Raw genomic sequence first — 111,892 nt, forward strand, 5'->3', positions numbered from 1 at the left:
GTTATATAGCCTATGAATTTACCAAGAAAGTAGTACACTGACATAGTTAAAAAACACTTTTACGTTTATTTTATGTATGTATTTATTTTATTATGGCATTTAACCAAATGCACTTTCTTACAGTATGTTGAAACAACATACTCAGACCTCATGGAAAAAAAGTAGATGACATACAGTGCCTTGCAAAAGTATTCATACCCCTTCATTTTTTTCATGTTTTATGCTGCTACTGTCAGACTCTGTCTCGTGTTTCCCCTCCTCTCGTGTCCATATTTGGCCTTCCTGTTCCTGTCCTCGTTCCCTGTAATCATTAGTTCATTAGTCCCGAGCCCTCTGTTTAATCACACCTGTTTCTGTTCTTCCTCGTTGATTTCCCTGTGTTCTTAAACCCTGTGTCTGCCTGTCTCCCATGTCCTGTATTGTTCGTCATTTGCCTAGCTCCATGTTCCGTGTGCTGGATTTCAGTAAACCTTGTTGTTGGAATATCTCCGTGTCTCCTCACTCCGAGAACAGCGTGACATAATACAGGACCGAAACAGCAGTAAGTGGCGCTTCTCACCCCCCGACAGAGCTGGGTAGTAACTGATTACATGTAATCTGGATTACGTAAGAAGATTCCAAAAATGAAGTACTTGTAATCAGAGTAAATTACATTTTAAAATACTCGTAATCAGACTACAGTTACTTTTTTATGGATTACATGATTACATATTATTCACACAATTGCAATAAATGATTCATAAATGATTCATTCTCCCTATTTTCTCTTTTTCGTCTTTTGCATTTTCCTTTCTAAAATAGCCTAGCGATTATATGCATATTATATATGTATATATAGTCCAGTTTTGTGGACATTCACACAGAGACAGCATTTGACCACTGGATTTACAAAAATAATTTCAGGTTTAAGTAGTGTTTCAACATTGCCTCAACTACTGATGAACACATTCATTTTTATTTGAATTATTACTCTGTAGGTTTTTTTAATGTGTTATTAATTAATTAAAATGCACATATTCACATTATTTCTTAGTTACATGTAATGCAGGCATTCCAAAACTTTTTGTCATCTATACCTTATTCACCGAATATATTTGCTTTAAGGTTTTAAAATAAATATTTCAATAATTATCACATTTGCATCTTCACGTTTCTTTGATGTTGATTAATGATCACATGGCATGCAGGTAAATAAAAATATTTCATCTTTTTTAGTAAGTGTTTTATTTAAAACAAAGACTATAGAAATACAAAGACGGTTCACTCCTATAGGCCTACATGCGCATTGGCTGATCTAGCCTGAAAAATAACCTTTTTAAATGCTATTTTAGCACTCATTCATTGAGCCATTAATTTCAGATTTTTGTTGCTGATTTGACATATGTAATTTAATAGTGAGTTCAGCAAGCAATTTTTGAGATTTCAGGATTCCCCCATTCATTAAGATTAAGAAGGCGTTGCAAATATGGCCGCCGAGTGAAGGGACTTTCCTCAAAAGGGAGTTTGTTTTAAAATTAAATATATATATTTTTTTATGATTTAATTAATTGTCAGCTTTTCATTAAAAAAACAACCCGCCTGCAGTTCCTTTACGAACCCTATTTTGGGAAACTTTGATGTAATATAATGTTTCATGCACTTTATGTTGTAAATTACAATGAATGGAACAAGTTTTCTTACTCTTTGAATTTTTTACATCATTAAGGTACAAGATAATGCTATTTAAATCAATGTGATTAATGAGTTAAATCAAAAGTAATCTAAAAGTAATCTGATTATATTACCTAAAATGTGTAATGTAACGGATTACGTTACTGACTACAGTTTTTGTCATGTAATCTGGAATCAGTAACAGATTACAATTTGTAAGTAATCTACCCAGCTCTGCCCCCCGTTTTGTTTTCCGGTTTTTGAACAGTTTTTTGTTTGTTCCTGCCTTTTTTTTCCCTCCACGGTGATGGAGTTCGCCGCCCGCCTCCGCGCCCTGATACTCCGAGATCTGCCGTTCGTGGAGTATGCCGGGGAGTTCTGCGGCTCGCCAAGAGTTCGGATCTACATGACGCGGCCATCCTCCATCTGTTCCGGCTCGGGGCCTGTTTCCACTGCCCCATCGACCTCCGGAGCCAACCCGTCCTCCGAGCCGGAGCCAACCCGTCCTCGTCCGCGGCTCTTCCGAGCCCACCGCCGTCCATGGCTCCCACGAGCTTATCGGCAGAAGATATGGCAAGCCCGCCATACAAGAATGTGGCAAGCCCGTCAGAGATGGACAAGTGTCCTCCGGTGCCTGCGCCTCGACAGCGCCCTCCAGTGCCTGCTCCTAGCTGGTGCCCTCCAGTGCCTGCTCCTCGCTGGTGCCCTCCAGTGCCTGCTCCTCGCAAGTACTCTCCTACGTCTCCCTCCGCTGGTCCCATCCAGCTCTCCTGCATCTCCGCTGGTCCCGTCCAGCTTCGCGCTTCAAGAGCGCCCCCAAGAGTCCGTGTCTCCCGAGCGCCCCACAGAGACCACTCCTCCCGAGCGCCCCACAGAGACCGCTCCTCCCGAGCGCCCCACAAAGCCCATTCCTCCAGAGCGAGTCCGTGTCTCCCGAGCGCCCCACAGAGACCACTCCTCCCGAGCGCCCCACAGAGACTGCTCCTCCCGAGCGCCCCACAAAGCCCATTCCTCCAGAGCACCCTCTAGTGTCTGCGCTGTCCGAGCGCCCCAGCGTCCGAGCGTTTCTGTTCTTCCTCGTTGATTTCCCTGTGTTCTTAAGCCCTGTGTCTCCCATGTCCTGTATTGTTCGTCATTTCCCTAGCTCTATGTTCCGTGTGCTGGATTTCAATAAACCTTGTTGGAATATCTCCGTGTCTCCTCGCTCCTTGCTCCGAGAACAGCGTGACAGCTACCTTATGTTAAACTGATTTAAAAAAAAATAAAAAATTCTACACTCCATACAACATGGCAAGGCAAAAAAAAACAACAACAAAAAAATAGGGTTTTATAACATCTTTACAAATGTATTCAAATATAAAAATCTTAAAAGATTTCATTGCATAAGTATTCATACCCTTATCTGGGACAGTTGAAATTTAGCTCAGGAGCATTCATATTGCTTGTAGATATTACTACACTTTGAGTTAACCTGTGGCAAATTCAATTGAATGGGTATGATTTGGACAGGGACACACACACAGCTGAAAATGCATATCAGAGCAAAAACCAAGCCCTGAGGTCAAAACAACTGCCTGTGGAGCTCAGAGACAACATTGTGTCAAGCCACAAATATGGGGAAGAGTTCAGAAAAAAAAAAAGAAATTCTGCTACATTGAAGGTTTACAGAAGCATGTAGTCTCTGTTACCTTTAATGGAAGAAGTTTGAAACAACCAGCATTCTTCTTAGAGCTGGCCTCCTGGACAAACTGAGCAATTGATAGAGAAGGGCTTTGGTTAGACCAAGAACCTGATGGTCACTCGTTGATCTCCCTGATCGTATGCAGATGGGAGAAACCTACAGAAGGACAAACATCACTGCAACACTCCACCGATCTGGGCTTTATGGCGGTGTGGCCAAACTCAATCCTCTCCTCAGTGAAGACACATGAAAACACACTTGGAATTCGCATTGACTGGCCATTAACAATGTTTCTGTTTGTTCACCTTCTATTCTATGAATCTGTCAGTAGAACCTAGTGTGTTAGGGTCATAATCACTGCACCGGTAAGCCAGGTGTGCACTCAAAATACAGCACTTATGGCACAGTAAAGTATAACACAGGACTAATACATTATTGATGGAAGACTGTTGTTAGCAGCATCAGAACCGGAATACCGTTACATTATCTGTGCTTGTAAATGTTCTTGCAAATGTGCAGTATGTAAAACTCCACCCCATCTGTGGTTGCTGAGCACAAATATACATCACTGTGGGCTCAGAACAGCTGCCAGCGTTTCTGCTGAATATAACTTTATTCCACTAGTTCAAGACGTCACAATGGACAAACATCAGTGGTAAGGGACTTGACAATTGTTTGCAATAGCAATGCAGTTTCAGCCAATCCTGTCAGAGCGCCTGGATGCTTGCAGTGAGGCAGAAAGCTTTGAGCTGGGGAAATGGCCAGGACCTTCATCATCACAGGAATCTGGTAATTAGCATGTGGTCATCTTTAATTATACTGAATTTTAACAGATATATTGTGCTTGTGATTGTATTATATAGGAGCATATGTTTTCATATATTATTGTATTATTTGCATAATTTTGTACGGCTGTTTTAGGGTTGCAACTAATTGATTCAGTATTTGTATCAGTTAATTATTTGTCTTTCAGTTATTGATTAGATTTTGATAATTTCGTATTATCAAACTCATAGTTCATAGTCTTGAAAAGTGCATACATTATAGTTAAAAATAATTTTCTTTATGCAGTAATTTCATAATTAACACAAATATAATTTATTTTCGTTTTCTGATTAGTTTAAGGGGAGTTTTATATCGCACAATTCACATTTTCGTAAATTTCTTCTGTATCATACCAGACAGAAGTGGCACACTGTCTTTTTAAATGGTGATGTGGAAGTGTGTTTATCTAAAGAGGTTCAGACTCAGGAGCATTTAAGAGAGTTATTTGTTACACTAAATAATCAATATGACAGGAAGTCCGAGACTATCCATCATGCAAATGTGGAGGATGCACAAGCATCATGAGTCTCACAGTCTACTGATGTGAGCTGATGTTAAAACGAAACTATTCAGTTGATACCAGTAATTATCATATTATACTCCTCATATTATATATCATGTATAAAATAATAAAAAAATATATATTAATAATATATGTTTTTATATTATTTGTCTCTTGCAACACACTAAGTGTGCTGTTGTTCATGTATAATTTGAAATTTCAAAGTACCTTTCCAGTTTTTAACCATTAAAATGGGGGGAATTGTCAAGACAATTTTATTTGTAGTGCAATATACTACATTGTTGCAGCTTTACAGAAAATCACGACGTTATTGCTTATCAAAATGCATTATATTTGCATTTAGCAAATTAGACATGGATGGTAATATGCAATGATATAACCAATCAAGTAGCTGAGAGAGAGAGATATAGAGAGCTGTGCATTAATATACAGTAGTTTACATTCTGTCACAATTAAAGTAATATTAATGTGCTGATAGCATGATAACATGCAAAAAAATGTTTAGACGATATTAATCAGATATTAATTAATAAGTTATGAATGTACTGTAAGATTAAGTTTCACTGGGTATAGATAATATTAAGGATAAGAAAGAAAGAAGAGGTAAATAGTTTGATTTGGAGGGTCAAGAACAGCAGTAAGGGTCAAAGCACATCTATTCCCAACAGCAGTGAATCCAGATGAAAAACTCATCAACTGAGACACAAGACAGGCAGAGAGTGCTGATGGATGAGCTCTGGATTCTGGGAATGATGGTCTGTAACATGCTGTCCACTCGCAGCCTCTCCGACAGGCATGTTCATGTCCACTGTTTCTGTTCAAATTTGACGTCTCAGACCGCAGGCTGTCATTAATATAGAGGAAATAATGTGATCTTCATGTTAACATGCTTCTGTTATGTCTTGGCTGAAGAAAATGCTGTTTGTATTTATCTGTTCATGGAGTGTGTGGAGATTTGTTTTCGGAAATGCATAAATGTGAATCCTGTTGATAATGTGACTAAAATATAGGAAACGAATACAGGCCTTGTGGTCACAATGGGGAGATAAACACACTTCCACTTTAGTATTTAATCTTGCCGGTTATATATAGTTCTAGTCTCTCAGACCTGAATGATGCACTTCAGTATAAATGAATGAATGAATAGCCAAGATACTAGATCGCTACATTATATTCCTCAGCAACGAGGAGGTAAAATCGCTGTTTATTAATTAATTGTCTGTACATAGAGAGACGCGCAGACACAGCAAGCAGATACACTCTCTCTCTCCCTCTCTTTCTCAAATGATTGCTTGATAATTCATTGAAATACATGCTATAATTCATTCAAATAAACATGGTCTTTGCTTCTGGTGGTTCTTTGCCTCCACGTCATGCATTAAAATTCTCTAACGCATGGCTAGCCGTTAAATCAGTTATGAGTCCAATTCCTGTTCAAATGTTGTGTGATGGTGAATCGGTGAAGGGTTATTTGCTGTGGTGGGATTTATTGTCATTTAGTCTTCTGGGGGGAAATAAAATAAATACACCCCAGGGAGTTTTGGAGAGTATATTAAACTGTATTTAATAGCTTTTCAGCAAGATTTACACAGTGCAGCAATTATGAAACCAATGACAATTCAAAAAACAGAAGGAGAAAATACCCCTGTCTTAAACTTTCAGTTCAAATCTGCCTTCATTATAAGGTTGACTTGAGTGTTAGTTCCACAGGTTTGTGTTGTTGTGGTGAAAGATGAAATGATTAACTGCCAAATGAGAGAATGTGTCTATAAACGAGTGAAATCATTAGCACTAACTGACTGAAATATCCTGCTCACATTCATTCAGTCTGAATTGATGAAGTGATCAGCTCAAAATGAACTCTAATAAGAACATGCTCTCTGTCTGTTGTTTTCTTCTTGCTTCATTGATTTACCCTCTGATAAATATTTAATCAGTGAAAGAGACTGTGATGCTATAAGTTGATTCTTCACAGAAATCGCCCAGAAGCTTTAAGATCAATGAAGTTTGTTGGAATCTTGTTGCTTTGGAAAATCATTTGCCACTTTCAGTTATTTAAAATCATTTATTTTTTTATTTTTTTATTCTCAGAGATGTACATTTGAAACTATTTATTCCTTTATTCTTGTTCTTTTGAACTTTTTTTATAGAATATTCTCAAAAAAATAATATTACACACATGCATATAAGCTCTGATTTATTATTATCATCTATATTATTAAGCTCTAAAATATATAAGTGAACTAAATGTTAAATACAATTTTATATATATATATATATATATATATTTAATTTCAGGTCACATTTATTTTATTTCAAATAATGAGAATAGTTTTAATCATTTTATTTGTATTATTGTATTGTTATTTATTTATGTAATAATAATAATAATAATACAATTATTATTATTATTATATATATATATATATATATTTTTTTTTTTTGAAAATTAAACATTTCTTCATTCTAATACGCATAATATAATTCTAATATAAATCTTCATTTAAATATCTTACTTCTGTCAAGCTGTGTATGACATCTCATGCATGCTGTGATATAATAAACTAATATAATCAGACACTTTGACTGGCTAGCCAAATGACTGCTGGTACAGAATGACAGTAGTGTGCAGTCCCCTCCAGCACATTAATTCGTTTATTTCTCCAGTAGGGGGCAGCATCAGATCTCAGGAAATGACATGCGGCACACTGCAGCAAAGCCATTTGACCTGGATATCAAAAGAAGACCAGTGCTAATCAGCAAAAACACCTCCATTATGGTGACATATCACACTATGAATGTGCAGGGGGGTTGCATTCGGTGTGTTGTTGAGAGGACAAACATGTGCTCCGGCAGGACACTACAGAGACTGTGTGGGGACAGTAGGTAGTGGAGGTTGCCTGCTGTTTGCAGGGAAGGCAGATGGTACATGCGATTGAAAAGAAAACACAAACAGGATGGGGGATGAAAATGAGGCTAAAGAAGCTCAGTAATACATGGAAACCATCATATTCTGGCTTTCCAACAGTCATGTTCTGGGATGCATCTGTTTACGTGTTGTTTATCACACCTCTGACATAAGTGTGTGGACGAGCGTGACACAACCCTCTGCACATGCCCAGCTCCATTATAAATCAGACCACCCCAGCATCAGGTCCTAAAGAAAATGAACATCAAAAAGGGCAGAAGAGAGATGAGTAATCCAGGATGAGAAGAGATGCTCATTGTTTAATTTATTGTAATTAATTGCAGTTGTCTAGGAAGCAATAAAAAGGGGAAAACTCCTCTTTTGAAGCTACCAAGTGCAAAAGGGCTCATTTTGAGTCCAGTATATTCCACAATAGCGCTTTCAGATTTAGAGTGTCATGAATAATTATTTAAAGAGGCTTAGGTGCCTTCAGCACATAAACTATGGGGTACCATTTATGCCAAACATTGTGTTGTTGCTTGTGTTATTCAGCTCAGTTTGATGCTTTATAAGTTCCTGCTCTCAATGATCATTCTGCAACGCATTTTAGATATCTTGATAAACAACAGAACATTTAGATTTTTCTCACTATCTTCGTTGAAACGTAAGATGAAACCTAAGAACTACGGATTCATTCAAGTTTATAGACCTTATGCATCAGAGAAACGAGTGCGTAGCCATCTTGCAGTACCTCTGTATATTTATATGACGTTGCTGTTGAAGTGTAATTGACCCTTCACAAGGCCCGCCACCCTTAGTTACTGTTGCTATGTCTGGCAAGCCATACCGCTCTCACACCACACATCATGTTCTCACGCAGTGAAAAATACATCACGCAGCCAAGAGGAAACACGCCGACAGACAATACAGAGCAGGTTACTTCTGGTATGAAACAAGGACTTAACTTTCAAATTGTCATTTTTTAAGAAATACAGTTTTGTGGATCTTTACTGTATCATGACAGATCACTGTAGCATCTCAAGCAGCATGTGAACCAAGGGTCAATCATGAAATAAACATGAATGAACATAAGAAGTTATTTTATTTCAACCACAGAAAGACGTCAATACACACAATTTTTCAAGTGTAAATCCACTGAAGTTAATCTACTCTCCTTTCTGGTTTGTTTGTCGGTCAAAATGGCAGATTCAGCGTTATGATTGGTCAGATCGACTGTCAGTCAAGCTCCCTGAGAAGAGTCTATTAGCTGGTGAAGTGTATTTACTTATTGTAGAGTTCATGAAAGTTATCATGTGCATTGTAATGTTAGAAGCAGATGTCGTAACAAATGTCAGTAGAACGGGAAGATTTTAAAATGAGCAGTTCATTCATAAATTCCTTCATAAATATTTTACCTTCATGAAATACAAACCGGCAGACAGAAGACAATCAGTGCAGTGCTGAAAAGGGACAGAGCTACTTATGGCGTATAGAACACAACGATAAATGCATCTCAAAGTCCTAGAGAACTCATTATGTACAGTATACAAATGTATTGTATAAAGCAGTCAACATTCTTTTGGCACAAACTTAACTCCGAGTCAAGTCAAGTCACCTTTATTTATATAGCACTTTTAACAATACAGATCGTGTCAAAGCAACTTTCCAATATCAAAATAGGAAAATAGTGTGTCAATAATGTAAAATGGCAAGATTAAACACTCAATTTTCAGTTAAAGGCATTTCATTATTGAATTCATATTGATGTTATTGTCCATATCAGTTCAGTTTAAATAGTAATTGTGCAATCAAGTCAACGATATCGCTGGAAATTAAGTTTCCCCAACTTAAAAGTCAGATTGTGTAAAGGACTCATCTGGTTCCCGAGGTCTTGTCCCGATGACTGTCTAGGTGACAAGGTCTTCACTGGGGATCTGTCTCTGGGACTCATCTAGGTGTCCTGGTCTCCGCTGACATTCAGGGCTGTAGAGGTCATCTCTAGGTGCTGATCCACCATCTGATCTGGATACGGACTGGATCAGGTGGCTACGGTGATCTCGGAATGAGAAAGAAACAGACTAATATTAGCGTTGATGCCATTCTTCTTACAATGTAACGAGTACATTGTGTGTTATGAGGAGTGTTCCTGGTTCCAGTTGATCTAATTAAACAATCCTTTAACGGATTTGAATAATAGAAGTGTATTAGTGTGTTATGTGTAAACCAGGTTAAAGAAATGTGTCTTTAATCTAGATTTAAAGTGACAGAGTGTGTCTGCCTCCCGAACAGTGTTAGGTAGATTGTTCCAGAGTTTGGGTGCTAAATAGGAAAAGGATCTGCCGTCCGCAGTCGATTTTCAAATTTCGATTATCAAACGGCCAGAGTTTTGAGAACGCAGCGGACGTGGAGGACTATAATGTGATAAGAGCTCGCTCAAGTACTGAGGAGCTAAGCCATTCAGGGCTTTATAAGTAATTAACAAGATTTTAAAATCTATACGATGTTATAGGGAGCCAATGCAGTGTTGACAGAACCGGACTAATGTGGTCATACTTCCTGGTTCTAGTAAAGACTCCATAGTAAACAAGCACTTAAAGTTGCTGCATTTATCACGCTGTTGCATTCTGGCATTGATTTTGTGCTGTTTCCTTTAGGTCTTGAGGACACACCTAAATTCTTGTTTTTGTCGTAGTGATATTTAGTTCATGAAATATTTGACTCTGTCAGTTGTATTAATATAGCACACCATATTCCATTTTGAGTATGTTTAGTTTGGAATGGCTTATGTTCCAATATTTCACTGTAACGTTCCGTAATAGTTCTATAATTTTTTATTTAATACCACAATTGTGGAATTTTGGAAAGGTGTAGTATAATTACTTTGAATAATTTAAATGATAGCTGGAAGTGGTGCTAAATAAAGAGCTATTTGGGAAGAGCCCGTTCTTATTGCTGAGCTGAGCTCTCTAAAAGGAACCGGAATTCCTATCACTAATTCATGGCAACCTGCTCTGGTAATTACCACTTACTTGGCAAGAAAAAGTCTGTTAAGTACATAAACTAGGTCTTTACATTTTCTGAAGAGGCTGTTACTAATGCTTCCCCATTCAAAGTGTTTGCTATGGGATGCTATGCTAACATGTTTGTTAAGCTGTGGTCACATTTTTTCTGGAAGCCACAGCTTTGGGAATTTCATGTGAGGAAGAACGATTTTTTCCATGCAGATTTCACAACCGATTTAAGTTGGTCATTCGAATTCATGATGCTGTCCAACAGTTACTCAGTTCTAAGTGACTTCTGTGTGAGTTGTGCTTCATGTAGACAATGTGGACTTTTTTTCCCACCAAATTTTGCAGAAATTTCATTAATGTGACATTACTTAGTGTATTGCTATGCAATTGCCAGCTATACGGATGTGCTCTTTCCAAACCATTTGAAACCTCGCAATTTAATTTGTCAACTTAATCACGCAATCACCTGTCAAGATATGTTTCTTAGATTTAGCTCAGAGTTCACAGTAATGAAGTGATGAGCTAACAACGCTGTTCTGAAAGTGAAGGGATAGGTAATGATTGTGGGTTAGTATTTATTTCAGTGTTAGTTAGGCGATCAGCAATGTGATTGGCATGACCAATGAATTATTATTATTATTATTTTAATTGCACTCTAGCACAAATGTTATTGGACAAGTCGTGCTGAAGTTTCATACTTAGCATTAGGGGTTGTTAAAATCACCAACCCTAAATATGAGCAATAGTAATAGTGATGCTTGACTTAACTAATTAACATGTGTCAGTATGCATCAGTGCAGCGCAGATATCATTTATATTAATGCTACCGCAGTTGAAATGTTTTCACGTGTGTGGGTCTGATATATTGTATGATTGATTTTTTTTGCTGGTCTCAGCAGATGTCTCTGTCATTTGTCACTCATGGTTGAGGTGTCAGCACTAACCTGAATGGATATTGATTTCTTACACTTTTTCCCAGTGCAGTCAAACTCATTTTCACTGTGGAAACCTGTATAGGATATGTGACATTTCAGTCAGGACGGGATAGGCTGCATTGAATTTCACCTGTCCAGCCATGACATGTAAAAACAACGTCTCAAAGGTTTGCCCATCACTGTCTGGTGGATCATATGCAGTCACTGCTAAACCCAAACTTGGATCTGAAATAACATGTCAGCTAGGCTGACTGGACTCAGAATCACACGACACCATGATACTTCAAATGAATGGATGATACTTGCATGAATGGATGACTTTTAATGAGACCAGCTGTTATTTGGCCATCTGGACTGACCAGTGCTGAAACATTGCTTTGCTGATGCTAAAATGAGTGCAGGAAGTTAAAATCATTAGTGTCTAACAACTGCAATCCTAATAGCCTTTAAAGCACACAGGAAACAACAGGACTAAGGTAGCTAACATAACTAATCGAGTGCTGCAGAGTATATGTATTTTTGTAGGCTAAAACCTCGAAAAGAGTTTAAGCACTTCAGGTTTCATCATTCTGGTTAAATATCTGAAAAAGGTCTGTTGTTAAAACAATCTCAACATATTATTAAATATTATTCTAGGACATAAAATACATAATTAATACCGGCTTGAGATTGAAGCTTTTACTTATCCTGAAAAAGGCATTCGCTAACAAGTGGCTAAATGGGATTAGAGACAGTTATTTAAATTAGCTGACAATTCGTCAAAATTTAAAATTGTTGAGAAAGAGCCTACAAGAGAGTTGCTGAAACAAATTGTTACCTCCTCTAATCAGTTTAACCCTGTTTTAATTTTTCTTTTTTGCAGTGAAAACTAGCGGTGTAGCGAACATCACTAACCTACGGTGGCCCAGTAGTGCACAACACAACAGAAACAATGGAAACAAGCTGCAACACAACAGAAACAAGCCACAACACAATTGGAAACGTTGCTAAACAATGGAAACAAGTCACAACACAATGAAAACAAGCCGCAAAACAACGGAAACAAGTCACAACACAATGAAAACAAGCCGCAAAACAACGGAAACAAGTCACAACACAATGAAAACAAGCTGCAAAACACCGGAAACAAGTCACAACACAATGAAAACAAGCTGCAAAACAACGGAAACAAGTCACAACACAATGAAAACAAGCTGCAAAACAACGGAAACAAGTCACAACACAATGAAAACAAGCTGCAAAACACCGGAAACAAGTCACAACACAATGAAAACAAGCTGCAAAACAATGGAAACAAGTCACAACACAATGAAAACAAGCCGCAAAACAACGGAAACAAGTCACAACACAATGAAAACAAGCTGCAAAACAATGGAAACAAGTCACAACACAATGAAAACAAGCCGCAAAACAACGGAAACAAGTCACAACACAATGAAAACAAGCTGCAAAACACCGGAAACAAGTCACAACACAATGAAAACAAGCCGCAAAACAACGGAAACAAGTCACAACACAATGAAAATAAGCTGCAAACAACGGAAACAAGTCACAGCACAATGAAAACAAGCTGCAAAACAATGGAAACAAGTCACAACACAATGAAAACAAGCCGCAAAACAACGGAAACAAGTCACAACACAATGAAAATAAGCTGCAAACAACGGAAACAAGTCACAACACAATGAAAATAAGCTGCAAAACAATGGAAACAAGTCACAACACAATGAAAATAAGCTGCAAACAACGGAAACAAGTCACAACACAATGAAAATAAGCTGCAAACAACGGAAACAAGTCACAACACAATGAAAACAAGCCGCAAAACAACGGAAACAAGTCACAACACAATGAAAACAAGCCGCAAAACAACGGAAACAAGTCACAACACAATGAAAACAAGCCGCAAAACAACGGAAACAAGTCACAACACAATGAAAATAAGCTGCAAACAACGGAAACAAGTCACAACACAATGAAAACAAGCTGCAAAACAATGGAAACAAGTCACAACACAATGAAAACAAGCCGCAAAACAACGGAAACAAGTCACAACACAATGAAAATAAGCTGCAAACAACGGAAACAAGTCACAACACAATGAAAACAAGCTGCAAAACAATGGAAACAAGTCACAACACAATGAAAACAAGCTGCAAACAACGGAAACAAGTCACAACACAATGAAAATAAGCTGCAAACAATGGAAACAAGTCACAACACAATGAAAACAAGCCGCAAAACAACGGAAACAAGTCACAACACAATGAAAACAAGCTGCAAACAACGGAAACAAGTCACAACACAATGAAAATAAGCTGCAAACAACGGAAACAAGTCACAACACAATGAAAACAAGCTGCAAAACAACGGAAACAAGCTGCAAAACAATGGAAACAAGTCACAACACAATGAAAACAAGCTGCAAAACAATGGAAACAAGTCACAACACAATGAAAACAAGCTGCAAAACAATGGAAACAAGTCACAACACAATGGAAACAAGCTGCAAAACAACGGAAACAAGTCACAACACAATGAAAACAAGCCGCAAAACAACGGAAACAAGCTGCTGGGGTGGTGATGGCGCAGTGGATAAGTCACATGCCTTTGGTGTGAGAGACCCGGATTCGAATCCACTGTGAGACACCAATGTGTCCCTGAGCAAGACACTTAACCCCTAGTTGCTCCAGAGGCGTGCGACCTCTGACATATATAGCAATTGTAAGTCGCTTTGGATAAAAGCGTCAGCTAAATGAATAAATGTAAATGTAAAACAATGGAAACAAGCTGCAAAACAACAGAAACAAGCTGCAAAACAATGGAAACAAGCTGCAAAACAATGGAAACAAGTCACAACACAAGGAAATTAGCACAACACGATATAAAAAAGCTGCAACACAATGGAAAAAAGTCGGAACACAACAAAATTAGCACAACATAACAGAATTAGTCCTATGCGTTGTGTTGTCACGGATTTCATTGTTTTGTGCATTACTGGCCTGCCATTCTAACAACATATACAGCAGCTCTATCTATTGGGTTAAGGTTTATTTATTATGGCATGACAGGACCTTATTCTATGACAATATTGTCATAGCATTGAAAGATGTTCTTAGAACATTCTCGGAACGTCCTTATGATGTTGTTTGTACTCAATGAATGTTCTACACAGCAAACAATCCAGAATGAAATTAACTCTCCTGGGAGTGCATGTGAGACCACACTCAAGAGTGTGAAAGTGTTCAAATAAGAGTGTTAAATTAACACTGAAGCAGATTTAAAGTTAATGAGATAATTAAGTGATTAATTGGAGTGATGATTGTGAAGACATTTGATGTTAACGAGCAGAATCACCAAAGATGAAAATCACAATTTTTATGTCACCATTTTATTGGTCAATGTTTGCTTTAATTGTGCTCTTGACCCCAAAAGTTAGAACGTTAGAGATATTTTTGGAACCTTTAACGTTCTAATCACGACAAGAAAACTGGACTTTTTAGAACCATATCAAAACAATGTTCCCACAACGTTTTCATAACCTGACCTGGGTTCTTATCTTATTTGAGAACGCATTAATTATGGACGCTCCCTTACACTTTTAGAAAGATTTCACTGCTTTATTTTGAAATAGGCTAAAATAATTTACCATACCATGCAAAATTGCTGTGAGGTAGTAGAGACAATTGTTAACAATATAGTTTAAACTGATGGACGAAATACTTTGATAAAATGGAGCGAGAGTAGGAAATGATACATAAACTTATTATTGGTGCATTATTTCCTGCAGGAACTGGCTTTGACACGATTCCCTGAGTTTCATCACGCACCTATCGGTTATATTTCTTCTTTATATATATATATATATATATATATTTATATAATTTTACACCGCGTCTTAAAACGCAACGCTTTTGGAATAAACGCAGGACGCGACGTAACAGTCAAAGATGTCCGTCTGACGCATCTAACAATTAAAAATAGCGCAGACGGAACGCGACAGCACGCTCTGTGTGAACACCCCCAGAACGCGGGTCATTCATCGAGCCACTGAAGGGTGTCCATCCGTCCTCTTACAGTACGTAACCATGACAACAGCCCCGGATGGTGGAGCGCGAGGGTAGACAGGTGTTGGGTTGCGCAGCGGAGAGACACCTACGCGATCGCTCCATACTTTCCCATGTATCCTGCTTTCATCTTCTGCACGCGAGGATCTCTGTCGGGAACCACCATGGTGCATCACTCTGGATCCATACAGTCCTTCAAGCAGCAGAAGGGTCAGTGAGAGAGCTGTTTTTGCGGGGGTTTGCGTGTGAGAACGTGCTTTGGGGGAAAGTGCGGCTCTGGGCAGCTGTAGCTCATGTTTGGAGATGCTGTCATGATATGCTCAACTTCACGATCAAGTGTTTGGCGCATATTGGTTTGCTGCTGGATGCTACTGGATATAATATCGCTCTAATGAATAGATCACGAGTCGCACAACTGCTTTGCTTATTCGCGTTTAGATCTCACGGATTGGAATGATTATAGCATAGGAGAAGTTTTCAAGGCTTTCAAAAAAACATTTAAATATATGTTTATTTAATTCCCTTTTAAGAAAACCTTACCTTAGCATGCACCATAATCCGGTACATACTGGACTAACTGGAATTTGAATTTATTTTATTTATTTATTTTAATAACTATTCATTATACATGATTGTTTTATTTTAGTACATTTTATTGTCTTTGATCCTATATTTAAATCTGTAAGCACAGAAATTCTGCTAATAGAAATTCTATTAGCATTCTATTCTATTTTATATTAAAGCTATGCATCTGTGAAGTTCAACAACAACACAATCTAATGTTACTTCACTGGATTTATTTTCAGGGCTTTAATAACACATTTAAATATATCTTTATTGAATTCAAATGTTAAAAAAAATAAAATAAATGAATGTTAATTAAAATAAATATATTTTAATTTTTTTATTTTCTTTGTAACACTTTACAATGAGGTGCATTAGTTAACTACATTAGTTAACGCACTAAGAATGAACAATACTTCTACAGCATTTGTTAATCTCATTGTTCATTCATGTTTGTTAATACAGTAACAAATGTTAACAAATTATACCTTATTGTAAAGTGTTACCATTTTTTTATTGTATATATATATATATATATTCTAATTGTTTTAGCACATTTTATTGTTTTTGCTTGATCCCTTATTTAAATCTAAAAGGATAGAAATTCTATTAAAGATTTTTTTATTTTTTTTGATCAGGAAGATATTTTTCTGATATGTCTCTAGTTTTATATAAAGCTACTCATCTTTGAAGTTCAACAACAGCAAGCTCTAATGCAACTTCACTGGATTTATTTTTGGATATCGGCTCGCTCTTGTTCTTATTTCTGCAGTTTTGGTCATCAGTAACATGAACCATAGAAAAACCATGTTACTGGTAGATCTTGACTCGGGGTTATGGGAAAACACTTTCCATTGATCTTCCTTCATCTTGTTTAATGGGGTCGCCACACACACTAAGTGGTCATCTGCCTATTAAATCACACTGTGCTGAAAATCGCTGCTCTCAGGGTGATTCTGACTGAATTGATGATTTGATTACAGTGAAATGGAACAGAAAGAGACAATTTTGCAGGTTTTAGTAGCTCGCTATGGGATGAAAAGGACAGCAACTTTGGTGCACTGTTGTGATATAGAGACACATGGTACACTTTGTTTTTATAAAGTGCATTAGTTCCTTGTATTGAAGATATGAGATACAGTAACACAAACAGATATGATTACACTTCTCAGGACGCGGTCAGTGTAAATAAAAGCACTTGAGGAAATATCTCTATAAAATCTCATTATTACAGCATGCTACGGAGATTGAACTGAGAGATTGCAATGAGTAAAAGACTGCATTGTTACTTAGTAACTAGCAGTCTGTGTGTTTGAGCACAGATTATTCACAGCACTCCCATCTCATTCAGCAGATCTAGACTATTTTTGCATCAATCTTCTGCAGCAGTTTAGCTTAGAGAACCAAAATCTATCCAGAACATCGCCTTGTTCCAGTCTCATGCAGCCATTCAGCAGTGGACGATACAAGAATAAATATTACATATATCAATTTTGATTTTAACAATACATATGCCGATGTTTGTTTTATAGAAAATTAAATAATAATAATAAAAACAAAACAACAACAACTATAATAATAATAATAATAATAATAATAATAATAATAATAATAATACGTATTATTATTATTATTATCATTATTATTATTATTGTTGTTGTTAGTGTAATATAATTTTTTTTTTCCGTTTAGTTTATTCAAATAATACAAGAATAAATATTAAAACATATATCAATTTTGATTATGACAATACATATGCCGATAAATGTTTGTTTTATGGAAAATTAAATAATAATAATAAAAACAAAACAACAACAACTATAATAATAATAATAATAATAAATAATAATAATAATAATAATAATAATAATTATTATTATTATTATTATTATTATTATTATTGTTATTATTATTGTTGTTGTTGTTGTTAGTGTAATGGATTTTTATTTTTTTCGTTTAGTTTATTCAAATAATACAAGAATAAATATTACACCATATATCAATTTTGATTATGACAATACATATGCCGATACATGTTTGTTTTATGGAAAATTAAATTATAATAATAAAAAAATACAACAATAATAATAATAAATAATAATAATGATAATAATAATAATTATTATTATTATTGTTGTTGTTGTTGTTGTTGTTATTAGTGTAATGGATTTTTTCTGTTTATTTTATTCAAATAATAATAATAATAAACAAGGACAGTAATTTATCATAATAAATAATGATAAAAAATATTGTTACTGTTCTGGATTTAATTTAATTGTACTTTATTTTGCTTTTATATTTTATTTTATAATTAAATATATAATTACATATAAAAGCAAGGATAATCTTGATATTATGCAGTAATTCCTGAGTTAATTCACTCAACCTGATTACTCTTCTGCAGATTTGCTGATACCAAATTGCTCTTGCCGTTGGGAAAGCTTTACAGGGACAGTAACTAAGTAACAATAGTAACTAAGGGGGCAGAACCACACCTGTGAGGACACACTTTATTAACAAACCCTTCCTCATTGTATCTCTGAATGCAGTGATTAGAATGAATGGCTCAGTGTGATGCCGTTTCTTGTGCCACAGTAAATTACACATTTCCCCTTTAAGCATAATGACAGCTGCGTGTATTTATAGTGTCACTTTGCATCCTCACTACCTAGATGCAACTCTGTCATGGTCATTAGCCATCGATCTAAGAGCGGATATACAGATTATTGCAGGCATTAGAAGCTCTATAATGACTCACAGTTAATTATTCAGGACTCATGCAGCATGCCTGGACTGAGGTAAAACCACCGAACACTGTTTCTTAGGTTTTCCCAGGAGACTAGAGCACATTCATGTGCGATTTCAGGTTTATTATAGTAAGCAGTCATTCAACAGATGCTTTTATTCAAAGTGTATTCTAGTCGCGGCTCTCAATCCGTGAAGGTCTCTACAAAGCTAAACTGGGTTTCAGTTAATATGTGCAGTGCAGGGCTAGGAATGGATCGAGCCGTTGGGAAGCAGGTAGCCTATAGCACACTCTTTATGAGACTGAGCTAGTGACTTTCCACCGTTATACAGCCCTATGAGAATATTATAAGACTATATAGAGTGATAATGTGGAAGTTGGACTTTATTGGTACCAAAATATGGACTTTATTGGTATCAAAAATGGACTGGTGACCCATACTCGGAATTCGTGCTCTGCATTTAACCCATCCAACGTGCACACACACAGCAGTGAACACACACACACACACACACACACACACACAGCAGTGAACACACACACACAGCAGTGAACACACACACACACAGCAGTGAACACACACACACACACACACACAGCAGTGAACACACACACACACAGCAGTGAACACACACACACACACACAGCAGTGAACACACACACACACACACAGCAGTGAACACACACACACCGTGAACACACACCCGGAGCAGTGAACACACACACACACCGTGAACACACACCCGGAGCAGTGGGCATTTATGCTGCGGCGCCCGGGGAGCAGTTGGGGGTTCGGTGCCTTGCTCAAGGACACCTCAGTCATGGTATTGAGGGTGGAGAGAGCGCTGGACATTCACTCCCCCCACCTACAATCCCTGCCGGCCCGAGACTCGAACCCGCAACCTTTGGATTACGACTCTCTAACCATTAGGCCACGACTTCCCCAATTATTGCATACTGTTTTACAATGTACTACAATACTGAGCTGCAGATATTTTCCACTATTTGTAATAAGCAGCATATAGTAAATAATGTTATAGAAAATACTGTAATTTTTACACAGTGTGAATAGAATCACCGCTGCCTTGATTTAATCGCAGTTTCCCTCTTAAGTCATACTCTAAGATTGTAGAGCACATACAAACATGAACTCTCTTTAGAAATGACACTTTTATTCAACTGAATATCTAAAAGATATTGCTCAGGAGCATGATCTATTAAAGTCCACATGCCATACTAACAAGAAACTAGGTCAAGAGCTGTAGTTCCAACCACACAAGTTTGTGAGACTGTTCGTGAATGTTCGTTGGAACTGTGTTTTTCAGAAAACTTGCACTCTTAGTTTGTTAATAGTGCTTTTTAGGAAATGCATCAATGACCGTGTGACTGCAGCTTGTCTGTGCTCTTATCAGTAAACACAGATATTGGTGGGCATTTTGCAGGTCATTTGAGATTTGGGGTGTTTGGTTTCCTGAAACTACGTAAAACTTACAAAACAACCTACAAATGATCATTAATGCCCCTTTCACACAGTATGTGTAAAACAGGCTTGAGTAAGTCTTGATGTTGCATTTTCATTCCAAACAAAGCCTGGCCAAGCTGAGGAAACAGCCAACAGACCAGACTGACCGTCCTGAGATACCAGCAAACTAGTGCTGGCTCTGTGCAACTGTTCTTGCTGTCAGCAGTGATATTCCAGTTCTGCATCAAAGAACGGCCCTGAAGCTTCCACAGATGCCTGAATAAAATCCAAATATCCACTGACCCCAGAACCTCACCTGTCTCAAGTGCTTAATGATGAAATAACTACAGCAGGAAACTGGCATCCTACTCTTCCTAGCACTCTCTCTTTCTTGTTGCGTTCTTGTTTAGGGTTTCTCCTTTTTTTCATTTTGCCAGATGTGTACAGTTAAGGGGAAACAGGATTTTGCCCAAACATTGCATGCTCTTGACATAAGAGTGATGTGTGGAGACTGCATAGGATAAAAACGTCCCAGTCAGGGAAGGTGAGATGTGATGGGAATAGAGAGAAAGAGACTCTTTGGTGTTTAGGCCTCTGTAGAGGAGTGGATTTTATATTCAGTTATGTCCACATCAAAGCATGTTTGGCTTGCAGTGCATCTTATCACATTATTACAGAAATATGCAGTGCTAGGATAATGCTTTTTAAGTATAATGTTCTATGCAAATTGTACCATTTGAGTGTTGATAATGGATATTACACTAATTAATGCTCTCATAATACAATTCCATAATTAATGAAAATCTAATTTAACATTGAATCGTGAAAGCGTGAGATGAATTCTGGGCTAATGATAATTGTAGGAAGTGTGACAGATGGATGAGGATGTTTTTTTTTTATTTTTTTATTTACCGCATAGAACTGGAGTGGACTTGAAAATATGCTCTCAAATTCATTTTAGGTTCAGGGCCGGATTGGACTGAGGCTACATCCACTTTAATCTGGATACATTTAAAAATGTTTTTTATCTTAAATTTGAGGCATTATTCTATAACTTAAATGTAATAAGTCTAAAATTAAACAGCAACACTAGTTTTAGGCTTATAAAAGAACTGCATGACTAATTTGAATTACATGCCTGCTTCTCAGCCAGTATCCAACAGCACTGAAGAAACACTTGTAGGACAATTTTAACAATACGTCACCAGGGCTTGGACATGAGAATAAGAGTCAGGCTGACACAGATGTCAGCTAGCCTATCGTAAAATATACAGTACACTGTGAAAAAAAAAGGAAACTGTGGTTGCCAGAATTTTACCGTAAAAATATGGTAGCAACAGTTTAGGTTTTACGGTTTTAACTTAAATTTACAGGTAAATACCGTAATTTCATTAACTGATATAACATTAATATACTGAAATTTGTATTGTACCTTTGTAATACACTGATAACCACCAAAAGCAGGTTGTGATGAGAGTAAGATGATGAACCAAAGCCGGTCAAAAGCAGCTTTTAAAAATTAACCTATAGAAGGTGCACAGTGTCATTCAAATAAACACTAAACACCATCATGGTAACACACATGAAACTTATATAATGCAATAAACATTAATTTAACAACATCAGTATAACAAATGGTGCACTGAAGGCGAGTTTAAAAAGGCATGTGCAGCTTTTATTTAACATTTTAATTTAATGTAAAAGTCAACAGTGTCTATTTTGTGGGTGAGCACATTACTTATCGTATTGAAAAGCAAAGAGATATATACATATATGCAATGTTTGGGGAAAGTTACTTTTAGACGTAATGCATCACAATAGTGCGTTACTCCCTAAAAAGTAACTAATTGTGTTACTTTAAATGGAAAGTAAAGGGTTATGTTTCTTTTGCGTTACTTTTTGTCTGGGCTAGGCTGTTTGTTTTTAATACAAAAATGTTCTATTTTAAATGTAAAAGACCTTTCACACCAAAAGTGAAATGAATAAGCCTCAGGCTGAATGAAATGTAAATTCACAGCTGTGCTGCCATTCAGGATTGCATGAAAAATAGGACACTAATTTTTGCTTAGTAGTATGGTTGAATTGGATCATCGAAGGTCAGCAGCAAAGACATTGGTTATTAAAATGGGTTTAAATACACTAAGGATATTTGTTTTATTCAGCACTGTATTTATCCTTCACTATTGCAGGTTTGCGTCATATTCTGAGTTGATAGTTCACTGTTTTTATTCATTTTGAGGGATTCTGTAAATACATGTTGACATTTAGGCCCCGTCCACACGAAGACGGGTTTCTCTGTATACGCATACATTTTTTACCGTATAGGCGTTTCGTCCACACGAAACCGGCGTTTTCGAAGAGTGAAACCGAAACCGGGTCCCAGGGTGGATAAATTTGAAAACGCCGGTTTCATGTTTTCGTGTGGACGGCGAATCCGTATATTTTCTGAAACGATGATGTCATCAGCCCACGTCTCGCCCCTAATCAGACACCGCTACGTCACATAACAGCGACAACAACAATGTCAGACTACGTGCCTGTGTTCGTGCTGCAGAACCTACTGAGCTCATTAACTTTATTAAAGCAAAATCTTCTGCTTTGTGTGTTAGTTTATATTCAGCGCGGAAGGTTTACGCACATGGTCCAAGTCTTCTTCTCTGTTTTTTTGTGTATCTCTGTGGCAGAATTACAGCGCCACATATTGGTCTGGCATGTGTACTACATCGTTTTCAGTCGGTTTCAGTGATTCCGTGTGGACGCAGATATTTCCTGAGACGACTCCGTGTTTACGGAATTTGAGGCAAAAAAAAAAAGATTGGATACGGAGAAACCCGTCTTCGTGTGGACGTAGCCTTAGTCTAGAACTACAGTAACATCATGCTCACACAGCACTCAACGCCTCTGTATTTACTCCACATGCAGGCAGGAGAGCAATACATGGGAAAAACAAAGTAACTGCTGTCACTTATTTGAAAAATAGCATTTTCTTGTAAATGAAGAAATAATGTGTTACTTTACAAGTTACTTGAAAAAAAAGTAATCTGATTACATAACTCACATTACTTGTAATGCTTTACCCCCAGCACTGATTGTAACATTTTAATTCCCTTGTTTTGGAACAAAGTGATCAAGCTACTGGTACAAACTCCCTACTCCTGGTACAAAAGTGGGTAATACTTTATTTTGATAATCCACTTTAGATATTCTGCCTAACGCTTTATTTTGATGGGTCCCCAACATACAACATACTGACTATGGGAAACTTTGCAAGTACATGTCGACTTATTCTACTAACCCTAAACCTAACCTAACGGTCTACTCTGAGGGTTAGTGGACATGTAGTTGCAATGTTACTTGTAGTTAACAGAATGTGTAAAGTAGACTATCGAAATAAAGTGTAACCTAAATGTGTTGCACAGCAGTGAGCCTCTTTGATAGGAACCAGCAATTTCAGACACATTTTGCTATTTTTCCGCGCTATGTATATATATATATAGTATATGATTGTACATCACAATCTGTGGATGTGCTGTCTCTGGGTTACAGTATGTACAATCTGATGAAAACTGGGTTATTGAAACCCAAACGGTTGAGATCTGACTGCCAAACCGAAAAACAGCCAGAGCTAGAGACCAACACACTTTCATTCAAGAAGAGCCACATGTGGCAGAGACATGAGGAATGTGATAAGAAGAAGAAATAAGATCTAATACTAACCAGTGCCAAATAACCAACATTTCTCAGCTGCTGCCATGAGATGTATAATACTAACAGTGGAGCTCCAAAATCAATTCCAACCCGGACAATAACTCAAAGCAATAAACTGATATATACCTCAGCGGCGGTGATCATTTATAGGCCTCACTACAGAAGACGAGCAACAAGCATCAGAATCCTCTTTGGAAACAAAAGCTGGAAGCCACAATAAAGATTTCACTGTTACAGAAACCACGCCATATGGATAAACTCCTAGATGATTTCGGTCCAGAAATTTGTGATCGAAAAGCAAGCGGTTAGTTAACACGGGTTTCTGGCTGTTCTGATCTATTGCAGTATAGCACAAACAGATTGGCCAGACACAAGGACTTCCTGCCACATGGGCCACTCTCCAGCAACTGTGAGTTAGTAGGAGGCTGACGATATCAATGTCTCTGTGCTTGGTATCACATTCAGCTCTGGCTCTCGTCACTGTATATATGCTCAAGCTATATGCTAGATGTAATAGATAGGACAGGTGCATTTTTATACTAGAAATAGGTTGTTAAAAAGAGAGGGCCCACTTTTAGAGAGACATGGCTTTCTCCAGAGGGAGCTGTGAATTTATCTTTTTCTGTGTCAAAGCAAGGGTGTGTGTGTATTGCACAACATCCCATGAGCCACAGACTTGCCACCTGTCATGTTAGTTACATAACGCGCAGATGGAGAAGAGTTTCGCCGTAGATCACGGACACCAGACAGACTAATAGATTGATTATTTAAAACAACGACACGTGACCTGTAATTGTCAAAAATGTGTTCTAGCAGGGGCTTTTATAAATGAATGTATGAACTAAATAATAAATATCCAAATTAGTTCTCATATTTAAAAAAATAAATACAAGTAAATACAGAACTGACTGGAAAATTAATGGAAATTATAAAAAAAAAAAGATTCCAGATTTTCAAATAGTTGTATCTCAGCCAAATTAAAAAACAAAATATATATATATACATATCCTTAAAAGTTGTTCATCTAAGTACATTAATTTATACCAACAAAACATATTTCTATGCATTAATCAGGTAGAAATAGCTCTTTAAGAGTAATAAGTGTTGTTTACCACTTTTTACACTTTGCAGACCAGAAAAGCTTATTCTGGGCTATATGTAAGATTCAGTATTTCAGAGAACCAACAAACAGTCACACACACTGACAGCATTTGTAATAAAATAATATCACTCGTTCCAGGTGAAATTCATTTTAATTGTTGACTATGTCTAAGGTTTAGCAAGACAGTCAAATTGTTATATGATGGCAAGGGAATACACATGAGTAGACATTAGGTCTGTACAGGGGAGACTATGACATTGTTTGATAGGACTGAAAAGAACTAGAGGAGAGTGATGGATTCTGTAATCTCCTGTCTTTATGTTTCAGCACGTCACTGACTGGCTTGTGTAATTCTGTACTGAACACAGTTAAGCTCTGGAAACGTGCCATCTGCTCCTACTAACTTAAGGCCCAGCGTGATTGAGGGATTTCAGTTCTGGAGATGAGAAAAAAAACAATACTCACGTGAAAAATAATGTTTTGGTAGTTTGTCACAATTTTTAAAGGAATAGTTGACCGAGAAATTAAAATTGATTGAAAACGTACTCACCCTCAGGTCATCCAAGAAGTAGATGGATTTGTGCATTCATCAAATATTTGAAGAAATGTGTCATTACGTCACTAGCAATGGACGCACTGCAGTGAATGGGTGCCGTCAGAATCAGAGTCCAAACAGCTGATAAAAACATCACAGTAATCCACATCACACTTAACATCCTGTAACGTTGAAAAGCTTGTTGTTTGTAAGAAATAAATCTATTGTTAAGATGTTTTTGATTTCAAACTGTTGCTTCCAGCCAAAACACCAATCCATAATCCATAATATTGCTTCCTCCATCGAAAAAGTCAATCTCCTATTGGCACCCACATATTTGTTTAGAGCTGCTTTTGTTTGAGCTGCGCAGATTTCTCTCCTGTTTCAAACAAGAGGACTTTTTCACTGGAGAAAGCAGTTTTTGTCTTCTCAAGATGTCAGCTGATGGACTGGAGTGGTGTGGATGTGGATTACTGTGATGTTTTTATCAGCTGTTTGGACTCTCATTCTGACGGCACCCATTCACTGCAGAGCATCCATTGCTGAGATTCTCCAAATCTGATGAAGAAACAAACTCATCTACATCTAGGATGGCCTGAAGGTGAATAAATTCTCAGCAAATTTTCATTTTTGGTGTACTATTCCGGTAGTTATTCCATTAATCAATTCATTATTCAAGTACTAGAAGATATAGTTAATGACATGTACATAAGGTTATTTGTGTTTAAGTCAAATGTGAAGCTATCGAGTTCACAGTATGATCAAAAAGATTCATTTATTATTTTAATATTATTATGTATGTATTTATTTATTTTAACAAGATAAACAATATAAATAACATTATATTGTGATTTACCATTACAAAGATATAAATTTGCTCATGCCACCCACTCTAGTGATTTTGCATTGTGTTGAGACCAAAGTTGCAGTCCAGACTGATGGAAATTGAATTGATTAAATGCACAACTAATTAATTTAGGCTGCATTGCACTTTGCTAACAATATCCCAGAATCAGTCTAGCAGCTGTAAATCACGTGCATCTGAAAAAGCCTCAGTCGAGCTCCTCTAAATCCAGCCGCATCTGATCGTCAGCCAGCAGCCCCTTATCGTCCCGTAAAGACTGGCTCTGAGAGGGGTGTAGAATTACCCAGCCCACTCTGCCTCTCTGATCTATAAAAAGCATCTGTTAGTGGGGCAGGGCGATGCAAAACTCCTGTGTGCCGAGATCGGTGGGGAACCAAAGATGAATTATGCAAGGTTTTCAGATAGGGAAGACGGGCAAACCCACTGACCTCATTTCCTTCACTCTGTTCACTCACTCGTTTCCCTCAAGCAAGGAAAGCTCTTTATTTCAACTTGTAGTTTTTTAAACTTTTTTCCTAAATACTTCTTTTGTTCTGTAGCTCTCAGCTACTTTTCAGATAACAGTGCATCTTTCTTTTTCCTTTTTTGGTTACAGTAGAATAAAAATAATGTCCTCAATCATAGTCTAGCCATATTCTAGATCTTAAGTCGGCCCTACATGCATTATATCAACACTAATCCAGCTGCATTCCTCAATTTGTTCAACAACTGTCCTCACATGACATTTGTCTGAATTTCATGAAGCCTGTCAATAACACACAATGTGTGTGTGTGTGTGTGTGTGTGTGTGTGTGTGTGTGTGACATGTTTTAATAACATTTAAACACATTCACAAGTTTAGGTCCCACTTTATATTAAATGGCCTACTATGTATTTACATTCAAATTAATCATGTGGTACAATGCACTTATTCTGTATATACATGTTTTTACAGTGTACTTATACAAAAAAACAAAACAACAACAACATATCTTACAACTTAACCCTCCCTTAAACCTACCCAAACCACCAAACCTGTCCCTAAACTTACCCAGATCCCACCTCAGTAGCAGCAGAAGTGTTTTGCAATACAATAAGTACATAGTAGTTAAGGCCACTTAATATATGGGAACCAATTTTATAATTAGCATATATTAAAGGCAGTACTATACATACAGTGCCCTCCATAAGTACTGGAACAGTAAAGACAAAATTGCTCTGTTGGCTGTGGAGTCAAGACATTTGCAAATATGATTAAAAGATGAATATGAGACAAAACTACAGAATGTCACATTTTATTATTAGCTGTTTCAACATACATGTTTTACCAAATAAAACGAACAGCACTTTTAGAGTTCATCCCACTCATTGATGTGAGCATAATATTGGGACAGTTGAACATAAGGCAGATATAAAAGATTAAAAGTTATTATTTAGTTGCAGATCCCTTGCACACAATCACAGCAGTGAGTCTGTGACCCATAGACATCACCAGACTCTTGCTCTCATCCTTTGAAATACTTTTCCCAGCCTTTAATGCAGCCAATTCCAATTGTTGCTTGTTTTGTGGAGTTTCTGCCTTTACTCTCCTCTTCAGCTGCTGAAATTCATCTTCAATCAGATTTAAATCTGGAGATTGACTTGGGCAATCTAACACTTTCCGGTTCTTTGCTCTTATAAATTCCTTGACTGAACTGGCAGGGTGTTTTGGGTCATTGTCCTGATGCGATATGAAGCACTTCCCAATGAATCTGGTGGCATTTTCTTGAATATTGGTAGGCAAGATGGTTTAGTACCCTTCCGAATTCACTCTGCTACTGTCATCATACATTAAGTCATCAGTAAAGTTGAGAGGGCCTGTTCCAGAGACAGCCATGCACGCCCATGCCATGACACCACCTCCACCATGCTTTACAGATGAGGCTGTATGCTTGGGATCATTGCAGTTCCCTTTGTTTCTCCACATTTTTGCTTTCCCATCACTTAGATAAAGGTTAATCTTTGTCTCATCTTCTGAATCACCTTTGTGCTTTCTTGCAAACTCTAATCTTGCCTTTCTATTTTTGGTGCTGGTCAGAGGTTTGCATCTTGCTGTGTAGCATCTGTAATTCTGTGTCAAAGTCTCCTGAGGACAGTAGATTGTCAGAGCATCACCCCAGCTTTCTGGAAGTTGTTGCTGATTTTACAGACACGTCTTTTAGGATTCATTTTCACAGCTTTTATGATTTGTCTGTCATCAACTACTGTTGTTTTCTCAGCCGATCAGGTAGTTGTTGGTTGCTGGTGGTTTCCAAACTCTTGATTTCTCCATGCCCTTTGTTTTTGCTAGAGCTCTAATTGACTTCCTCTTTTCTTTTAGCATCCAAATTGCTTGCTTTTCTCTCAAAGTCAGCTCCCTCATCTTCATCCTGGTTTGTGTGTCATCATCGAATGCAAGATTCAGAATACAGAAGTAATGGATATAACTGATACGACACATTCCCTGCTTTTAATATCTGAAGAATTAATGCAACAGGACACAGCTGATCACTTAGAAAGACCTGAGAGGCAACTGTCCCAATACTTATGCTCACATCAGATAGAGGGATGAAACTATAAAAGTGCTGAACTTCTTAGCTGCTAAAACATCTATGTGTTGAAACAGCTAATAATAAAATGTGACATTCTGTAGTTTTGTCTCATATTCATCTTTTAATCATATTTGTAAATGTCTTGACTCCACAGCCAACAGAGCAATTCTGTCTTTACTGTTACAATACTTGTGGAGGGCACTGTGTGCTACAATACACTTTAGGTACTATGTACATTTAAGGTACCAATAAGTTACCTTTTGAAAAGTTACTGCCTCAATGTCAGGTTTTTTTTTTTTTATTATTTTAGAAAAAAAATGCAGGCTTACACATTCAGAAAAGAAGACTATTGTACTGAGTGAGCACTGCACAGTATACACTATTCTTACAGATCACACATGCTATGAAGGAGATGCTGATCTCAGTCAAGGTTCACATAAGTTCCAGTTCATTAGGCACAATTTGAAATGGAATCACATTGCATTGTGGGATACAGTATTCGTATTACGTGACACAGAATTTATGCAGTATTCTCCACACATTTTGTTAAATATAGTCGGCTTTCTGCCATTTGTTTCTTATAATGCACAATAGTGCAGCTGAGAATGGTATTTTGTGCACTCAGTGGATCTGTTTAAAATGCAGCAAATGCAAAACACCCAAATGTTAAACTGTGAGTCATCTTGAGATATTGATATGCAGTATAATTATCTAGGGTCATAACTTGCCTGAGTAGAAAATAAATTGAAATGTATAATGATATAATGTCAAAAGCCAATATCAAAAATGTCAAATGCATTTTAGTCTGTAATTAATTCTTTAACATTACTTTAGACATTACTATTTAACTTTAAATAGTAACTTTAACAGCTGTTGGTGATATATGTATTTAACTTTTTTTTATTTTTATAAATACATAGCGGCAGGAACACACTTTGTAGTATTTCACAGTGTATGGTATAAACACGTGAACAGCACACACAGCTGTACTTGGATTACATGCAACGAGACTCTTGATCTGTTTAGAGTACCTCTTTATCTTTATTATTGTGGAGAATTGCAGGTTTGAGGTTGAGAATCAAACTGCCCAGGTTGAACACGTGTGTGAGCGTGCAGCAGGAACACACACACACACACACACACATAATCTCACTCAATCACAAGCTCCTATAGGCTTTGCCTCCCTGGATAAATCCAGGATTGCAGATTTTTGCCCCGGCACACTAAGCATGGCGCTGCACGAACAGCAGTGTTTGTTTTCTATGAGAACATTTATTGTGTCACTTCAATTTCTCACGTTTTCAATTGGTGGTGGAGATATGCTTGATAAGATTACACAGAACAGCAGTGCTATCAGACTGAACTGAATCCAACCAATATACAGTTCACAGTCTAGCTCTCTTCCTCCGTTCCTCTGCATTACTGCCTTTCTGGGAGATTTTTGCATAGTGTTGCACATTGCAATTGTTGTGTTGCACTCTCCTTTTATTCTTAACTTTCAAATAAAGCATAGGATTATGTTTCTCTTCCAGACAAACCAGTATGAGCTCAGAGCTAGACTAAAATCTGGATCAAATAGGCTTTTATATAAACTACACAATGAGTTCTCTAAAGCAACAGCATGTGCAGACATGTAGGATGTCTGTCTCCTTTATATGCCAACATCAAAACATTTTTCATTGATTTTGTGGACAGTTATTCAGTGCCTGATGTTATTCTAAATAATACCTTTGCATTCTTTCATCAAAGTGTATTAACTTGTTACTTGTCATTCATCTGCATCTCTAAAAAGCACCTTTATTCTCACAAGTTCAATATTAGGAAATGATCTACACAATATCATTAGGAATGAGAGCATCGCAGAAAGAGTACTAATGTTTAATGAGTTTTTTTATGTGATATCATCATGTGCTGCCCATAGCACCATCTGCTCTTCTCTTGCACAGAAATCTCCAAACCGAGATAAAGCAGAGGAGATAATTAGTCTGTGTTTAGGTAATGGTAGCTATGTCTTATTCTCTCTGCCTCTGGGGAGCTGCGGTTATTGTGGAGCGTAAAGAATCTGGGCAGTGCTGATGCATCTCTACAGACAATATGGAGATATTACACAGAATTTGATGAGAGAGGTAGACACACATGTCATCTTAGCCATTTCAGCAGAACGTGTGTGTAAACCAGACATCTAAATTTGACTACGCAACACCTGTACCCACCAGGCATTTATGAAGGAAATGTGAACCCCATAAATCCTGTCTGATTAAAGTATGCATATGTATTGTGAATATGTGTAAAAATTGTTTATGAGCCTTAGAGGCCTCAAACTTTTCATTTACTTTATGTTATTGATATGGCAGACACTTACGTTGGGGTTAATGCATTACTAGTAACGTGAGTTCAGATTACTCTCACAACTAGTAAAGTAACACATTCATTTTTAATTTATAAGCAATGTTGGGGAAAGTTACTTTTAAAAGTAATGCATTACAATATTGCGTTACTCCCTAAAACAGTAACTAATTACGTTACTTTTATGGAAAGTAATGTGTTACGTTACTTTTGCTTTACTTTTTAAATATGATCGTTGTGTGCGCTGTGTACACATGATGCTTACTGTACAGACTAAATACTAAAAATCTCACTTTCAGTGTTCCTCGAAATGAGTAAAAACTGTGAAATGCAAAATCAGAATATGACTCAAACCTGCAATAATTAAACATGTTAAATAACACAAATATCCTTTATGTTTTTTTAGTTTATTTTATTAACCAATGTCTTTGACCTTCAATGATCCAATTCAAACATATACTAATAAGCAAAAATAAGATCAGATTAACATAACATTTGTGTTTCATTTTTATTGGTGAGGAGTGTGTAACTTTCTTCTATTGCATCCTATTCTTCATGTATGGCAGCACAGGGTTTGTTTTAGTTGCGTTCTCTACTGTAGCAACGGGAATTTACATTTCCTTCAGCCTGAGGCTGATTCATTTAACTTTTGGTGTGAAAGGGCTTTTACCTTTGCCTAAAATAGAACTTTTTATATTGAAAACAAACAAACAATTCCAGGTCAGATGAGAAAAAAATAATGCAAAAGTAACATAATGCATTCATTTCGATTAAAAGTAACTAAGTAAAGCAATTAGTTATTTTTAAAGCGAGTAATGCAATACTTTCAAAAGTAACTGTCCCAAACACTGGATACTTACATCCATAAATAACTTACAGTGTATTCAAGCGTAAGTGTAAAGCATAGGTTCATAAATTGCCAATTTGAAATGTTGTGCAGAGGCACTTAAATAGTGCTCCATGTGACTAATTAATTTATGGTTAGACATAACATGTTGTTATTTATTCATAGATACAATTTAATATTGAACGAAAGCTTGTTTATCACATATTACCATTTCCTTTGAATCATCCACATTTTGGAACTGCCAGAGGATATGTGCAATTCTGCCTCAAAATTCGTCTAAAATGAGGTATCTTTTTGAAAAGTCTTTCAATGCTTCCCCGTAAGTGCAGTTTTACACGAGTTAAACAGAATTTCACACTGTAGACTCATTTTAAAAGGGGCTTAGCTGGTAGAAAGCAGGGTTCAAACTGATTTTAATGTGCAAAATGTATGGGAAACAATGCAGTGCTAGAATGTTATGTTGTTGTTTTGCCACAGACAATCAATCATAAAGTGCCTTAATGCTCACCTCATTAAATATTCATGTTTTGTACAATCTCAGAAACTTTCATGCTGTGTTCAGTTTATGTTCAGTGTGAAATCTCAAAATCTGGCAACCCAGGAATAATTACATTTTGAGGTATTTTTTGTGGTAATAACAACATTCGACAACCTCCCTTTCTCTCTTAGGAAAAAGGTGAGTCAGATGTGCCTTGCAAAGAGGCATTGTACTGTGTTCATTAACATCTATGTTTATTTCTATCTCTTTTTTTTGTCCTTTTTGCCTTATACTGTACATGTGTGTAACTGTTAACCTACACCGTTTGCGATACAAACGTGAATGATGCCTCGTGTCATGCTGTGTGCTTTTGCATTTTTAATCTCAGGACTTATGGACAGTAAAATAAGAAAGACGTCCACAGATTTACAGGAGGAGGGACCTAAACGGTGAGCCAACCATGGTTGCAAGTTCTGTCGTTCCCCACATAGTTACAAAAAATAGTGAGGCAGTCCTCAGATTCCAGTGTTGTTACAGCAGTGTTTCAGAGTTCTGAGTGTATCGAAGAAAGCTGCTGACTGAATAAAACAAGGGAGTTGCCAAATGGGTCAAAGTGATTAAAAAATGAAGGGATTTCTATTGTTTCATGTACATGAACTATAAACCCTGAAGTTATTACTCCAGGAACTCCAGCTCTCTCCGATGTCTTTAATGACAGTTCTGTATTAATGTGGTTGAAACAATGGGAGTGCGAACATGTTACATTAGTTTTGAGAAACAGCCATGACTAGCTAACTAATTTTTCTAATAAAGTGAAGTGACATTCAGCCAAGTATGGTGACCCATACTCGGAATTTGTGCTCTGCATTTAACCCATCCAACGTGCACACACACAGCAGTGAACACACACACACTGTGAACACACACACACAGCAGTGAACACACACACACCGTGAACACACACCCGGAGCAGTGGGCATTTATGCTGCGGCGCCCGGGGAGCAGTTGGGGGTTCGGTGCCTTGCTCAAGGGCACCTCAGTCGTGGTATTGAGGGTGGAGAGAGCGCTGGACATTCACTCCCCCCACCTACAATCCCTGCCGGCCCGAGACTCGAACCCACAACCTTTGGATTACGACTCTCTAACCATTAGGCCACGACTTAAAGCATCGTGCAATGGTGGTTAAGCATCTTGTACAGAAACCAAACACAACACTCTAGGAACCGCATAACAAAACATGGAAAATACCACTGATAACACCCTATCTTGGTGGTTGAGAGTTGTTCACATGCAGCATTCACATCATATTCAAATGCAAGTAAATATCTGCTTTTCTATGCAGCAAAATGGGTTACAAGCAGATTTTTTCCCCCAAAGTATTTCTCTTTTGAGCTTCGATCCCAAGATGCTGTAGAAGAAGATATTTTAGGGCTGAGCATTTGAGAGTCAAGAGTCTTGTTCTGAATTTTGTGTACTTAAGATGTGAGAGAATCTTAATTAATTCAGTCCTGCATGTGTTTGTGTTTGAACTTTCTGTGTCTCTCTCTCTGTGCGCTTTGGGTTTTACACTCTGAATCATGGCTTCTTGTTCCATGTTAGCTCTATTTAAAAGGCCAGCCGTGGGTTATGAGTGGGCTAGATTGATGCAGCCGTCATGGACAAGGTCATTATGAGAGGAATTCCACATCAGCTCTATCTCTTGCAGTCGTGTGGGGAAGACCAGGCATTTTCCCAGCCTGCGATCTCTCCAGCACCGGCTCACAAATGAGCTTTTCAGTGGATGTATGTCAGTGTGACCTTGAATCGGACGTTCATGCTGTCATCACACTGTGGAATGGTTTTTAATTAAATAGTTATGAGGAGTCATTTATCCAGATTTGACAGCAGCTTCTGGTAGTCTTGTATTCAAGTTTTTTTGTTTGTTTGTTTTTTGTTTTTAATAGTGGGTTTCGTCACATTGTTATTTCAATTCATTCACGTTATACAGTAGATAGCTTAATGGGAACCAGCAGAGTGTATATTAACTTGGCATTAACAAAGATGTCTATATTTTATCTGAATGTAAATGAATTTCTACGTTTGAATCTGTTATGCATGAGACTAGGTTTGTTAAAGGCTTATTAAAGGGACCATATGGGTCATTCTCTGTATATACTGAGAATAGCCCTCTCATATTACTGCATTCATAGATTGAAAATTGCTCCCAAGAGGATTATGTTGCCTTCATCATCATTGCTGTCCACTGTTAGTATAATGGCAGCTGTAAAACATTGTCCTAGCAATCAAACCATACTTCACCATACTTTTGTATTTTAAAATGAGACATACATTTTAAAATGATGTTGTTATGTTTTTAGAAATTATACCTTTGGGTTTCAAATTTGTTAAAACATGTATTTTCAGAAACACTTTAAAATATATATTTTTTTTTCATTATGGTTAATGAGTTAAGTATCAATACACTTAATAATTTTTTCCATATCAGCTAGATTATGTATTTATACCAAAACTGCTTCTTCTGAATTTGCTTCCTGTGACTATTGCAAAACCAACAGCATCTGACCCACGTGGTTTTGAAACGCAGTTAGTAAATCCTTTATCCTTAGATGACCTTGTGAGTCAATAAAGACTGACTGTGCTTCCAGGAGTTATTTAATTAAGTAAATGTAATACTCTGGTTATCCTTGATGTGATCATTATAGCTTTGCATTTGATAACGTAAATGAGTTTGACTGGTACTATATTGCATTACAGAGTATTTGTCTCAAATACAGATGACACTGACTCTTGAGACATGGACAACAGAACTGAAAATGCCTTTTTAAAGATAATTTAATGCCATATTCTTGTATTTTCAAAGTGGAAATGTTAATATGTTTAATCTGTTGTCTCGTTTATGTGTTCCTCTGTTTCTCTCCCAGCAGGTATGCACACCAGTATCAGTGGGATTTTGAAAGAGAAAACGTTAAAATCGCCTCGCCGCAGTTTGCCGTGTCTGGCTCAGAGTCAGACACATCCTCAGAACCTCAATCACTTCCTCTCTGTGCCTCTGAGTCCTGAACCCAAAACATACTCTCACAGCGTCAGTGCCTCCTGCACACACATCACACCTCCTCCCACAGGTAAGCACTAGCAAACGTCTGTCTTTGTGTTTTAGTATGCTTGTAGTTAGCAAACTAACCTATAAACCTGATAAGAAAGCATGCCTTATGAAATGCAGTAATCATATCAACCCTTTGGGCTTTCATTGTGAGATATGGTAATACCAACACAATCTCATGATTATGCATACGTATTTTACATATTGGCAGACCCGAAAGCTCACACTGTGATTTATTTTGGTTAGCATGAGGACATGATACTAGCTGAGTTAAATGTTGAACAGGGTGATGTTTCAACACATAGAGATTAAAGACATACACAGTCCCTCACTCCATTGCCTATGAGGAGTTAACTGATGTGTTTACTCGTGCTGTAGACAAACTCAGTTAGAATTGGCCTGAGGAAGAACTGAAAGTGTCCCACATTGTTTTAGACAAATGTTTTCTATCAGGTCAAAGCACGCATCCTCCTCGTAGGCGGCTTTCTTTCTTCCAGGATCTACACAACAAGTTATTGAGGTCCTGGGAGCAGCCTTATTCGACTCGCTTTGCCAACCCATGATGACTTATTGTTCATCTATCATGGGAATTGGCTCATCCCGAAGAGGACCATCATTACCCTCCAGAACATGTAACGTTACATCTATTATGATTGGTAAGGCCTAATTCAGGCTGGGACATCACAGTACACATTCAACAGTACAACATTCCATCTGAACTCTGTCGGACCACTGACCTCAAAGCAAATGGCCTGCACGATTGACCATTCAGTGGCTGGTATGGCTGCCATGAAGCTGCACCTGTGGTTAAACCTGTCTCAGCAGTCCAGTTGAGAGCTGGACCTCCCAGTCTGCCAAATAAGATCAGCCCTGATGCCGAGGCATTCAGGGTTCTGAGGGCAAGCCCTCTCAGGAGAGAGAGTGTCACACCACAAGATTGTGTGCTCTTTCTTCCTCAATGACCTCAAGGGGCTATCTCGCCACATTCTGTGTTTTGGGGAGGCAGAAGTTCCCAATGAGCTCTCTGCACAGCACCACTGCTGGAACATAGTGTCTGCTCCCTCCTCAGAGGGTACTGGGACACAAGAGGTTATTAGAACTGTCTTCCTGGTCACCATGCTGTCGATTGCTTGCTCTCATCTACCTGACTGATATGAAGCAGAGCTTGAGTTATGCGGGGTGAGTGACTTAAGTGAAGTGACATTCAGCCAAGTATGGTGACCCATACTCGGAATTCGTGCTCTGCATTTAACCCATCCAACGTGCACACACACAGCAGTGAACACACACACACCGTGAACACACACCCGGAGCAGTGACCATTTTATGCTGCAGCGCCCGGGGAGCAGTTGGGGGTTCGGTGCCTTGCTCAAGGACACCTCAGTCGTGGTATCGAGGGTGGAGAGAGCGCTGTACATTCACTCCCCCCACCTACAATCCCTGCCGGCCCGAGACTCGAACCCGCAACCTTTGGATCACGAGTCCAACTCTCTAACCATTAGGCCACGACTTCCCCCAACAAGAGCAACGTGCCCTAAAACCTCTTTTACTCTGGTACAGGGGCAGTCATGGTTTAAAGGTTAGAGAGTTGGTCTTGAGGTTGCAGGTTTGAGGTCTCAGGTCCAGCAGGGATTGTAGGTGGGGGAATGACCAGCGCGCTCTTCCACCCTCAATACCATAACTGAAGTGAGACCCTTGAGCAAGGCACAGCATCTCCAACTGCTGTGTAGAGTACGTGCACTTGGATGGGTTAAATGCCGAGCACAATATCACCACACGTGTCATACCAAATGTCACATAACTTGTTAGGTACCCTCCGAAGAGAGGTCGGATGCCACACAGCAAGAGACCCACAGGGAACTGCTGCCTCTTGAGACAGAAACTATGTACGTTCCAATGCTGTAATAGTTTAAGAGTGCCACAAGCTAAATGTTTCCATAACTGAGTGCCCATGAGCAAAGATGACAGTATGCAGGTCACATATTTCTAGGGCTTCATACATTAGCAGAGTACCACAGCCAGTGAGATGAATTAGGATGTTTTCTCCAGATTTTATAGACCTCCTTGGTGCAAACTAAATCAGGTCCAAACCATGAACTATTGTCACTCAGGTAATGGTTTAGTTCTACTGTTTTTCTTAGAACTGTCACTACAAAAGGCAGACCACACCATGCTGGTTTCATCTGGCCAGAGGAGAACTAATCCCCACCCCCACCCAACTGAGCTTGGTTTCTCCCAAGGTTTTTTTTCTTTCTCCATTTCTGTCACCTTTGGAGTTTGGGTTCCTCGCTACTGTCGCCTTTGGCTTGCTTTGTTAACTTGATTGCACAGATACTTTTTGAAGAGAACCGAACTGAGCTGGACGATAACATAATTGAATCAACAATGAACTGACTTAAAAAAAATTGACCGTTTACTAATGTCTTCCTACATCATTGACACATTGTTTTCCCATTTAAGACTGTAAAGCTGCTTTCACACAATCTGTCTTGTATAAAGCTCTATATAAATAAACTTGACTTAATTTTCTCTGTATGCATGTGGGCCGAAGCCTTAGAATAACTATGAAAATCATCTGGCTTAAAAAGGACCATCTCATTATCCATTATTCATTCTGCAATTGTGTTGACCTCGTCAGGTCAGGTGCTTTTGCTAAAAGATCTCCTGGCAGTAGTGTTGAATCAAAACGATGGCCATTAGTGGGTGGTACTAAACTCAAGGGAAAATGTAATGCTTTTCTTAGAGGAGTCCGGCAATGTCAGCACTTGGAACAAGCTCTCTTGCCTAAACACCTGTAGAGCTAATGAGGGTTACTGACTGCAGCAGTCAGCAGTAATCTCAGAACACAGAAGATAAAAGTGGACAAATATTGGTGATGAAAGCACTAACTTTGTTTTAGCAAAAATTTAAAGGCTCGTTGTTTGAATTCAAAGCCATTTGTCAAGCGAAACCGAACCTGTCAAGTCCAATTAGGTCTATAATACTTGAAGAAACCTATTCCCAATCTCACTGACAGTTTCACAAGTGCTGTATGCCTCTAGAGCAGCCCATCATTGCTCTAGAAGTATGAGGCTATGAACCCCATGCGACTAATTATGGTTAAGTAAACATGATAAATACTATAACAGGCATTGTACACAAGACTAAGACTAGGAATAAATTAGAAAACAGCTGATAATTTGCACATCCATATTCATCACCATTTAATTTTAAAGAGTTAATCTCATAAAACCCTGTGTTTCTCTCTTGGACAGACACTAGTCAGGATGTCTACATGGAAGAGAAGGAGGTGGGGGAGTCTGAGCCTAAAACGGATGAAACGTTCCTCGTCCAGCAGAAGCCTGTGTCCAGAGCAAAGCTAGAGGCCCGCACAGACTCCAAACAGGTACTACATCTGTCCTCTTACCTGCTGGTGTACTGCCAACCCAGCTTCAAGATCTATGTTTGATGATGAATTAAATCAGATCTTGAGTAGCTCCCCTTTATAAGTGCCTTGTTTTTTTTTTCTTTCTCACAATTAAATGTTTCAGCAACATATCAAGATGTCCAATGATGTCAGTTTACAAGCCAACACTGAAAAATTCCCTCAGGAAATTCTAATGGGATTTAAGAAAATTACTAAACAAAACTACGTTTTGTTCGACAACATAAATTACAATCATAACTCAAAAGTGGATTTTGACATTCCTGAGGGAATCCACGGCTTAAATGTTTAAGGACTAAAACTTAACAGAATTATTGTTTTATATTTTCTAATAAAATCTAATGAAATGCTCTGATTCGTTTTCAGGGGAACAATCTAGAAAAACCCTCAGGATTGATGTTTAGAGATGGGAAGAAGCGCATTGACTATATATTAGTCTATAAGAAATCCAGCCCTCAGGTGGAGAAGAGGTGCACGTTTGAGAGGAACCTGCGGGCGGAAGGGCTAATGCTGGAGAAGGAGGTACAGAACAAAATCTTTCACTAGATGACAGTGGTATTTTAACGGCCATTTGTTTGGATTAATTATTTTGCCTTTAAGGAAAGATCACAGAATATAACGATCAGGGTTATTTTGGCAGCTCTTCCTTCTGATGCATCCTGTCTGAAATGAAACCTCAGAAGTAAAACTCTTCATGGACAACTCTGCACAGCATAAAAATAACACTTCTAATGTGACCGAAAGTCAGGAGACACCCACAATTGATTCATATAGAGTCTGATGTTAGCATGCTACTATGCTAACTACTTAACATTCTACTAAATGTAAGAATACATACAAAGTATTCTCAACTGAAACAAGTAGTGGCTTGGACCCAGAAACAGTGTTTGATATGTCACGACTTATGCTGATAAGTTTTAGAACAGACCTAATGTCATTAAAGAGTCTAATGTGGTTCTCTTAGGTAACTCTTAATGTTCTATGTTGGTCGCTGAACACCTGAACTCTACTTTATCAAACTTGCTTTTCTTCTCCCAGATCTGTCATACCATTTTTATACTGTAGCACAACTCCAGCATTAGTCATACTATTTTTTTACCTCTACAGCTCTTCTGGAGGTGTGTTTGTCATGTCGAAACATACAGTACAATAAGTTTCACCTTTTTCCATGCTTGGTAACAACATCAGCTTTTCCTAGTTCTGCTACTTTACACAGATCCAAATAAGTTTTGACACTTAAAAAGATGAACAAAACTGTTTTTTAACCCTTAAGCTCTCTTTTAGTCGGGTTTACGATTTTTAGAGGCCTCCGCTCGCCAGAGCTCCGCTAGGACAGTCATGTGAGTGGTAGGCTCTGTGTGAGTCTCCTTATGAGAGGTCCAGCGTATGGAGCGTAGTAGACCTCCTCTCGATTTAGAGAGTCAGTATGCAGAGGTCTCCGCTCTGAGACCTCGACTGTTCGGCGAGTGTCATCAGGTCTCCTCTCGCTTCGAGAGTGTTAGAGACCTCCGCTTGCCAGAGCTCCGCTAGGACAGTTATGTGAGTGGTAGGCTCTGGGTGACACTCCTTACAGGATGTCCAGCCTGTGGAGCGTAGTAGACCTCCTCTCGATTAGAGAGTCGGTATGCAGAGGTCTCCGCTCTGAGAGCTCAACTGTTTCGGCGAGTGTCGTCAGGTCTCCTCTCGCTTAAAGAGTTTTAGAGGCCTCCACTCGTCGGAGCATGAGGCCAGAGAGCTTAAGCCTGTGGTGGTTGAGGATGCTTTCAATAGCCTCGAGTTCTCTGCTCTCCCCTCTCTTGGGGACCAAGACTCACTTTCGGAAGTTGGCTTTCGGGACGCAGGCCCCGCCCACTTGGCCACTCGTGGCCCTTTTTCTCTCACCCTAGCTGTGCTCCATCAACGCTTGGCAGGGATTTGGAAGTCCGGCGGCGTGGGCATCTCGTTCCCATAGCGTCTCGACACAGCTCAAGTTCCTGAAGAGGAAAGTCTCAAGGTTATGTATGTAACCCTGGTTCCTCGAGGGAACAAGACGCTGCGTCTCGTGAAGCTGATGCCGGTTCCACCGCACATGCTTTAATGCTTCCTGGACGATTATGTCACCTGCCCGTGATGTCACGCCCTTCCATTGGACTGATTACACATGTGATTCAGAGCGTGGTCACGCTGAAGACGTTCCCATAGTGACTCGATGCAGCATCTCGTTCCCTTGAGGAACCAGGGTTACATACGTAACCTAGAGACATTTTTTTGGGAAAAGTAGAAGTGCACAGTCTCCTATGAGGGCTAAGATAAGGTGTAGGGTAGCACATACAGTTATATAGCACATACAGTTTGTACAGTATAAAAACCATTATGCCTATGGGATGTTAGTTGTACCCCTGGGGCGCAAGAGTGCCCCAAATTTGCCCCATATACATACTATGGTGAGGGACGGACCATGAAATAGCATCTGAACGTGTTTTTCCTACTTATGGAATTTAGCATTGAACATAACTCTGCTTCACAATGACATAGAGACATGGGGGTGGGCTCATTTTACTCAGCCAACCAATCAGACTCTCAGGATCATTATGAAGCTTTCATGCCACGCCCTAGCAACCATTTAGAGAACCCCAGCAACTGATCCCATAGCCCAGATGGATATCTTTGGATCACAGTGTCATAGAGACATGGGGGTGGGGTCATTTTACTCGGGGCAGCAAACAACCAATCATGAATCACCATAGATACTTCCTAGCCACGCCCTAGCAACCACTGTCGAGCACTCTAGCAACCAAAGCCCAAACAGGCATATCTTCAAATCTGAATGTCATAGAGATATGGGGGTGGGCTCATTTTACTCAGGCAAACAATCAGACTCTCAGGATCACTGTGAACCAGTCAAGCCACGCCTTAGCAACCATTTAGAGCACCCTAGCAACTGATCACATAGACTGCCATTATAAAGCGCCAGATGGATATCTTTAGATCACAGTGTTGTAGAGACATGGGGGTGGGTGTTGGGGATGGGTGTTTTTGACTCGGGACAGCAAACAACCAATCATGAACCACCACTGGCAGTTCCTAGCCACACCCTAGCAACCGTTATTGTCGACCCTTGCAACCCAAACTCAAAGAGGCATATCTTCAAATCTGAATGTCATATAGACATGGGGGTTTGTTTATAGCCTTCATACTGGCAAGCAGCCTGTGGAGTATTATCATTGGCAGCTGCCAGGCCACTCCCTAACAACCAAACAGAGTACCCTAGCAACCGTCTAGCAAGACCTATATCTTTGCATCAGAATATAGTACAGACATGGGAGCTGGTTCTTTTGATTCATGCTAGCAAACCAGACTTCAAACATGCTAGTCATGGTAACAGTGAATAGCTACATGCTAATAGTCATTAGCTAAGTGCTAATTCAGGCTAAGAACATGCTAAGAACTCTATAAAACTTCATAGTAACGATCTGTGACAACTAACAACTGCTTAGCAACACCCTAGGAACCACCCCAGGTAACATAGCAACCACATAGCAACGGCCCTAGCAACCACCCAGAATACCCTAGCAACCGCATTGCAACACCCTAGCAACCACCCATATTACCCTAGCAACTACTTAGCAACACCCTAGCAACCACCATGGGTACCCTAGCAACAACTCTGAGTATCCTAGCAACTGCATAGCAACACTTTAGCAACCACATTGTGTACCCAAGCAACGGCCCTAGCAACCATCCTGGGTGCCCTAGCAATGGCCCTAGCAACCGTCCTGGGTACCCTAGCAACCACATAGCAACACCGAGTACCTTAGCAACCGCATAGAAACACCATAGCAACCACTCTGGGTACCCTAGCAACTGCATAGCAACACCCTAGCAACCGCATAGCAACACCTTAGCAACCACATTGTGTACCCTAGCAACGGACCTAGCAACCATCCTGGGTACCCTAGCAACCGCATAGCAACACACTAGCAACCACCCCAAATTTACATTCAAGTTATTATTATTCTTATGAGACTACATTTCTGAATGCATCTCTTCCTAGAGATTTCAAGCTAGAACCACCGAACTCAACCCAGCTCTTCAGACTGGTCTTACTCGAGTTGCTATTTCTCTTCAGACTGATAGGACTTATAGTTTTCATAAAAATGAAGATTAAATATCATAAAAATCCCATAGACTGTCATCCCATAGAATCCCATTGAGGGAATATTCAAATAAGACAAGACTATTCAAACTCCAACTGTCAAAATTCAAATCAAAATACACTGAAGCCCATTAGACTCAATCAAGCTTCAATCAAGCTTCAATCAATCAAACTCATTCAAACTCATCTATCTAATATTTCTAATCTATCTATCTATCTATCTATCTATCTATCTATCTATCTATCTATCTATCTATCTATCTATCTATACTAACGACATGCTAATCATGCTAGAAACATGCTAGTAGCATGCTAATAATGCTAGAAACATACTAGCGACATGCTATTAATTTGCCAGTCTTGCTAGCAGCATACTTATCATGCTAGAAACATGCTAGCGACATGCTAGTAACTTGCTAATCATTTTAGCGATATGCTAGCAACATGCTAATCATGCTAGAAACATGCTAGCGACATGCTAGTAACTTGTTAATCATGCTAAAGACATGCTAGTAACTTGCTAATCATGCTTGTGACATGCTAGTAAGGTGCTAATCATGCTATAAACATGCTAGCAACATGTTAGCAACTTGCACATTTTAAACTTTTCAAACTTTCTGTTCCGGTTTTCTCACACCAACTTAAAGTTTGTCTTGAAAAACTTTTTTTATCTAGTTATTAATTATATTTCTATTACTTTTTCTGTTTATTTTAAATGTTTATTGCTAAAAAAACTGAAAAGTTTTTAGACATTTAGAGTTGTAAAAATGACAAACCTTATAAAATGAACAAATATTTATATGGATACTTTTAAAAATATATATTTATATGATTATTTTTGAAAACAGTCTGCTCAAAAACCTCCATTCCCAATATTATAAAACCATTGCAATTGATTACATGTCTGTTATATGCCGATATTGATTTGTTTTTTGTTTTTTCACTTTGACAGCCCTCATTAACAAATGGTGATATCATGTTTGTGAAGATTCATGCGCCGTGGGACACGCTGTGTAAATATGCTGAGCAGATGAACATTAGAATGCCCTTCAGGTAGAGAGCACTGTCCCCATATTGTACTACATTTCATACTGCACTGTATGTGAATGCATTGTGACCGCTTGATTTATATTTTTATAGGAAAAAGTGTTACTTCACAGACTGGAAGAAAAAATCTATGAGCAGGTAGGATATTACAGAGTTCTTACTGTTCTGTGTTTACACATATTTGGCTATTTAATGATTTCATTTTATTTGCATTAAAGTCAAAAGCCTCTTCAGTACCTCGATTTTGTTCATTTTCTTGAAATTTAATTTGAGTCAGACATTAGCAGTTGGGAATAAAGATTTTATATGGTTAATTAGCCCAATATTTGTAGTGCGTCTCAGGGGACGAAATTTAATTTGCTTGATTTAATTTGCATCAGAAAATAATTCAATTTTAGAAGTAACTGTGAGTGTGAAATGCAGAAACTACCATTAATAACTCCGCTCTGTCATTTTTAGTCTGCTCGTTGGAGATAATATCTTGAGAAATGCTAATGCAAACGTATGTCTATAGTCAATTTCAGTTGAGATTTCGTCAGTTGAAGAGCTGGCTGCCCAGAAACCCCATGAAACTGGATAAAGAGGCGTTACCAGATCTGGAGGAAAGTGACTGCTACACCGCCCCCTTCAGCAGGGCCAGAATGCACCAGTACGTCCTTCATCCATGACCATGTTATAACCAAATCCCATGTCTTCTCAGAAAAAAAAAAGTCATTGTACGGCACCTTTTGCTTTCTGGGAATATGATACTGCAATTAAATAGCCGTGGCCTCATATACATTTCAACCATGGTTTGCTAACTGAAGCTGAAACCACATCCTTCATCCACCCAGGAGCTCAAGGGACGTATAGTGTCCACCACAGATTTTAGCCTCAGCTGACCCTTTTAGAGCAGATTTTATGATGGAGGCACTTTCGGACCACGTACTTGATGTACTTGAACCTGATGACTATTTGTGAATGTTTGAGTCATTGGTTGCTGACATCCACTTTACAGATCAGAGATCAGTGGAAATGCATGACCTCACAAAGAACTGTGTCCTGGGGCAGCAGAGTTAGTTTTTGTTAAGTGCGTGTTGTCAGTAAGGGTTTATTTGAGGCCGGCCAGAGGTTTTGAATGCACAGAAATGTTTGAAGAGGGCAAGGTTAAACCTGACAAAGAACTTGAAACACTCTGCAGATATATTTTCCAATGCACTGCAGTGTCGAAGATAACTGAGTGATACATATATATATATATATATAAATTATTTATTTTTTTCTCACTGTAGCAGAAGGGTGTATCTCACGAAACCTGTCAAAAATGTCATTATTTAGTATTATTTATACTGTTATAGTAATTATATATATAGTAATATAAATATTTTGAATTATCTTTTGCATTTTGTTATTGTTTGATTTTAGTTTTTAGTAATTTTGTGGTTTTGTCATTTTTATTAAAATAAGATATTTTTTTGTTTTTTTTCGAAAACAAAAACATTTCTATGTGTTTTTTTCTTTTATTCCAGTATTAGTATTTTTTATTTTTTTTGTAATTTTACTACTTCAACTTTCAAAACATTAAATGTATATTTAAATCACATTTCCTAAATTTAAATTGTATTTTAATATAATCTGCTTAAGTTTTCCTTGTGAGTTTTTGAAGGGAACGAGGCGAGTCCAAATGATGATGCTATGGGGAATAATTTTGTGTGACTGCATCTAAAACACCTATACAGCTACTCCAATCTTGATCGGTGCTGCATCACTCGTGACGTGCGACAGCGAAAAATAGTATTCCTGCAACCAGTGATGGGGTAATGCATTACAAGTCACGCACATTACTGAGCGTAATCAGATTACTTTCCCTAAGTAACTAATAAAGTAACGCATTACTTTTAAATTTACAAGAAAAAATCTTTAAATAAAGTTACTTTTTTAAAATAAACAACTCATCTCAGGTGGCAAAAAGTAATGCAAAAGTAACAAAATGCATTGCTTTCAGCAAGTAATACAATTAGTTACTTTTTGTGGGATAACACAATATTGTAATGCGTTATAGTAATTTTCTCCAACACTGCCCACAGGAAAGCAAGCTTCTGATAGGCTAAAGCAAGTCTCTCTCAGGCATCCAGTATGTATGGCAAGAGAACACAGTACCGTCTCAGGGAACCATTGTTACAGTCATAACCCGAGGCGTTCCCTTTTGAGAGAACTTGCACTGTGTCCAAATGATAACTTTATGAGGAACAAAATGCAGAGACAGAATATATGGGTTCAAAGAGTGCCAGAGACAACCCCTCTACAACCATGGCCAGATCCCAGGCCGGGACCACAGACCTTCAGTCAAGCGACCGTCCAGGATCGCTCACCAGCCTGCGAAGGAAGTTTCAAGTTTCAAGTTTACTTTATTTATATAGCACATTTAAAACAGCCAGAAGACTGACCAAAGTGCTTTACACTTGGAAGCATCCACAAGAAAAATTAAAAGGAAACAAGACACATAAATAAGAAATGGAATAGATAAAATACAACCTAATAGGCCATTGAAAACAAATAGGTTTTTAAGAGTGATTTAAAAATCGTCAGACTAGGGGCCGTTCTAATCTCAACTGGCAAGTCATTCCAAAGACGAGGCCCAATTACTGAAAAGGCACGGTCACCTCTACGCTTGAGTCTAGAGTGTGGAATTAAGAGGAGGTTCTGGTCGCCGGATCTCAAACTTCTCAAAGTGGTATACTGGTGGAGCAATTCGGATAGGTAAATGGGTGCTTGATGATGTAACGATTTAAAAACAAATAATAAAATTTTGAAGTGTATTCTAAATTGGATAGGCAACCAGTGAAGGGCCTTCAGGAGCGGAGTGACATGATCCCTTTTTTTCTTTTTTAAAAGAAACTTAGCAGCAGCGTTCTGGACCAATTGAAGACGGGCAATTTGTGATTTAGAGATGCCACAATATAAAGAATTACAATAATCTAGACGCGACGTAATAAAAGCATGAACGGCCATCTCCAGAGTCTTGTCGGTGAGAAAATTTTTGATTTTTGCAAGTGTACGGAGCTGATAAAAACTAGATCCAATCACGGTGGAAATTTGTTTATCAAATTTTAGCGTGTCATCCAATAAAACACCCAGGTTCCGTACCTGTGAGGACCTAAAAGCAGATAAAGGTCCTAGGTCAAAATCAGCAGGGAGCAGAGCGTTCTGAGCAGCAGCTGTTCATAGTGTGCATAGACCTGACCATGCATGCTCTGCTACCAAGCAGCTAACGCACAGATCTGTGATGTAGCGTGGGCAGGGTGTCCCACACGATTTAAACTGCTCATCACTTGGTTTTTTTTCTGTACACTTTCTGTTCTTTTTTTTTTCTTTTTGCACTTTTACAACGACACCAAAAAGGATGGACAGTTTGACACAGGGCACTTGCTGCAGATCTGTGCTATACAGCTTCTGCAGTATGCCGTCACACGTCACAGGGGACGCCGCTGACATGTCAGGATTGGAGTAGCTGCACATGTGCTTCAGACGCAGAAGCATTTTTCATACGTCATCATTTGGACGCAGCGTGAGTTCCCTCGAAAGTGAACATATTTGTTGGTAATTTAATTGGAGCACTTACAGTAGTTTTTGTAGAACTACCGTTAATTTATCAATTAAAGTGTCCCAGTTATATATTTGAAAGTTTCATAATTGTATGCAAGGTCAAAAAACACTTTAGTATTCATTTAATTGTACATTATTTCTCAAATGATTTGTTTGAAGATTCATCTTTCCAAACCCCTCCTTTGCGCTTGCAGCTTTTCAACGTTGCAGGCTGTTTACATTTACATACAGCTACGTTACACACTGCATGAAAGGTAATTTACAAAAATAAAAAATATACTAATTTTCAAAATAAATAAATCAGGCACTTTAATTTACTTAATTTGTTAACAAAGTTAAAATTGAAATAAAAATAGTTAAAAGTGCAATTAACTAGATTTTAATATGTTAAATAACAAGATTGCGTTACAGTAATGACAATCTAATTAGAATCATCTTTCATGAAAACAGTAACACAGTGCAAAATATATTCTATAGGCAAATTCTATAAGGAATATTGTAATTATTTAGATTTTAGGTGAAATATGAGCTGCAGCATGTTCTTGACGGGTTCTGTGAGATTCATTTCATCCAGGAAGGAAGCCCATCTTTAATGTATGAATGTGTCTGTATGCTGACACAATCTGCTCTGAGCTTTATATGTCAGATGTGATCCTCTCTAAATTAATATTTACACTGATATACTAAAGCTATGAGTACTGATCTCTAGGCTGCTGTGGTGTGCTTACTGTATATTTACTGTATTCAGTTTAGTACATGCTTTAATACATGCAACTTACAACAAATGTGTGTATTCAAACAATGTACTTTGTTTTCTTGAAGTTTTACCATCAACAACAGAGAGACATTTTTCTCCAACTCAACCAGAAGCAGGATAGTACATCATGTACTGCAGCGCACAAAGTACGAGGACGGGAAGTCTAAGATGGGTAAGAAGACAGCTAAACCCCTCCAAACATCTTCATCAAACGTCACACACTCCGCAGTCACTACGATCATCTTTATCATGTACACAATGATACCATTTCTCTCACTCATTATTAATATACCATTTCTCTTGCTCATACCATTCTCTCATATATGATCTTTTTTTTCAGTAATGGTTATTAAGAAGTTTACAAAATCGGTTGAATCTAAAAATATCCAGGTCACCCGTTACCCCAAAATCAACCCCAGTTTCAGGGTCATTATTTGAACTAAACTTCAATCTGTTAAATAAATCATTTTGGTTAAATGAAATAAAGCTGGATAAAATATTAATATTAGATGACAAAAACACAAACTTAAAAAAAAAAAAAAAAAACTTCAGAAATGCTCATTTAAAACTGAAGTAAATAAAATGATGAACAAAAATTACAGAAAATAAAACTGAATTGAAAATAAAATTAAAGCCTTAAAAAAATAAGATTAAAAAGGACAAAAATTTATAAAAAAAATAAAATTAAAAGAAAACTGAAGCTCATTCGAAATGTTAAGAGTATTTAAATAATAAACACTGCTGTTTTCATGAAATTCACCTGTTGTCAATACATTTCTGTCAGTAAATATTTGAAGACGTGATATAGTTTTATGTGCAATGACCTACAATATCCTTCTGACCTTTTTCTCTAATCTCTCTGTTAGTCCTCTTATTTTAATGTCACACTCGTGCCCTTCTTCTTTGGCTTTCTTGTCTGCCTGCTCTTGTGGTTTTCTGCTGATTAAAGCTGGCCTTGCAATTGGGATTTTCATGTTAATAAAATAATACCAGTGACCGCCCACTCGCTCAGACCAGATCAGATTGGGAGAAGAACTCTTAATCCCCCATAAATCCCTGCGCTCAGTCGTGCCCCTGCAGCTCAGCTCAATGTCCTGCTAGTCAACTCAAAATGAGACGTAGTTTACAAACCCGACTATTAAACTGTGAGTTTTTATCAAATAGCATAACAGTCAATAATGCACACTAATAAAACGCTTGTCCCTCAGTGTGTTTTTATGTCAAATTTGCAATGAAAGTCACCTCTTTCTGTGAGAATCCTAATCCAGGCTCATTGGAAATATGTGACTCTGCTTCTACGTGCCTCGATATTTCTGCAAAACCTGAAATATGTTGCTCTGGGTATATTTTGATGTACTTTTCAGGTGACACATGAACAAGAAACATTATAAGCCATATCTCTTTTTATCCATTGTAGATGCAGATTTACTAAACAACACAGAATGTGAAAACAAATAAATAAATGTGCCTATGTGTACAAAATGATTGCAAAATGCCATTTTAGTGTTTGTAGTACGTAGCAGGTTTCACAGCAAGTTTTAAAGTGAAATGTCTATTTCAGCTGGAAACTACAGTGAAATTGATGTATATTGTAGGTACTTTTTGCAGAAATGTGGGCAAAGTCATGTATTTCCAATTTAATTTTTTCTGTGTGATGCCTCGTTTTCCTAGAAAATTAGAACAAAAAAATGTATAAAATGAAAATAAATCATTTTCATGTGACCTATATTTGTAATTTGTCCGCCAAAAATATAAATGAGACCCTTTTATATTTAAGCAAGGCTCGACATTTCCGTTTTAATATAATTGAAATCATGTACTGCATTTTTTTTATTATTTTACAATGTTCTCTGTGATGCACCTATAATATTAGCAAGATGTTTACATCAAAAAACATCATAATTTAGATATAATAGGCTATTTTGTATCCAGGTTTTGACTCCGTGCGTTTCGTGACAAGTTTAGAAGTGAAATGTCCAGTGGCTGTGTTTTTATTACATTGGTACAGGATTATTGCTTTTTTTATTACGTCGCTTCAGGTACAGTACTTATTGCGGCGGTTCAGAATTGAAATGTCAGGGAGTGTCACGGAAAGGTTAATGCTCTGTTGTGTTGCTAATACCCCCTGCACCAAACCTGACCCTAAACCTACCCGATAGTGTTAACAAATGCAAATAAGATATTAAAATGCATTCACTAATGCAGCCATGCTTGAACTTCTTTCTACGTTGGTTTGAGCTGTTCGAGAGTGTACTGTAGTTTCACTATAAATTCGTACCAGAGCTCTTCACCACACAACTGCAACACTGCATCGCTTGAGCTACCAGACAAACCTACTCTTATCACATACCAATACATATGAAGCTGCATATGTGATGCTAATGATCAAAAGTATAAGTTTTCAAACCTCAATTCAAATTGTTTTAAAGTCATAATATTGTGCAAAAAATAGGCTTTCTTAATCTAACCTCTTGCCCTGTAAATCATATTTTGTGTGGAAAGGAATAAAAGTTATGAGAGTTTTACTGCCTCAAGTGCCTTTCTACTGGAAACTGCAGCAATTCCTATATATAGGTACGTGCGTGCAGAAAAGTAGGTAGAGGCACATATTTCCAGTGAGCATTGGGTAGTTTGATACAGTATCCTTAGATACATAGATATTGGTAAATTGTGCTTGCATTTAATTGATATTTAGTAACACTGCCCTCAGCCCAAAACTCTAACCCTTAATTATAAACCTAACCTTAATCTCCTCAATATGATTTTTCTATAACAACATGTAGTTACACAGTAAATTCAGTCTTGTAGATTAATGTTAGTACATAGTAGTTAAGACCACCTAATATATATCTTATTTATATAAAAAAATTAAGGTTTGAAATAACATGAGGGTGAATAAATGATGACAGGATTTTTGGTAAAAGTACTAATCCTCACTATTAACTAGAATGCATATAATAGCATATTGGTTGTTTATTAGTACTTATAAAGCAAATGCCTTATTCTGCATGATCATATTTTAGATCCCCTACTCCATACCTAAACTCAACAACTAACTTACTATTCATAACCAGCCAATTGGGAGTTTATTTAGGCAGAAGTCAAAGTTAATAGTTAATTGTGAGAATCAGACCTTAAAATAAAATGTGGCTATATATTTATTTTCTGAGTGAACTGTCCCATTAAACCAAGCACAGCTGTTTATTTCCCACTTCTGAAGATCAACAGCAACTGAGAGTTGAAGAGCTTATGAATATTTCAAGATGAACAGTCTGTCATCATTTTCTCACTCACATGCTTTCCCAAATGAGGTCGCTCTTTTCCATGCACCATGCAGAGAATGGGAACGGAAGCTTTTACAAAGAACAAAACCTTTATAAAGCATAAAAAGGCACAAACCCCCATGAAATTTAATTTAACTTGCCTATGCTATTTTTCACATTTCAAAATGATTAAATCAAGAACATGTCTACTCTGCAAAGAGACAAATACAAATTTTACACAGTTGGCATGAATAAATAAATAACATCACTGCCTGTCTCCATTATATAAGTGAAATAATATGGGTTTGGAACAACATAGTGAATGAAAATAAATTTTGGAAGAACTATTCCTAGTTCCCTATCTAAAGGTAACTCTTGTTGCATCAACTTTTTAAGCTTATGAGAAATATGTTTACTATGTTACTGAATCCTGATTTGTTACCGTTTTTGTAGCAGCACAAACCAATGGTGCTTGAGCCCACCTGAAAGTGCAGAGCCGACTGCTACATAAGTCTCTCATCAGACTCTTCTCCTTCAGCATCGAGACCATCTCTTTGCTGACTCTGAAATCATGGCGCTGAGTAACTGAGTTTGAGTGATCCCGCACTGGCACAGGTCCTGCATACTCACTCTCCCCGCAGCACTTTGATTCACCAGTGTGTTTACACGTAAGGATCAGTGCCCTTCATTACTTCAAACAGCTCAATTCTTCTAGGTGGATCGGAGTGGAATGCTGACACCGAGGTTACTCGCTCCACTTCGCTTGCAGGCCACCTCAGAGGTATTATTCAAACTTCTGCTCACATTCTTCGGTCTGAAGTGTTAACATTGCTTGCTAAAGGTGCCGTAGAAATGGTCCATTTAGTGAACAGCGAGTCAGGTTTCTACAGCCGCTACTCCCTTGTTCCCAAGAAAGATGGTGGGCTCAGACCAATTCTCAATCTCAGACATCTCTATCACTTTCTCATGCGACAGCCATTCAGAATCAGAAACAATCAGAATTCAGAAACAGATCCTCACGCAAATATGCACTGAGGACTGGTTTTCTGTCTGTGGATCAGAAAGGCACATACTTTTACATCCAAATAGTCCCCCGTCACAGATCGCACTTTTATGACGTGTAGGGACACAGCTCTTTCCTCTCTAAGACAAATGAGAATGCGCATCTTGAATTACCTCAGTGACTGTCTGGTGCCAGTTGGATCAGAATGGGAATTTATTGCTCACAGGTCATTGTTGTTCAACCATCTGGAGCATCTTGGGCTGAGAATCAATTCAGCCAAGAGTTTTCTGACTCCCAGACAGCAAGTGTCCTGTGACTCCCAGACAAATGTGGCCCCTCCAATATTGGCTCAAAATTGTGTTCTGTCTCATGCTTGGTGCCTGGGCCAGTGTTATATCAGGGTAACCTATCGCTGTGTCAGAGAAGTGGCCCCCTGCTCAACTCCTCACCTATTCCTATCAGGCGTGCAGTTGGGAGTGGCCTCCAAAAGGAAGCTATTCTCGACGGACGCCTCCAGATAGGGAGTTGTTGGACAAGGGCTGTACCCCTTTCACACTCAAGGTTTAGGTGGCACTTAGGTGGGATTTCTATGGGGGAGATTTGTGCCACCGGATGGTTGTCGCCATCTACCTTCATTAGATTTTAACACTTGGATGTCCCCGCTATACAGGCGCAGATCCTTTCTGCCTAATTATACCCCATTCCCCTTGAGTGGAAGGGCTATCTTAAGTAGACCTCATATTATTGACTTGGGTCTCTTCTATAGCTCAGGCTTACAGAGCCCTCTGGCAAGTCAAAAGCTGAGGCAACAAGAGTTATCTTGGTTACACTTTATTTAGATAATCCACTTTAGACATCCCACTAACTATACGTAACTTTGTAACTACATGTCAACTAATTCTCATTCATTTACAACTACATGTCCACTAACTCTCAGAGTAGACTGTTAGGGTTAGTAGAATAAGTTGACATATACTTGCAAAGTTTCTGATAGTCAGTATTTTGTATGTTGTGGACCCATCAAAATAAAGTGTTAGCAGATATTAAGCAGACAGTCTACTAGTTGGCATATAGTTGCTTACTTACTATTAGTAGAATGCCTAAAGTGGACTATTGAAATAAAGTGTTACTGTCATCTTTCTATAGAGAACACTCCGGTTGGTTCCCTGAGATAAGGGATCGAGCTGTGCATGACGTTTGCGTGGCTGTCACTTCAGTCAAATGATTCTGATGAGATGGCGCTCCGCGCTGACTTATATAGCAGTCAACTCCACCCTTTCTGGCGGGCTCAAGTGCCATTGGTTTGTGGAGCTACACAAACTTCAACAAATCAGGCTTCAGTAACAATGTAAACAGGAGTTTTCCATAATTGACAAGAGCTGACTTATCTCAGGGAACCGAGTTTGCTTTGTGATTCCTAGTGAGAAAAACTACACATCAAAACATGTAAGACAACAACTAAAATCAACCAGTTGAGTACCATTTTGTCATTTGTAAACAGACATTTGTTCATCAATCCCCTAAATAAACCTATGCCATAATTTGTTTAAAATACATTTATTTCATACTAAATATACTTAAAATCCATTAACATATTTATTGACATGTCAGTTAAGACTTATCGATATAACATCGATATATGATGAAACTTTATTTGGAGTATTTCTTTTTAGCACAATGCATATTTCTTAATATTTTGCCTAAAAAGTGTTTTAATATCACTATTAAAAAGGATTGAATATTCTCTGTATAATACCAACAGTACCAACAATGCAATAAATATAAAGTGTACCAGTACTTGAAGCACACTCACAATAGTTCCACTTTAGCACAATCAAATACACGTCAGCATATCTGTAGTTGGACTTTAGCACTACTTCCACACAATTAAAGTGTGTTCAGCACAAAATCAGTTGATCCAAATTAGCAAAGTACAACTGCAGGGCATTTTTATTAAGCATATAAATATGTAAATGAAAAAATAAATATTTTTCAAATACATTTTAGTTTTTTTTTTCTTCACTAGTGTTTTAGATATTTTTAGACTTTAGATTTAGACTAGATTTTCTTTTTTCCTTTTCCGCATTCCAGTCCTTCACCACACACCCATTAAGCCTTGAATCTCCATCATTAGGACCAGCAGTAATCGCATTACAAACATCACAGAACCGAAACGAGCCCCGTCTGTCAGTGTCCCTCATGGTCCCATGTGTGAGCTTGTATTTGCATGTCTCTGCTGGTCACACAGTCTCCGTCTCTCTGCAGCTCCACCGTTGTGTTGTCTGTCTCTGCTTAATTATTATGGGCATCACGAGCGGTTCCTCATGGGCCAGTCAGGGAGTTCATGGGAAGGTGCGTACAGTGTTGTACAGTCTCTGTTGTACGGGCACACAGGGACCCCCAAATATCATCACACCTCTCAAAGTAGCATTAGCAAGACAGAGTGTGATTTTTAACTCTGTTTTTGGTTGGATCTCACAAATTTGAAATGTCCAATGTTTTTTTTTTTTTTTTTTGCACCACTATGCCAATGAATTTAAAATTACTCTTCTATCAGGTAAATTTATATAATTTAATGTGTAATTTAATATGCTGCTTAATGTTTTTGTGGATTCTTGATTGATTTTCAAAAGAATATTTTTGAAATCTTGACAGTCACTTTTGATCAATTTCATGCATTGCCCTTTCTGAATAAAATTTGAGGTCACACTTTATATTCGGTGGCCTTAAGTACTATGTACTTGCATCATAAAATAAGTACAATGTACTTACTGTGTTCATATTGTATTGCAAAACACGTTTGCTGCTATTGAAGTGGGATACGGGTAAGGTTAGGGACAGGTTAAGTGGTGTGGGTAGGTTTAAGGGTGGGTTAAGGTGTAAGGGATGGGGCAACAGTGCAATTATAAATGTAATTACAGAAATTAATTACAGATGTACTGCCCTCCAAAAGTTTGGAAACACCCTAGAAAAGTGGGGTTTTGGACAATATTGGCATGAATCCTTTTTAATTTGTGATCATTTTGCACTGATAAGGGACAAAATAAACTACGAAAACATATTTTATTACATAAAGAGTTTATACATAGCAAAAACTAAAAATTTTGATTCATCAAATTATCGATTATTAACGAGAGTCCAAAACAGCTGATAAAAACATCCACACCACTCCGGTTCGTCAATTAATGTCTTGTGAAGACAAAAGCTGCATGCTTTTAAGAAACAAGTCACTGAAAGCCATCACTGAGGCATTTTAACTTCAAACCAGTTCATTGGTGCGCAAGCAAGATATTGCTGCATTTCTCCAAATCTCTTCTCATAAAAAAACTAAAAAACTCCTCTACTATAAACTCAAACTGTCTTCGATGGCCCGAGGGTGATTAAAGTTTCATTTCTGAACTATTCCTTTAGTGAACTGGAGAAAAGATTTAAGTGACAAATATATTTTATAATTCCATATTGATGACTAAAGACAACAATGCATGGTCTCTAGTCAACAACATAAAATCTCAGTGTTTGCCACTGTTACAGAAGCTACAGAAATACTGGAGTGGTATTGTTACTTTTTATTGCTATTTTATTGTCCGTTTGGGACAAACTTGGTATTTTGCATATTCCTCATAAAAATACCTTTAGCAAAATAAATATATCATGACAATTTTGAGCCATTTTCCATTAGTTTCCTCCTGCAGCTGTTTGATACAAGCTTAATCCAATTGCTGAAGCTCACACCCAAGCCATGCACTCACTAGCACCCACATACTGAAAAGGCAAGCTCCACCACTATTTACAGGATTGTGCCTGCACTCAATTCCATTTTATTGAAAATCATTTGTGTTCTCAGTCAGTTTTTTTCCCCCAAGCATCTCCCTTTGCTTTTGCCAATTACACTTCTGCTGTTATCTGTCTGTAAATGAGTCTCCTGCCAGAAGCCAAACATGCAGGAGGATGGATGCCATGTTCGGCGCAAGTTAATCAAGCAGTACAATCACTAAATAAGTGCAGTCAGATGCACCCCGCTGGAATTAATTGAATAGTAGTGTGGTTTTATTTCATAACATATTTTAACTGTGCAATAACATGAATGGTGTCATAACATTTGGAACATTTATTATTATTGTGCTGCATTTGCAATATTTAAAACATACAGAATACAGTATATCAGAATTTATGAACTGTGGAAACTATGCATACACTTTACATCTAGTGGAAAGGATACCCTCTGCACCATAGGTCAAATTGGGCATTCACTAGTCGCTCTGGTTGGTGGGCAAAATTAATTTCCCAACCTCACCCAAGCTAACCCATCTGTTTCTGGAATCAAAATGTGTGCTGTGTATAATTTTAAAAGTTGAAACATCCCATGATGTATCTTTATGGATTTTGTTGTGTATTCTTGTTTTTTTCATTATTGTGTGTTATTTCCTCCCATTTGTGGTGTCTGTGATGTTAGTCAATGTTTAATGTGAAATTATATCTTGTGTGTGTGTGTGTGTTTCTCTAGATTAATCATCAAATGCTTAAATTGTTTTCTGGGAATGTAAAATCATCAGACAGTGAGACATCACAACTGTTATTGTCATTCTGGGCACTGAGATGGCAAAAAGATGCCAAGATTGGATAAAAAAAAAAAAAAGAATAAAAAAGTTTCGTTTTTTTTAATGCTTGTTTTATTCTGTTTCCATCTATTTTGCAGGTATTAATCGGTTACTTGGCAACAGCACATATGAGGCAGCGTTTCCTCCGCATGAGGTAAAATTGGTGAAATTTATTACCAGTCACAAAGTTTTTTGTTGTTGTTACTGTTGAAGTGTTTGTGTGCGATATGGAAAACGCAACTATTGTATTTCTAGGGAAGTTATAAAAGCAGACATCCGATTAAAACCCACGGGGCCCAAAACCACAGACACCTTCTGTACGAGAGATGGGCACGCTGGGGGATCTGGTACAAATACCAGCCTCTAGACCTCATACGGTAAGAAACACACACACAGCAGAGTAAAAAAATAAAACAGTATATATAATACAGACGTATCTGGACACTTTTGGACACATCTACTATATTCATATTCAGTTAATCACTAATATCTATTTGGCAATAGAGAAATTACCCCTCAAAAATATAATTTAACTTGATTATTGTGTTAGATGAGAAAAGCATTGAAAAATATTTCTAAAGTAGCTTTAGAAAGAAATATTTGATTCAGTATTGCATAAATATTGAAAATAAATGGATATTACTGTTTTTAAATCAATATTGAAATATGAAACTAAAACAGAGCTATGTGCTGATCTGAGCCAGATATTTACTATGCTTTACAATGCATATTATTATTTTTATTAATTTTTAAAACACAATTAAGTGCCTGAATGAAGCCCAGAAAGCCTAGTCTTCACAACAGCTTTCGCTCTGTTTGTTTGAGCCTTTCTCAAAAGTCTTTGTTTCTGAAAAGCTCTTGGTGACTAGAAAGGCCGTGAAATCCTGTAAAGAAATAGTTGCTGTGTGTGAACAGCTTTAATCTCACTAACTCATTCATATGTGCAGAACTGTATTGGTGTGGCTGACCATGTCTTTCTAGTGTAAATCTCAGCTGTAGTCAAATAGAGTGAGAGAAAATGCAGTCGCAGGCTCATAACAAACATAAACTGAAGCTGAATTAGATCACTCAGCTCTTAAAGTGGAGGCAGAAAAATAATTGCGATGGCGATCTGCAGACTCAGCATGTCTCTGCTAGTGGCGGTTCATCAGTTTGAGAGTAAGGTCATTCTCCATTTTCAGAATTATGCAACTGTCCTGACCTGCTATGTTTTAAGTGAATGAATGCTCCTGTTTTTAGTCACATTGAGTCTTCCCTGCTGTTAATCTGTATGTACAGTGGGGCAAATAAGTATTTGATGCACTGCCGATTTTTCAAGTTTCCCCACTTACAAAAGAATGGAGAGATCTGTAATTTTCATCGTAGGTACACCTCAACTGTGAGAGACAGAATATATATAAAAAAAATCCAGAATATCACATTGTATGATTTTTAAATAATTAACTTCCATTTTATTGCATGAAATAAGTATTTGATCACCTACCAACCAGCAAGAATTCTGGCTCTCACAAACCTGTTAGTTTGTCTTTAAGAAGCCCTCCTATCCTCCACTCATTACCTGTATTAATTGCACCTGTTTGAACTCGTTACCTGTATAAAAGACACCTGTTCACACACTCAATCAATCAGACTCCAACCTCTCCACTATGGGCAAGACTAAGGCCCCGTCCACACGAAGACGAGTTTCTCTGTATACGCATACATTTTTTACCGTATAGGCGTTTCGTCCACACGAAACCGGCGTTTTCAAAGAGTGAAACCGATCATTTTTGAAACCGGGTCCCAGGGTGGATACATTTTAAAACGCCGTTTTCGTGTGGATGGCGAATCCGTATATTTTCTGAAACGATGACGTCATCAGCCCACGTCTCGCCCCTAATCAGACACCGCTGCGTCACATAACAGCGACAACAACAACAACAATGTCAGACTACGTGCCTGTGTTCGTGCTGCAGAACCTACTGAGCTCATTAGTTATTAAAGCAAAATCTTCTGCTTTGTGTGTTAGTTTGTATTTAGCGCGCAAGGTTTACGCACATGGTCCAAATCTTCTTCTCTGTTTTTTTGTGTATCTCTGTGGCAGAATTACAGCGCCACATATTGGTCTGGCATGTGTACTACATCGTTTTCAGTCGGTTTCAGTGATTCCGTGTGGATGCAGATATTTCCTGAGACGACTCCGTGTTTACGGAATTTGAGGCAAAAAAAAGATTGGATAGGGAGAGATCTGGCTTCGTGTGGACGTAGCCTAAAGATCTGTCTAAGGACACTAAAGACAAAATTGTAGACCTGCACAAGGCTGGGATGGGCTACAGGACAATAGGCAAACAGCTTGGTGAGAAGGCAACAACTGTTGGCGCAATTATTAGAAAATTGAAGAAATTCAAGATGACTGTCAATCTCCCTCGGACTGGGGCTCCATGCAAGATCTGGCCTCGTGGAGTATCAACGATCCTGAGAAAGGTGAGGGATCAGCCTAGAACTACACGGGAAGACCTGCTCAATGACCTGAAGAGAGCTGGGACCACAGTCTCAATGGTTACCATTAGTAACACACTACACCGTCATGGATTAAAATCCTGCAGCGCACGCATGGTCCCCCTGCTCAAGCCAGCACATGTCCAGGCCCGTCTGAAGTTTGCCAAAGACCATCTGGATGATCCAGAGGAGGCATGGGAGAAGGTCATGTGGTCAGATGAGACCAAAATATAACTTTTTGGTATAAACTCCACTCGCCGTGTTTGGAGGAAGAAGAAGGATGAGTACAATCCCAAGAACACCATCCCAACCGTGAAGCATGGGGGTAGAAACATCATGCTTTGGGGGTGCTTTTCTGCAAAGGGGACAGGACAACTGCACCGTATTGAGGGGAGGATGGATGGGGCCATGTATCGCAAAATTTTGGGCAACAACCTCCTTCCCTCGGTAAGAGCATTGAAGATGGGTCGTGGCTGGGTCTCCCAGCAGGACAATGACCCCAAACACACAGCAAGGGCAACTAAGGAGTGGCTCCATAAGAAGCATTTCAAGGTCCTGGAGTGACCTAGCCAGTCTCCAGACCTGAACCCAATAGAAAATCTATGCAGGGAGCTGTAACTCCGTGTTGCCCAGTGACAGCCCCAAAACCTGAAAGATCTGGAGAACACCTGTATGGAGGAGTGGGCCAAAGTCCCTGCTGCAGTGTGTGCAAACCTGCTCAAGAACTACAGGAAACGTCTGACCTCTGTAATTGTAAACAAAGGTTTCTGTACCAAATATTAAGTTCTATTTTTCGATTGTATCAAATACTTATTTCATGCAATAAATTGGACATGAATTATTAAAAAATCATACAATGTGATTTTCTGGATTTTTTTTATATTCTGTCTCTCACAGTTGAGGTGTACCTACGATGAAAATTACAGATCTCTCCATTCTTTGTAAGTGGGAAAACTTGAAAAATCGTCAGTGTATCAAATAATTATTTGCCCCACTGTATCTATCCTATTTATCTGGGGCATATAGGGTCAGTGTGTGTGTGTCCCGATCTATTCATTTATTAAAAACACTTTTACAATGCAAGGATTTAAAGAAAGTTTGCTTGGATTGGCTAAGACTATCTGTTTAGCTCATACAAACAAGTTAACATCAGCAGAAAATAAATCCAAAGTTCTGTCATGAAATTCTAGATGGCGCAGTCTGATAGGTCTAGGTGCAGTAAGATTGAGTCTAACTCAATGTAACATAATGACACATGGTGCAGCCAATTGGTTATTTTTGTATTAGCAGCCAACGAGCTCTCTGCTCAACACTCAAACACTTGGGTAGTGCTTGCTTTAGCAGTTGCAACTCACTTCAGAAACCCATCCTCCATCCCCAGCTCCACCTGTATAGATCTGCTACAGGGTATTCATGTATGATATATACTATATGGGGGTTATTTCATACATATTATATGTGCAATAGCAGTATTTTTACATGCTCACAGCAGCATGTTGTGGATGTATTGGCAGTAGCAAGTCTTGGTACTTGCAGCAGTAGTGTAGCAGATCTATTCTATCTTTCTATCTATCTATAGGCAACAAAACTGTTATTTATTTATGTATGCAAGTATAAGTTTATGGGGCTTCCGGTTTGTACGCCCATGGAGTAGACGTGTATTGTGGCTCCGCATCAATATTTAAAAAATGTCCTAAATAAGGCAAACTAATAAACTGTGCTTTGTAGCTGAATATATTAAGATCTACACATGACGAAGCCAAATAAAGTTAAGAAATCGGAAAAAGGAGCGGAAGAGGGCGATAACGTTGCCGAGACAATCGCGGGTGAAGCTGAGGCTAAACCTACGCCCGACTATAAATGAGGATCTTATGTCTGCAATCAGTGCTTTGAATAAGACGGTGGATCAAAGACTGGGCGAACTATCTTCTACACTTTCTAGTGTGTCATCTGCGCTGACTGACATGACTGCTCGAGTTGAAGAAACAGAGGAGGCTGTGCAGGCTCACGAAGGCCGGATTGAATCCCTCGAGAGGCTAAATGCAAAGATGGCAACTGAGACGGCTCTCATACAGGCAAAGCTGGAGGATCTGGAGTCGCGTTCTCGCAGGCACAATATCCGCATAATGGGAATTAAAGAGAAGTTGGAAAATGGCAAGCCCTCTGAGTTCGTCAGCTCATTACTTCCAGAGTTGCTTGGGCAAGATAACTTTGATAAACCGATCCAAATAAAACAAACATGGTTCACAGAAGCGCAAGGCCAGCCGCCGGCAATAGACCGCGAGCTATCATTGCTAGACTGCACCATCTCCAAGTGAAAGAGCTCGTACTACGCCTAGCAAGACAGAAGGCTCCTCTGTGTTTTAAAGGTGACAGTGTTCAGATCTACCCAGATTTAACGTCGGGAACGATGAAGAAGCGGCAGGACTTCAACAACATAAGGAACAAATGCAAGGAAAGAAACATAAGATGTGGCTTCAAATTCCCGGCGAAATTCATTGTGACGGTAGGAGAGGAAACTAAAACTTTTTGTTTCTGATGACTACAGTCCCAAACTGGAAATCTACGAGGGAAGTGCAAATTGATCATAATGGAACTAACAATATGTCTGAATAAAAGGTGATCTGCTCTACCAAGACCTTGCACAGTGAGGAAACCTAAGATTCAAAATATGGACATGAATATTAAAGACTATATATCCTTAAAGCGGACAGTATATTGAACTGTTGCGGAGGAGTGTAGGTGGCTATAGTATACAGTCGCCGGTAAGGTTTTTTTTTCCGTAAACGGGAGGGAGTGGAGCTAGGTTTCATAGTTCCCTCCTTGGAAGCATAGGGTGGGAAAATTCGTGTGGGCGTTCTGTTGGTTGTGTTTAAACATACAAGTTCTAAAGAAGGTCCAAATGTTCGGTTTCATAATTTTTATTTATTTATCTTTTCTTAATTACATAAATGTCAACTGATATTCACAGTAAAGATCACAATGACAGACTGGGCAATATTAGGCTTATTATTATATATAGGCTTATTCTACATCTTAAATCTTTAAAAGCAGATATAAGTTTTATTCAAGAAATTGAATTTTACAAAATATTTAGTAAGGTTATTTTGCCATTGTTGGTACGTATGTATAGGCATTCACAGGTAGCTGGCTGTTTTCCTGCATCTATGTATGATGCCGATATTGCTCTTATACCTAAACTGGGTCGTGATCGGCTACTAGTGTCATCATACAGACCAATTTCTTTACTACCCACTGAAACCAAAATAATTGAGAAAATCATTGCAAATAGGTTGAAGAAGCATATCTGTGATACTATACATCCAGATCAAACAGGCTTCATGCCAAGCAGACATATGTATTTTAATCTACGTCGTCTGTGCAATGTTTTATATTCGAATCATAAAGAAGAAGCTGCAGTCATTTCACTGGATGCACAAAGAGCATTTGACCAAGTAGACCAAGTAGTAGGTTTCGGCCATGTGTTTAGAGAGTGGATAAAAACAATATATTTCTGTCCAAAAGCCTCAGTAGTGACTAATCATAATGTCTCAGCTCCTTTTTCTATTTATAGAGGGACAAGGCAAGTCTGTCCGCTGTCCCCATTTCTTTTTGCAGTTGAGATATAGCCTTTGGCCGCATATATCCAGCAACAGCCAGATATCCAACCAATCACGATAGGTGACCTCCCACAACACATTTCACTATACGCAGACAATATACTTTTGTTTATAAAAAATCCTAGTAAGTCTATTCCACATCTCCTCTCTTCTATTACAAAATTTGGGAATATATCAGGATTTACTGTTAATTGGGAAAAAAATGAACTGATGACTATTATGCCCAACACTTGTCAGCAGTATATAAGATCCACCCCGTTCAAAATGTTGTAACCTTCATAAGTACTGGACAGATATTTTTGACCTGCTTTCAAAAGTGTATCAAAAAGATATTGTTCCAGATCCAATGATTGCCATTTTTGGGGTGATTTCTGTACCTTCTTTTAGTTCATAAGACAGGGTATTTCTTTATTTATGGTTCTTGCAACGAGATTGATTCTTCAGAGGTGGAAACTTGACATTGTCCCAACATTCGATGTGTTGCTGAGTGAGCTAGCAGGCATTATTCATATTGGGAAATTACAATTTATTGGTAATGATAAGCTAGATATATTTTGGAAAATATGGAAGCCTGTGTTAGATTACTTAGGAATGAGATAACTTATTTACGTTGTTTTTTATGCTGCATTATACCTCTGTAACTCTTAAATTGATTTACCTAAATATTATGTGGTGATCTAAGTGTTTTTGTATTTAATTAATTAATTTACTTAAAAAGCTAATTTTGCTGTAAAAGCAAATGCCATATTTAAACTGAAAAAAAAGTATAAGTTTATGTAAGTATGTATGCATGCATTTATGTTTTTTTTATTATTATGATTATTTCTGTAGCATATCCAAAAAAAAATTATTAGTTTTTGGTACACATTGATTTTTATTAAATAAATAAATAAAATAATCTGGACACTTTGAGACACTTATTCAGCATAAAGAAAAATCTCATTCATTTAATTTTCGTAGTCTCAAAAGCACATTAATATAGGCTTGATAGGCTTGATAACAACAGCTGGTTTCTACTAAACTACATAATCTAGACACTAGTGACATTGGACAGTAGCTTATTTACAGTGGTGGCCAAAATTGTGAGAACACCTGACAGATCTGAAAATATTGTCCTTTTTTGCCTCCAAAACATGATTTCATTTCATGTTTCATGCAGATGGTTGCTCTGAGCACAAAAAAATATATATCAGATGAAGTGATTCATACTGTTTTTTATCCATTTTTAACTTTAATATTTGGTATGTCCACATTTTGCAGCAATTACAGCAGCACATCTCTCTGGCATAGTGTCAATATAATATTTCCTGAGAACATCAACATTAATGTTATCCCATGCCTTCTGCAACTCAAGCCAAAGACTTTTCTTTGAATGTACAGTAGATCTGTCCAGATTATTTTACAACTCACCCCAAATTTGCTGGATGGGGTTGAGGGCCGGGCTTTGAGGCGGGCATCATTTTCAGAGTTCCAGCAGATTCCTTCCGTCGCAGGTAGTTCCAGCAATAATTAGTTTTATAGGTATTCTAATGACCAGTTCAACAAAAAAAAAATGAAACCTCTTAAATATGCCAAGTGTTCTAACAATTTTGGCCACCACTGTACATATTAACATTAATCAACATTAATAAATGCTATAAAAATGAATGGAGCCCTAATGAATGCTGATGTTTCATAGGCGGTACTTTGGGGAGAAGATTGGGCTTTATTTTGCCTGGTTGGGCTGGTATACAGGTATGCTGATCCCTGCTGCTCTAGTCGGCCTCTTCGTCTTCCTCTATGGGCTTTTCACCATGGACTCCAGCCAAGTAAGGTTAGTCCCTGCAGGTATGTTTAGTTATTTCAGAATAAGCCCCGGTATGTCTGGACCAGGTCCCAGTAGTTTACCTGTAATGATGCCATTTTCATTCACCAGTCTTCATTGTTTCCCTAATAAAGCACTGATTCAAATGAGTTTTTCTGTTGTGTTTCAGTAAAGAGATATGTGAGGCCAACACCACCATCATGTGCCCCATGTGTGAAGGCAACTGCAGCTCTTGGACGCTGAGTGACAGCTGTGTCTATGCAAAGGTACCATACATCCACCTTCTACTGGCATAAACAACTTAAGACCCCTTAGACAATTTTAGAAGATCAGTAAAATTAACAAATTTTTAATGATTTGGTGTAATACGAGCCAGTCACTTAAAACGCACCTCGATTTTTATTCACGATAATATCATTGATTCAGTTTACTTGAGCCAGTTTGCATCTTGGCATCTGTCAAGATCATAATTCTGACATGTGGGAACATGAAAAGTCAAGAAAACCAAGACAAACTACATGAAAGTTAAGAAAACAATAAATCTTTGTTGTGTGTCGAAATAAATAAAGATCCTTTGCCTGTTTCAATCCAAATGCATTTTGTTTTGCTGAAAAGATGTTTCTATTCGATGTTTTAGTCTAAAGACATGGTTTACAGAGCAGCTTTGATTACAGAATGTCTGTTTTTTATTCTAGACTCATTAGGAAAGCCTGTTTTGTCTGAAGTCAAAGATATTCATATGTTTTAAATTTGGGTTTGGTCCTGGATTTTCAACAAGCAAATCAAATACATTCCCCAAGCTGAGCAGCCAGTTCTAAGGACTAAAATATGTTTTGTGTCGTGGGAACATGCATAATTGGTTCCTGCCCAGAAGAGTTTTATTGCTTGAAGATTGCTCTTGCATAGCTCAGAAGACAATATTGTCACAGTTCGTTCTTGGCAACCCACTACTGTCATGAGCCTGGACTTAGGTCAGTGGTAAGCTACTGTCCTTACACCTTTCAGCAATTCTTTCCCACTGGTCCCACCCACATCCAGAGAAACAACTGTCACATGTTGGGAAAATCTTTACCTCTGAAGATTATTTTTACAACCCACCACCGAGTCCTCAGTTTAGAAGGGATTTAATACCTGCCTGCTACTCTTCTGCTTTCAAAAACATCTATTACGGTTTTCAAACTCGCTTCAAAATGCACTCTGCTGAAAAAAATCCCCATTCAAGTCTTGTCATTCATCCCATATCCAAAAGGATTAAATGTCAAATACTCTTACCATGCAGGTTAAATAAACAATTATATGCGCTGTACACAAAACCTCCTGCCAAGCCCTCAGATGCTCCTCACGACTTACAGCACAGATTTCCTCTGCCAAAATCTCCACCTCCTCAATAAACAAAGCGCCCACTGGGAAGTCAGAGCAACAAATCAGTTTGGCTTTCTACTCTAAAGGTATATCACAGAGGAGAGTCATTTGACACATGCCAGTTAAGTTCTCTGCATCCCACTACTGGAGTTTTGGTGACCACAAACTCTGTCTTTTGTCTCATCACCTGCTTCTTTAGGAAGTTCATAATGCGAGCTCAGGAGAAGCATATTAACCTTATCCTGGGTATATGTTCTCTGATATATGTTCAGCAGCACACCTCCTCCCTATCTCCACCTTTAGGCACACATTTATAACTCTATAGTCCTATATAGTCCTTAAATAATGAGGGACATCTAAAATCTCAATCTCAATTCAAGATCAGCATCCAGTCATAGAAAGCATACCATCCGATTACACTTTTTGCCAAATCTGTTTACGTTTTTCTCAAGAGAGCTTTGGAAACCCTATTGCAAACTCCTTGCACTGAACTCTGGGGTCTCATCCTGAGGTCTCTTATTTTGGTGCTTTCATTGCTTACTTATTTACTGTGTCACTTTGTAATTGCGTTTTGTTGTCAGGCACACCATACATTCTGTGAAGTCTTGTGAGTGCATCTGTTTGGGCTTTTCCGAATTATGTAGCTGGCAAAGTTTGTCTTTTGGCTCAAGGCTTATGTGAGTAGGTGGTCTTTCAGTGCTAATGCCTTCTGTTGCTCTTGTTATCACAAAATGGCAATTCTCATGAAATTGCATGCATTGGCCTCTTCACTGCTGCAAATTGATATCAGAATGAATACCCCTTAAGGCCTAAAGGCTTGGATATACTCATGGTGAAGGACTTTTTCATTCTTTGCTTAGGGGTAAAAGTAAGTTTGAAATACATGAGCAGTGTATACTGTTAGAGAACATCCTGATACTGCCCATGCTGCTGGGAGCACGTTTAGGTCAATGTGTAATTATGTGCTGAACACTTACAAAATAAATACATAACAAAATTATACCGATATGAATATCTTTGCACAAGTTCTGTAATTTGGCACATTACTCTTATTTACATAGCACTTTATACAATATACTGACTGAACAGAAGAAATTAATCGAAGAACAGTTCCATGTTGAAGAAGGCCGGGCCGCAGAGCACCCGTAAGGCGAGGAGAGATTTTCCACTAGTTACATTTATTCATTTAGCTGACGCTTTTATCCAAAGCGACTTACAATTGCTATATATGTCAGAGGTCGCACGCCTCTGGAGCAACTAGGGGTTAAGTGTCTTGCTCAGGGACACATTGGTGTCTCACAGTGGATTCGAACCCGGGTCTCTCACACCAAAGGCATGTGTCTTATCCACTGCGCCATCAACACCCTCAGTTAATCGTTTGCGGATGGTTTCATTATCTCGGGCGGATAAAAAAGTGTGAGATGATTATAATAGTAATGAAAACAAAAATGTGTCACCAAATATACCTGGGTGGCCTGCCCAGGTAAAGTCTATGTGTGGGAAGCACTGCATCATGATGCAGCGTATTGTTCCCTTGGAAGGGAACATCTTTGGTTATGAATATTACCCCAGTTGCAATTTTAAAGTAGCAATTTCCTACAAATTCATATGCTTGAATTTGAGGTATTTTCACTAACCATGAGGTATTTTCACTAACACATTTACATGTTTGGCAAATACCTTTATTAAAAAAGATTTACATTGCATTCGAGGTATACATTTCTATCAGTTCATACAAATTTAACTAATTCTAATTATACATTCTTAAATGCATTGCCTCTTTTCTGTCCAACAGGTGACCCATCTTTTTGATAATGGAGGCACAGTCTTCTTTGCTATCTTCATGGCAATATGGGGTGAGTCTGAATCTTTTCAATTTAATCAGTGCTCTTTCACCAGCAGAGAGACTGACAGGTCAGCATTGGGTTTGAGGTACAAATTAAGTAATTATAAAAGAGGCTTCCTTCAGCGGACAAGGACAGAATACAAATCTAGCAGTCTGTGGTCTGCTATAATAGGATTGACTCAAAAGCCCAAGAGAAGCAGCTGAAATCAATCACCGCTTTGTCCCACATTACAACAAATGATCCAATCAGGTCACCATAAACCTCACTTACAGCCCAAACATTTAAATATTTCAAAAGTGCTTAAACTTCAGTTTACTCCTCTGAACACAAAGAGGGAGGGAAAAATAGATAAGTGTTGTAGGATTGCTAGCGACGATCACAGGTGAGTAAGTGCTTGATAATTGTGGGCACAGTATAAAGACTAATTGACTGGCTAAAGCCAAACAAAACACTTTCCTGGGGTGAATTTAGAGGAAAGTAATGTGAGCAGGAGACTCTACGGCTGGTTCTCTGAGGGATTTACAGGGCTATAGATGTTTTCACTTGTCTGTGCTATTAAACCAGAATACAATAGCTGTTTAACTAGCTCGGAAAAATTGTCTTCAAAAAATGTTGCTCCACCATGACAACAGCCAACCTGAAAGTTTACACTAATGCTCTTTGTGGCAATGCTAATTGTGCTGTATGATGCATTACAGAAGGAAATTGAAATAGAATGTCTACAGTAGAAGTGTTTGCATTAACAAACTTGATATACTTATTTTCATAGTCATATACTGTGCAGGTTTTTAACTCTAGGTGACGTGTGGGATCTAAATAAGTGACATATTAGTCACAGCCACATTTTTATCTGCTGTAAAATAGCTATAAAAAACAATGCATGACACATTTGCTATTAACACTAGCTACCCTACACTAGTTAGGGTAGCTAAATTGAGCATAACATGAAATATTGAAAAATAAGGTAACGCTTTAGATTACATTCCGCAACGTACTGCGCAAGTAAACAGAATTTACAGTGTAACTTTTTTTTGTAATTATAGTGTACCTATTCGGTACCTCTGTGTAGGTAATAAAGGGGTAATATCCTGTAAAATTGTAATACTGTAAGTATTTTGAAACTAAGGGTTACCTATTCTAATATTACGTGGTATGTAAGCTATACAACCCTCTTATATTTGCAAGCGATTTAGCAAAAAGCATACACTGTGTAGGCCTACTTTTTAAACATGCTGGGTTATTGTTTCAATCCAAATGCTTGGTTGAGACTGAAGCTGACTTGATTTGACCCAATGTGGGTTGATATCAGTAATAAAGTAACCCGACGGTCCTAGATTAGGAACCGTGTTGCAAAGTCTGTGGTTTTCCCAGGGAATTTTTAATGGGGAACCCCCCCTAAAGTGTTACCAATTAAATATATGTCCTTATTGCAAACTTTTGGGAGTGTCAAACTCATTTGTCTGCAGAAGAAATCCCAAGTTATCTTTATTTGGCTCTTTTGCAATAACTGATTCTAACTGGTCATTCACTGCAATTAATATTTTGTTTACTTAATTTAATATGTATATAAACACATTAATATGTATGTTTACTTAATTTAACATGTAATTGTAATTGATAGATATATATATATATATATATATATATATATATATATAATGTCTCTGGTAACAAAACAGAGCTATTATTATTTCTCTTGTATCTCTTGACATACTCTTTCTATTCATAAAGACGCATGCTAGAATACCTCATTAGCACTTTTAACTTGAAACTATAACTGACTGTAGTCAGGGGTTTGCGGGGTTGCAGGTTGTACCCATGGGCCCTGTTTGAAACTGTAAATATAACAAATGAATAAATAGAACGAAGATTTGTAGATGTGTCATATTTCATATGTGTTAGGCCAATCAGTGTATACTTACATCACTGGTAGTTCCTATAGTACTGTTTTAGACCCAACTCTGAAGTAGCAGCTAATTTAGTTCTCCCAAACGGAGTTCCTAGAACTAAATACGTTCCTGGTTCATGCAGTGTGAACATGCCAAAAAGTGGGAACTTCCGCCGAAAGCCCCTACTGTGTTGTTGAACCAATCTGGATGGAAGGCAAACTGAACCCTGTAGCCTTTTTCTTATGGTATTCAGTACCCATTAAGAGACATGACAAAATATGACAATAGAGTTGGCCTGTTTGGCAACCTGAACAGGCTGTATGTGGGAGGGGGAGGTCTTGGGAAGGGTTAGGAGCCACAGTGCTAGTCTCCAGCTCCTATCTCCTGTGGGCCCTGGCCTGGAGCAGCTGGTGAATAAGTTCTCTAAACACTGCTGTTCTTTCACTGCCTCAAAGGACAATCCCTCACTGAAGTCCAGTAAAGCAGAGATTACCCACAAGATCATTTCCACCCCAGGCTAATCGTTCTTGCACATACCACCCACTGTAGCATATGTTGAGGTGGACTGAGTATGCACACACATACACACAGACAGCTTGCTTGCAAAAAATAAAGTAAAATGCTACACTGTAGTTTTTCTACATAATTAGTACAAAAGGTAACAAACCAGTCATTATCGCCATATGCATATGTCATATTACACCGATGTATAGCTAGAAGCTCTTGAATGATTGTAGATGAGCTACAAAATTGATTCAGAAATGTATATGGCTAATGGATTTTAGGTTTTATGGCTTGTTGGGTTTTTATTCTATGAGACAGTAAATGATCAACCGATTAGCTTTAGAAATGGCCATCTAGAGTAAATAATTTAGAGAGGTAGAATGATATGACTGAGAGAGCAAAGCCAATATGACTCTGAGGTCAGGACTTCAATTCAACTCTTAACATAACCATGCACCGCTTTGACCTGCACATAAAGCACTGTAGGTATTGTTACGGAAGGATATGGAATTTGCACTGTTGCAAATACAAATATAAACACTGGAAGTTGTGTAGATAATGAAATAAATAAATAAAGGCAATCTAGATATGATTCGAAACCGTTCAAGGAGGGTGGTGATACCTCCAGAAAGCTGAGCGTTAATATTTATGTTAGCATTTTTTGGCTAATGGGATTTCTTCTTGTGAAACTGATTAATTTTTATTACATATTTCATTATTGTTCCCACTGCAAAGAGATTGTTTATTAAACAATGTGCTGAAAAAAACAGGACACCTCAGTTCATGTTTAAATACAGGATAAAAAGTTGAATCTGGTGCTTTACTTCAAAGTGTTGACAAAAGTCAAATTAGTGTATTATTAGAGAACTGTGATGGGGACTGTACTGTTCCTGCCAGAGAGACCCAGATGAATCTGCAAGTCTAAATCCTGAGAGCTCAAATGTGAAGACAGCTTTCAGCAAGAAGACTGGACTTTAAAAATTAAACATTGTCTCTCTTGGTCTCTCAGTCTGTTTCTTCCCTTGCAGCTCTTTTTCTTTCAACAAAAGTGGGACACACAGTCCTTTGGTAGAAATGAGGGGCATGTGAACTCAGAGAGCCCAGATGTTTTTGCTCTTTTTTTAACAGTTAAATTTAACATGAAAACCTCACAGAACTTTCCTTATTTTTACTTTTTATTTTATGATTTATTTAGTATTCCTTTTTAGTGCCTAAATCGGTTCCTGTGATGCTCTGAAAACAAAAATGCTTCTGAATAAGCTAGCTGATAACATTCTGCAAGCTACACAGAATCTCAATATCTACCAGTGAGATGAAACATTATAAAATGGATAGTTCTGATCCAAAATCATGATTGGTTGCACATTAAAAGCTGGTGTAATATGTTGATGAACGTATATCTGTGATTACACGTACTAAGATGCTATTACATGTATATATGTACACTCACCTAAAGGATTATTAGGAACACCATACTAATACTGTGTTTGACCCCCTTTTGCCTTCAGAACTGCCTTAATTCTACGTGGCACTGATTCAACAAGGTGCTGAAAGCATTCTTTAGAAATGTTGGCCCATATTGATAGGATAGCATCTTGCAGTTGATGGAGATTTGTGGGATGCACATCCAGGGCACAAAGCTCCCGTTCCACCACATCCCAAAGATGCTCTATTGGGTTGAGATCTGGTGACTGTGGGGGCCATTTTAGTACAGTGAACTCATTGTCATGTTCAAGAAACCAATTTGAAATGATTCGAGCTTTGTGACATGGTGCATTATCCTGCTGGAAGTAGCCATCAGAGGATGGGTACATGGTGGTCATAAAGGGATGGACATGGTCAGAAACAATGCTCAGGTAGGCCGTGGCATTTAAACGATGCCCAATTGGCACTAAGGGGCCTAAAGTGTGCCAAGAAAACATCCCCCACACCATTACACCACCACCACCACCAGCCTGCACAGTGGTAACAAGGCATGATGGATCCATGTTCTCATTCTGTTTACGCCAAATTCTGACTCTACCATCTGAATGTCTCAACAGAAATCGAGACTCATCAGACCAGGCAACATTTTTCCAGTCTTCAACCGTCCAATTTTGGTGAGCTCGTGCAAATTGTAGCCTCTTTTTCGTATTTGTAGTGGAGATGAGTGGTACCCGGTGGGGTCTTCTGCTGTTGTAGCCCATCCGCCTCAAGGTTGTGCATGTTGTGGCTTCACAAATGCTTTGCTGCATACCTCGGTTGTAACGAGTGGTTATTTCAGTCAAAGTTGCTCTTCTATCAGCTTGAATCAGTCGGCCCATTCTCCTCTGACCTCTAGCATCAACAAGGCATTTTCGCCCACAGGACTGCCGCATACTGGATGTTTTTCCCTTTTCACACCATTCTTTGTAAACCCTAGAAATGCTTGTGCGTGAAAATCCCAGTAACTGAGCAGATTGTGAAATACTCAGACCGGCCCGTCTGGCACCAACAACCATGCCACGCTCAAAATTGCTTAAATCACCTTTCTTTCCCATTCTGACATTCAGTTTGGAGTTCAGGAGATTGTCTTGACCAGGACCACACCCCTAAATGCATTGAAGCAACTGCCATGTGATTGGTTGATTAGATAATTGCATTAATGAGAAATTGAACAGGTGTTCCTAATAATCCTTTAGGTGAGTGTATATCTTGTGGGACCATTTTGTGCATGAAACCAACAATGTGCATGAAAAAGACAAAAGTATCTGAAACAACAAAGTAAAACATCAACACTTGTAGAGTGGAGAAATGAAAGAATCAAATAACAAAGCTAGAAAATGCAATTCCTATATTTTCCAACATGCTTGGAATGTGAAAAATGTGTAATTTGTGTTCCCCGTGCTCAAGACAACATTTAAAGGCCTTCGTATAAGCTGATATGTACTTTTTTTACAATAAAAAAAAAAATAAAATAAAAATGTCAGTTATTTGTACACATATAGTTTATTTATAATGCATTTATTATTGAATTTGTACATCTGTGTTTGATTGATTGATTTTGCATTTTGCATTTTAATTAAAATTGTTAAAAACTACATTTAAATCATTTTAGGACTAGGTTCCCCCTTAAAGTTTGCCACAGTCCCATTGTTGGCCCTGGCTCCCTGGTTGAGAACTATTGCATTAAATGTCATATAAACCAAATGTGGGTATCTATAATATATCAGGTTTTTCATATTGATTTTTTTTAACTTGGAAGGAAATACAAAACAGCTCTGCTCATGTGACTATTTACACCATGTACAAATTCTTCACATGCATTTATAAGCAGTCAGCCCTTTTATGTTTAGTTAAATATATGTAAAATACATCAACAACATCTTTTACACTCTTCGAAACTTTGGATACAAATGGGAATATATGGGCTATAAAGATGTTGAACTTCAACAAACTTCCTCACCAGTTGTTATTGACAGTAATTGACCTAGAAAAAGATTATGCAAATGCCCACAACAACGTTCCTTTCGGCAAGGAGATTTATGATCCTAATGATGCCTGAAATTGAGCTTGCGATGTTAAAGCTCTTGTTTTCGTGTATGTGCATCGAGTATGTTTGGGCCTGAGATGACCTTCTTTAGTCACCTTACTGAAGTGAGCTTAGTAGCTTAAAATATCTGAAAGCTCTTGTTGTGTTGACGTCTTAACACTTCCTCTTGTGCTTCCACAGCCACAGTATTCCTTGAGTTTTGGAAAAGGAGAAGGGCGGAGCTAACCTACGACTGGGATTTGATTGACTGGGAGGAAGAAGAGGTGAGCCGGGCTTCCTGTATAAATCGACTTTGAGCTGAAATTGTAATGTGTTTCTCTAAAAATATCATAATCTTTTGAGACCTCTTAAAATGACCATTAAGTTCATGAGCAACTGTAATTGGTGTGTGGCCAATCTATGTGCTGTCTGTTGTATTTCCTATAGTGTAAAACCTGTGTCATGGTGTGTTCTGTGAGTGTGCCTCCTACCGTATCATGTTGTGTTGTGCATGCCTTGCTCCTAATGTGAAAACGACTCAAGGGTGTTCACACTGACTGCGATTAGTTTTGACAAAGCATCTGTTGATGCGTGCCATTGTTGAGAAAAGCTGAAGTTCGTGCATATCCGTCTCCTGTAGATATTTAACAGACCTAAGAGGCATTCATTTTATGGCAACCCAGGCTCATTGGAAAAACGTTTTCGCAGAATGATATTACATTGCTTTTTGCATGGTTTGTAACATGTTCAAAGTGAAATGTCAGTTTGAACGTGATGAACAGGAATCTTGCATTTTTTTTTATTATATTGTTTGTTGTATCGTAAATGACACAAAAGGGTTTGAAAAAAGCATACCACCTATATTAAACCTTACGCTAACCCTAACCTACGTGTTAACAAAAAGTAAATGTGGGATGAAAAACACATCTGGTTGAGGCTTTGAGCTCTTTCATGAAAGGTTATGAATGGTGTTTCATAAGACTTGCACCCAAGTGCTCCACCGGGTGAGCTATCGAGCAAGTTTACTATGTCAGAAAAATTATATGTTGAACCGGTTATGTGATGCTAACATCAAAATATATTAGTTTACAAGTCATGCACTATGGTAAAAGTGTTTTGAGGTTATAGCAATATATTGTGCAAATAACCATGCAAAAAAATAAGTCTTCATTAATTAATAATCTGTCCCTGTAATCATACTTTGTATCAAAAGGAATAAAAGCTGTTGGTGTTTTACTGCCACTAGTGATCATTTCAGCTGGAAACTACAGTGGATAGTATGTATAGGTAAGTTTTTGGCATTTTGCAAAGATGTAGGTAGAGGCATGTATTTCCAATGTGCCTATGTTGTTTCTTTGTGAGCGAAAATTTATTTTTCTTTGCCTACATTCAATGGATTGGAATTCTATGGGAGGCCGTTTCTGCCACTTCATAAACAATAAAAAAAGGAATTGCAACTTTTATTCTGACTTTTTATCTTATGACTTTATATCTCACAATTCTGACTTTTTTTCAAATTTGCAAATTTATATCTTGTGATTCTAAATTTTTTTCTTGTGAGATAAAAACCCATAATTGTGAGTTATAAAGTCCCATTCTGAGGGGAAAAAAAGACTTACTGTTTTCTTTCAATTTCGCAATTCTGACTTTTTCTTGCAATTGCGAGTTTTATCATGTAATTCTGAGGGGAAAAAAAGGTCAGATTTGCAAAGGAAAAATGTAAGAATGTAATAAAAGAATAGAAAAGTAGCAATTACCTTTTTGGTTTTGTATTCAGTGGTGAAAATAGGCTTAAATTGCATTCTGAGTGCACATAGTTCATGAATTGATAATCGTTTATTTTATTTATATGATCTATTATTTGTTGTCAAAATCGAAACACATTTGAAAATGTATTTTCTCGCTAAGGCCCATTGCATAGCACACCAATAATGTTTGGCCATTCAGTAGTGAGAATATACACTGCCGTTAGAAGTACATTCACATTCACAAATTCCCGTGATAAAATCTCAGTGTGAACAGTTCTTCGTGAACCACATCTCATCAGCATGTGCAGAGTGATAGCGAATTGATGTTCTGTGTTTTTATCTTATTATTACTGTGTGTGTGTGTGTGTGTGTGTGTGTGTGTGTGTGTGTGTGTGTGTGAAGTGATGTGTGAATGTGTAATGCGTTTGAGGAAACACCTCAAAATAATCCAGAGATCAAAGCGATCAGATATGGCTGATACCTGCTGAACGTCTGGTGTTTGCATTTGTTGCCCTATAGATTTCTGCTGTTGCTATAGTTTCTGTATAACAGTGGTTCTCAAACTGTGGTTACACAAAACTCTCTTCCTGTGGGGATGGTGTACTTTTGTAGGCCAAAACCGGTAAACGAGTTAACACTTTAGCTCTTCAGGTTTCATTGTCCTGAAGTCAATATTTTTACTGAACGGGTTTTTGGAAAAAAAGATATGTGTGAAATAAGGTTTGTGTTTTTTGTTGAGGGAAGCAGGGTGATGTAACTTCCATGTTGCCATACAAAAATACATCATCACTGCTGCACTCTATTTTCCTTTAGATATTCAAAAGCAGCACACATTTTCATTGCTGATATCATTGTTATTAAATATGTTTATGGGTTTATTGTCCATTTAAGAACTCCTTCGTAGTGCTTAGACTTTATCTACGTTTTAATTGGTAATTTTTCCTGGTTCCAGACCAACAATATTTTATGGCCAGTGTGGAACCAGATTTTATTTTTTAATTTTTTTCTGTGGTGGAAATGGAATGGGAACTAGCACCGGAATGGCTGCTGGATAAGGGGCGGCATGTTTATGCCACACAAATTTATTTAATTACATTTTATTTAATTTTTTTCACTTCCCCCATATATTGTGTTTCTAATTTCTAATCAGTTCACCCAAAAACAAAAGATCTGCCCTTATTTACCTACTAACATTGTCTTAGTAACATTGTCCTTGTCTTTCTTTCTTCTTGGCACACAAATGGTTAAATTTGAGAAATACAAAAAAAAAAAACTTTTTTTATATTTATTTAAGTAATGATTTTGGTCATAAACCTGGTCATAAGCCTATCACATTTCTTCTGTAGGCTTGGAATGTAGCACACTACTTGCATGGACTACTTTTATGATATTTTTAGCGTGTTTTTTATTTTTTATTTTAAAACAGCGCCAGATCATTGTATGGAAAAGAGCAGCATGAACAGTCTTGAAAATATCTTCTTTTGTGCTCTATGAAATAAAGAAAGATATATGGGTTGGGAAAAACAAATGGTTAAGTAAATACTGACAGAATATACATTTTTGAGTGAACCCTATTATATTTTTGTGTTTCTAATATTTAGCCTACGTTCTTACATTGAACAGTAAGCTGGTGACTAGGTGATTCTTGAATGGTGTGATTTGATCAGATGTGATAATTGGCCTGAAAAGTTTGAGAACTGCTGCTGTATACAATCTCTTCTATATTATTGTGGAATGTACTAATAAATATATCTCATGTTGAGGCATTGAAGTGTCTCATGTTAACTCATTCAGCTCATGTAAACAGCCTCTGGATTGACATCATCATGCCCAACCAAAACAGATGATGATGCTGAACATCTGTGTTTGATGAGAATCATTCATGAGATATGTGAAAAGATCTTCAAGCAAGTCTTTCAAGAGTAATATGATGTGTGTTTTTTTTAAAAAGGAGGAACTCCGGCCCCAGTTTGAAGCCAAATACTCCCGGAAGGAGAGAGTAAACCCCATCTCAGGGAAACCAGAGCCCTTCCAGCCCTTCACAGACAAATTCAGCCGACTCATGGTGTCTGTTTCGGGAATCTTCTTCATGGTAGGACTCTGTGTTCGAATTTTTCCTAAAGCTACAACAAGCAGATCAGAATTATCACCACCCCGTCATGAAAACTGAATTTAACTATTCTGTTTTCACTTCCAATTATGTTTAATTTAGTTTTCTTAACAATTTCACAAACACTGGTTTATTTTGACATGTCCTTGTAGAAATACATATAATTAATTAACATGTTAACACTATATAGTTAGGGTAAAGTTTGGTTTTTGGTTAATTGCTTGTAGTTGTTCATCATTTGCTGTTATTACTATAGTAAATACATGTATCGTGTTACAAATGTACTGCAAAACGGAGTGTTACACAAATATTTTAGTAATTTTGCAGATGAAAGAATGGAAAATATTTAGAAAATATTTTAACATTTTATCTCGCAGTGTCTTTGTTTCACGTGCTACATGATGTACTTATTATAGTAATAACAGTAAATCATGCATAATTGCATGCAACTACCCCTAAAACAAACCCTAATCCTAACCCTTACCATATTGTAAGTACAAGTACATTAATTAATTGCGTAATTACACTGTAACAATGACACCTTTACATAAAGTGTAACCCTTATTTCATAACAGGCTGCTGAGAGCATTACATTCAATAAGAAATGTTTTCGGGGTAAAGGTCATTGCACACTGAGTCCAAAATTTTCATATACATTTTTTCATATTCGTTATCCTAAAAAGTCGTCACGCACAGAAATCTTGCACACTGAGTCCGATGCATATTAATTTATCCATTGTGTGGAAATTTGCAAAAAAAGTACTAAATGGAGTCTTCAAGCATTGAGGATGATTTTGTTGTCCTCTCGCTTCTTAAATAAAGAAAAAGAAAGGAAATATTGGCTCCATCCAATCCTGAGATAGAGAGGACGGAGAGTTTTCGCTCCTTATTAAGGAGTAGCAAGATTATCACGGGTCGATTCAAAGGAACGAGACGCTGCGTCCTGTAAGACGCTTTGGGGAACGTCTCCAGCGTGAGCGGCTCTGAATATCGTGTGCAATCAGTCCAAATGATGGGCGAGACGTCACGGGTGGGGTGACGTAATGACCAGCTGGTATAAATGCACGTGCGATGCAGCCGGCATCAGCTTCAAGGAATGAAGCAAAACGCTGGCAGGGATGCAGGAAGTGTGGCACCGAGACCAAGGCTGAGGGTCTGCTTTGTAGCCGGCAGACCTCTTTTAGGGGGACCGTAGCAGACTAGAAATTGGTCCGCCTTTCTCCACAGGGCAGCTCTGTGGACGTATGTGTCCAGTGCTCACACTGGACACATACAATTGTGCTTTTGCTGGTCAGGCTCCCGAAAGGAGGACAGAAAGTCTGCAGTACTATAGGCTGTGGTGCTGAGGAGGGGACCTTCGGAACATACCCTGTTCTCAAGTCAAGTCAAGTCAAGTCTGCTTTATTGTCAATTCTTCCACATGTACAGCACATACATACAGAGAATTGAAATTGCGTTACCCTCAGACCCTTGGTGTAAACAGTTAACATTAAACACGTTCAAATACAGATAATACGGTTTAAACATATGTACATACAACTCTATAGCTATACAAGTAAGGACATTGTAGAAAAAAAAATAAAGAAATAGATAAAGTGGCATAAGGCACATGGCAGATAGTGCAAACCAGTTAAATAAAACAAAAACTGTGCAGATATATGTGTAGTGCAAAAAGAGCTTGTCAGTCTGAGGACATTGTAGAAAAATAAAAAAGATAGATGAAGTGACATAAGGCACATGGCAGAATAGATAGAGTGCAAACCAGTTAAATAAAACAAAAACTGTGCAGATATATGTGTAGTGCAAAAAGAGCTTGTCAGTCTGTTAAATTGACAGGAGAACAGTCTTTTTATGAGACTATCCGAGGAGGTAGTTTGCAGTCAATGCTGGATGAGGTAGTGATCAGTCCAATGCTGCACAAGTGAGAGGTGCTGGTCACAGTTTGTAAGTAGGTGGGGGTGGCTGGTCCTGGGGGTGTGGGGAACCGTAGGAGGGGGGGGTCTGATAGTGTCAGAGTTCAGGGTTGTAGCTGGTGGTCTCCGCACCATGAAGTGAAAAGTTTCCACTTCAGGGCAAACAGTTTCCTCGTTGAGGGAGCTCTGGATTGGAGTATGGTCTCAACAACCTCGGTTGAGAGACCGGAAGCTATGAGCTGTGCCCGCTCAGAGGCCACACCCACAGCTTCCATGACTCCGGATGGGGGTGAAAGACCCCTGCCTGTGAGAGGAGATCCCTCCTGACGGGAATCTCCCATGGAGAGCCGTCGAGGAGAGAAATCAGGTCCGAGAACCATACTCGGCCCGGCCAAAACGGCGGTCTCCTTGGTGGCGCGGAGAGCCAAATCAGCGGTTCAAATCAGCGGTTTTCCATGATGTCATCGGAGCTCATGGCCTCGCGCTCATCCATCTCTTTCAGCAGGTCAGCCTGGTATGCCTGCAACACCGACATGGTGTGCAGACATGCACCAGCCTGACCCGCTGCCACATACCCCTTGCCCACAAGCGCTGAAGTTGTTCGTAGCGGCTTGGAGGGCAAGGACTGAGCCTTCAGAGACAATGCTGCAGCGGGGGACAGATAGCTTGCGAGCGTCTGTTCTACCCGAGGCATCGCTCTGTAACTGCGCTGCTTCAATCTCCCCACATTACATAGTAATCAGAGGAGGGGATGAGGAGGCGGGCCGAGAATGGGCTTGCCTACGATCTCGACACCTCGATGTGGAGATCGGGGAAGAACGGCAGGCTCCGTGTCGGAGGTGATCGCTTTGCTCGCAGAAAGTGTTCATCGAGTTTGCTAGTCTGCGGCTCAGCATGCTTCTCGGCCGGCCAACTGATGTTTAGTTTGGCCACAGCACGAGTCATCACCTCCAACAGCTCCTCATACTGGGGTGACACAGGGGGCAGAGCCTCTGCGCTCTCGCAATCACCCTCCTCAGAGGAAGATAAGAGAAGCGCAGAGTCCATTCCCCGGGGAGAAGTAACTGCCGAGCGGGCTTCCGATCCTGGAGAACGCCCGCCGAAATGGGTAGGGAAGTAGATAGGGACTCGCCCATCTCCATTCCCTCCAACAGATCCACTTGCGATCCCCACGAGTACTGGAAACGCCGGTGAAAGCTCCTTCAGTGTCAAAAAGAGCCTTCTGGGAGCGGAACAAATGCATCGGAAGACGTTCCCTCAAGAGCCGACCGTGCGTGCTCCGCTCCCAAACAGACCACGCACAGATCATGTGTATCACCTGGGACCATGTAGCGTCCGCAGGGTGGAACACATGATCTGAAACATGAGCTGCTCTCGCCCTCTTTCTTAGAGCGATCGACTAAATATCTCTTTGACATACTGCTTTCTCTTTTTTCATATGCAAAAAGATAAAGTAGACCTTATGTGGAGCTTATAAAGTGGCAGGACAGACAATACCAAATAAGACTCACAAAACAGAAAGTTTGGACAACACACACATAGCGCTTTTGCTGAATGACAAAAAGCTGATGCCGGCTGCATCGCACGTGCTTTTATACCAGCTGGTCATTACGTCACCCCACCCGTGACGTTTCGCCCATGATTTGGACTGATTCCACACGATATTCAGAGCCGCTCACGCTGGAGACGTTCCCCAAAGCTTCTTACTGGACGCAGCTTGAGTTCCTGAAAAGGAACTATATATAGTGCTTTGTGCTGTGAGACGAAGTGGGTGAACTTGTCAATCGCCATTCTGGATTTTGCCGTTTGCTTGCCACGGATGCGAAAAACACCAAAAATCGAACCCGATCTGAATTTTTTTATGACAGACGGAAAAATTTGGGAGGCAGTGTGTAAACGTGATCGACGTAATGTGAGGTTGTATTTTTTTTTTAATGTGCAAAAATTTTGGACGATTTGTGTGCAATGACCGTAACACTTTATTTTAAGGTGCCGTTGTTAAATGTTACATGTGCTTACTATTGTAATTACAATACATTATGCATAATTACATGCAAGTAACGTAGGCTAAACCCTAACCATATAGTAAGCACATGTAGTTAATTGATATACTCAGTAATTAAATATATAATTACACTGTAACAAGGACACCTTAAAATAAAGTGTAACTGGAACAATTAATATTACTCTGTAATCTTTTGTGTAATTACACTGCAATAACACAAAAGCCAAATCATGTACACCACAGTCCATGAAAAGGTAGAATAGCAGATATTTGAGCACAGCTGACAAAATTATCCTCATAAGATGCATTTGTACATGGTATGATGCATATGTTACATATTGTATCCACACATGCAAAAGAGCGCAGACGTCACTACTGAATGTCGTGAAAAAATCCATAAGTATCCATCCATATCATCAGTTGCAAACCCTATTTTTTAAACATTTTAAATATGATATTTATTGAGTGAGTTTTATTTAGTGAGATCATAGAGCTTCACTATACCATAAATAACTGTCTCCCTCTGGTGGCTTTGAATTAAAAGGCAATGCATATCAAAACAAAAGGGAAACTTCTGCAAGATTTCAATATATATCCATCTATTTATAATATGCCAGTTTGACACCTCGTTCACCTCTTGTCATCTTTCCTCCAGATCTCTCTGGTCCTGACAGCCGTGTTTGCCGTGGTGGTGTTCAGGCTCATTGCTATGGAGAAGTTTGCTTCCTTCCAGTGGGAGTTTGTGAAGAAGAACTGGCAATTCGCCACCTCAGGCACTGGAGTCTGCATCAACTTCATGATCATCATGTCTCTGAATGTGGTTAGTGTCTTTCCTCTAGTCCCAATGGCCTCTTCTTCAGACCAGCAGAGAATAATAAAGGCCCTCGGAACAAAAATTGTTTTTGCACTAAAGTTTCACACAAAAAGAGAAAAAAGTTTTTGGAGGGCTTTGCTACAAGAAATCAAATGAAAGCAAAACATGCTTTGCAGCAATAAAACCATTATTACAAAATAAATAAATACTTTAATTCAAAATTAAACTTATTGGGAAAATGTAAATTGATATTTTGTCTCTCTCCTGGAATGAAAAATAAAGCATATCTTGAAATATATTATAATATTGTTCATATTAATAATAATAATAATAATGACAACAATATTCAGTATAATTTATGTGTTGTTAATCCATGAGATACAATGTGTTTTTTGCGGCTTGGCTGTTTTCATGTGAAAACAAAGTCATGTGACATTTGCTTCTTTTTTTTAATAACATCTCATATGTTGCTCTGGTTATTCTGAAAAGCCAGAGCCTCAAAATGAAATCATCAAAATGATTGACTACTATTACATGCTGTCGCTCGCAGACATAAAAAGGCGATTGCTAGCAAACATAAACTTTATTACAGCGTTCTGCCCGCATCATTAAAACAGCAAGTCGTTGATTCAATAAAAGAGTGAATTTCTGAGTGGTTACAACCTAATTTCCATTTCTGTGTGGCACCAATGTGACAATTTTATGTTCTTAAAGACATGAGATAGAAATGCCACTTTCTCTAATAATAACATGGCAACTTAGTTGGAAATATAGCAACTTACCTTAACTTTCAAACGTTTGTACATAGTAAGTTTTTTGTTTGTTTGTTTCAGTAAAGATGGTTATATTGTGAAATATTATTACAATTGAACAGTTTTCTGTTTTAATATATTGTAAAATGTATTGTGACCATCAAAGCTGAATTTTCAGCATTAGTCCAGTCTTCAGCGTCACATGATCTTCAGAAATCATTCTAATATGCTGATTTGCTGCTCAAGAAACATTATTATCAGTTAATAACAGTTGAGCTGCTTCATATTTTTGTGGAAACCAAAACACATTTTTAGAATGCTTTGATAAACAGAAAGTTCAAAAGGGCAGCTTTATTTGAAATATTAATAATTTGTAACATTACACTGTCCCTCTTGATAAATGCATACTTATAGAATAAAACTATTAATGTCTTTTAAAAATGAATGAATGATCCTAAACTTTTGAGTGGTAGTGTATATTATAATAAAAACTTGTTGGTTGTTATAAACCATGTATAAAATGTATTATTTATGGCATCGTTTGTAAATCAATGGCAATTATTTATTTATTTTCATCCTTCTCTGTAACGGTACTGAGTCGATTTTCTTTTACCCATCAGGTCTATGAGAAAGTGGCCTACCTACTTACAAACCTGGGTAAGTATGGATTCAGTCAAGGTTACTATTGATTGAGGGTCTTCACTCTGTGAGAACCTTTCTTCCTGCCTGTAACATGCAGTGCATGGCTAAAGTACCGCTCACTTGTGATCTAGAACATCCTCGGACAGAGTCAGAATGGGAAAACAGCTTTTCCCTCAAGATGTTCCTCTTCCAGTTCGTCAATCTCAACAGCTCGACCTTCTACATCGCTTTTTTTTTAGGAAGGTAAGCAGCTCTTGATCTTGTCGATGTATTGTTCAGTACTTGGTTTACTTGTTTTTGCTGCTTTCATTCGCCCAGATTGTACCACTTGAGATCTGTTTGCCATTAACTCACAAAGGAACTTCATAGCACTAGCGCACATGCTAACACAACCGCACCCCCACAATAGCATGGCTAATTGAATTTCAAAGCTAATTTCACATGTGTTTGTATTCCGCAGGTTTGCTGGCAGGCCGGGTGACTATAATAAGCTGTTTAACCGGTGGAGGATGGAGGAGGTGGGTGAGATGAGGCGGTAATGAGTTTTCTCACACTTGCTTATTATTGCCCTTCAGCATGATCAACATCCCCCTTTCAACTATCTGCCTCAGTTACACAACTAGCATGAGATTTCAATAAAAGCAGTCATTATTCAGTGCAGACTCTTTCATAATTGCCTCAACATAACAACTGTGGTTGCTCAAAACACTAGCGTACTGTTTTAGATCTGGTCTGTGTACAGCATGTAATATAATCAAAACCACCCTTGTGAAAAGCAAATGCGCTTAATTGTGTTGAATTTCAAAACTTAGAAATCGTAATCTTAAGAACTGCACTTGAAGATACGGTATATTAATTAAATAAAAGGCCACTTAAGTGTAATTACAGAAAGAGTCCGCTTACATTACATTACCGAGACATTACTTACTTTAAAAAAGGGCTATTATCAAATTAAAAGTTTTACTATAAAGTACATTTTAAATCACTGTTTTATTCTTTTTTGTTGTGTTTTAAGGAAGTACTCTTATCTTGATGTAGACTACTGGATTATAATTTTGTGTTATTCCAATTAAAAGTTAATATGTAAGGTAACACTTTATTTGAAGGTGTCCTTGTTACGCGTTACATGTACTTACTAAATTAATAGCAATCGATTATGCATAATTACATGCAAGTAACCCCAATCCTAACTCTCACCATACAGTAAGTACATGTAGTTAATTAATATTACTCAGTACTGTAATGTATAATTACACTGTAACAAGGACACCTTAAAAAAGTGTAACCATATGTAATTATTATAAATATATTTAAATACACATATGAGTGTCAATGGAAATTACATTGTAATATATTTTAGTTTACCATGAATTCTTGTCAGTACATTCAGCAGAACATTTTAAGCGTATTTCAAAGACAATAGAAGTGATTGTGAAAAACTTTATTTGCAGTATGTGCACCTACATGTACTTACAGTGTACTTATATATGAGGTACTGTAATGTAAGGTAACTATATGGGCTAAGGTTAGGTTTAGGGATAGGTTCAGGGTTAGTACCTAGTTATTGTAACAGCTACATGGTATGTACATACGGAACCGGACTGAAAATAAAGTACTACCCCTATACAGTCCTTAAGTGGGTCAAAACACTGTAAAATTATATTAAATGCATTTATTATAAATTTAGACTATAAAATGCTATAACATATTTTCATTTAAAGAACATTACATTCAGTTTACACTTAAGTTTATTATTTCCATAACAAGTATTTTTTGTAAAATGTGTTAAAGTGTAATACTGTTTCACAAGGGTAACCGAAATGTATATGTTTATTTTTTTTTAGTGTCATCCCAGTGGTTGTCTGATTGACTTGTGCCTACAGATGGGAGTGATTATGGTGTTGAAACAGATCTGGAATAACTTCATGGAGCTGGGCTACCCGTGAGTATCAGCATACACCATGGTGTCAGACCTGGGGAGGCCATGAAACATGATGATCGGGCCCCCCTTCAATCTTAAAACACACACACAAAATTGTTAAACTGTTGCATTGACTGGGAAAATGTTGTTCAGAATATAACACACTTTGCTAACAGTCTAAATGTTGTTATTGTCGAATTAACTGATGGAATTCTGTTAAGTCTGTCTCCTGTCATGTTATAATCACACAGTATTTTATATTGTGTATAACACAATACAGGTGGCATGTCAGCTTGCTCTTACTTGGCCAGTAACCTCTTTATAAACCCATTTTCCTCTCGAATGGAGCTGGTGTAAATGGCATTTTGTTTGATTTTATTCTTTTTCTTTATAGTACTTTTTAATTTTGTTAAATATATACTTTATTTCATAAGATCTGACTTTGTTATTGAGTGTATGAACACAGAGGTCTGTGTTACTCAATTATTAGCCTGAACAGGAGATGTTTGCTGCACTGAACATTCAAAGAGAGAGTTTGTCCTTAGTTCCAGTCCACTGCGTTCATGGCTGACTGATTTTGCCAACCCTGCAGTACAGAGAGAAATGTATGCCTCATCAGAAAGAGCCTCGACAACAGAGTGTACTTAACAGACTGTCAGCAAACCATGATGAGGGATGTTAGTTTAGATTAGCATTACTGTGTTCTGTTCAGTGTTCACAGAAAAATGTGAGCTTTGTTTTTATTAACTTGCACTTATTTTGTTCTAATCCCTAACTCTCTCTTTTTTGGGGGAACATCTCTGCCCTTGTAAAACTGAAGTGTACTTAGTTTTATTGATTGCAGATGTAGTGACACTTTAAATAAAAATCTTAAAAGTTATATATATATATATATATAACCTCAGTTTTTAAGTAGCATCATATATATGTATATATATACATATATATATAATCGTGATTAATCAAATCCAAAAGTTTTTGTTTACATAATATGTTTGTGTACTGTGTATATTTTATTACGTGTATATAAATACACACACATACAGTATTGGCAAATACTCTGGCAAAGGGAAACACGGAGGCGAGGAACTTCTTTCAAACATAAACTTTTAATGAACAAACTCAGGAATCGCTGGAGATATAGAATTCACACTGAATGATGATTGAATGACGATAAGACCGGACACAGAGGCAGGGAAACACAGGGCTTATGAAGGGGAGACTTAATTAGATAATTAATTACACAGGGCTGGGGACTAATAAACTAATCAACCAAAACGGGGACAGGAACAGGAACAAAACCAAATAAGGGCATAAGGAAACACAGGGAGCACGTGGAAACACAAGACACGGGGAAACAAAGTCTGACATCACGGCCCCCTCCGGAAGGCGCGTCCTCGCGACATATACCATCCAACGGGGAGGGGGCTGGCCGCTCTGCAGGCCTCCAGGGATCAGGGGGCAGGGCTACCGGCCTCCAGAGCGATGGTCTTTGGCAAACTTCAGATGGGCCTGGACATGTGCTGGCTTCAGCAGGGGGACCTTGCGCGCGCTGCAGGATTTTAATCCATGACGGTGTAATGTGTTACTAATGGTAACCGTTGAGACTGTGGTCCCAGCTCTCTTCAGGTCATTGAGCAGGTCTTCCCGTGTAGTTCTAGGCTGATCCCTCACCTTTCTCAGGATCGTTGATACTCCACGAGGCGAGATCTTGCATGGAGCCCCAGTCCGAGGGAGATTGACAGTCATCTTGAATTTCTTCCATTTTTTAATAATTGCACCAACAGTTGTTGCCTTCTAACCAAGCTGTTTGCCTATTGTCCTGTAGCCCATCCCAGCCTTGTTCAGGTCTACAATTTTGTCCCTAGTGTCCTTAGACAGTTGTTGAAGCTATAGTATTAAGGTGTGCTGACCCCAAAATCTTTTAAAAACCTGGGCCAAGTTTAAACCAGTAACCAGGCATCACAGCTGGCAAAGTGGCATGTCTGACTTTGACATGTATATATTGCCATTATTATTTTAATAATTTATTTTATTGCTGGTCTTCAATGATAATGTCAAGTTACTTTAATGTATTTGCACCAAAAAATGATAAGGTTTTATGCTGATATCGTCAAAAAACACACTTTCCCAGGGGTGTTTCCAAACTTTTGGAGGGCACTGTATATATATATATATATATATATATATATATACATACACACCCATATATACAGTGCCCTCCATAAGTATTGGAACAGTTGAGACAAAATTGCTCTGTTGCCTGTGGAGTCAACGCATTTGCAAATATGATTAAAAGATGAATATGAGACAAAACGTCTCAGGTTACATATGTAACCATGGTTCCCTGAAGGGAACGAGACGCTGCGTCGAAACGCATATGGGAATGCCTTCAGCGTGACCAGGCTCTGAATATGATGTGTAATCAGTCAAACAAGGGCGAGGCGTCACGGGCGGGGTGACGTCACGACCAGGAAGCATATAAGCACGTGCGGCGGAGCCGGCTTCAGCTTCAAGTCATGAAGCAAGCGCTGGCAGGGATGCCGGAAGTGTGGCAACGCGACGCAGCGTCTCGTTCCCTTCAGGGAACCATGGTTACATACGTAACCTGAGACGTTCCCTTCCAGGAACTTCGAGCTGCGTCGAAACGCATATGGGAACGAGATACCAACGCCGCCAGACTGACAAGTCCCTGCCTGGTGTCAGGACGAAAGGACAGAGGAGCCGGGAGTGGCTCGGATGTCGAGGTCATAGAACCTAACGAAAGTCAGGGGCGTGGACCACCCAGCTGTGTTGCAGATGTCCTGCATGGAACACCTGCCCAGAAGGCCTTGGAGGCCGCCACACCTCGGGTTGAGTGCGCTCTGACTCCCAACGGCGGGGGGAGCTCAGAGGCCTCGTATGCCAAAGCCATGGCACCCACAATCCACCTACTAAGAGGAGGGCTTCGTAGCAGGAAGACCCCTCTTAGGCGGACCATAGCACACGGGCAGCTGGTCCGACTTTCTCCACAGGGAGGACCTGTGGATGTATGCGTCTAGTGCTCGCACTGGACACATACGGTTGTGCTTCTCCTGGTCTGGCTCCCCGAAGGGAGGAGGACAGAAGGCCTGCAGTACGACCGGCTGTGGAACGACCGATGGGACCTTCGGAACATACCCCACGCGGGGGTAGAGGAATACTTTCGCCGAACCGGGCGCAAAGTGAATAGAGGCCGTAGTCAGGGCCTGAAGGTCACTCACCCTCCTCAGAGAGGTGATAGCCAATAAGAAACGGTCTGGATAGTGAGGAGTCTCTCAGTTATCTCCTGAATGGGCTCGAAAGGTGCATGCACAGAGCCTCCAGAACCACAGCCAGATCCCACGTAGGGACGAGATCATACCGGAGGCCTCAGCCTCAGCGCACCGCGGAGGAAACGTGTAACCAGGGGGTGTCTACCCACTGACTGGCCACCGGTAAGGGCGTGGTATGACGAAATAGCTGCCACGTAGACCTTAACAGTGTAATGGGTTACCCCTGCGGAGAAACGGGCCTGCAGGAACTCCAGTACTGCACCAACGGGGCAGTTGACTGGGTCGAGCTGATGGTCCCCGCACCAAGAAGTGAAGAGCCTCCACTTCAAGGCGTACAGTTTCCTCGTAGAGGGAGCTCTGGTTTGGAGGATGGTCTCGACAACCTCGGTTGACAGACCGGAAGCTATGAGCTGTGCCCCCTCAGGGGTCACACCAACAGCTTCCATCACTCCGGGCGAGGGTGCACCTCGGTGCCCCCGGCCTGTGAGAGGAGGTCCCTCCTGACGGGCACTTCCCACGGAGTGCCGTCGAGGAGAGATATCAGGTCCGAGAACCATACTCGGCCCGGCCAGAACGGTGCTACTAACAGTAGACTGACCTCGTCCCGGCGCACTCTCGCCAGAACTCCAGGGAGCAGAGCGATCGGGGGGAAGGCGTACAGACGGAGCCTCGGCCACGTCTGTACCATAGCGTCCAGTCCCGGAGGAGCTGGAGGAACCAGAGGGGACATTGCGCTGACTCTTGAGTGGCGAAGAGGTCCACCTGTGCCTGGCCAAAACCTTCCACATCTGCTTCACCCCTCAGGGTGAAGCATCCATACCCCGGGCCTCGGCCCCTGTCTCGACAGGACGCCTGCTCCCACATAAAGATGCCCAGGAATGTGCACAGCTCTCAGTGATAGGAGCTTGCCCTGGGACCACACAAGGATCTGGTGTGCCAGCTTATACAAGGGGCGCGACCGCAGACCTCCTTGGTGGTTGCTGTAAGAGACCACTGCCGTGCTGTCGGTGCGCACCAGCACGTGGTGATCTCTTAGGTCTTGGAGGAAGTGCTTGAGCGCACGGAACACAGCTAGGATCTCTAGCTGGTTGGTATGCCACGTCAGGTGGCGACCACTCCACAGACCGTGGGCAGGGTGGCCACTCATGACCGCACCCCAACCGGTGAGGGAAGCGTCCGTCGCTAGCGAGACGCGGCGACAAGGAGCTCCCAGCACCGGGCCCCCGGGACAAGAACCAAGGATTCCTCCACATGTCTAAGGCACGGACAGCGGCGTGACACTTTGACAGCGGAGGAGGGAGAGACCCCCTTGGTCTTGAGCCACCACTGTAGGGGCCTCATGTACAGCAGGCCAGAAGGAATCACGCTGGACGCAGCTGCCATGAGCCCAAGCAGTCTCTGAAACTGCTTGACAGTGAATGGCTGGCCTTCTCACACTCTCTCGACTGCCGTGAGGATCGACTCGATCCGAGCAGGGGTCAAACGAGCCTGCATCGTGGTCGAATCCCACACTACACCTGGATAAGTGGTTCTCTCAGCTAGAGAAAGCACACTTTCCTTGGCGTTTAGTCTTAACCCCCCAAATCTTTCATGTGGGCGAGAACGACACCTCGATGCCGAATCGCCGCCCGCTCTAATTTAGCGAGGATCGACCAATCGTCGATATAATTGAGTATGCGGATGCCCTGCAGTCGCAACGGGACCAGTGCCGCATCCACACACTTGGTGAAAGTGCGGTGTGAGAGTGCTAGGCCGAGGGGAAGAACCCGATACTGATACGCTTTGCCCCCGAAAGCGAACCTCAGGAACTCCCTGTGAGAGGGAAGGATGGGTACATGGAAATAGACATCTTTGAGGTCTGTCGTGACAAATCAGTCCTCGGACCTGATTTGAGACACGATCTGCCTGACAGTGAGCATCTTGAACTTCAGCTTTCTGGCTGAGCGGTTCAGAAGACTCAAATCCAGTATGGGCCTCAGCCCCCCATCCTTCTTTGGAACAATGAAGTACAGGCTGTAGCAGCCGGCGTGGACTTCGTGAGGAGGAACCAACTCGATGGCTTCCTTCCTCAGCAAAGTATCGACTTCCTGTTCCAAGACCAGAGCCTGCTCGGGGCGGACCGTAGTCACACAGACCCCGTTGAACAGTGGAGGTGGCCCATCGAACTGGATGGAATAGCCAGCCTCTACCATCCGCAGGACCCAATGAGACACATTCGGCAGTCGCTGCCAGGCTGCCAAATGATCTACTAAGGGAATCAGTCTCTCGAGACTGACCTCTGGTGTTAGAGAAGCGGCCAGACCGCTGCCTCGCTGCGGCGCACCGGCAGGAGACGCGTAATCTGGCGGCTGAGGCGAGTTTCTCGGCTCCGCGCTGCCAGGCGGGCAAACCTGAGAAATATACTCGCTGGGACCGGCTGTGCCCTGGAACAGCGGCAGGGTCAGCAGACAAGTCCCTGGAGGGCACCGAGGTGAAGTGGTCACCGAGTGCCGCGGTGCAAGCCACTCCACCCCAGTAGAGGTCGCTCCCTGCGGTCCTGGGGCTCGCCCGTCAGGACCTTTTGCGCGACGAGCTGGTATGCAGAGGAGGCTGCGCCCGCCCAGCAGCCACCTGAGTTTAGAGAGCGCGCATACCCTCTGCCCACCAAAGATGTTGTAAGCAGAGCAGGAGCCTTCAAAGGCGATGCCGTAGAGGGAGACAGATAGCTCGCAAGCGTCTGTTCAACACGCGGCATCGCCGCATACCCGCGCTGGGACGAAAAGATTTCACCCGCGATCTCGACACCTCGGTGAGGAGATCGGGGAAAACGGAAGGCTCCTGTGTAGAAGTAGCTCTCTGGGGCGAGAGAGGCGGCGAAACCTCGTCAACGCTCGTCACATCAACCTCCTCGGAGGAAGAGAGACGAAGCGTTGAGCCCTCGTCTCGGGGGGAAGAGACCGCTTCCAAACCGAGAGACGGGGCGCCAGTTCAGGTGCGGGAGGAGATAGGGACATGCCCGTCTGACTCTCGCCAGCCAGATCAGCCTTTTTCTCTTTTTTTTCTCTCTGCAAGCCCCTCGAGCGCAGCCGCCGCTCTGCCTTTTTTCTCTCTGATTTAAAGGCAGAAGCGGGACCGGCTTTATTCATTTTATGCTTGTGCAAACACTGCAGCTTACAAAGCTCCTAATTATAACATATTGGGGTGACAGAGGCGGCGAAACCTCGTGAAAGCTTGTCACATCAACCTCCTCAGAGGAAGAGAGACGAAGCATTGAGCCCTCGTCTCGGGGGAAGAGACAGCTTCCACACCGAGAGACGGGGCGCCAGATCGAATACGGGATACGGGAGGAGATAAGGACATGCCCGTCTCACACTCGCCAGCCAGATCAGCCTGCGAGCCCCACGAGTGCAGCCGCCGCTCTGCCTTGGCAGCAGCGGAAACGGCACCGCGTGGGGAGCTCGCGAAGGCTCCCTTCTCGAAGAGAGCCCTCCGGGTGCGGAGACCGATTCTGCGTGCTCCGCACCCAGGCAGACCACGCACAAATCGTGTGTGTCCTCGCTCGTGATATAGCGAGGGCAAGGATGCACACACGACTCAAAATGTGGTCTGAAAGCTTCACCCCTGAGCTTGCCCTTGGCTTTGGCATGATACTGAATGCTTTCCACTTAAAACTAGGACAAACAACAGTAAATAAGACTGACACACACAGAGCGCTTCGCTGAATGACAAAAAGCTGAAGCCGGCTCCGCCGCACGTGCTTATATGCTTCCTGGTCGTGACGTCACCCCGCCCGTGACGCCTCGCCCTTGTTTGACTGATTACACATCATATTCAGAGCCTGGTCACGCTGAAGGCGTTCCCATATGCGTTTCGACGCAGCTCGAAGTTCCTGGAAGGGAACTACAGAATGTCACATTTTATTATTAGCCGTTTCAACACATGCATATTTTACCAAATAAAAAGTTCAGCACTTTTAGAGTTCATCCCACTCATTGAGTATTGGGACAGTTGAACATAAGGCAGATATAAAAGATTAAAAGCTATTATTTAGTTGCAGATCCCATGCACACAATCACAGCAGTGAGTCTGTGACCCATAGACATCACCAGACTCTTGCTCTCATCCTTTGAAATGCTTTTCCCAGCCTTTAATACAGCCAATTCCAATTGTTGCTTGTTTTGGGGAGTTTCTGCCTTTACTCTCCTCTTCAGCTGGTGAAATTCATGTTCAATCAGATTTAAATCTGGAGCAATATAAGACTTTCCATTTCTTTGCCCTTATAAATTCCTTGACCGAATTGGCAGGGTGTTTTGGGTCATTGTCCTGATGCAATTTAAAGCACTTCCCAATGAATCTGGTGGCATTTTCTTGAATATTGGTAGGCAAGATGGTTTCGTACCCTTCCTGATTCATTCTGCTTCTGTCATCATACATTAAGTCATCAGTAAAGTTGAGGGTCGCCGTGATTTTGCCAAGTAAGACATGTTCCTGGATCAACATGTTTTGTTGATCCTGGATCAACATTACTGTCTAAAAATATAGACTTAACCCAATCCCTACCCCTAAACCTAACCCTACCCATAATTTATACCTAAAATCAGAGGGAAATGATAGCTGATTAACAAGGGTGTTGAATCACCTAACTCTGATCATAAGCCTAAAACAGATATTTCCTGAAAAGTTATCTGTCAAAACTGATTGGTTGATTGGATTGTTGTACTTGGTGAAATCATGCTCACTAAAGTTGAGAGGGCCTGTTCCAGAGACAGCCATGCATGCCCATGCCATGACACCACCTCCACCATGCTTTACAGATGAGGCTGTATGCTTGGGATCATTTGCTGTTCCCTTTTTTTCTCCACATTAGTGCTTTCCCATCACTTAGATAAAGGTTCATCTTTGTCTCATCGGTCCATAAACACAGTTCCAAAACTCTTCTGGCTCACCTTTGTGCTTTTTTGCAAATTCTAATCTTGCCTTTCTATTTTTGGTGCTGGTCAGAGGTTTGCATCTTGCTGTGTCTTGCAAAGTCTCCTGAGGACAGTAGATTGTCAGAGCATCACCCCAGCTTTCTGGAAGTTGTTGGTAATTTTACAGACACATATTTTATGGTTCATTTTCACAGCTTTTATGATTTGTCTGTCATCAACTACTGTTGTTTTCTCAGCTGATCAGGTAGTTTTTGGTTGCTGGTGTCACAGGTGGTTTCCAAACTCTTGCTCTAATCAGAGTTGTGGACTCGAGTCCCAAATTTGAGGACTTGTGACTTGACTCGACATAATCAAAGAAGACTTGCGACTCAACTTAGACTTTGACAACAATGACTCGTGACTTGAGCCCTGTAAACTAAACTAATGCTGCATTCTATTTATGACACAAAGTTCAAATGATTTTTAATGGTCGCGTCCAGTCTAGATGGATTCAGCTGTAGCTCTGCGGTGCGTCCGGTGTAGACAGGGTTTTACCTTCTTAAAAAAAGAAAGAGTTCTGATCAATATAGGCTGGTTATGCGTATGATCACATTATGATTAGCACAGTTTTTGGCACTGAGCCAAAGAGGGACTCTCTTAAATGAGCGCCTGTTAGTGTATTCATCCACATAATGTTTAGGATATGTTTTAGATACTTAAAATAAACAATCACTATGAACCTTATAAGTTGAAGAAGAAGAGGAAGAAGCCTAACTGTGATCATTATGAACTTGTTTAAAACAGAAAATACATTTACTTACATAGGCTATATTTTTGATAGTTTTATATAAAACTAAAGTTTTGCCGTGAATAATTTTGCATGCCTCATTTCTTAAACCTGATATTGTGAACGGACCAAAGATCATTACAACCATTATTGTGCTCGTCTCCGTGACAGCATGAAATAAAACACATCATGCAAAAATCAATTCACTGATGGTTTCTTATTTTTATTTAACATTATATTAGAACTGTTGTTATTTACTTTTCTGCTTCATTTCATGTTTTTATTGTTGTTTTTGTTTTTATTAACGTTCTGTATCAATTTAGGACTTGAAGTAGCCTGCCATAAATGTTTTGTAATTTACCTATGTCAGTAGATGGCGATAAATCAGCATATGAAAGTGGACTTAAAATAAATTATTCATTCACTTAAGCCTATTTGTTTACAAACATTGATTCATTACTCAATGAAACACCACTAATTATTATATCTTTATAATTATACTTACTAGACTATAGTATTAATAACTTTAAATGTACTGTAGTAATGTATACAAAGACACTCGTTTGGGCAAATAGCACTAATGAATTGTTTGGGACTTGAAACTTAAAGTTGAGAACTTGCAACTCGACTTGGACTTGCCTGCATTGACTCGGGACTTGTCTGTCTTGACTTGGGACTTGACTCAAGACTTGAATGCAAAGACTTGAGACTTACTTGTGACTTGCAAAACAATCCAAATTGCTTGCTTTTCTCTCAAAGTCAGCTCCCTCGTCTTCATCCTGGTTTGTGTGTGCCATCATCGAATGCAAGATTCAGAATACAGAAGTAATGGATATAACTGATACGACACATTCCCTGCTTTTAATATCTGAAGAATTAATGCAACAGGACACAGCTGATCACTTAGAAAGACCTGTGAGGCAACTGTCCCAATACATGATCACATCAGATAGAGGGATGAACTCTAAAAGTGCTGAACTTCTTAGCTGGTAAAACATCTGTGTTGAATCGCCCAATAATAAAATGTGACATTCTGTAGTTTTGTCTCATATTCATATTTTAATCATATTTGTAAATGTCTTGACAGCCAACAGAGCAATTTGTCTTTAAGGTTCCAATACTTTTGGAGGGCACTGTGTGTATATATATATATATATATATATATATATATATATATATATATATATATATATAATTTCAGTTAAAAATAGTCGACTAATATATACTTTCACGACTGTGTTCCTTAAACTTCAGTACACTTTTTAAAAGTGCACTTTGTAATAATATCTTTTAAAATAATTGTGTTTTAATAATTTTTGTTGGTTTTGCTTTAAAGAAGTACACTCATGTGCTGACTAACATACTAAACTACATGTACTACCCAGGTACTTGATTATTTATTATTTGGGCATAACCATCAACCTTCATCACTTGTCACATTCAAGTTTGAAGTCTTTTTCCCCCTTTTTTTCCTTGCTCAGACTGCTACAGAACTGGTGGTCCCGGCGTAAGATGAAACGAGCAGGAGAGCAGAATAAAAGTAAAGAAGAGCTGCCGCAGTGGGATAGAGACTGGAACCTGCAGCCTATGAATGCACACGGCCTGGTGGACGAGTATCTGGAGATGGGTGAGTCCTGCTCAACAACACCTACTGTGAGATCTTGTGTAGTGAGTACTTTGGTGAAGCAAAAGTTAGTTACGTAGTTTATAAGTTAGTTAAACCGTCATAGCTGCCTTAATAGTAACTAGGGATGCACCGAATCCAGATTTTTGGGGTTCGGCCGAATACCGAATCCACTGTTTAAGATTCGGCCGAATCCGAAACCGAATACCGAATCCTACTCGCATCCTTAGTTTTAACATCGGCGATGTGTGTACTGCTTAGGGTCCTTGCCACTAGAGGGCTGCATTGGGATTGGGACCCAACGCAAATCTCGCGGGAACGGGCGGTTTGAACTTTGCTGCGGGCGGGAATGGGCGGCTAAAAAAAAACACTGCGGGATCGGGAGGTAACCTAGCGACATGATGTCATTGTCAACAAAATCAAAGTACTTGAAGTCTAAAGAAACGCGCGGTAGCCTAAGCGTTTTAGATGTCCCCGATAGCCCAGGCGATATTCATCTTCCCTACCAGTGCGTCAGAATACATGCAGGTCAGGGAAAGGAACAAACATGAATCTCTTTAATAATAGCAATACAATACGTTTTTTTCCTGCGGGACGGGAGAAGACACAAAATCAATGCATCTCTATTATCGTGCGGGAATAAATTCTCAGAGTTTTGCGGGTGCGGGCGGGAGTGGACATACATATTGCGGGAGCGGGCGGGAGTGTAACACACACGTTGCGGGAGCGGGCGGTAATGGTCAGAAATTCGGCGGGCGCGGGATGAAGAAAACAGTCCCGCGCAGGGCTCTACTTGCCACCACGAGACAAATTGGCATTGCAAATTGAACATAAAGCTCGACTTGAATCGCCTTCTTTTGGTTGAAAGTACTGCCAAACAAAACTTTTTTTGCTTACGAGTTCCATTTTCAGATTCTTACAGCCTACTACATTCGAACGGGTCCTATGTAAACACCTTCACGTAATCAACGGCCGTGTGACGTCGTAGCGCAAGTCTAGGGTTCGGTTTCGGTGGAAAATAAATCTAAGGTTCGGCCGAAACCGAACCCCGTCAAAAAGCCCAGGATTCGGCCGAATCCGAATCCGAATCCTGGATTCGGTGCATCCCTAATAATAACACATCTAAAAAATGTAACTGATGGTTGAAGATAACTGCTTTGCCCTTGAGTACTGAGATGTGTTACCACCACAGTAAGAAAAAAAACAAAACACATTACAGTAAGTATGTTCATCAGGGCTGCAAGCGTTTGTGTCAGTGTTTGCTTGTAATACTTGATGGGCTGCAAGTTTTAGATGTTTTCTGTACAGTTCTACAGTTTGGTTTCACTACAATCTTTGTGGCGGCATTTCCTCTGGCTCCTCTGCTTGCTTTGCTCAACAACATCATCGAGATCCGATTAGACGCCTACAAGTTTGTCACGCAGTGGAGGAGACCGATGCCCGCTCGCGCTACTGACATCGGTTGGTCCTTTTCACCTCAATTAGCCTGGTGTTAGTTTATCCCAATCTAAATGCAAGAAACACAAGAGTCGTTTGTTGTGATTTAATTAATTTAGTCTGTTGAAAAATATAGATTGTTAGCATGAATATTCACAATAAATAGGATGCATCAATTCTCAGTGTTCTTTAATGTAGCAGATACTTTATAGATTCATGTGTTATCTGTTCTGGTAAATTTCAATATATTTTGATTTGATAGATTTGTTTATTTGTTTATTTATTTTTTAATCAGGTATTTGGCATGGTATCCTGGAGGGAATTGGAGTCGTGGCTGTCATAACAAATGCCTTCGTCATTGCCATCACTTCGGATTACATCCCTCGCTTTGTCTATGCTTTCAAATACGGGCCCTGTGTGGACAAGGGTTACCGGCATGAGAAGTAAGATTTCAAAATAGCTGCAAGCAGCAATTCCAGGGCCAAACACACCAGTGGTATGTGTATTGTAATGCTGAGCAGATTTATTTGGTTAGCACCTCTGTTAGTGATGGGTGGTTGCCAAGATGGTTCAGCTTCTACAACCTTTTACATTATCGTGCATTTCTGGGAAACTATTTTGAAAATCAGAAATTGACAGATTTTTATGCAAATTATCTGCATCAAGTCAAATTGGACTGTATGTAGACATATTATGAATTTGTGTGAATCTCTGTGTTGCTAATGCTGTGTATTTGCGTTTTGTGTGTCTTTACACAGATGTCTAAGAGGATACTTGAACAACAGTCTGTCTGTTTTTGATATGGGTGAATTGAAAAATGGGAGTTATCATCCTCGATACTGCAGGTACAGCAACACTCATGCTACAGTTTCATATTGCTATACGCTTGTTCTTCAGTTGGGTTTTGTCTTTTTGTAAAGGTAAATTTGTCTTGTTTCCCTCTACAGGTATCGGGACTACAGAGCGCCTCCATGGAGTCCTGAACCCTATGATTTCACCCTGCAGTTCTGGCATGTTTTGGCAGCCAGATTAGCCTTCATCATAGTATTTGAGGTCAGTGCTATTTAACAATTTAACAATATTATCTAAGTAATGCTTTATACCATTAACAATCTCAGCCAACATTTCATGAGAGCCAGTGTAAGCACAAAAATGGACTAGAGGTATGGGCTCTAATGACGCTTTTCCACTGCGTGGTACGACTCGGCTTGGCACGGTTCAGAACAGCACAGCACTGCAGTTTAGTACCGCTTTAGAGTGGGCAGGATTATTCACGTGTCATTATAGTTGCACCGCCTCTACTGCCGTGACTCCTGAAAAACGTTTTAATTCCACATCACTCCATCAAGCTCTCGCTGGATCCACGCCTTGGCTATCAACGAGAGGAACGTCTGTACTTCCTCAACAGACTACGAAACAGCCATTTTTTGGTTGTTAAGAGAAAAGTGCTCTCATTCAAAACTGTTGCGTTCGATCCTTTGCTGGCTGTGCTGATTTAAATCTGATGGGTCTGTTGTGTCTCGTGCCGCAAGTTCAATGACGCAGGCAGTGACGATATTCTACGGCCAATCAGTGATCAGCAGAGTTTACACATCACGTTTTGGTAACGGTACGGTTCACTTGGAACCTCGGCCGAGGTGGTACTAAAAAAAGTACCAGGTACCAGGTACTGTACCCAGAGGAACACCCCTCAAAAGTGCTGTGCCGTACCATGCAGTGAAAAAGTGCCATAAATGGGTTTGTCCATAAGTTCCATGTCGGACCTACCCGAATAAGTCCATAGGCTACTGGAGCTAATTCTGACAAGACTGACAAGGAATTCATGGGCAACCCCATTTAGAGCACATACTGGGGCTAATTCAGAATAGATCGGCAAGGAACCCATAGAAAACCCCATTTAGAGACCATACTCGGGATAATTTAGATAGGGCCATCATGGAATTCAAATGGGATTTATCTCCTGGCCTCAGGAGATGCATTAGCCACTGATGCGAGAAGCTGTGGTTTTTAGCATCCTTGTTAACATGCCTGACTCCAATGCCAGCTATTATCTATTCAAGCCATGCTTGGAGTGGGCAGAGAGGAACTGGTAACACTAACACAATGTAGCAAATCTCAGGAGCCAGACCTTTGGCAAACAGACTTATTCTGGCATAAAAACATCAGAATATATTCATTTTGGAATGTCCAAATAAGCAGTATTCTAAAAACAGTATGCAAAAAAATACCTAAATCACCTATTACTACTGAGATTCTGAAGTGCTCATTGTCATGGGACCATGATGGCACTGGTCTTCTTTCACACAAGGCTAATTAAGCTTCTCAGTACTGCAATACAACCTAAGATTATTTCATGTTTGTGATTTTTCCAATGTCTGTAATATTCTCCATAGCATCTGGTGTTTGGCATTAAGACCTTCATAGCCCACATGATTCCAGACATGCCCAAAGACCTGTGTGATCGCATGCGCAGGGAGAAATACCTGATGCAGGAGATGGTGTATGAGGCGGAATTGGAGCACCTGCAGAAAGAGCGGAAAAAGAATGGCAAACGTTATCACCATGAGTGGCCTTAGCCATGCCTGTCCATAAATACACAAAAAATGCCCACTGGAGAACCACATACACTACCGACAAAAGCACATAAAGACTTGAGAGCGGCAAACAAGCATCTTTGCAACATGCACACCTGCAGCACATATGTGAACACAGACATTCATGTACAACCGTTCTGCTACCTTGGACAGCTAGCTTTATTGACTCCATGCATGGGCTGCCCACTTTTCATTGCTGTGACAAACCAAGGAGCGGATTCAGTGTTTGAGGTCAAAACTTGATCTCCGGGTGGCCCTTTAGAGCCAGGAGTTGGCAGCTGTACTCTGCACCAAAGAGATTCTTCTCAATCACATGATCCCTTTCTGAGACCTCTGAATATCCTATATTTTCATCTTGCTGAGTAGTTCTAAAACTGAGTGATTGGCTACTTAAACATTTGGCTCATTAGCTTAAAGTGGCTATGAAGTTTGGCAAAATTACGGATTGGGTTAAGTTTGAGAACCGCTGCACTAAAGAAAGTCATGATTGGGTGTTTTGTCGATAGAAATGTGTCTTAAGGGTATGGAATGAATGGGATTAGTATGAAATCATGCGGAAATTAAATAAATTGGACAACAAACAAACATCTGTGCCAGAGTACGCTGCAGCAAATGAAAGAGTTTCACTTCCGCAAACCACCGCTTTGTCCATGTGAAGCATCTTCAACATTGAGATCCATGGATTACAGTGTTTTCTGACACACCGTGAACTCCAGTGTGTAGGTGGGAAATATCATTCACTGAACATGCATCCTTCCCAGCATGGCCTGCAGAGGCGCTGATCTTTCATCTGTGTTCTGTCGTAGTTCTGAATGGAGCACTTGTGCGGTTGGACTGTTTACTATGCAGACGAAGGGCTTTCGGAGTTCCTGTTTTCTGCTTGCCTACTTGTCTGCGTCTCTGTGCGTGGCAGCTATCATCCCGCTGTGAAGCAGTTCTCTACCTGGTGACCAGGCAACGTGACGACGTTTACTTACGAACATATTTACCGATACGCCCTCTCTCTTCGCTTGCCAGCATCTCACATTGTGATTCTTGTTACAAAAGTGGTTTCTGGTAAAGGTTACCAAATAAAAATCAGTTTTTTTATGCAAATGAACAGTTTTTATGAACTGCATTGCCTTGAAAAGATATGCAGATCTGTCTTTCAGTACAATAAGTCATTTTGTCAAGACAAAATAAATAAAACAAATAGCCAATATTGGCAAAATGGTGATATAGGTAACATGCATGGTTTTTTTGTTTGTTTGTTTTTTGTTTTAATTGCATGTTGTTTCTTTGTTTTTCATTATTTTATAAGACTATGTCCTTTGTTCATATGCCTGGTTTTGTAGCGTGTGTGAGCTGAATTGATGTGTAAGTGTAGCTGCATTTGTTGCTCAGCTGTCATGAGTTTTGTGTTCTTACGTTCCCATCGGTATGTGTGCAAGACAGTGGCTATCTTTGGAGCAACGTATTAGCATCTCTGCAGTATGTATGCTGTGAATTTTCTGTATGTGTAAAACACCCGAATTAATTGTTACATTTGCAAAAAATATTAAGCATACAACCTGAGTGAGCTGTGTGGAATGCAGTATGCTTTCGACTTAACCTACAGTACAACAGAATGATGCAGTGATGAAATACTTTTGTTCAGAATAATAGAACTGGAAGTGCTAAAATACTCCTTTCCAGGCTTTGGCCCACAAAAATGTGGATTTACCGTTTTTATTTTCATTCACTCCCAATTAATAAGGTGTATAGCAACAATGTAGCATACTACTGTTTGAAGCATTTATTGTTGCATAATGTATGCTGTTTGACATACTAAACTAGTATGCAGTATACATAAACTGTGCAGTATGAAGCAAGCCGTAAGCTAGTGTTCCACTCCAAACATAGTCAACTACTGTAAAATATCAAACATCACAGCATATCAATCTATCCACCATTATCCATACAGTTCGAGCTTAAACCGATGTGATGACAGAATTACCATTGGGACGTGTATGTGTGCATGTTTAAATATGTGCGTTCATAACTGTGTGTTTGCATGTCTGTGAGAGAGAGAGCAAGAGTTGTGTAAAGCTGGTGAAGTGAATGCTCCCAGCATGCATATCATTCTTACACAGTTTTTCAAAAGGCAATGACTATGTTCGAAATAGCATACTACTCAACTACTAATGCTATTATTTTTCAGTATGTATTATGTATAGCATGCAAAGACTGTGAATTTTGTGTGCATATAATATTAAAGGGATAGTTCACCCAAAAATGAAAATTCTTTCATTAATTACTCTCCTTGCTATGTTTCTGGACTTTGATCGTAGTAATTACATTGCTGTTTATGGGAGGGTCAGAGAGCTCTCGGGATGCATCAAAAATATCTTAATTTGTGTTCCGAGGATGAACGGAGGTCTTACGTGTTTGGAATGACATGAGGATAATTCATGACTAAATTTTTCATTTTTTGGGTGAATCCTTTAAGGCTTACTACATGTGCTATAATCTGCATTATAGAGCAGTGCTTGAGATACTATGATGAGTCCCACAATGCAATGTGTTCAACCTGACTTTATATTTCAGCGTGACATATGTACTGAAAGTAATATCAACAATGATTTTCTCAACTCATTCTCTGATCAGACTGAGAAAAGGTGTAATATAAGCGTGTTTATTTCAGAGTGATAACTAAGTATAACATACTTAAAAATAGTAGGCACGTTACATACTGTGCTGTATGCAATTAGTATTCAAGAGATACATTAGTATTCCATTCCGAACACAGTCAATGCATCTGTCCTCCTCAGGCCCTTTGAGTGTTTGCAGATGAAATATTTGTATCATATTTTCTTAGCTTGAATCAAGTGTTGCTTTTTTAAGTATATATTTTTGCACTGTGCATTTGCATGGGTAAGACCCCATCTGGGTACAGATGTATACGCTCAAAAAACTCAGAAAAGAAGCTTAGATTGTGTTCTCGCTTTATAGATATTTCATTGGATAAACATTTAATTCAAGTTTAATTTCACGAAAGCACTTTAGGAGTGTAATTTTTTTCCTGTTACCTCTATTTAGGATTCACATTCAAAATAAAAATGTTAAAAATATTACTGTGTAGTTTATTAGAACAGTGGATCTCAACTGGTCAGTCGCCACTCAAAATTGGTCTCCAGTCTGTTCTGGTAAGTTTATTGACAGCAGAGAAAAACATGATAAACGCAAATAATAAAATGCACCAGATTTGGTACAGTGTTTGTCGCCATTTAGGTCCTGAATAAAAACCAGTCGAGAATAATTTTATTAGAAACTAAAGTGTGCTTTGATGATTTATGTGTTATGGATGTTAAGCAGGAACAGAATTTCATCAGTAGAATGGAAATGTGAGACTTATCTGAAACAGGAAGTAGTCTCTACTATGACACACCATTCTCTTGGTGTACTGTAATCTATGCATGACCACATTGAGGAGGCCTGCCCATTTAGGGTTCTTGACAAACCTTTGTGTATTTGTGCACTTTTTACTGTGAAGTGTGCATGGCTTATATTTGCTTAAACCGGAGAAGACTGACCTAAGATCAGTACATGTTGTAGTGGTTCTTCGTCATGAATGATCAGTTATTAATGGCCTTGTGGTGATCTCATTAACATTAATTTACAGGCTAACAAATGTCATTCAGTTTTATCAGATACACTTGGTTGTGGATAAAATGTCTTCATTGAAAATGCCTGTCATAAGCACATGAAACAATAAAGATGTTTATAATGAGCAACAGCATGTATTATACCATTATAGTCAGTGCTTAACACATCTTACGCAGACTCACTCCATTTTATTCGAATAATGACTTGATTCCTGCAACATCAGTTATTAGTCAAAATAAAAAAGTTAGATGCTATTTTGCTGTCACTGCTTAGGCTTGAATTTAAAATTCCATTTCAGAGTTCTGTGTTTTTGCTGTTTACATAAAGCATATGCATGGAATGCAAATAACAATGATACTAGTGGATGTGTGTGGAGCCAATGGGCCTCAATATGAGTCATAAACAGAATGAATTTGTGTACAAATAGTTTGTAAAACTGTTCTGACCTACATGTTCAGATTCATTAAAGTGTTTCTATAATATTTCCAACATGTTAGTTGGTACAAACAAAATTTGTTTTGCATATGGCTGAATGACTCCCTTTTGTGTTTATGCAATATACTGAAACCAAACCTGAGATAGAGTCCTAAAGATCCCAAAGCACTCTTGTAAGTGTAATCTATGGATCCTGTACCTGGATCCAGTATCCTGATAGTTCTATGACAGGGGTCCCTAAACTCGGTCCTGAAGGGCTCCAAAGAGCTCCAACCCTAATTAAACACACCTGAACGAGCTAATCAAGATCTCACTAGGCATGCTAGAAACTTACAGGCAGGTGTGTTTGGGCAGGTTGGAGCTAAACTCTGCAGGACACTGGCCCTCCAGGATCAAGTTTGGAGACCCATGTTCTAGAACAACATCTACTGTTAGAGTCAGGGATGGGGTTGGGTGTGGAGCAAGAGTGTCCAGTCCTGCTTCTTGAGGGCCTGCAGAGTTTAGCTCCCACCTGCCAAAACACCCCTTATGAAAAAGAAGTTTATTCAAGTGTACTATTAGTATACTTCTTTTAAACTAAAATAGGAAAGTATACTTTTACTTTTTATGTAGTTCTCAGAAATGGGCTTTATGTACTTCTCAGAAATATACTTAAAATGACATTTGAGTATACTTAGAAAAAAATCTAAATATATTTGAGCTATACTGGTGCTCCTAGAATCTGTGTTTTCATTGTTATACGGTAGGGGGGCGCTAGCATACATCTATACAGAATTTCCAAAAAACACAAGTGAAGAAGAAACGGAAACAACAGATGCTTCACATGTAATCGAACACGATCATCAGACATAAAACAGCATCAAAACTGTGTAGCGTTATGGAATAAAATGTCACCAATGAAGAGGTAATAACGACTGTTACGCTTCGGGGTGCTGATCGACTCCATATACGTTTTGATTATCATTCTGAATCCAATTCATAGTCTTTTTTTTGGCTTTTTGTTTAAAATGTTGTTTATTTCTTCATTTTATATTTATGAAACTTAACCACATTCAGGTGTTTAAAAAAGAATGCATGAAGCTAGAATACAATGTTTCTGTTTACAAGCACATACCCTGTTCTTTCTTTTGATGTTTTGTATGTTCAGATTCATATAACAAAATATATACAAATTAATACCTAACAGGGACATGGTAGTGTACTTAAAGTATGACTTAAACCTAGCTGAACCTCAGAGACAGGTCCCCAGTGAGGACCACGTCACCTAGACAGCCATCGGGACAAGACCACGGGAACCAGATGAGTCCTTTACACAATCTGGCTTTGCTGCAGTTGGAATTGAACTGCTGGTTCATCTGGCCAGAGGAGACTGAGCCTGGTTTCTCTCAAGGTTTTTTTTTTACAAGTATTTAATTAGTAAACTATCAGTATACCTATAAGTTAACTTTTAGTATAATTGTAGTACAAGCTAAAAACATTAATGCAAACTAGTTGTGTACTCAAAGTTTACTACTGTTATATTTTTATATACTAGAAAGTGGGTCAATTTAGTCCCATGGAGTATTGAAATAATACATTTACAAGTATACTACTAGTACACTGAAATTTGTGTACTTACTACATAAAGTATACTTACAAATATACTTGAACTTTACTTAAGTATACTTAATAAAATAAAATTGAAGTATACTACTTTAAGGGACTCCTGCATGTAAATGTTTTATTTATCCTGAAAGCCTTGATTATTTATTTCAGGTGTATTCAATTAGAATTTGAGCTAAACTCTGCAGGATAGTGGCCCTCCAGGAGCCAGTCTGGACACCACTGTTTTTAATGGCCCTCCAGGAGTCAGTCTGGACACCACTGTTTTTAATGGCCCTCCAGGAGCCAGTCTGGACACCACTGTTTTTAATGGCCCTCCAGGAGCCAGTCTGGACACCACTGTTTTTAAGAAATATGCTCATCATTTCTCTATGATATTATGGTTAGACCATGGCCACTGGCAGTAGGTGTGGTAGGGTTGGAAGATGATAATTGTCAGGTGCAAGGATTGGGTATTAAAGGTTTTAATAGCATTTAAAGTGGAAGATTGTTAAAATACAGGGATTAAAGGGACAGTTCACCCAAAAATTATGTCATTAATTACTTAGCCTCGTGTCATTCCAAACCTGTAAGAACGTTCATCTTCGGACCGCAAATTAAGATATGTTTGATGAAATCCAAGAGCTTTCTCATCTTCTATAGACTGCAACACAACTACCATGTTCAAGGCCCAGAAAGGTAGTAAGGACATCATTAAAATAGTCCATGTGACATCAGTGGTTCAACCTTCATTATGGTTATGAATCTATGAGAATACTTTTTGTGCACAAAGAAAACAAAAATAACAATTTTATTAAACACTTTCTGAATAAATTATGGACTGAATTATTTAATGACAGCATTTACATTTCTGGGTGAACTATCCCTTTAAGAGTCAAGACTAGACCTAGACATTGGAGTTAACTTCTCATTGCTGTTCCTGGAGATGTATGCTCCTTCAGAGTTAAGCAAATCTGCCTCAACACACGTTTGCAATTATCAAGTGTTCCTGAAGACCCTAAGTAGATGGTTCAGGTGCAGTTGATTAGGATTTGAGAAAAATGTTGCTGGAGGACAGATCCAGGAACTAGAATGAGCACAAGTTTTAGAATTGGGTTTACGGATAGAGATAAGACAGGTGTGTCCAATCCTGCTCCTGGAGGGCCACTATCCAGCAGAGTTTAGCTCCAGCCCTAATTAAACTCACCCGAACCAGCTAATCAAGGTCTTTAAGATCGTTGGAAACTTTCCAGGCTAAGCTCTGCAGGAAAGTGGCCCTCCAGGAGCAGGATTGGACCCCTGGGTTAGGACTAGGTTTCAGAACTAACCAAATATGTTGATCCAGCAGCACAGTCTGACTGGCAAAATCACAGTCATCTTCAATTATGTTCAATACTCCTCTGAATGACACATGATTTTATTGTTTATAGTTCTTATATAAAGACTATTAATGTGACTCCTTCTTTATCTGTGTTTACATGTAAAGCAAAAAACAGTATGCATACGAGAATTGTACAAAATTTGTCTGTAACAGATGTCACTTTTCTGTCATTGTATGTTTTAAATTAAATAGTTCATGTATTCTTTGACTTCATTGAACATGTTTTATATGTTTATGTGATCTAAAAGTTAAAGCTTTGCTTGAACTTGACTAGTTTCATTATGGTCAAAAGCGGCATTAGTGTAACCTTTTTCATGCAGGTTATCATTACCGCTTTTGACATTCTCCTCCATTTTTATAACACCTTCCGTGTCTGGATGTTTCTCCCATGCCATGCCAAAGTCTCCCAAATCCTAAGAGAAGCAGAGAAAGGTTGAGTTTGCATTCAAAATACTAAAATCCACAGTCTAACTGATGCTCTTCACCTCTTTGTCTTCACTAAAGTCTGAGTGCCTGGATTTCTCAGAGCAGAAGCAGATGACATCCTTCATTGATCGAGTCAGTCCTGGCTTTATCTTTTTGGGATCCATTGGCCCTGTACGCATCAGAATGGCAGTTTTACAATACTTTCTCAACATCGAATCCTCCCTCATTTCAACAAGACCATTTATTGAATCAAAAACCGGTTCCTCCATAGAGCTTAAAGGGATAGTTTACCCAAAAATGAAAATTTTAATTAATGACAAAATTTTGATTTTGGGTGAGCTAACGCTTTAATGTTTCTGATGTCAGGGTGAATTTGTTAAGAGGATTGTCCAAAGTGCTGATCAACTTATACAAAGTGTTGAGCAACTTAATATAGCTGTATCCTTATTCACATAGTACAGTATGTCTTAAATAGTAAGCAAGGTAATATTAAGTTTGCTGTGCTCCAAAGGTTTTCTACACAGAACTTCTCCCACCTCCAACTGAAAATAACCACTGTCATTTCGACAGTGACTTGAAACGATGCTTTAAGTTGCAGTCAGAGTTGATCTATCTGCCCAAACGTTATTAGGCTAAATGCTGCATGTTAGCTTGCTTATTTTTTCTCAAGCGCATGATCTATAATATACTAACAAGAAACTATGCTTCTAACCACAAGTCAAGAGCTGTAGTTCCAAATACACAGTTTTTTTTGCCATGTTTTGTAAATGTTTAGTGGAACCATGGTTTTGGGAAACACTGAATCATTGATCTATGTTAGTAATGATGACGCAGCTTGCAACTGTTTTTGGTGCAAGAAACCTTGACTAACATTATATGTGTTTGAATAAATGTGTGTATGACCCCTTTAAAATAACTTTGTTTGATATTACAGTTCTCATGAGCTTTCGCGGTATGCATTGTCCCTTCAATGAGACCAGCAGTTCTTTTCATTTGTAGACAGTCTATAACTCGAAGTGTTTTGTTGCTGTCAGTGTGAGCTAATGAAATGTTGCTCTCACCCGTCAGCAGTGTGATGAGTAGACCTGCTGCTACAGTGCCAATAAAGCCCACTGCACTATAGTACAGATAGGACATGGAGTACCATGAATCAGCAAGCCAATACCTGAACACAAGACAGTGACACCTTGTAATGAAGGTGCATTACTACAGCATGATTACATTTGTCCTGTAAAAAAATATGTAAAAAATAAAAAAATAGGACTGTCTGTTGATTTTTGCATTATATTGTGAAAAGAAAAAAAAAGATTAATCAATTAATTTATTTCTTATAGATAAAAGGGCACTGACTGTCAGAAAACTGGACATTTTTACTCCTCTGTGGTCACTTTTATAGAACTTCCACTGAGTGCACTCTTGTACCCCATGAAATGGTTTGACAAACAATTTTCTTTCCACAAAAAAATGGGGTCTTAAATTAGTTTTAAAGTACTCTGTCTCCAGGAGAATGGTAGAAGCACATTGCACCTGTCAGAGCTGAGAGCGCTCGCAGTGACTGATGTCTGGTTGTATCCATCAGCTGTGAGGTTGAAGGTACAGCCTGCAGTGTTGAGTTCGAGTGGATGTGTGTTATTGCTTGGTGCTGGATAAATGAAAGCCCCAACACCGACCCAGAATGAGAGAGCGATGCCCACGATCAGACCCCCAACTGCCCCCTAAAGAGAAAGACCACAAATCACAGAGGATGTGAACTATATTAACATCGGTGATGAACAAATTAAAAATCTGTTAATGTTTTTACTTTTTTTGTCTGATCTTGAATATTATACACATTATAGTCCACATGCAAAGTGTTATATTGGTATTGGTATTCCTAATAGTGACATTATCTATACCCTTATATATATGTGTGTGTGTGTGTATGTGTGTGTGTGTGTGTGTGTGTGTGTGTGTTTTCTAAAGGGGATTTTTTTCAGGTAATTAGGAAAAAAAAATGCTTACAAATGAAACAAGCATTAGAAAATTTAAGCTTTTTGTCTTAAAAAAAATTATCTTGTTAATGTTGATTTACATATACTATATAATATTAGGCTATACTTTATTTTGATAGTCCACTTTAGACATTCTACTATCTATAAGTAACTTTGTAACTACATGTCAACTAATTTTCATTATTTTGTAACTACATGTCTACTAACTCTCAGTAGGGTAGGTTTAGGGTTAGTAGAATAAATTGAGATATAATATCTAAATTGCGACCTATGCTCTCAACGTCAAATGCAGAAATGCTAATTCATGCGTTTATGACCTCAAGGTTAGACTATTGTAATGCTTTACTGGGTGGTTGTTCTGCACGCTTGATCAACAAACTACAGTTGGTCCAAAATGCAGCAGCTAGAGTCCTTACTAGAACCAGGAAGTATGACCTTATTAGCCCGGTTCTGTCAACACTGCACTGGCTCCCTAGCAAACATTGTATAGATTTTAAAATCTTGTTAATTACTTATAAAGCCCTGAATGGCTTTGCTCCTCAATACTTGAGCGAGCTCTTATCACATTATAGTCCTCCACGTCCACTGCGTTCTCAAAACTCTGGCCGTTTGATAACACCTAGAATATCAAAATCGACTGCGGGCAGCAGATCCTTCTCCTATTTAGCACCCAAACTCTGGAACAATCTACCTAATACTGTTCGGGAGGCAGACACACTCTGTCAGTTTAAATCTAGATTAAAGGCACATTTCTTTAACCTGGTTTACACATAACACACTAATACACTTCTATTATTCAAATCCGTTAAAGGATTGTTAGGCTGCATTAATTAGATCAACCGGAACCGGGAACACTCCCCATAACACACAATGTACTCGTTACATTGTAAGAAGTATGGCATCTACACTAATATTTGTCTGTTTCTTTCTTATTCTGTTTCTCAGTCCATGTCTGGATCAGATGGTGGATCGGCATCAGGAGATGATGTCTGATCGTCGGTGGCGGCCGGGACACCTGGATGAGCCCCGGGGACATATCCCCAGTGAAGACCTCGACTTAAATACAATAAAACTAAAAATTAAAAAAAATAACTAAAAATATAATAAAATACATAACTACATAATACTATTATTGTTAGAAATTGCAACAATATAACAGATATAAATACATTTATACATTACCGTGGTTTTAACGGTAAAAGACTGTAAAAATGCCA

General features: G+C 39.1%; 2 protein-coding genes across 3 annotated transcripts in view; one reads left to right on the forward strand and one right to left on the reverse strand.

Annotated features, from left to right (window-relative positions):
- Nucleotides 1-15,764: 15,764 nt before the first annotated feature.
- LOC306868019 (anoctamin-3-like) lies at nt 15,765-101,219 on the forward strand (the record flags this gene model as incomplete). Of its 2 annotated transcripts, none has more annotated exons than XM_079413989.1 (26): nt 15,765-15,810; nt 35,727-35,924; nt 39,157-39,287; nt 39,693-39,848; nt 44,414-44,514; nt 44,602-44,646; nt 45,023-45,157; nt 48,916-49,022; nt 57,813-57,868; nt 57,970-58,091; nt 65,491-65,625; nt 65,786-65,882; nt 68,774-68,834; nt 74,910-74,992; nt 78,408-78,548; nt 83,140-83,304; nt 84,671-84,707; nt 84,824-84,935; nt 85,153-85,210; nt 86,537-86,634; nt 97,064-97,209; nt 98,515-98,667; nt 98,939-99,086; nt 99,402-99,488; nt 99,591-99,696; nt 101,037-101,219. In XM_079413989.1, 26 exons carry the CDS (start codon nt 15,765-15,767, stop codon nt 101,217-101,219), a joined length of 2,907 nt encoding a protein of 968 aa, XP_079270115.1. The 2 variants fall into 2 exon arrangements, with proteins under 2 accessions (XP_079270115.1, XP_079270116.1); XM_079413990.1 differs by having other exon boundaries at nt 15,768-15,810; nt 35,724-35,924.
- Nucleotides 101,220-108,506: 7,287 nt separating this feature from the next.
- Nucleotides 108,507-111,892, reverse strand: part of slc5a12 (solute carrier family 5 member 12) — a gene marked incomplete at both ends in the record, with an annotated part of 18,850 nt that continues 15,464 nt past the window's right edge. The window contains 4 exons of the mRNA XM_079414405.1: nt 108,507-108,671; nt 108,744-108,853; nt 109,746-109,849; nt 110,212-110,399. Of these exons, the coding sequence (XP_079270531.1) occupies nt 108,507-108,671; nt 108,744-108,853; nt 109,746-109,849; nt 110,212-110,399 (567 nt within the window). The remainder of the gene's footprint in view (nt 108,672-108,743; nt 108,854-109,745; nt 109,850-110,211; nt 110,400-111,892) is intronic.

Source organism: Barbus barbus, assembly GCF_936440315.1.
Source record: "Barbus barbus genome assembly, chromosome: 50".
Taxonomy (NCBI): Eukaryota; Metazoa; Chordata; class Actinopteri; order Cypriniformes; family Cyprinidae; genus Barbus; species Barbus barbus.